The sequence below is a fragment of the Rhododendron vialii genome, chromosome 8a (genome assembly GCF_030253575.1).
Source record: "Rhododendron vialii isolate Sample 1 chromosome 8a, ASM3025357v1".
In the NCBI taxonomy this organism is placed as follows: Eukaryota; Viridiplantae; Streptophyta; class Magnoliopsida; order Ericales; family Ericaceae; genus Rhododendron; species Rhododendron vialii.
Window position 1 is genome coordinate 15969085 of NC_080564.1, and position 144179 is coordinate 16113263.

At 41.3% G+C, this 144179-nt stretch overlaps 6 protein-coding genes across 6 annotated transcripts; 2 read left to right on the plus strand and 4 right to left on the minus strand.

Annotated features, from left to right (window-relative positions):
• Positions 1-23872: 23872 nt before the first annotated feature.
• Positions 23873-24620, minus strand: LOC131298986 (uncharacterized). The gene is made up of 2 exons (XM_058324508.1): positions 24115-24620; positions 23873-23996 (listed from the first exon to the last, which is right to left on the minus strand). The coding sequence occupies exons 1-2, from the start codon at positions 24536-24538 to the stop codon at positions 23983-23985; spliced, it is 438 nt and encodes a 145-aa protein (XP_058180491.1). The 5' UTR covers positions 24539-24620; the 3' UTR covers positions 23873-23982.
• Positions 24621-46392: 21772 nt separating this feature from the next.
• On the plus strand, positions 46393-47071 carry LOC131299018 (uncharacterized). Its single transcript, XM_058324546.1, has 2 exons — positions 46393-46663; positions 46741-47071. The coding sequence occupies exons 1-2, from the start codon at positions 46397-46399 to the stop codon at positions 46900-46902; spliced, it is 429 nt and encodes a 142-aa protein (XP_058180529.1). The 5' UTR covers positions 46393-46396; the 3' UTR covers positions 46903-47071.
• An 811-nt stretch (positions 47072-47882) lies between these two features.
• LOC131298050 (uncharacterized protein At4g04775-like) lies at positions 47883-48594 on the minus strand. The gene is made up of 2 exons (XM_058323324.1): positions 48429-48594; positions 47883-48292 (listed from the first exon to the last, which is right to left on the minus strand). The coding sequence occupies exons 1-2, from the start codon at positions 48570-48572 to the stop codon at positions 47894-47896; spliced, it is 543 nt and encodes a 180-aa protein (XP_058179307.1). The 5' UTR covers positions 48573-48594; the 3' UTR covers positions 47883-47893.
• A 725-nt stretch (positions 48595-49319) lies between these two features.
• On the plus strand, positions 49320-97928 carry LOC131299206 (translocon at the outer membrane of chloroplasts 64). Its single transcript, XM_058324822.1, has 13 exons — positions 49320-49698; positions 60040-60192; positions 60519-60643; positions 79433-79558; positions 80398-80580; positions 80690-80834; positions 83991-84159; positions 85043-85177; positions 85418-85618; positions 87523-87650; positions 87732-87783; positions 96999-97068; positions 97395-97928. Exons 1-13 carry the CDS (start codon positions 49490-49492, stop codon positions 97475-97477), a joined length of 1779 nt encoding a protein of 592 aa, XP_058180805.1. The 5' UTR covers positions 49320-49489; the 3' UTR covers positions 97478-97928.
• An 8597-nt stretch (positions 97929-106525) lies between these two features.
• LOC131298103 (thaumatin-like protein) lies at positions 106526-108473 on the minus strand. The gene is made up of 2 exons (XM_058323402.1): positions 108279-108473; positions 106526-107543 (listed from the first exon to the last, which is right to left on the minus strand). The coding sequence occupies exons 1-2, from the start codon at positions 108343-108345 to the stop codon at positions 106864-106866; spliced, it is 747 nt and encodes a 248-aa protein (XP_058179385.1). The 5' UTR covers positions 108346-108473; the 3' UTR covers positions 106526-106863.
• A 29300-nt stretch (positions 108474-137773) lies between these two features.
• On the minus strand, positions 137774-143330 carry LOC131336473 (probable auxin efflux carrier component 1c). Its single transcript, XM_058372330.1, has 6 exons — positions 141692-143330; positions 141285-141543; positions 141125-141210; positions 140202-140359; positions 138302-138378; positions 137774-138220 (listed from the first exon to the last, which is right to left on the minus strand). Exons 1-6 carry the CDS (start codon positions 142911-142913, stop codon positions 138154-138156), a joined length of 1869 nt encoding a protein of 622 aa, XP_058228313.1. The 5' UTR covers positions 142914-143330; the 3' UTR covers positions 137774-138153.
• Positions 143331-144179: the final 849 nt, after the last annotated feature.

Sequence of the window (144179 nt, forward strand, 5' to 3'; positions counted from 1 at the left end):
CAGTGCTAGCTCATCAGAAACAGCACTTGCCCTAACTCAAGGGTTGCTGCTCCCTGTGGATATGCAGAAGGAATCCGCATCTACACCTGACCGGCTAGTATCCACTGGTCTCGTCAGTGGAATTAAGGTAATATCTAAAAACCTTTCTTCAAATAAGTTGCAAACTTAGTATTGTTCTTTACTAACTCTCTCTTGGTAATCCATAGTTTATTCAAAAGATGGTTGCATTGAATCAAAAATTTTAAGAGGTTGAACAAGAGCGCAACAGGTTATTGAGAGATAACACAAAGCAACTTCAATCAATGGCAAGGCTGGAGAGAGAGAGAGATAAGGCAAAGGCGGAAGCAGCAGCGACCAAGGAAAAACTCGAAACTGCCGAGGAGGGTCTTTAGTCAGGCACTGTCCGAAATTGACAATACAAAAAAGGCGGCCTACGAAGACGGATACCAGAAGGGTTTTGATGCTACCACTTCCAGTTACGTGGAGCAGATGCCTGCCATTCAAGATCAGATATGGGCTGCCTGCTGGGAGGCTTGTTTGACTAAAATGGGGGTTGCAGAAGACTCGCCCCTCTGGGAAGATAATGATTTGCCGAGCACCCGTGCCCAAGGCATTCAACAACCAACGGAGCATCCGGTAGATGACATTGAACAGCAGATCGAAGAATTTGCCGATGCTGAAGAAGACACGGTTGCCAATGTGCATCCTACTCAATCACCTGCTCGGGTTTCAACCCTTGAGCCCATTGACTTGGAACAGAACGCAGTCGAAGATGATGCTGATACTGAGATCAACACTGATACTCCAGAGGTCCAAAATGTGGATTGATTCGGTAAGTATATGAACTGTTTTGGTTGCTGGTCCTGCGTGACCATAAGCATATTTTGGTCCTGCGTGACCATAAGCATATTTTGGCCCTGTGTGGCACCAGTACAGTTAAATAGTTTGTTAACACAGGTATTCGGCCCTTCGTGGCATAACCTTAATTTGTTGCTCGGCTTCCCTGTTTGCTGCTTCTGTTCGGATGCAATGTAGTCTAAGTATTTCGTACTGTTGACCATCATTCGTTTGCAAAGGGTACTTAACGTTTTTAAGTTTCTCGTACTTGAATAAATGTGGCTAACATATACTCGTTATGTTTGCAAGCCATGCCAATAAATTTTTATAAAAGTCTTGTACTTGCAGTCGTTAAGTTTCACGTACTTACACAAAAACCTATAAGTATCACGTACTTTTAGAACTATTCGTTTAAGTTATCTTGTACTTTAAAAATCCATACAAGTGTTTCATACTCGTTAAGTATCACGTACTCACGTAAAAACGCCTAAGTATCACGTACTTAGAACATCACACAAGTGTTTCGTACTTGTGTTTAAGTTTCTCGTACTTTAAGTTTGTAAAATCTTACAAGTATTTCATACTTGAAAATGTTACAAGTATACTTGTGTTTAAAAAGTCTTTCAAGTGTTGTCATACAAACACTTTGATCATAAAGGTTTTCCTTAATTTTCACATAAGTTTCACGTACTTAAAATACTATATAAGTATCTCGTACTTTGAACGTCCATACAAGTATTTCGTACTTGTATTTTTAAAAGAAAACATACAAGTGTTTTCATACTTTGCTAAGTGTCACGTACTTAAGAAAATACATACAAGTGTTTTCATACTTGCGTTCAAATGTATACCCAAGTTTCACATACTTGAAATTCCAGACAAGTGTTTCGTATGTGTATTCGTTAAGTGTCACGTACTTAAAAATGTATAAAACTTTTAAGGTTCACATACTCAAAAGGTATACCCTGCTCCCCAATACGAATAAGGAGAACCAAACTCGTAGTTCGTATTTAAATACCACAACAGTTATTCGAAAGAAGTGATTTTATGCATAATCTGTAAAACGCAAGAGGGCGTTACTCGTACCCTTTGCAAAAATAATCAAAACTAGAACAAAGGAATTATATTCGTAATTCCCACACAATCACGTAGTGTAAATCCAAAACAGATTTTAATACTTCTAAACAAAGAACTTTCGTAAATTATGAACATTCCAAGGCCTCGGAATTGGATCACCATCCAGATCTGCCAATCTATAGGCTCCTATGCCCACAATCTCAGTTACTCTATACGGGCCTTCCCAGTTGGCCCCCAGCTTGCCTTCATTTGCCACCTTGGTGTTGCCGAGCACTTTTCGTAGCACAAGGTCCCCAACACCAAATTCTCTAGGATGAACATGTTTGTTGTAGCTTTTCATCAGCTGTTCTTGGTAAGAAGCAAGATGTACCAAGACCTTTTCTCTCTTCTCCTCGGCAAGATCAAGCTCGATTTCAAGGGCCCTGTCATTGCCTCCACTTTCAACCAAAGCTGTCCTGTTGGTCGGCAGACCCACTTCCAGAGGTATAACAGCCTCTGTTCCAAATGCCAACGAATAGGGGGTCTCTCCCGTAGACCTCCTGGGCGTTGTTCGGTGAGCCCACAAAACTAACGGTAACTCATCAGGCCATTTTCCCTTTGCTTTGTCCAATCGCTTCTTTATCCCATCTAGGATAGTTTTATTGGATGCCTCTGCTTGCCCATTACTCTGAGGGTAGGCCGGAGTCGAGTAATAATTTCGTATTCCATACTGGGCACAAAAAGCCTTGAATTTCTTCTGAAATTGGGATCCATTGTCTGTAATCAATGAATAAGGGGCCCCAAAGCGAGTGATGATGCTTTTCCACACGAACCTTTCTATCATAGGTTCAGTGATTTTGGCCAATGGTTCTGCCTCAATCCACTTCGTAAAATAATCAGTTGCTACAAGCAGGAATTTTCGATTCCCAGTTGCTTTATGCAATGGGCCCACGATATCCATTCCCCATTGGGCAAAAGGCCAGGGACTCGTCAAAGGCACCAGATCCTCGGCAGGTGTTCGAATCATTGGTGAGAATTTTTGGCACTTCTCACAAATCTTTACATAAACCTTTGCATCTTCTTGCATGTGTGGCCACCAATAGCCTTGAGTAATTGCTCGGTGGGCAATGGATCTCCCTCCAGCATGGCTCCCACATGTTCCCTCGTGGATCTCATGAAGGAACTTCTGTACCATCTCAGGATGTACGCATAGCAAATAGGGACCTGTAAAGGATTTCCTATACAACTTACCCTCTGGGGACAGCCAAAACCTAGCAGATTTGACTCTTATTTTGTGGGCCTCCTTTTTATCAGAAGGGAGTATCTCGTCTCGTAAGAACTCCATTATTGGGTCCATCCAACTTGGTCCTTGGTTCACGTCCAAGACCAAGTCTACATTCCTCTCAATGCTCGGCTCATTTAGGTATTCTACTGCCACCCTTCTTTTGAACTCTGTTGGTACTGCTGCAGCCAACCATGCTAAAGAATCTGCATGAGCATTCTGTCCAGAACTTATTTGCTCAATATATACCCTCTCGAAGGTATCAAGCAAGTCTTTTGCTGCCTGCACGTAGGCTACCATCTTTTCATTCCGAGTCTCGTACTCGCCGGACAGTTGATTCACAACAAGCTGGGAATCACAATACACCCTGACCCGTTCTGCTTTAAGGGTCTTCGCACTTCTCAATCCTGCCAAGAGTGCTTCATATTCAGCCACATTATTCGATGCACTGAATCCAAGCCGAACAGAGAGTTCAATCAGAACTCCTTGAGGAGGAAAGAGGACAACTCCAATTCCAGAACCAGAATTACACGCTGATCCATCAACGAATAACTTCCATTCTTTGGGATCCTGTTCGGCTATAGGTTGATCCTTCAAGGATGATGACTTAGCTGCCTGTTCCTTTCTCGTAGGTGGCAAGGGAGCAACAGTGGGGGAAAACTCTGCCACAAAATCAGCCAACACCTGGCCTTTAATTGCTGTGCGTGGCTGATAATTGAGATCATACTGACTTAACTCTACGGACCATGTCGAGATCCTTCCCGAGAAATCTGCCTTTCGAAGCAGTGATTTTAATGGGTACTCAGTATAAACCACAACCTTATGGCTTTGGAAGTAGTGTGGCAATTTCCTGGTTGCTGTCCTAAGTGCCAGGACAAGTTTTTCTAAAGGCAGATATCTCGTCTCTGCATCCAACAATGTCTTGCTAACATAATAAATGGGGATTTGCTCGATCCCCAAATCCCTCAACAAGACTGCACTTACTGCGTGCTCGAAAACAGCTAAGTACAGAATTAAAGACTCACCTGGCTGTGGAGTTGACAACAGTGGGGGTTCGGCCAGGTATTTCTTCAGATCCTGGAAAGCTTGCTCACATTCTGCTCCCCATTCAAACCCCTCCCTCTTTTTTAATAGCTGAAAAAAGAGTCTGCATTTGTCACTTGACCTGCTGATGAATCTGTTTAGTGCTGCTGCCATCCCAGTCAGCCTTTGGACTTCCTTGGTAGTTTTGGGACTCTGTAATCTCTGCAAAGCATCGATCTGCTCGGGATTTGCCTCTATCCCCCTCATAGTTACCAAATGGCCCAGGAACTTTCCTGAACCAACTCCAAACGCACACTTCGAGGCGTTGAGCTTCAGTTTATACTTCCTCAGGATTTCGAACACTTCTTTTAAGTCAGTAATATGCCCTCCTTTTTCTCGACTCTTTACCACCATATCATCTATGTAAACTTCCAAAGTCTTCCCAATGAGCTTCTTGAACATAATGGTTGCAAGTCTTTGGTATGTGGCCCCAGCATTTCTCAGCCCAAACGGCATGACACTGTAACAGTATAACCCTCGTGGTGTGATGAACGAAGTCTTCTCTTGATCAGGTTCAAACATAGCAATCTGATGATATCCTCGATATGCATCGAGAAAACTCATTCGCTCGTAACCAGAGGTTGCATCAACCAGTTGGTCGATCCTGGGTAAAGGAAAACTGTCCTTAGGACACGCTTTGTTCAGGTCTGTAAAGTCCACGCAGACACGCCACTTACCATTCTTCTTCTTTACCACAACAGTGTTGGATAACCACTCTGGGTAATAGACTTCACGTATTGCCTTGGCCTCCAGCAATCGATCGACCTCCTCAATCACTGCATCTATATGCTGCACGGCTGCCCTTCGTTTTCTCTGAATAATCGGCTTGTGTTGAGGGTCAATGTTCAAATGATGACAGATCACATCTGCATCCACCCCGGGCATTTCCTCTGGCACCCATGCAAAAACATCAATATACTCTTTTAGAAATCTTATCGACTCAGCCTTTTCGTTTGCTGGTAGTGATTCCCCAATTAAAAAATATCTTTCAGGATTAGTCTCGTTGATCTGAATCTTTTCCAATCCTTCAATCACTTTTTCAGCCGGGCTCCTTACAACATCCTCGATGGTTGGTTGATCTGGTACTTCTAATGTATGAACATGGAGGGCCTTTGGAGCTGTTTTGATTATAGAAATCAAACATTGTTGTGCCACCTTCTGGTTGCCTTTGAGGACTTCAATCCCATTTGAACTTGGGAATTTCACCATCTGGTGATAAGTCGAGGAGACTGCTCTCATTTTGTGCAACCACGTCCTCCCTATAATCGCGTTGTAGGAAGATGGGACATCGACCACCAAAAAGTCTGTTCTCAACACCACTGATCCAGCCCGAACAGGTAATGTTACCTTTCCAAGGGGCCAGACTGCTCCTGCACCGAACCCAATAAGAGGTGTTGTTGACTGTTCTAAGTCCGATTGGGCCAGGCCCAGCTTTTTGAATGCATCATAGTACAATACCTCTGTACAACTCCCCGAGTCCACTAGAATTCTTTCGATGTCGTATTCCCCAACTCGTAGGGTTACAACCAATGCATCATTGTGGGGTATTTGGACCTCCGCCAAATCATCATCACTGAATGCCATGCTCTCTTTGCATACATCAGTCTCTCGCCCCCTCTTGTTTCCCAACCGCATCACGTGCTGATCATGCTTAACTTGCCTCTGAAATAGCCTAACCTCACTTCTCGTGTAAGGTGTGGCCAATCCATGTATCATATGGATGACGCCTTTAGGGTTTTGTTCGTAACCCACCTCCATAGCCTTCCCTTTCTCTTTAGGGTCCTCCTGGATAAATTCCTTGAGATAGCCCCGAGAGACCAAATCGTCAAGGTGCCTTTTGTATGTCTCACAGTCTTCAGTCATATGGCCCCAATCCTTATGATAACTGCAGTGCTGATTCGTAGCACGTTTTGCATCTTTGTCTCCGCCTAGACTTGGGGGCCATTTAAAATATGGCTGATTCTTTATTCGATAAAGAATCCTATAAATTGGCTCCTTCCAAACCATAGTGATAGAAAAGAAGGACTTGGGGTCAGGAGCTTGCTTGTCCTTGTATGGCTCTTTCTTAGCCTGCCCGTACTCCCTTCTGTCTTTGTAAGTCTTGGGCTCTGGCTTATCCACTTTTTTGGCAGGTGCCTTCGGCTGTTCGGCAACCGTCCTGCCATCCTCACGGAGTATGTCATCCTCCATTCTGGCGTGTTGCTCTATCCGTTCCATCAATTTAGCCAAGGTGGCTACCGGATGTTTATTCAACGAATGGCGTAGCTCTCCCCGAACAGGCAAACCTGTTTTGAATGTAGCAATTGCATACTCTTCACTGCAACTTTCAATTTCGTTGAAAGTTTCCCAGTACTTCTTTGCATAATCTCTGATTTGCTCGTTCTCCTCCTGTTTCATGGTGGAAAGACTCTCAAATGTCTTTGGGGCCTTTCTGCTTGTCAAGAACCGAGCAGTGAATTTCTCGGCCAACTGCCCCCACCCTCGTATGGATCGTGGGGCCAACTTATGAAACCAGGACAAAGCCACCTTTCCAAGACTGGAGGGAAACATCTTACACAAGATGGAATCATCCCCTTCATGCATAAACATGGCCTGTTGATAATGCTGTATGTGAGCCACGGGATCCGTATTTGTCTCATAAAGTACGAACGCTCCGTGCTTCACTCTGCTCGGCAATCTTGCTTCTTGTAGCCTTTTTGTAAAGGGGGAGGCTGCAATATTACTCAGGGCTTTGCGCGCTGCTTCTCGTGCAGTTACTGTCCCATCCTCTTGCTCTTTTGACTTGTGGGCCGAAGCCTTGACCCAATCAGCATCAGGTCTCTCGTACCTGTCTCGATGATGCTTTCTCGTGTCCTCTTCCTCGGGGCTAGAACTTTGATCTCTGCTCCTCTTTTTTCGTGAAGAAGTCCTTCTCTCTGGTGTTCGGCTTCTACTTTTTCTTCCCCTTTTTCGTGGAGAAGCCTCATGACGCCCTATAACAGGACTTCTGCTCCTGCTTCTGCTCCTTCTTCCTCGTGAAAGAGCTTTTCTGTATTGTACCACAGCATACCTACTGCCTCTAGAGTTTCTTCGAGATAGTCCAGAATCCTCCGGATGCTCCCTAATTCTTTCCAATTCTCTGATCTCATGCTCTCGTTTTTTAATCAAACGAGCATATTCCTCGACTTCTTGCCTCTTTCTATCAAGAACGTCGTCGCTATGGTGCACACTCCTGGAGTGCGCGATCGATTCATCCCTCTGACGGGATTTACTCCTTCTCGTGGATCTCGAAGCCGTCTCTCCATCTCCTCTATTTTTGGAGTTATGATGTACGGTGAGGGGGCGGTCCTTACTCGTGTTCCTCCTGTGCCCACCCTGGGGCTTTCTCGGAGCCCCAGGTGGTGATTTGTCCCTTCCTTCATCTAACACATCTTTTGGTTCTTGCGGTGTTGCTGGAGTTACTTCCACCATGGTCGTATTTCAAAAGGGAATTCGTTCGTTTCCCACAGACGGCGCCAATTGTAGGGGGATGAAAACAATTGATGCCTCGGATTAACTGGATTGCAACGGCTTATTCGTGCCTCTTCACCGGAACCCTAGCTCGACGTCTGAACCCTAATCTGCAAAATAGACAGGGGGTGAGTGCACCTTTGCCTTTCGTGGCAAAAGGCCCTCCGATGCCTTTGTTAGTATCACGTACTAGCAATTAAACCCTAATTATCAGTAGGAAAGCAAGAATGCAAAGGATTGCGTACCTTTTTCTTCTAGGTTTACCTCATATTTATAGATTTATGGATGCTTGCTGTCCAAGCATCCTTGTTGCCATAGGATTCCTAACTCGTATAGGAAACCCAGGATATCAAGGAGTCTCGTTTCCTTTATCAGTTTATGGAAAAGAGTCCTTTTAGGATTCTTTTCCTTTAAGAGCCGAACATCCCATATTCGTTGGGTATCTTTCTCAGATCCTATATTCTTGGGATCTTTATCCCTTTATGGGACATGACTACTCTGGAATCTTCCAGAGTATTCCCTCTGCTCCTACTCTCGATTAGAGCTCCTTCTTTGTTCGGTTGTCTCATGGCCGAATAGACTATCTGGTCCAGGGACTTCACATGTAACTTGGTCCAAACGTAATCAAAATGTCTCCTATCTGCCGAACAGATAGTTTACACCAGTGACTTGTCATGTCATTGGTCTTTATTCAGCCGAACAGATTACATGAACCAAAGACTTCACATGTCATTGTTCCATATCGTTGTTCTTCATACTGCCCGGCGATAAGTCCAATCGCATTTACCACGTGTTCCCAAACATCACGTGTTCGGTAACTAAATGTATCTGCTCGGGAATACCTCCCTACACATACCAGCCAATGGTGCTCCGCGTGCCGTCAAAGAGGGACTACTGTAGACACCCCAATCTGATTTCCCGATCGTTTTACTTCGTTTTTCGGTTTCTTGTTTCCCCGATGATGAATCAGGTCGAAAACAGTCGTAAAGACCCTGAATTTTGGTCAATAAAAATTTCGTTAAAAATTTGAATTTTATTTAATTTACTTATTTTCTTTTGAGTGGCTATATGTTATCTTCGTTGTAGTTAGATTTTGGTCTCGACTAGAAACCCTACGTGATCAATTTAGTTAGTTTCCAACCGACTACTTGGAGGAACCAAGCAACCAACGTACCTAGTTACTCGATGAACCTTTTGAACCTTTCGGACCTTTTGAACCTTTGTCTTTATCCATTGGTCCATAATGGTTAGGGTAATTTTTGTCCATTGGATAATAAACTTTTTATTATAAAAGTACATGTAGTCTTTTCAAAATTTTATTTTTATAAAAAGGTACTTGTACTCTTTTGTCCATTGGTTATTAACCGCAAGGAGAATTATTATCCATTGGGTAATAACCGTTAGGGAAGTTAGTAACCCTTGGGTAATAGAGTTTTTTGACCAAATAAAAGTACCGATGTGACTAGGGAACCTTCCAATAAAGTTGATTTGACTTGTACTTTATTATTATTTTAATGGGGAGAATCCTAGCCTTTTTATTTAATTGGGGTACTTGGTACCACACCTATATTTAATATAGGGCTTTTGTCACATGCTTAAAAGTACTCCTTGAGTATTTTACTATAAAAGTTCCCTAGTTATTATTGTCCATTGGATAATAAAAGTTAGGGTATTTATTATCCATTGGGTAAAAGAGTTATTCTTTTAACTAGTCTTTTTCTTAAAAACCCATGTGATGAAGTACCCATATTTTAATTTGAAAGTACTTATTAGCCTTAGTAGCCTTTAAGGCCTAAAGATTTTCAAAGTACTCCTTTATTATTTTGTATTGGGGTTTTGTACCCAATTAGATTTCTTTTAACGGGTATTTGATTTTGTGAATCTTGTACCTTTGTACCTTTCTTATTCTTTCTTGCATTTATATATATATATATATGTGTGTGTGTGTGTGTGTGAGTGTGTAGAGTACTAGGAGAGAGAGAGAGAGAGAGAGAGAGAGAGAGAGAGAGAGAACCCGAGAGAGAGAGAGAGAGAGAGAGAGAGAGAGAGAGAGAGAGGAGGAAGGAGAGAGGAAGGTTGGTTGTACCATGCTTGATCTTTCCTTGATCTTTCTCCAATCCTTGGAGAATCTTTTCCCTAACCAAACTTAGCTCCCCATTTGTACCTCTATGCTTTGTTTAAAATCAAATCTTGTACTCTTGTCTCCTTTCCTTGCAACAAATCTTCCATAATCCCATCCTTGGTACAAATCTTAGCCATGCAAGCCTAATATCCTAGCCCATCAAGCTTTCAATCAAAGTTTGACAAGTGAAAGATTGAGTTATGGAGCAAATCCATGGAGGATTTAGAGAGAGAGAGGGCCGGCCATTAGAGAGGGAGAGGGAGCCAAAGTTTTGCCTATAAATAGCACCCCATGCTTCTCATTCAACTCACACCTTCACCTAGCGACTTCTCTCTCTAGAAAATTAGTGTTCTTTCTTTGTTCTTGCTTTTGTTCTTCTTGTTCTTGAGTTGTTCTTGAGTTCTTCAAGAAACTCAACCTAAGCCGCCACTAAACCGCCACTCGACCACCCTCTCGATCCAAAAGTAGTAGTAGTAATAGTCAAGTAGAAGTTTCGAGAGAAACCTTTCTCTTTCGAAGCTACCGGAGACCATCGTAGGAAGTTACTCCGTCCAACCACCGACGTACTTTCCGTAGCCGACTACCGCCAAGAAGTAAGGTAGAACCCCTTGACCCTAACTCTATGTATAGAACTGTATGATATAAAGTAGGTTATCTTTATTTACGTACTTATCGTTTGATTAGAAGTATTCGTATTTTTATCTTTAAGATAGTTATGAATATGCGTATATGAGTTGCTTGTATTACTTGTGATATGTGATAAAGCATAAGTGATTTCACTCCAAAGACGTCCGTACATGTGGCGTTGTGCTTTGAATAAAGCATAAGTGATACACTCCAAAGGCGTCCGTATATGTGGCGTTATGCTATAAGTGGTGATTGAGCGTGTTAAAGTAATATAGAATTGGATGATCTTATTAGGATGATTCTTGCTTACGTTTGTCCTACCGCGGAGTCTTTGCATGTAACGAGACACGAGAATCGAGAAAGTAGAAACATGACACCTAGGGTGTGGTTAATGAAGGGAAATGTTTTCCGAGGAAGGAAATATTTTGAAACTACATAATGACCGATTTTGGGTGGCATTATGTGAGTTGTGTGCGTGTGTAAAAGAAGTGTTTTAAAAAGGTTTTGAAATATTTTGGAAACCGCAATGAGGCCGGACGTGGTAGCCCATTGTGTGGTGTGTGTTGAAAAACCCAATGAGAACCCGGAGCAGCGGAATCGTTGTGGAAATACTGGGGAACCCGGAGCGGCGGAACCGAGGGTTTTTAAATGTGTGCGTTCCCATGGGAATCCGGAGCGGCGGAACCATGGTGAGGTAAAGCTTGGTTATCCGCGGTACGGAGCCAATGCAAATATTTTTGTGTGCCAATGGGAACCCGGCGCGGCGGAACCATTGTGAGGATACTTGGGAACCCGGCGCGACGGAACCAAGGTTGGGTGTGTAGCTTGGTTATCCGCGGTACGGAGCCAATGCAAATATTTTTGTGTGCCAATGGGAACCCGGCGCGGCGGAACCATTGTGAGGATACTTGGGAACCCGGCGCGGCGGAACCAAGGTTGGGTGTGTAGCTTGGTTATCCGCGGTACGGAGCCAATGCAAATATTTTTGTGTGCCAATGGGAACCCGGCGCGGCGGAACCATTGTGAGGATACTTGGGAACCCGGCGCGGCGGAACCAAAGTTGGGTGTGTAGCTTGGTTATCCGCGGTACGGAGCCAATGCAAATGATTTTGAAAGTGTGTGGCTTGGTTATCCGCGGTACGGAGCCAATGCTAATGATTTTAAAAAGGTTGGGCGTGTAGCTTGATTATCCGCGGTACGGAGCCAATGCAAACGTTTTGTGTTAAACAAATGTCTTTTGAAAGGTTGTTTTGTAAATGAAAATGTTGACACGGTCTACGATGAGTCGCGTAGGAGAAACTCTGAAATCTTGGAACACCAACGATAGTTGATTAACGAATGTGGATGTGTCATTGATTAAACTGTGTTTATACTTATCATGTGGAAATTGATGTGTTAGTTCCTATTGTTTGTAAGTATGGGTTAGCGGGTATGGGATTACTCTGCTGAGCTTTGTAGCTCACGGTGTTGCCTTTTTGGTGACCCTGACATATTATATCGGTGGCGATGCTGGTATAATGTGTCAGACTTTGTAGATGATCAGGGTAAACAGATCACCGTGGAGGCTTTTGGAGCTGAGGAGCTGGCTAGGATGGAGAAGAAGGAGGAGCTGTAGTTAGGAACCTTAGAACCCCCTTCATTTGTGTAATATATTGAACTCTGGTGAGAGTATTTGTTGTAATAAGAGCCAGACTCCATTTGATTGTATGAATAAAATGTCCTTTTAACGTACCCAAAATTCAGGGCGTTACAGATGTTATCAATAAATTGTCTTCTTAACGTACCCAAAATTCGGGGCGTTACAACTTGGTATCAGAGCTTTAGGTTCAAAACCTCGGCCATGGGTAGAATGGGTAGAACCACGAGATAAGTTTGACCGTTGCACAAACGTGAATTGAGTTTAAGTTTACCGTCCCTAATTGGGGGGAATTCTGTCAAAACAATCTTCGGATTGAAGCAAGGCGTGGAAATTGGCAGTACCGCTGAGCTGGGAATTCCCGAACAATTGGATGGTGACTTAAATCAAGAGTTGAATGTGGAACTTAGAAACTCGAAGGTTTTTCTTAGTATTAGCAAAACCCTGTCCTAAAAATTTTCCTAATTGAGGTTGACACTTTTCCTTGTAGATGAAACGTCTGGTTGATCTTTTAGCCGAAGCCTATCAACCCAGAAATACCATAGAAATCCTGACAGCACAAATGTTGGAAGACCCTGCCTTTATTGCTGCGGTACTTAAGGAAAAGAGAGATTTCCAAAGAGTGCAGCAGAATACCCCTATTCCCGTTGAAAAGGACCCCTGGTTTTCGGAAATGTTTCCGATCATGTTTGCTTACCATGAGTATTTCGGTGTTTTACCCCCGATGGAGAACTTTGAGGTTGAAGAGGAAGAAGTCGATGGTGATAAGGACGCCAAAGAGGTGACCGAGGAGGAAAACCTGTTAGGTGAAGAGAATCTCGAGGAGGACGAGACCCCAAAGGATCTATGAGGCCTAGGAGACTGCTTAGGCGTGCCTAGAATAAAACTAGTAATCGTTGTAATCCTTCAGGATGTAAGATGTTAAGGATTTAGTAGTAGTTGGACCTTTTGTTGTAACTAGAGACAGTAAGATTAGGCTAGCAGCCATCTACGTTGTACTCATTTTATTTGGTAATAAGAGACTTATGTTTTCTTTTGTATGTGATCTTTGTTTATGTGTGGACTTGCATCTTATCCCTTATGGCGTGAAAAACTACCCCTTAACCCGTTAAAGTCTAGAAATATAACCTTCCTTATTGTTATAGATGTCGAACATACCGCAAGGAGGACGCCCACCTTTTGCCCCACGTGTTTTAGCCAATTATCGCTCACTACTAGCACCTGAGTATTTTCAACCAACACCCCCACCAGAGGATGACATGGAGCTCTATGAGGTCCCAATCACTTGGGAGATGTCCCCACCAGTTGCAATTCCCGAGAACTCTCCACCTACCCTAGTTCCCGCACCGCTTGTGCAAAACTTTGAGCAAACCAACGATTATCTCATGTTTGACCCAGAGCTTGAAGCTGCAATACTAAACCTCTCTCAGTACTACCCGGAACCAGTGGAGGAGCCAAACGTCCCGACTATGGAAGAACTGCTCGCCCAAGAACGCGAGCATCTTCTTAGGGAAGAGACCGCAGCTAAAAGGAGCTACAAGATGTGGCTGAAGGAAGTCTTCGGAATCGAACTACCCTAGAATATTGCACTAGCAGTATGGAATAAGACTTGCCTAGCTGTAGGACTATGTAGGACCGCCTCAGCTTGTAGTAGGAAATCGTGTTCTAATCTACTTGTTTTATAGTAGAACTCTATGTTTATGTTTTTAATTCTATGCTTATGTTGAATACTGTTCTTATCTATGAAAAACCTGCTTTATTTTTAAAGAGTACCGTTGCATACTATTTGTTAAACTACCTTTGGCTTTTGAAAGATAGACCATTTGCAAAAAGAAAATTTGTTTTAGTAAACAAAAACCCCCTTTCGATTTTCCTTCGTAGATTGTTAATACGCGCCGCGGATTAGGATACGATAATGGAGAACCCTCTAACGCGAACCCCGACCTAACCCGAATCGTGCAAGCGTTTGTTGCTGCCTTGAACGCCAACCACCAAAACCATGACGATGGATCCATAAACCGAACCGGAGCGATGAACGAGTTCTGCAAACGCCAACCCCCAACTTTTCACGAAGACACCAACCCTATCGTAGACGAGACGTGGCTGAATGAGGTCAAGATGATCCTCAGCACCTTCGGAGTTACCCAGGACGGAGATCGTGTGGCCTTGGCCACGTACTAGTTGAAGGGAGTATAGCTGTCAGTTTAGTGTATAGAGAGTGCGAACTAGAGGTAGCTGACTTGCGACCTTCGAGTGATCGATATGGCGGATTTCGACGTAATCCTGAGGATGAACTGGCGATCTGCACGTTGAGCGATCATAGACTGCCATCAGAAGAAGGGTGACAGCCTATACCTTAGAAGGGACTCGATTCCTTTTAAGGGGGATAGACGGATAGCGAGTTCAGCGACGAAAAGATCGAGGTAGCAGAATCCATAACTTGGTATCAGATGGAAGAACCAACTATTTGGATGGCTCGCTAGTCTTCAATTGGAGGAAGCCAATAGAATGGAAGTGGGATTTCCACACATCGTGTACGAGTATGCCGATGTTTTCCCTGAAGAACTTCCTGGCTTATCGCCTTAAGGAGAAATAGACTTCTCTATAGAACTTCAGCCAGGAACGGCACCAATTTCTATGGCGCCATACCAAAAGGCCCCTGCGGAATTAAGGGAGATCAAGACCCAATTGCAAGAGCTATTGGATTAAGGGCCTATCAAGCCGAGTACGTTACCATGGGAAGCACCGACATCGTTCGAGAAGAAGAAAGAAGGCACGCTTCGACTATATAGAGAGCTAAATCAAGTCACCATCAAGAACCGGTATCTATTGCCAAGGCTCGATGACTTATCAGGAGAAGCACGAAGGACACTTTCGGATGGTACTACGAGTACTCTGAAATAGCCAACTTTATGCCAAGACAAGTTCTGGCCAGAAGTGGTTAAGTTCTTGGGGCACGTGGTATCCAAGGAGGGAATCAAGGTCAAAGCAGTACTGGATTGGAAGCAGCCGCTAGAAGTCGACGCTACCAAGGTCTTATTTTCTCGGGACTGCAAAGGTTCTTTCAATGTCTTTGCGAATACTGAAGAGTATCGTAGGGCTTGCTTATTGATGTCCAATGGAATACTCATGCCCTACGATTATGAAGAATGGACCCATTGTTTCCTACTTTTGGAGATAGGTTTAATATCAAGGAGCATAAGGGTTCAACAAGGATGTATTAGGAATGCTTGTGGGATGCTAGTCCGCATGACGATTTGGTAGAGGTTCTGCATTTGGCGTTGGTATTTACGGTAGAGACCTTACCGAAGGCGTACGACGAGGCAAGCTGTTCGACGGCAGAAGCAACTTCAACCCCATCTCGTTAAGCAAGTGATGAGGCTTAATTCAATTGATGGTGACCTACTTCAAATTTTTAAGGGGGATAGCCGATGACTCCAAGACCCGGTCTAGCAACCTAGTCTAATCTGTAGTAGCGCGCCAATTTCGGGGACGAAATTATTTTAAGGGGGATAGATTGTAACGACCCTGAATTTTGGTCAATAAAAATTTCGTTAAAAATTTGAATTTTATTTAATTTACTTATTTTCTTTTGAGTGGCTATATGTTATCTTCGTTGTAGTTAGATTTTGGTCTCGACTAGAAACCCTACGTGATATATTTAGTTAGTTTCCAACCGACTACTTGGAGGAACCAAGCAACCAACGTACCTAGTTACTCGATGAACCTTTTGAACCTTTCGGACCTTTTGAACCTTTGTCTTTATCCATTGGTCCATAATGGTTAGGGTAATTTTTGTCCATTGGATAATAAACTTTTTATTATAAAAGTACATGTAGTCTTTTCAAAATTTTATTTTTATAAAAAGGTACTTGTACTCTTTTGTCCATTGGTTATTAACCGCAAGAAGAATTATTATCCATTGGGTAATAACCGTTAGGGAAGTTAGTAACCCTTGGGTAATAGAGTTTTTTGACCAAATAAAAGTACCGATGTGACTAGGGAACCTTCCAATAAAGTTGATTTGACTTGTACTTTATTATTATTTTAATGGGGAGAATCCTAGCCTTTTTATTTAATTGGGGTACTTGGTACCACACCTATATTTAATATAGGGCTTTTGTCACATGCTTAAAAGTACTCCTTGAGTATTTTACTATAAAAGTTCCCTAGTTATTATTGTCCATTGGATAATAAAAGTTAGGGTATTTATTATCCATTGGGTAAAAGAGTTATTCTTTTAACTAGTCTTTTTCTTAAAAACCCATGTGATGAAGTACCCATATTTTAATTTGAAAGTACTTATTAGCCTTAGTAGCCTTTAAGACCTAAAAATTTTCAAAGTACTCCTTTATTATTTTGTATTGGGGTTTTGTACCCAATTAGATTTCTTTTAACGGGTATTTGATTTTGTGAATCTTGTACCTTTGTACCTTTCTTATTCTTTCTTGCATTTATATATATATATGTGTGTGTGTGTGTGTGAGTGTGTAGAGTACTAGGAGAGAGAGAGAGAGAGAGAGAGAGAGAGAGAACCCGAGAGAGAGAGAGAGAGAGGAGGAAGGAGAGAGGAAGGTTGGTTGTACCATGCTTGATCTTTCCTTGATCTTTCTCCAATCCTTGGAGAATCTTTTCCCTAACCAAACTTAACTCCCCATTTGTACCTCCATGCTTTGTTTAAAACCAAATCTTGTACTCTTGTCTCCTTTCCTTACAACAAATCTTCCATAATCCCATCCTTGGTACAAATCCTAGCCATGCAAGCCTAATATCCTAGCCCATCAAGCTTTCAATCAAAGTTTGACAAGTGAAAGATTGAGTTATGGAGCAAATCCATGGAGGATTTAGAGAGAGAGAGGGCCGGCCATTAGAGAGGGAGAGGGAGCCAAAGTTTTGCCTATAAATAGCACCCCATGCTTCTCATTCAACTCACACCTTCACCTAGCGACTTCTCTCTCTAGAAAATTAGTGTTCTTTCTTTGTTCTTGCTTTTGTTCTTCTTGTTCTTGAGTTGTTCTTGAGTTCTTCAAGAAACTCAACCTAAGCCGCCACTAAACCGCCACTCGACCACCCTCTCGATCCAAAAGTAGTAGTAGTAATAGTCAAGTAGAAGTTTCGAGAGAAACCTTTCTCTTTCGAAGCTACCGGAGACCATCGTAGGAAGTTACTCCGTCCGACCACCGACGTACTTTCCGTAGCCGACTACCGCCAAGAAGTAAGGTAGAACCCCTTGACCCTAACTCTATGTATAGAACCGTATGATATAAAGTAGATTATCTTTATTTACGTACTTATCGTTTGATTAGAAGTATTCGTATTTTTATCTTTAAGATAGTTATGAATATGCGTATATGAGTTGCTTGTATTACTTGTGATATGTGATAAAGCATAAGTGATTTCACTCCAAAGACGTCCGTACATGTGGCGTTGTGCTTTGAATAAAGCATAAGTGATACACTCCAAAGGCGTCCGTATATGTGGCGTTATGCTATAAGTGGTGATTGAGCGTGTTAAAGTAATATAGAATTGGATGATCTTGTTAGGATGATTCTTGCTTACGTTTGTCCTACCGCGGAGTCTTTGCATGTAACGAGACACGAGAATCGAGAAAGTAGAAACATGACACCTAGGGTGTGGTTAATGAAGGGAAATGTTTTCCGAGGAAGGAAATATTTTGAAACTACATAATGACCGATTTTGGGTGGCATTATGTGAGTTGTGTGCGTGTGTAAAAGAAGTGTTTTAAAAAGGTTTTGAAATATTTTGGAAACCGCAATGAGGCCGGACGTGGTAGCCCATTGTGTGGTGTGTGTTGAAAAACCCAATGAGAACCCGGAGCGGCGGAATCGTTGTGGAAATACTGGGGAACCCGGAGCGGCGGAATCGAGGGTTTTTAAATGTGTGCGTTCCCATGGGAATCCGGAGCGGCGGAACCATGGTGAGGTAAAGCTTGGTTATCCGCGGTACGGAGCCAATGCAAATATTTTTGTGTGCCAATGGGAACCCGGCGCGGCGGAACCATTGTGAGGATACTTGGGAACCCGGCGCGACGGAACCAAGGTTGGGTGTGTAGCTTGGTTATCCGCGGTACGGAGCCAATGCAAATATTTTTGTGTGCCAATGGGAACCCGGCGCGGCGGAACCATTGTGAGGATACTTGGGAACCCGGCGCGGCGGAACCAAGGTTGGGTATGTAGCTTGGTTATCCGCGGTACGGAGCCAATGCAAATATTTTTGTGTGCCAATGGGAACCCGGCGCGGCGGAACCATTGTGAGGATACTTGGGAACCCGGCGCGGCGGAACCAAAGTTGGGTGTGTAGCTTGGTTATCCGCGGTACGGAGCCAATGCAAATGATTTTGAAAGTGTGTGGCTTGGTTATCCGCGGTACGGAGCCAATGCTAATGATTTTAAAAAGGTTGGGCGTGTAGCTTGGTTATCCGCGGTACGGAGCCAATGCAAACGTTTTGTGTTAAACAAATGTCTTTTGAAAGGTTGTTTTGTAAATGAAAATGTTGACACGGTCTACGATGAGTCGCGTAGGAGAAACTCTGAAATCTTGGAACACCAACGATAGTTGATTAACGAATGTGGATGTGTCATTGATTAAACTGTGTTTATACTTATCATGTGGAAATTGATGTGTTAGTTCCTATTGTTTGTAAGTATGGGTTAGCGGGTATGGGATTACTCTGCTGAGCTTTGTAGCTCACGGTGTTGCCTTTTTGGTGACCCTGACATATTATATCGGTGGCGACGCTGGTATAATGTGTCAGACTTTGTAGATGATCAGGGTAAACAGATCACCGTGGAGGCTTTTGGAGCTAAGGAGCTGGCTAGGATGGAGAAGAAGGAGGAGCTGTAGTTAGGAACCTTAGAACCCTCTTCATTTGTGTAATATATTGAACTCTGGTGAGAGTATTTGTTATAATAAGAGCCAGACTCCATTTGATTGTATGAATAAAATGTCCTTTTAACGTACCCAAAATTCAGGGCGTTACAGATGTTATCAATAAATTGTCTTCTTAACGTACCCAAAATTCGGGGCATTACAATAGTCTTGAAAACATGGAATGGCTTGAATTTGGCGTGTGTGGAACCCATCCTCAGCCCTGAAAACCCTTGAATCCAAACCTGGACCTCAGGTTTTACAGTCGCGCGATGCACTGGAACCCTCGCGCGATGCTTTGCTTGCCAGGTGGTGGTCAAAGTCAAAGTTTTGACTATTGACCCTCGCGGGGTTTAGCTTGACACTCGCGCGATGGACTCACTGTCTCGTGCGATGGTTAACACCTGTCATTTTCACCCAGATTGCGTGGTGATCAGGGGGCTACAGGCCTATGTAACCCCGTTTCGCCGACTGAACAGCGTTCTGGGGGGCTCCCCTTGCACCACCTCTACCCCATTCTCCCATCACCTTTGCCACCCCACTTCTCCACCAAGCAATTGTGACCAGCTTTACATGGCCTTGCCTAGCCACCAACCAACTCCTCCTTCTATAAGTACCCCCCCCCCCCATGCTTCATCTTAAAAGGTTACCAATATTTTCTCAAGAAAGAAGAAGGAAGTTTAAACACAAGCACCCCATATTGCACTCACTCCCACACAATCACCATCCAAGCCTCACCACCTCATTCAAGCCATCTTCAAGACACTCAAGCAAAGGTATAATACTTTTCTGCTTACTGTTCGAACCCCTGAGGGGGGCTGACAGGGCCAAGGCTGGTAATCAATACCAGTTCTGGTCCTAAAGCCAGCAGAGTTACAAGTTACCGTGGAAAAGCTCTCCCACGCACGAGATACCCATTCCATCGCGCGACTGTTCTAGTCAGCACGATATGGTTCTCATGGGGATGGGATCCTTGTCCTCGTTCGTTTATGATCTTATGCCTTCCTATGGAAAATATTTGTGATATTTCACTATCTTGTATGCTAAAATTTGTAGTTAAACTTAGAACTTTTAGTTATTCAGCTTGAGAATGCCCCTGGTTTGCTCCTGAATATGTTCTCAGAGCCCAGACATGCAAAGCAGTTCCTGGAAGTCCAGTCAGAAACCTCGCGTGAGTATGTCACTCTATCGCGTGATGGTTGGCTTAATTCTAGAAACTGCCCTTGCATGAGCAGCTTGGCCTTGGCCTCTGTTTGGTCACCCCCACTGTTTAGGAGTTGTATTTCAAAATCATTACTGCCTGTTGTAATATTGTTTACTTTCAAGTACTTATAAACTGCTTGGTTTGCACCTGGGTGAGTACTGGTCCTACCAGAGCCTAGAAGGGGGTAAAGCTCAAACTGTTGGTGAGGCATCAACACTCGCGCGAGTGTATGAGATGGTCGCGCGATGGTGTATTTGCATGCAGGTTGATCCACGCATGCAAGTTGGCCATTATTTGTGCTGATCTCATATAAAGCCTTGTTTTGATGTTTGATCGAGAGTGTTGGGTTTTATCCCACTTTTCATTTTATTCCATTCATCCATGATATATCCATCACATCCTGCAAACATGTTACAGTATTAATCCCCGATTAACTATTCCCCTGCCCTAATTGACTAAAAATTGATTAATGAAACAGAATCACAAACGAACATTTTTCGCAAATGCCTAAGTAGAGACCGATCTCCGGATTGGGCGAGAGGGGTGCCATAAAACCATTCCCCTCTCGTAACCTGGCTCCCGAACCCAGATATGGTTATGATGGACTGATTCCTTAAACTTTTTCAAAATCAAACAGTGCGACGAGTGCTTCGAAATACGGTTCCTTGGGTGTCGGACCTTCAAAACCCGAGTGGCGACTTTGTATTTTGCGAGCGCTTGCTTCCCCGCTCGTGCTCCCTCGATCTGGGCCCTTGCATTTTGGAATCTGGAAATTCCAAAGGGCACGAATGCCCACAGGAATGACAACCAATCTCCAGCAACAAAGGCCGTAAGCCATGGGCTAATCAAGACCGGGAGGTTATTTGCCATTTCGCTTCTCGTGGGACTCTCAAACTATGGGAGGAATGCCTTTCCATTAGCAGAGTATTGGTCTCTTTATAGACAAAATACACGAAACGTTCTCCTTTCCCAGGGCAAAATATCCATACAATGTGGCATCCTTTTCTCCAAAGTGAAGGCATCTCTGCGCTGCCCCTGAAGTACTCTGAGTAGTTAAAGGGTGATGACAAGGCTTGGTCATCCTAAAATGGTCAAATAAAGGTGGCCTGGCACGGCCCAACCATCGCGCGATGATCTCATTCCATCGCGCGAATGAGCAGCATCCATTCCATCGCGCGATATACTCACTCCCTCGCGCGATGGTTCAACTTGCAAATTGACAGATTGCACCAGCTACTGTCCAATTTTGGTCGCTTCCTGTTCCAAGGGTTCTTTTGCAGCTTTTATGGTTTCGGCAAGTCACTATGAGCATATGTAACCGTATCCAAGCATCAGATTCGAGATATCGCGTTTAATGAGGTTTTTGAACCCTCGGTGGCCCGTTTCGAGTCCAAATAAGCATTTCGGGAGTTCGAAACTCGGTCCAAAGGTTCATGCTCTTTTCTCTCAGGCTGTACAGATCATGGTGACCTAATATGACTGTACGGAGGTGTCAGTTTCAGTCCGGGACATAATAGAGTCATGTTTTTCCATCTCATGTCCGTTTTGTGTCCTTTGTAACGTTTTTGGTCAAGTTTGCGTTTCGGGATGTGTTTCTCGATTCCGTCAGCTCTCGTAGGTCATTTTGCATATACATGACCTCACGGAAGCCTCATTTTTATCCAAGTTAGAGTATTTTGGGTTTTGACTTGTGAATGTCCAATATTTCATTCCCTTGTATCCTAAGGTACATTCTTGTTTTCCTTCTGAGCTCGTTCTGTTTGTACATAGACAGGTATTTGTGAGCAGTCTCAGTATATTATCAATGCAAGCATGGTATCAGTGGCAAGCGCTTATTTACTCTAATTCGTTACGAGAGTAAAATAAATCGAAAATGCAAATTTTATAGCTGAGCCAGAATCTATCTATGTCAAAGTAAAGAAGACTACTGTGCGTGCAGCACTTCGGCCACTCAAAAGCCATCATGTTAATTCGGGCACACTCACCCATCAAGGTCAAAAGGGCACACAGGCCTCAAAAACGTCTATCAAAGTATCAGGTGAGGCACTCTGGCCTTCTATCTATCTACCCGGGCGCGTAGGCCCAAAAGCAGAAAGCAAAAGTGCGGAAAGTGAAATGAGGCTTCTTAATAGCCCTTAGTCTTCTCCGAACCAATCGCCATCTCCGTCGTCATCGTCGTCGTCCCTCTCTCTGGGATCCCGTATAAAACCAGGGTCGTCCGCTGAGTCGTCAGAACCGCTGCTGTCGGGCGTCTCCTCGTCTTCTTCTCCTTCCTCTTCCTCGTCTTCCCCTTCCTCCTCAGAGTCTTCGGGCAAGATTAGCCGCTTCTTGCGGACCGGCTCATCCTACGAAGGCCTTTGGCGCATCTTCAGTTGATACCTCTCCTCAGCGCGCGCCACGGCCTCTCGGGCCGCCTCCTCACTCGCAGCAGGTGCCTGTACGCCCTGCGTCTGTGGTCTAGTAGTGGGTGGAGGAGTAGGAGTCCTAGTTGCTAGCTTCTTTTGTGGAGGTTCTCTAGCGCTTTTTCTCCTAGGAGTCGCCCGTCCCTGTGTCTGCATTGTAAATTTTTGCACATTTAGTATACATTCTATGTATTATATGTTTGCAAGCAGGTACAATCGATTTCAAAGTTGGTGGCAATTAAAATGTACTATATATCGAGCAAAGCATGCATATGTCAAGTATCGAATGCAGGAATGTATCGTTTTTCTGAAAGATATACCTGAGATCTCTGAGCCGCCGGTGGTGGGTAGCGCAAGTCCAAAGGCAAGCCACTTACCGCTCGCCTTATCACATTCTCCAGTGCAAGCATACGCCGAACAGCCTCGTTCACCCACTCGTTGGGCACCTGCAAGAATAATTTGAACATGAGCAATTAGGCAATGTTTCAAGATTTTATGGAAGCACAATAATAAAGGCTACAATGTCTTACCGGCACAGTAACGGGCGCTGGCTCAACTCTGGCGGGGGCTAGGTGTAGCTCGGCTGGATTGCCCTGAGAGTCTACCACTGCTATCTGCCACGTCAACTCTGGTGGCCCACCTCTCACGTCAACTCTGGTGGCCCACCTCTCACTGGTCTGCTCGGACCCCGTCTCACGCGATTCTCACCACTACTCTGACTCACGGTAATCGCTCTCCTTTCCTCAGCAGCTCCACGAGCCTGACTCCGGACCTCCTTGAACTCTTGCACCCTCAGCGGCCCCGCCAAGCGCTCTCTCTGGTAAACCGCATAGTCCATGCCAGGACGCAAGTGGCGTGTCAAGTCGGTGTCAAGCCGTGTGAAGATCTCTAACTCGGCCAGCGTGTACTCCCCTGTGTGTGAGGCCCGTGGTGAAGCGGTCCGGGCACCTGGAACCCTGCATGGCCAAGTGATTGGCATGTCACTCGGTCACCCAAGTACCACTGCCAACCAAAAGTCGACTCCAGCAGCACCCTGCTCGCTGTCACAACCCTGCTCCTGGCCAGGTATTCAGGCTCTGGCTCTGCCACCCTCCAAGGATTCCACTCTACCTGCACAAGCAAGCAATGCAAGCGTCGGTCAGCGACAGCATTAAAGCAATAAAAAGGGATGCATATTTCCGTTTGATAAAGTCATGTCATACCTGTGAGGGTCGGAGCTCGTCTAGGTATATCCGGAAGCCATTCAGGTCACCTCTCCCTCTCTTCTCTCCCATGTTCTTCTTACTCCAGATATGAGCACGCGGGAGGATCCCCAAGTCTAGGCTCTTCGTCACTGGACGACACATGTTCAAAACCTCATAGGCCCAGAGCTGCACAGTTATCAAAAGATCAAATCGTTAGTACAACGCAGAAATATTACTGAGCAGGTTATGTACTCAAATAGATAAGTGTACATTGGAAATGTGCTTTACTCTATTATAATCATACCTCCCAAATCCGCCAGTACCCAGCAGTGCTCATCTCTGTCCTCGACGAGTCCCCCCATAAAGCCATAAGCTACACCAAGTGCAGCTCCTCCCCAGTCAAAGCGTGAGGCTGTCCTCAGATCCCTCAATGCAGGCAAGTACGATAGGTGAACCTTGCTACGCCTGTTCGGGTACAGGGTAGCGCCAAAAAGGTACAACAAGTACGCCCGGGCCATCTGTTCCGCCTCCTGCTCAGTCGCCACCTCCTTTGTGAGGTATCTGGTAAACTGTCCATATCTTGCCATCCCCTCCTCAACCTTGGGCACCTCTCCCAAGAACCATTCCAAGGCTGCCTCGTCCTCCTGAATGCCCGAATCAAATGGGATAGGATCACCTCCAACCCTCAAGCCGGAGATCGCCGCAAAGTCAGCAGGCGTCACCGTCATCTCCTCGAGCAGTAGGTGGAAGGTGTTGGTGGTATCCCTCCACCTCTCTGCAAGTGCAACCAGGACAGCATGGTCATTTCTGGCCGGGGTAAGGGTTTGTATGAACCCCCAAAGCCTGCCTCATCCACCAACTGCCTCACCCTCTAAGGCAAACCCTGATACAACGCCAAGGAGCTGCATGCGCCCCCAAAACCTCGAATGTCTCTCTATCTCGCTCTCTCCTGCATTAGACACGGAAATAAGCAACAAGAGATATATCAGCATGCAAAGTTTTCGTCCTCAAGTTCTAGGTAATCAATGTAACGTGGAAGTAGATGGTTGGTTCAAGTTATTATGTCTCATGCATGGCATTCAATATAAAGCTATGGTTTTCCTATTTGAATCTACTTCAAGGATTACCTTACATCTTTTGGTATTCAAGTACGGACATTGCATTTAAAATTGCAATCGCAAAAGGAAAAGGGGGATTCTCAGAAATCTACCTCAGCCCAGCTGCTCGAAATATGGGTATCGGGGTCCCTCAGAACGAGCTCGGGGTCGTACTCCGCCTGCCTTGGCCGGTATGCTGCAAGACCCGATGGTACGAACAAGTGCGGAACAGGTGGCCCATACCCCTCTACTGAAAACGGAACGCGAGCCAAACCCTCTGCCTTAGACACCGCTGTCACCCTAGGCCCGTGTACCCTCGCTCCAATCCTCTCCTCGATCTCTGCGTCCCTCAGAGCCTCCTCCTCAGCTACTCTCGCCCTCTCGGCCCTCGTCGCGACCTCTGAGGCGGCTATCGCCCGCACTCGCTCTTTTCGAGCCTCCAAAACAGTAGCCCCAATCATGGGATCCTCCTTGAGGAGCCGGGCAAGTCTCTCCTCACTCAGAAACTCTGCGAGATCCTGTCTTTTGATCGGTCTGTGGCCCGACGACGTTGCTGCTGGCCGAAACAGTACCTCCTCCTCCGGAACCTCTGTGGCACCCTCCTCCTCGCTTACCACGCTCTTGCCTTTCGTCGGATCCCTCAACGGAATCTCACTCGGTCCGGTATCCCTACCATCGGCACCTCTGCCACCCGCACCCTCGGAACTACCACCAATAACCACCGAACCACTCATGGCCACGCTCGGGTCCAATGGTTTGACTCCAGAGCTCACGGCCCCGGCTTCCTTCCTCCGTCGCGAGACGATCTGGCTCCGTCGCGCGATGCTCGTCGACGCCACCCACCTCCTGCTCGTGGCCCTGAACGCCATCACCACCGCCTGCTACCACAGCACCGACACCCAGGGTAGGCTCCGACGGCTGTTGATCCGCCGTTTCGACTTCCATTGGCCCTCCCACATCCTCCGGACGATCAAGAACCTCTCCTCCACCGCCACCATTGTCGTGTTCCGCCATGGATATTCACACACGCGTGGGTTTGTTGGTTTCGTGAAGAAAATAAGAGTTGGGTTAAGATTTGGAGAGTTTGAGAGTTGAGAAGAGTTTGAAATTTTTGAAACCGCCGAATATCAGTTTCTGTAGCGTCCCTGGGAAGAAAAGGGGAAGAAAGCAAGCGTGGGCCTGGTCTGGGCAATTCACATGTCCAAGCCCTGTTAGACCTCCCTCGCGCGACGAAGTGATTCCGTCGCGCGACGATCCATTGGGCCTCCAGGCCCAATCCAGCCTCTGAACAGGCCCGGTCTTACCTCAAAGGCCCGTGGTTCATCATTATGACACCACAACAGTTTTTTAACAGTGTTCATGGTCAGAGCACTTGTCCATCCGTCCGATTATCAAGCAGCGACAATCCATCCGTCCGATTATCAATCAGTGAAGATCAATCCGTCCGATTTTCAATCAGCGACGATCCATCCGTCCCATTATCAATCAGCGACGATCCATCCGTCCCATTATCAATCACCGACAATCCATCCGTCCGATTTTCAATCAGCGACGATCCATCCGTTCGATTATCAATCAGCGACGATCCATCCGTCCGATTTTCAATCAGCGACGATCCATCCGTCCCATTATCAATCAGCGACGATCCATCCGTCCGATTATCAATCAGCGACGATCCATCCGTCCCATTATCAATCAGCGACGATCCATCCGTCCGATTTTCAATCACCGACGATCCATCCGTCCGATTATCAATCACCGACGATCCATCCGTCCGATTCTCAATCACCCACGATCCATCCGTCCCATTATCAATCAGCGACGATCCATCCGTCCGATTTTCAATCACCGACGATCCATCCGTCCCATTATCAATCAGCGACGATCAATACGTCCGATTTTCAATCAACGACGATCCATCCGTCCCATTATCAATCAGCGACGATCCATCCTTCCGATTTTCAATCACCGAGGATCCATCCGTCCGATTATCAATCAGCGACGATCCATCCGTCCGATTATCAATCAGCGACGATCCATCCGTCCCATTATCAATAAGCGACGATCCATCCGTCCGATTTTCAATCAGCGACCATCCATCCGTCCCATTATCAATCATCGACGATCCATTTGTCCGATTATCAATCAGGGACGATCCATCCCTCCGATTATCAATCAGCGACCATCCATCCGTCCGATTATCAATCAGCGACGATCCATCCGTCCTATTATCAATGAGCGACGATCCATCCGTCCCATTACCAATCAGCGACGATCCATCCGTCCCATTATCAATCAACGACGATCCATTCGTTCGATTTTCAATCAGCGACGATCCATCCGTCCGATTATCAATCAGCGACGATCCATCCGTCCGATTTTCAATCACCGATGATCCGTCCATCCCATTATGAATCACCGACGATCCCTCCGTCCGATTATCAATCAGTGACGATCCTTCCGTCCGATTTTCAATCAGCGACGATCCATCCGTCCCATTATCAATCAGTGACGATCCATCCGTCCGATTATCAATCAGCCACGACCCATCCGTCCGATTATCAATTAGCGACGATCCATCCGTCCGATTATCAATTAGCGACGATCCATCCGTCCGATTATCAATCAGCGAAGATCCATCCGTCCGATTTTCAATCAGCGACGATCCATCCGTCCCATTATCAATCAGCGACGATCCATCCGTCCGATTATCAATCAGCGACGATCCATCCGTCCGATTATCAATCAGCGACGATACATCCGTCGGATTTTCAATCACCGACGATCCATCCTTCCCATTATCAATAAACGACGATCCGTCCGTCCGATTATCAATCAGCGACGATCCCTCCGTCCGATTTTCAATCACCGACAATCCATCCGTCCCATTGTCAATCATTGACGATCCATCCGTCCGATTTTCAATCAGCAACGATCCAACCGTCCGATTATCAATCAGCGACGATCCATCCGTCCCATAATCAATCAACGACGATCCATCCGTCCCATTATCAATCCCGTCCGATTTTCAATCAACGACGATCCATCCGTCCCATTATCAATCAGCGAAGATTCATCCGTCCGATTATCAATGAGCGACGATCCATCCGTCCGATTATCATTCAGCGACGATCCATCCGTCCGATTATCAATCAGCGACGATCCATCCGTCCCATTTTCAACCAGCGACGATCCATCCGTCCAATTTTCAACCAGCGACGATCCATCCGTCCGATTTTCAATCAGCGACGATCCATCCGTCCGATTATCAATCAGCGAAGATCCAACCGTCCTATTTTCAATCAGCGACGATCTATCCGTCCGATTTTCAATCAGCGACGATCCATCCGTCCCGTTATCAATCAGCGACGGATGGTCACTGATCCATCCGTCCCATTATCAATCAGCGACGATCCATCCGTCCGCTTTTCAATCAGCGACTATCCATCCGTCCCATTATCAATCAGCGACGATCCATCCGTCCGTTTTCAATCAGCGATGATCCATCCGTCCGATTTTCAATCACCGAAGATCCATCCGTCCCATTATCAATCAGCGACGATCCATCAGTCCCATTATCAATCATCGACTATCCATCCGTCCCACTATCAATCAGCGACGATACATTCGTCGGATTTTCAATCACCGACGATCCATCCTTCCCATTATCAATCAATGACGATCCATCCGTCCGATTATCAATCAGCGATGATCCATCCGTCCGATTATCAATCAGCGACGATACATCCGTCGAATTTTCAATCACCGACGATCCATCCTTCCCATTATCAATCAACGACAATCCATCCGTCCGATTATCAATCAGTGACGATCCATCCGTCCGATTTTCAATCACCGACGATCCATCCGTCCCTTTGTCAATCATTGACGATCCATCCGTCCGATTTTCAATCAGCAACGATCCAACCGTCCGATTATCAATCTGCAACGATCCATCCGTCCCATTATTAATCAACGACGATCCATCCGTCCCATTATCAATCCCGTCCGATTTTCAATCAACGACGATCCATCCGTCCCATTATCAATCAGCGAAGATCCATCCGTCCGATTATCAATGAGCGACGATCCATCCGTCCGATTATCAATCAGCGACGATCCATCCGTTCGATTATCAATCAGCGACGATCCATCCGTCCGATTTTCAACCAGCGACGATCCATCCGTCCCATTTTCAACCAGCGACGATCCATACGTCCGATTTTCAATCAGCGACGATCCATCCGTCGGATTATCAATCAGCGAAGATCCATCCGTCCGATTTTCAATCAGCGACGATCCATCCGTCCGATTTTCAATCATCGACGATCCATCCGTCCCATTATCAATCAGCGACGATCCATCCGTCCCGTTATCAATCAGCGACGATCCATCCGTCCCGTTATCAATCAGCGACGATCCATCCGTCCGCTTATCAATCAGCGACGATCCATCCGTCCGATTATCAATCAGCGAGGATCCGTCCGTCCGATTTTCAATCACCGACGATCCATCCGTCCGATTTTCAATCACCGACGATCCATCCGTCCCATTATCAATCACCGACGATCCATCCGTCCCATTATCAATCAGCGACGATCCATCAGTCCTATTATCAATCAGCGACGATCCATCCGTCCCATTATCAATCAGCGACGATACATCCGTCGGATTTTCAATCACCGACGATCCATCCTTCCCATTATCAATCAATGACGATCCATCCGTCCGATTATCAATCAGCGACGATCCATCCGTCCGATTTTCAATCACCGACGATCCATCCGTCCCATTATCAATCATTGACGATCCATCCGTCCGATTTTCAATCAGCGACGATCCAACCGTCTGATTATCAATCAGCGACGATCCATCCGTCCCATTATCAATCAACGACGATCCATCCGTCCCATTATCAATCCCGTCCGATTTTCAATCAACGACGATCCTTCCGTCCCATTATCTATCAGCGAAGATCCATCCGTCTGATTATCAATCAGCGACGATCCATCCGTCCGATTATCAATCAGGGACGATCCATCCGTCCGATTATCAATCAGCGACGATCCATCCGTCCTATTTTCAACCAGCGACGATCCATCCGTCCAATTTTCAACCAGCGACGATCCATCCGTCCGATTTTCAATCAGCGACGATCCATCCGTCTGATTATCAATCAGCGAAGATCCATCCGTCCGATTTTTAATCAGCGACGATCCATCCGTCCGACTTTCAATCAGCGACGATCCATCCGTCCCATTATCAATCAACGTCGATCCATCCGTCTGATTATCAATCAGCAACGATCCATCTGTTCGATTTTCAATCAGCGACGATCCATCCGTCCGATTTTCAGTCACCGACGATCCATCCGTCCCATTATCAATCAGCGACGATCCATTCGTCCCATTATCAATCAGCGAAGATCCATCCGTCCGATTATCAATCAGCGACGATCCATCCGTCCGATTATCAATCAGCAACGATACATCCGTCGGATTTTCAATCACCGACGATCCATCCATCCGATTATCAATCAGCGACGATCCATCCGTCCGATTATCAATTAGGGACGATCCATCCGTCCGATTATCAATCAGCGACGATCCATCCGTCCTATTTTCAACCAGCGACGATCCATCCGTCCAATTTTCAACCAGCGACGATCCATCCGTCCGATTTTCAATCAGCGAAGATCCATCCGTTCGATTTTTAATCAGCGACGATCCATCTGTCCGATTTTTAATCAGCGACGATCCATCCGTCCGATTTTCAATCAGCGACGATCCATTCGTCCCATTATCAATCAACGTCGATCCATCCGTCCGATTATCAATCAGCGACGATCCATCCATCTGATTTTCAACCGACAACTATCCATCCGTCCGATTATCAATCAACGACGATCCATCCGTCTTATTATCAATCAGCGATGATGCATCCGTCCGATTTTCAATGAGCGACGATCCATCCGTCCATTTCGCTTGTTCCCAGGAGAGTTCGAGTCAACAATCGACCGGCTCCCTAATCTTTTGGTGCACGGTATTTGTATATATTTGCTTGCATTTATTGTTTAATCGGCTTTTGGGTGAATTGGATGGGTGTCCAGAAATCTTTGACGTTACCCGTACCAGCCAATGGTGCTCCGCGTGCCGTCAAAGAGGGACTACTGTAGACACCCCAATCTGATTTCCTGTTCGTTTTACTTCGTTTTTCGGTTGTTTGTTTCCCCAATGATGATTCAGGTCGAAAATAGTTTTGAGAGAATGGAATGGCTTGAGCTTGGTGTGTGTGTAACCCATCTTTAACCTTAAAAACCCTTAAAACCAAACCCTGACCTCGGTTTTGACCATCACGCGATCCACTGGGTCTCTCGCGCGATGCTTTACTTGCCAGGTGGTGGTCAAAGTCAAAGTTTTGACTGTTGACCATCGCGGGTTTGGTCAAACACTCGCGCGATGGAGCCCGTCCATCGCGCGATGGTCAACACCTGTCATTTTCACCAATTTCCAGCTGGATTGCGTGGTGATCAGGGGGCTACAGGCCTATGTAACCCCGTTTCGTCGACTGAACAGCGTCCTGCAGGGTTGCCCTTGCACCACCTCTCCCCCACTCTCCCATCACCTTTGGCACCTCACTTCTCCACCAAGTAATTACAACCAGCCTTGTTGGCTGGTTGCATTGCCTTGCTTAGCCACCAACCAACATTTCCTTCTATAAGTACCCCCCCCCATGGTTCATCTTCAAGGGTTACCAAAAAATTGTCAAAGGAAGAGAAGGAGACATAGGCCTAAGCACTTCTTCCATTCCAAATCATTCCTACACACTCATTTCTAAATCACACCACCTTATTCAAGCCATTTTCAAGACGCTCAAGCAAAGGTATAATACCTTTCTGTTCACTGTTTAGACCCCTGAGGGGGGCTAGCAGGGTCATGGCTGGTAATCAATACCAGTTTTGGCCCTAAAGCTAGCAAGGTTTCAAAAGTCGTGGCCAACTAAACCCTCGCGCGATGGTCTGACTCACTCGAGCGACAGTTCTGTTTGCGCGAGATTGGACCACGTGGGGAAGGGATGCTGGTCTTTAAATTTCTTGACATGTTCATAGTTACTTTCAAGTCTTTTTTAAGTATTAGCTCACTGCTTTGCATGTTAAAAATCATAGTTTAGCTTAGTTTACAATTTCACTTGGTTCAGAATGCCCTTGGGATGCTTTTGAACGTGTCTCAGAGCCCCAGGCATGCAAAGCAATTCCTGGAAGTCCAGTCAAAATCCTCGCGCAAGTGTTTCACTCTGTCGCGCAACGGTTTGCTGATTTCCAGAGACTGCCCTTGCATGGGCAGCTTGGCCTTGGCCTCTGTTTAGTCACCCCCATTGTTTAGGGGTTGTATTTCCAAAATATTGCTGCCTGTTGTAATATTATTTACTTTCAAGTACATATAAACTGTCTGGTTTGCACCTGGGTGAGCACTGGTCCTTCCAGAGCCCAGAAGGGGGTAAAATTCAAACTATTGGTGAGGCATCAAAACTCGCGCGAGTGTATGGGACTATCGCGCGATGGTTCGTTTGCATGCAGGTTTTTCCACGCATGCAAGTTGGCCACCGTTTGTGCTAATCTCATACAAAGCCCAGTTTTGGTGTTTCGATCATAAGCGTTGGGTTTTATCCCGCTTTTATTTATTTAGCATTCCATCCATCCAAGCTATATCTATCACACCTTGCAAACGTGTTACAGTATTAATCCCCGATTAACTGTCCCCCGCCCTAATTGACTAAAAATTGATTAATAAAATGGAATCGCAAATAAAACATCTTTCGCAAATGCCTTAGTAGAGACCAATCTCCAGATTGGGCGAGAGGGGTGCCATAAACCCTTCCCCTCTCGTAACCAGGCTCCCGAATCCAGATATGGTTATGACGGACTGGTTCCTTAACTTTTTCAAATCAAACAGCGCGGCAAGTGCTTCGAAATACGGTTCCTTGGGTGTCGGACCTTCAAAACCAGAGTGGCGACTCTGAATTTTGCGAGCGCTTGTTATCCAGCTTAGCGCTCCCTTGACCCGGGGCTCCTGCATTTTGGAATCCGAAAATTCCAAGGGCACGCATGCCCACAAAGGCCAACTCCTCAAGATATGTTATATGAGGAATCTGGTTTTCAAAAACAAATGTCTTATAGTTGACGAACTATCTATGAATGGAACATAGATGGGATGACGAAATACCAAATTTTTGGAGTGGTACATCAAATGATGATATATAGCACTATTTGTGTAAATAATCAGAATGAAGATAGATAGGTGGCTGGCTGGCTGGATAACAGTTGGTTTCACTGGCATCATTAAAGATTGGTGGGATAATGTCTTAACTGCAAACCAACGTTCGGAAATATTAAATGCAGTTAAAATTAATGAAAAGGGTGAACAGATACGGGATGCTGTTTACACTCTAGTTCAATCAATTATTTTACATTTTGTTGGTCACTGGGATAACCAACGAGAAAGAAGTCGAGAATTGCTTCAAAATCTAAAATGTCCAACGTTAACTCTTTTTCGTTGGTATAAAGATGTATTTTAGCAAAAGTAATGCAAAGAACTGATGCTAATAGTGAGCATTGGAAATCAAAATTTGTTGATGAATTACCTTATTTCTTTGCAGATAAAATTAGGAAAAAATTGAGAGATCAAAATAATGGTCTAACTGTTAATTATGATCAATACACTTATGGACAATTAATCTCTATTATTATTCAAGAAGGATTAACCTTGTGTAATGACATAAAATTACACAATCAATTGAAAAAACATCTAACTGGAAAGCAAGAATTAGGACAATTCTGTAGGGGTTTTACAAGCCAAAGATGTGCGATTCAGGCTGTTTAAAATACCATGTCAAAAAAGAAAAAGAAAAAAAAGAGGCTGTTAAAAATAAAAGTCAGTTCGTTTATTTTATACCCTTGATCAAATTTTTCCCCTTAACTAGTGTCTGTTAAATTTATTTAGATTATTAGTTCATCTCGATGAGAGAAATTAAAAAATATATATTATTCAAATTTAATTTTTTTGAATGAAAGCAAAAATTAGCAAAAAAGTCAAATTTTTTGGCTTTATTCAAATAAAATTGAGTTTGTATAACAAATAAAGATAAAAAAAGAAGAAGAAGAAAGCTAAGTGGCTTATTAACTCAAAACACCACTCAATTTCGATCCCTTTCCCAACTCAACTTGTGCCGCTGATTCGTGCCAAAATACGTATTAATGTAAACGTGTCAATATATTGACACTAATCCAACTTGATTAAGACCGTCACCTTTTCAGGTTAAAACCGTTTGTTATTTTTTATATATTATGTGCAATATTGCACAGTACAATTTATTCATTATATTCTATAAGAAAAATGATGCTATTTTCAACACCATCATTATCACAAAAATGATAAAAATCAACAAAAGATTAGTTGACAAAAAATAAATATGATATTGAAAAATGCCTGGAGGTACAACTAGACATAGGTCTCAAAAATTAATTATTTTTATCGAATGAGGATTCATATAATCATCCTAATTGATTAGAACTTAAAATTTAGTTTGATTAATTAGGTCGTGTTCGAGTTGATACATAAAATCGAATGATTATCCTTGTCCTTATTGAGTTATATGAATCTAACCATATTCATTAATTTCTGTGGTATGGATCATGTCATATTAGTGTTTGGGTTTTTTTGAACGGCGATTTTTTTTATTAATCTTCAAAGATTAACAGGAGTAAGGAGAGAGGCAACAAGTGCCCAATCCGAGACCCAATTTCTAAAATGACAAGATGCCGACCTAGGAAACGCTCCAAGGGACAAGCCCAACACTTAAAAGGCCTAAAAGTCCAGATAAATCAATTAATACAAATGGGACGCAGTCCAAAACACCTAAAAGGCCTGAACCTCAAATAGAATGGGACCAGGCCAACAAATGAAACCCAGAGAAAACCCTAACCCTAACCACACCTTCACATAGTAGTGTTTGTGACAAAAAGTGGTCAACCCATAATCTCCAATTTCGTGTTGGATTACTTTGTGTTGTGTTCGAACTTTTAACCCAAATTATTACATGTTATTTTTATGTGGCGGGAGAATTTTTGGGAGGTCCACTATAGCATGTTTCTAACTCTACTAGTTCACTTATAAAGTTCTTAACCCCTCTAGTCCACTAGCTTAATTAAACAATTCATATGACTAAAATACTCATCCTATATAACCACTCAAAAACAGAGAAACCCTAATTTATAGATTTGGAGCACAACTCTCTCTCTCTCCGATTACTTGCCGCCACTGCCGGTACACTCCTCATCCCCCTCGCTTGCTCGCTGACAGTGCACCCTTCCTCTTCGTCGGCGCACCCTTCCTCTTCGTCGGTGTTGCGTCGTGGCCGAGTTCCAGTCCTCCATAGCCGCCACAACTATAATGACCCTAATTTTTGGAAAATTTTTTTTTTTGTTAAATATTTAAATTTTATTTTAATTACTTGGAATTTGCTTTTAAAATTTCTTTTTAATTTTTAATAATCCGTCATAATTAGATTTGAGACTTATAAAATTATATCTTTTCGTTTCGGACAATTTAGTCCTTTCTAAAGACAAGTATGCTTATAGAAGCACTTGTATATTTTCATAGTGAGTAAAATAAAATCTTAAAATTATATTTATTGGCTAAAAATCCTATTTGGCAAGTAGAATTAGTTTCCAACCGATTAGTTAGAGAAACCTAAATACCCATTCAACCTAGTTACATTCTCCTAACCCTAGATGAACCTAATGAACCTTTCTATACCTTAGTTAAACCTTTTTAACCCTAGACTAGGAAATCATTTCACTTTTATGACTAGTCATTTCAAGGCTTTATTACTCATCATTACTTCTTCTAAGAATATATTTTCTCATCATTACCTCTTTACCCATTGAATAATAGTTTGTAGGGTAATTTTTATCTTTTGAGTGATAGAAATAAGACTTCCTATTATCTAGAAAATAGTGCTACCATAGACTTATCTAATCAAGACCAAGACCAAGTTTGTTCTTCCAAATAACAATGATTATGTATTGTCACATCAAGAAGGTCATGATTCATCATCATATCTTTTCGTCCATAAGTAATAGCCTTGAACCTATTATTGACCTATAAGTAGCCTTTCCTAGATTTTTCTAGGCACACACACACACACATATATATATATATATAGGAATTTTCAAGTGAGGGATCCCTCATTTTGTTAAAATGAGGGACTTTCATTTCCCGATCAAATTTTGAAAATCCGAACCGTTCAATGTGTGCAGAACGTAATTTTAAGAGTCCCCGCGAGAAATCAGCAAAAAAAATGATCGGGAAGGGCGTCATCCGAGCAGTTTTTTTTGAACTGTTCAATGAAAACTGCTCGGATGAAGCCCTTCCCGGTCATTTTTTTTGCTGATTTCTCACGGGGACCCTTAAAATCACATTTTGATCACTTTGAGCGGCTCGGATCATCGAAATTCAATCGGGAAGGGGAGTCCCGCATTTTAATAAAATGAGGGATCCCTCACACACATATATATATATATATATAATAGCCTACCTTAAACATGACTATGTAAATATATACACTTTCTAGGAAAAGTATTAAACATTTGACAATGTTTTTGTCATTGAAAGCCTTACCATAATCATTACCCTTTCCATAGGCTTAGCAAGACTACTTATACCTAAGTACACATGGCTATATGTAAATGAGCCTACCATAATCATATCTATATGCATATATAGCCTTTTTAGGAAAGTCTTAACCAATGGTCAATAGATTACACTTAAGAGCTTAACTTTAATCATTACCTTTCCTTAGACCTAATAGGACTACTTAGGCCTAAGCATACCTAGTTATATATATAGATATATGTATATATACTTTCTAAGAAATATATTTACCATTGGGCAATGACTAGCATTGAAAGCTCTAACCATAATCATCACTCTTTCTCCTAGACTTATAAGGCTACTTAGACCTAAACATACTTAGTTTTACACACACACACATATACATAGACACATGAGAGAGAGAGAGAGAGAGAGAGAGTGAGAGAGTGAGGTGTGTGCATGTGTTTGTACACTCCCACGAGCTACCTCTTAGCCTCAAGCCTAATTACCATATGACAACCTAATCTTAGACTACTTCAAGCACACAATCTATCCTTTAATCATCCTCGAACATAGCCCTTAATTACCCTAGATTTTGACTACAACCTAGCCTAGGATTGACTAAACATGGAAAGTCTACTCCTTTAGCATCATTAGACTTGTAAGTTTTACATCTTAGACTATAATTACCTAGGATTTTCCCTAAAAAGCCTTAAAATCCTACTTCATTATATAGCCTTATGCCTAAAGATAGAAATGACAAGTGAGGGAAGGTTATGCCTGGATAAAAGGTAAGATTAGACAACACATGAAGGAAACAAATCGATCGAGAGAGAGAGAGAGAGAGAGAGAGAGAGAGAGAGAGAGAGAGAGATTCGACCAAGGAGAGAGAGAGGGAGCCAAGTTTTTGCTATAAATAGGACCCCCCTCATGCCATTCAACTCACACCTTTCACCCTTCAACTTCTCTCTCTAAAAATCCTTGGGTTATTACTTTGTTCTTACTTGTTCTTTCTTTATTCTTGAGTTCTTCAAGAAACTCATCCAAGGCCGCCACTAAACCCCCACTTGACCACTCTCTCGATCCAAAAAGTTTAGTAGTTTAGCCAATAACTAGTTTCGAGAGAAACCTTTATCTTTTGAAACTACCGGAAGCTTACCGTAGGAAGTCACTCCGTCCGATAGTCGACTTACTTTTCCGTAGCCACCCTACCACCAAGAAGAATGGTAGATTTTTCCTTACTCATTAATCCTAAATATAGAAAATTGGTATGATTATGTAGAATACCTCTACTCATTTACACTAAGTATAAATAGAATTGTGTATATAATTTGAATGTTTGAAATGCATGAGAATTTGAAAAGTGTTTACTAAAGTTTTAAAAAGGAAGGAAAATATGTTGAATATCCCGACTTTATTTTCCGGAAAAACGTATGTTGTTTTGAACTTCCCTAAGAGGAAGAAAGAACGGATCTTCGAAATATAAACTTGATAGCAAAGTATTCGTATTTTGATCTTAGGATGGTTATGAGCATGTATATGTGATTACTTGTATTACTTATTGTTGTGTGATAAAGCATAAGTGATTTTTCACTCCAAAGGTGTCCGTCCATGTGACACTATGCTTTATATTGTGTGCTAAATGTTTGAGCATGACTACGTGATAATATGAGCATGATAAGTAATATAGAGTTGGATGATCTTGCTAGTTTAGTTTTAAGATTAAAATGAATAATTTATGTGTACGTATGTGAAAAGTCCTACCGTGGAGTCCATGCATGTAACGAGACACAGAAATTGAGAATGTAGAAACATGACACCTAGGGTGTGTTAAAGACAATGTGTGGTTTTGAAACCACAATGTGGCCGGACTTGCCCATTGTGTGGTGTGTGTGTATTTTTTGAAAACCCAATGGGAACCCGGAGCGGCGGAACTATTGTGGTATACTCGGGAACCCGGAACGGCGGAACCGAGGGATGAATTGTGGTTTGGTTATCCGCGGAGAGGAGCCAACGCAATTGTTTTAATGATTTTAGAAAACCCACATGAGAACCCGGACCGACGGAACCATTGTGGGATACTCGGGACCCGGAACGGCAGAACTGAGGGTTTTGAATTGTGGATTGGTTATCCGTGGAGGGAGCCAATGCCAAATTCCATGTTTTTGTGTGCCAATGGGAATCCGGAACAACGGAACCATTGTGAGGATACTCGAGAATCTGGAGCGGCGGAACCGAGGTTGGGTGTATAAAAAAGATTTTGGAAATATTGATTTGGAAAAAGAAAATGATGACATAGTCTACATAAACGTTGCGTAGGAGAAACTCTGATTTCACGGACACTAATGCCAGTTGAATAGCAAATGTGGATGTGTCATTGCTAAGTGCTTTATTGAATATGCATGTGCTATTTGAAACTCGTGGGTGGCATATTATCTCTATGACCTATTGTTTGTAATTTATGGGTTAGCAGTGCTTACCCTCCAACCTCACCTTCGAATATAAGGTTGAAACACCCCAAGCGTAGGGCTAGGTCGTCAATAGCATAATAACCGAAAAGTCCGGGATCGTACCCACAGAGAATCAAAAATAGCTTAATCGGATTGTAGTTTGTAAGGATTTCGGCGTTTAAGACGGCCAACTTTCGATTTTGCTTTGAAAGAGGAAATACTAAGGCAAAAGACTAGAAAAGAGTTTAATTAACTTAAAAGAGGCAAGCCTAGGGATCATCCATCCCTTGACTTAGGCCGTTATCGATTCCAGAATATAACTCAAGTAAGAGTCACGACAGTGCGCTCTCACTCAAAAGATTTTACTTTAATGACTACGGTTGTTGAAAGATGTGATTAAACGGAGGCGAACCAACTTGTTTTTGCTAATGTATCTAACACGTAGGACCAAAAATGCAAGTTAAGCCCTATTTCGAAAAACCATGCTTTTTAGCCCGAGGGTTCGAGAACAAATAACATCCTAAATCATTGGGATAGATTAGCCCAAGACTTAGCCAAAAGGCTACTCAACCATAGCTATAGAACAAAACATAATAGAAAAATGAGACATGATATTTAATTGATGGAAAAGAAAATAAACTTGATTTAAAGGAGAATCTAGTCTGTAGCTACAACATTAGTACACAAACTAAACGAAACCAAATACTTACTTGAGTTCTAAAAGGAGCTAAGAACTTGGAGAACAACTATGGAACTTAGAGCAACTTAACTAACTACTTCCCTCCTTACAAGTGTGAGAGAGAGGAGTATTTATACAAGAAACCTTCTCTATCCACGCAAAATATCCCAAAATGTACCTATTAATGGAAAGTTTCCACTAATGGAAAGTTGAAATCTGTTAAAAAGCTGTCGGAAAGCCTCCCGTATCGATACAACAGTTTTTGTATCGATACCGAGCAGTTTTAGCTGCATTCCAAAGTTCCCCGCAGTGTACTCGTATCGATACAAAAGTTCCCATATCGATACGCTGAAGCCTGGCTTGCTCTCTGTTTCGTTCCCATATCAATACAACTATTTTTGTATCGATACCATAGTGCTATTTCTGCATCTTGGCCTCAGTTTCAGCAGAGAGCTCCCAGCAGCTTCACAGCTCCTTAGCATCTTATTTTCATTCTCTAAATTTAAGTAACGACTACATTTTAAACCTTTATTTTACCTTTTCTCTACTTTAATTTATTTAATGAAAATAAGAAAGTACTCCCCATTTGGAAACAATGGCAACACCAGAATTTCAAGATTCCAATTATATCAAAATGTCAATCCCTCACTTTTAGTGTAAAATGGAAAACTGAACATTTTTCACAAGAGGAAATGGCTCAAAACATGACATTGCTCTTCAAATAAAACCTTGCAACTTTGTAGTTACTCTTAGAAAAATTCAAGGATCAATTACCGCCATTTTTAATCTCGAAAATATATACTTTTTCGAAAAGTCATTTTTCCATACTTAGACAGATTTTAAGGGGCCGACAGGGTCTTCGAATACTTGGGCCATGCATGGCATTGAAATGCGCCTTATTTGCACATTTTACCTGAAAACACTAACAATATACCTTACGTGCAATATCGCTATAAAATCTAAATAAACGCAAGTTAAAACAACATAAAACGGGACTAGTCGCACCAAATATCTACAATAATGGGTGTTCATCAAGCGGGTATGGGATTATTCAGCTGAGCCTTTGTAGCTCATGGTGTTACTGTTGTAACCTTGACATATTATACTAGGGGCGGCGCCTGCATAATGTGTCTGACCTTGTAGATGAGCAGGGTGAACTCTATACCTTGAAGGCTTTTGGAGTCGAGGAGCTGGCTAGGATGGAGGAACAGGCAGAGCAGTAGATAGGAACCCTAGTTCCCTCCCTTATTGAATAAATGTACTTTGTGAGAATTATGCTGTAATAATGAGCCAGACTCTATTTAAGTTTTCAATAAAAATATCTATTTAACGTATCCAAAATTCGGGGCGTTATAACAACTGCCGCCCTAAGTACTCATTTTCTCGTCGTCGTATACATCAGTCGCCGTAGCCTTCCCTTCCTCGTCGTCTACATTAGTCTCTGTCGCCTTCCCTCCGTTGTAGTCTACATCAGTCACTGTCACCATCACCTTTCCTCCACCGTCGTCTACATCGGTTACCATTGCCATCACCTTCCATCCGCCGTCGTCTCCATCAGTAGCCATTGTTTACAGATACGGTTAACATTCTTCACGGTTTAGTTAGGGTTTCTGTTGTTTGTGTGGCATATAGGGCTATTTGTGACCATCTATGCTTTGTAAATCCAAAAAAAAGATAACATGTAACATTTAGGGTTTCGTTTGATAGTTGTTACAGTTAGTGCTGCTTATGGTTTGAAGAAGAATAAAAAAATATATTTTTGTCTTAGCCAAAACAATGCCCTTGTCTGAGTGGACCTAGTGGGTTACAAACTTAGGAGGTGGACTTGATGGATTACAAACATATTCGAGCATCTCTAATCCTTACTCATTTTTTTCACCCAAATTTTAGTAGAAATTTGAGTCAAAAACTTGATTTGGGTAAGACATCTAAATGCTGAACCCATATTTATATCCAAATCTATTATTGAATGACACACTTGTAATTAATGAGAGTAAAAATAGGTTTTGAAAAAAATGGGTATGAGTTTGAGTCTCTCCACATTTGGGTGAAGAAACGGGTAGAATTCAAAATGGGTAGGCAAATGAGTATAATATTGGAAATGAATTTTTAAGTTTTTTACTCTAATTTGGGGTATGAGTAATAAAATAGGTAATGCTAAAATTAGGCTTATTTGCAAGGACACCCCTTCAACTATCACCGTTTGTCAACTTCACCCCCTCAACTATAAAACTCAACAGCTTCACCCCCTCAACTATTAAAACTCAACAACTTCACCCCTTGGTCAAAATTCCGTTAAAAAATTGGACGGAGACGAGTGAAAGGACCATTATACCCTTCTTATGTTAAAAATGGGTTTCGATAGTTCATTACCTCTTCGACCCACTCCTTTCTCTCACTCTCACTCCTTCTCTCTCTCACTCCTCTCCTCAGTCGAGAAGCAGCATGAGAACTCGAGAACCAGCAGCATGAGAGAACCCACATGAATCCTTTCGTTTCAGAGAACCCACGGTTTGTGAACAACATCAGTCATCTCTTGGTCATCTGCTTTGAAAACCCTGAAGTGTGGACGACGAACAACGTCCGTTTCTGCGATGTCCACCATGTAAGTCGCATTTTGAACCCTAAACCTTTGATCTAAGTGGTTAAATGTTTTATGTGTTATTTCTCAGAAATTTTGGGTTTTGAACTGAAACCTTAATTTTTTGAATTAAAATTTAGGGTTTCTGTATGTATTTGTTAATTTTCAGTACGATTTGGAACCCTAAACCTTTGATCGAAGTTGTTAAATGGTTTACGTGGTTTTTGTCAAAAATTTTGGGTTTTGAACCGAAACCCTAAATTTTGGAATTAAAAATTGGGGATTTTGTATAATTTTGCTATTTTCCTGTACGATTTTGAGACCTCCTTTCTTCGGAGTTGTTAAATGGTTTACGTCGTTTTTCTCAAAAAATTTGGGTTTTGAACCGAAACCCTAAATTTCCGAATTAAAAATTGGGGATTCTGTGTGTATTTGTTCTTTTTCAGTACGATTCTGTATATATACTGTATATTGTGAACCCTAAATTAAGGAACTAATCCTGGCATAGACATAGAGTTCCTAGACTCAAAACTCAACCAAAAGAAAATAGAAAAAAACCCACCAACAGTCCCAAAACAATCTCTGATAAAAAACCTTCGTATGAATCCTCTATGAAGCAGCAGTGGCTAAGTTTTGATGAGAAGCCTTCACCCTCCTCCAAGAGCTAAGGCATGAACGAATGTCCCTTAAGATTGACTAATTTTTGTAAACTAGAGGAGGAATCCCTGCAGAGATTTTGAAACACCCTACCATTCCTTTCCCTCCACAGCCAATACATAGTTGCAACTAGGGATAACTTGAAAATAGTGTGAACCATGGAACTGGCACCTCTGTGTTGCCTGGTCCAGCTCAACAGTCCAGAAAACTCCATAGGACCAGTAGTCAGACCAACAATATAGAAGACCTGACTTGCTGAGCATAAGGACAAGAAAAAAAGAGATGAGAAATCCCTTAAACTGGGACTTTTGCACACTTTGACTAAGCCAAGAAAATTGTGAGATTCTGTATAACTTTGTGAATCTTTTGAAACATAAGTTTGGTGCTTCCTTCTTGTATTTTTGGATATGGTTGTGCTCTTTTGGATATTGTTCTGCTCTCATTTTATACCTTGTTTTTGAGTGACACAATTGCATTATTAGCTGCTTATGTATAGTAATTTAGTTTGAATGAATCCTAAATTAGGTGGTCCTATTGATAATCTAACTTATTTGTTGCAGAGAAAACAATCTTGACTTCAGGTGTACTTTGGAAATTCATGTTGGTGGTAAACTTGTAAGGGGGGCCCAGGTTGAATACTTGGGTGGGTTTGTTGCACAAAGTAAGGTAGATCCAGACTTCTTCTCATTTTATGACTTCATGTCTGTAATTAAGGAGACAGGATATTCACAAGCAGATAACATTAGTGTGTTTTATAGACTTCCCAACACTGACATGAACAATGGTTTAGTTGCATTGACTTCTCATGATGAAATGCTTAACATGTTTGCAACACATTCTCCTGGTATGAAGTATTTCTCTATTGATATGTATGTTGACTGTCCTAATGTGGTTGATTCAGAGGATGAGGAGGTGATAGGTAACATTGTAGACCAAGGTTGCTTAACTGAGTTGGGATTTGACTTACAAGTTGAGGAAGGACATGGAGGTGTTGACTTAGGAATAGAGGGAGGACAAGAAATTGTTGACTTAGAAGTGGAAGGTGTAGTCCAAGGTGTGGATGCAAATGAAACTGATCATATGGAGTTCCAAATGGATGATGATGATGGCTCAGACATTGAGTGGTTGCCCTATGATGATAGCTCAACTTCCACTGGGTCTTTTAGTGGGGTAGAAGAGTCTTCTGATGAGGAGGAAGAGGACAATATTCCGTTGGTAGGTTTAGGTAAAAACTTGGGTCAAAACATAGGTGATGAAGAAGATGACCTTAGTTCTGACAGTGATGATAACAACTTGGTTGATGATGCGATTGATGAGGATGGGAAACCTATTTTTCCAGAGTTCAAAGAGCACTTAATGAAGAAGCCTGAATTAATAGAAGGGATGAAGTTCCCTAATGTGCAGGTGTTTAGGAAACTGTTGAGAGAATATCATATAAAGGAGGGGTATACGTTTAAATTTTTGAAGAATGAGTCTAAGAGGGTCACAGTGAAGTGTACACATGATTGTGGCTTTAGACTTCATGCCTCTCCCATGTACGAAGAGAGATCCTTCCAAATAAAAAAGATAAATCAAGAACATTCATGTACTAGGAAGTACACTAATAATAATGCAACCTCGTCTTGGCTTTCTGAAAAGTACTTGGCCAAAGTCAGTGATGCCCCAGAGACTAAGGTCAGTTCAATGAAGAAAACAGTTAGGAGAGAATGGTTGTTAAATGTTTCAGAGAACAAGATCTATAGAGCAAAGAGAAAGGCTCTTGAACTGATTCAAGGAGATCATAGAGTTCAGTATGTGAGGTTGTGGGACTACTGTGAAATGGTAAGAATACAGAATCCACATAGTACTGCTAAGTTGAAGGTGGATAGGCCCTTGCCTGATCAACGACCAGTGTTTAAAAGGATGTTCATAAGCTATGCTGCACAACTGAGGGGATTTTTAGCAGGTTGTCGACCAATAATTGGGTTAGATGCCTGTTTTTTGAAAGGGCCATTAGGTGGTCAATTGATGCATGCAACTGCCAAAGATGCCAACAATCAGATGTTTCCTTTGGCATTTGCTGTTGTGGAGGCTGAAACAAAAGAAAGTTGGACTTGGTTCTTGGAGAATCTGATGGACATGATAGGCAATCCAGAGGAAAGGGGTTGGTGCTTCATATCTGACAGGCAGAAGGTATGCCTAACTGTTTTTTTACTTAATCACTGCTTTTGTTTACTTCATTACATGTTGCTTATATTTAACTACAATTTTTTGTTTCCCTTAGGGATTGACACAAACATTTGCACAGTTGTACCCAACTGTGGAACATAGATACTGCATTAGGCACATGTACTCTAATTTTAGTAAAGTGTACAAGGGTAAGGAGTGGAAAGACCTCATGTGGAGGGCTGCATCGGTGTACACAATTCCTGAATTTGACCAAGCTATGGAGGCCATTAAATCAATTGATGAGGAAGCATATGAGTATTTGATGAGTGAACAACCCTCAACATGGGCTAGGTGCATGTATGGAACAAGGTCTAAATGCAATCGAATGGACAATAACACAAGTGAAGCATTCAATAGAGCAATCAAAGATGCAAGGGACCAACCAATACTGACCATGGCTGAAAGTATTAGAAGGTACCTAATGACAAGGTTGCAAACAAGAAATCAATTGTGCCAAGGCTGGAAGGGTAATGTATGTCCAAGAATTAGAAGAAGGGTTGAGAAAGCATGCAAGTTAATGGGGGAGTGTGAGGTGATTTACAGTGGTGGCAGAATATTCGAAGTACTTACTGTACTTAGGACCCATGTTGTGGACATAGGAGAGAGAACATGCACATGTAGGAAGTGGGATGTCAGTGGGATACCATGTTCACATGGTATGGCTGCAATAATAGAAGATAAAAGTGACCCATTGGACTATGTTGATGAGTGCTTCCATATAAGTACATTTGCCAAGATATACAACTTCATCATCAAACCAATTCCTGACCAAACAATGTGGGTTCATACAGAATTTGATCCTATAGGTCCTCCCCCTTTAAGAAAGAAGAGTGGTAGACCCAAGAAGAATAGAAGGAAAGGGCTTGATGAACCAAAGAAACCCAATGGAGGTGTTAGGAAGTATTACACAACTCTCAAGTGTAGCATATGCAAGCAGCCGGGACATAATGCCAGAACATGCCTTCAAAAGGCTAACAGCACTACAGTTGACCAAGTAAGGAAAATTCAATTTTTTTACCATATTCCTTTATTATTTTTTAAGGCATATTTGAAATGTTACTTAAATTTGATGTACAGGAATGTCAAGTGGCAATGGAAACAGCAATGGTTGGAGGACATGAAATTGAAGTGGCAGGGGAAACAAGAGCCAATAGTGGGAGAGGTAGTGGTAGAGGAAGGAGAGGAAGAGGAAGGAAGACTGGTAAAGGAGGTAGAGGAGGTAAAAGTGCTAGAGGAGAGAAGACTGGTACAGGAAGTGGTGCAATGGTGGTTGGAGGCACAGGAAGAGGTGGTGATCCTTCATCAAAGTATGGCACTATTGCCCCAAGGGGAAGAGGAAGAGGAAGAGGTGGAACCACTGCTCCACTTCCTGGAATTGTGATTAGAGAAACAAATCCTAACACTAGGGTGGATATTGGTACAAACAAAGGTGTAAACTGTGAGAAGGGTAAACAGCCCATAGTTTGTAGAGGTAAAGCACCAATAACAAGGATTGGAGGTGCTCCAAGGGTGGGTTTGCCAACACCACAGGTAATACACTAACCTCATGCCCATACTTTACAATTTAGTCCATACAATAAGCTAAGTTATGCATGGTGTTAATGTAGGGATGGAGAAGATCCACAAGGATGGGGAATGCCATATTTTGGACTCAACCACAAACTTCATCTGCAGCATCATGTGGCAGTGGTGGTGGAAGTGGTAGTACCACAATGCCAAGCACTCAACCATCAAGTTCAACCCCAAGTACCCAAAAATCAGCCACTTGAATCTGCTTTAGGAAATGGATTAGGATAAGTCTTTTGGTGTAGGATAAGTCTTTTGGAAACAATGTGTAATGTTTACACACAGTTGGAACAATGTGTAATCCATTAACTAGAATCCACATATTTCTTTTATGGGTTGGAACTACTGAATGAAATGAATGCAATGTAACCTTTTGAATTCAATGAATGAATGAATGAAATGTAACCTTTTGGTACCTCTATTGGTGTTGTTCTTCTATTAGTACTTTCAAACTGGTGTTGTTGTTCTGTTAGTCCAGCTGCCACTGTTGTCTTGGTACATAAAAAATGTGTTATGCTATTGCTATTGTTGTCCAGTTTTATGGTGGTCTGTTATTGATCTTGTTGTTGCTGTCATGGGATACCTGTTATGACTGTTATGGCTACCTGTTCTGTTGTTTTTCTGCTGTTATAGCAGCCCTGTTCTGCTGCTGTTCCGCTGGTAATGATGGACTGGACTGCTCTATTATGGACTGGCTGTCTGTTCTACTTCTGTTCTGCTCTGTTATACCAGGAATGGACTGCTGTTCTGCTGATTGTAGGTACTGATTGCAGCTCCATTTTGCTCTGATTATGTTTTATTGCAATGCTTCTAGTACTTGTGTTAGTTTTGTATGTGTAATAAGTAATGAAAAGGGAGATGCAGCCTCTGAGAGTGAGCTGCCCCATTCTGCTCTGGTTATGTTTTCTTTGTTGCCCTTAATCTGAAAGCTTTCTTTTCCCAAATGTAGTGGAACTTGGTAGTTGAAGTTTGTGTTTTGTGCTAGGTGGTTATTTCAGTGGAATGGGTTTGAGGTTTAATTGCTGCTGCTTCTTCTTCTGTTCATTCATTTCCTTCTTCTGTTTTCTTTGTTGCCCTTGCTTGGGCTATGTCTCTGGTATTCAAGTCTGGACTCTACATAGTTTTCATATATGAACATCTGCATTTAAAAGCCATGAAATACCATAGTGGAACATGCATGCTTTTCATTCATAGTTAAGGCAAATACAAATATTGGTTGTTAGGGGTATTATGATTCACACTTGACATAAGCACACAAATCACACACACAATGACTACCACTACTATGATGTTCCTAAAATAACTTGGTCCTATCTCTTTAGTCTTCATTGCTCCAATCTGTCCATTTAGGGCTTCGATAGTTGTTGTAAGGTTGACATTCATTTCAGTCAAGTCTGCCAATTTGACAACCAGTGCATCATTTTCTTCTTCCACCATTTGTCTTCCTCTTTCCAACCTCTCAATTATCATTTTGAACTCTTCAACTTCTTTCTCTAGTTCTTCCTTTTTCGCTTGCATGATCTTGGCATATTCCAATCCTCTAGGGCACGTTTCAGGATCTATCCAGACAAAGAAATTGCATCCATTTTCTTTCTGAAATTAAAACATAAACATATTGCATTATCTTATAGTTCAACATAAACATAATTTACTAAAAGTTGAACATAAACATAAACATAACGTACTAACAGTTACATTATTTGGCGTACTCCAAAATTCAACAAATTACCTTGTACTTCCTACACCCAAGGAACCTTCTTCCTGGATTTTTCACAGTTAGTGACGTTTGCATCACAACCCTCCAACCACATCTGCATCTTTCATCTCCATCGTACTGAGATAGGTTGGTGGTGTAGCTACTAGAGCTGCTCATGGCCAATCTGGGTTTGAGTGGGTTTTCAAATCAGTGGGTTTTCTGGGTTTGTGGTTTGAGAGTTTGGTTTGAAATTTGGAGTTAGATGGGAGTTAGATGGGGAGGGCAGAAGAGTGGGGGGAGAGATATATATGACTGAGATGAGAAATTTCAAAAGATATATAAGTGTACATTTCGGATTTCTCACTGGACACACCAAACACAGCATATGCTCCAAAGAAACATGAGTAATTTCAAAATCTGACTTTTAGAGAGAGAGAGAGAGACGATGGGTGAGAGAAAGAGATGAGATCAGTAGAGATTAGAGAGAGAGAGAGAGAGAGAGAGAGAGAGCAGTAGAGACATACCTGCTTTGGTGGGTGAGAGAGATGTGAGAGATAGAGAGGTGAAAGACCAGAGGACGGGATGAGAGAGAGTATGATTTGGGTTTTTTGGTGTATGTGTAAAACAGAGAGAGAGAGAGAGGTTATAAATACCCAAAACTATTTTCCCGCCAAAAGGGCAGGGCATTTTTGGCCACCATTCTGTTTTTCCATCCATTTTAACCTTTAAACTTAACATTTCTTAGCAAAACTGGACGGAAGGGGTGAAGTTGTTGAGTTTTAATAGTTGAGGGGGTGAAGCTGTTGAGTTTTATAGTTGAGGGGGTGAAGTTGACAAACGGTGATAGTTGAAGGGGTGTCCTTGCAAATAAGCCCTAAAATTATTAGTATAAAAATTAATATGAGGACAAAATATCCCTAACCCGATATCTAGAACAATTTTAGGCCTCCTTGCTCCTGCCGAGGTTTTCTTCGTCCTTCTCTCTTATCGTTATCCCCTCCCTCTCCTCCTTGCCTATATAGAACCCTTCGTTTACAGGGTTTAGGCCAGTCTCTGTTTTGAACAGTAAACTACTCCGGAAACAAAGAAAATTAATGGCGTCTGCGCCCGCTAATCTGTGGGTGTTGCTTGGATTGGGTTTGGCTGGAATTCTGATAATGACGAAGAAGCTGAAGAAGAACAAAGTGGTCAAACAAGACTTTGGGGCTTTCGTGTTGAGGTTTCAACTTCTCCCCCCGCCTCAGCCTTCCCCTCCCAAGGCCCCTCATCCTTTGACTGGACTCACTTTCGCCGTCTCAGATGTGTAACTTACTTGCCCAATTTCCATTTTTGTACGCGATAAGTAATTTCATATTTTTACCTCGTAAATCCACTCCACTGAGCATTCTATGGCATCTCTATTGTGTGTTTGTTCTGATTCAAAGTTTGAGTCCCAATTCGGTCATTTGAGCTCTGTAGCTATCGTTAGGTACTCTGATGACCAAACATTTAGGGTTTGTTCGTGACTTTTTTTTTTATTAATATGAATTATTGAATGGGTTTACTAAAGGAGAGGAAAATCACAGGCAGATTAAAGGTTTACATATGACATCTTCACTTCATTATTTTACTATCTTATCTTATCGCGTGCTTTTGCTTTCCCTCCATAGTGCCTCAATAAATCCCTTACTCAAACACAGTCTTAGGTAACATTATTGCTGTGCTTACGAAGAAGATGCAAGATCAGTAGTTTGGGCACACGAACTTGCCATTTAAAGCACTTCAGAACTTGGATGTTGAGTTCATGGAGACTTTCTTGGCGTTTACTTTTGAGGGGTGAGGTTCGTTGTGATTGATCCATACTACTCCTATGTGGGTGCAGGTTTTTCTTCGGGACCTGACACATCAATATCCAAACTTCAGGAAGCCCAGTACTGGTGATATTGGATTCCAAATTAGATATAGTTACGGGTATAAGTAGTATAATAGGAAATTTAACATTTTCATAGGTATGAAAGAAAAAATTATTCACCAAACATATCATATCATACACTGATTTCCCTGTAAGTGGAAAATCTTGGCAAAAGTAAACTATTCATTTCTTTTCCAGTAGTTTTTGCATATTGGCAATGGTTTTAGTCCTTATTCTTTTTTCCCCCTTGAAAAGAAAAGTTCAGAGGTATCTGTTTGCGAAAAGCGAAGAGTGCACGTAACACAACTCCTGTTAGGTCATTTGGCTTTCAAAAGTACCTTCCAAAGTGGGCTTTCCGGCTGGGCATTAGCCTTTGAGAGGATCTTGGGAAGTTCAATTCATCTTTCTTCATAATTGTTGGTGTGGTCAATCTTTTGATAATGCACAAGAGTGTTAATTATCTTCTGTGTTTTTCTTAATGGTGGCTGTTGCGCTTTCCTTTTTTATAGTGATTTTGGTTCCATTACCTGAAGCACATATACGTGATACGGGATACGGATACGACATGATATAGATACGGCTATATGACCAAACCTAAAAAAATAGGGTACGGATAAGTCATGGATACGTCCGTGGAGTATAAATTTTTATGGTTGTTAGTCTTCTACTAGGCATAAAAACAAAGCCAAAAGCAATAAAATAGTAGTTGAATTGCTACTACCAAGCGTTAATCACATGTCTATGCCAAATGTGTATGTGTATATATTTATGTAAATGCATCAATTGTATAATTACGAAATTTTGGTTTGTAAATAATATTATAATACATATACTAAAAAGAGTTAAAGTAATGTATGTTGTATATATATAACAATGGTTATATACAAAGTAAACTTAGACGAAATACAAATTCGTAGTGCACATGTATTTATCATATATATACACATAAAATGTACAAACAGACTATATATACATCTGTATAGTATATAACTGCATACTATATGAAATACACAAATATGTAGTGCGAGTGTGACTGTGTGTCTCTGAGAGAGAGTCAACTGCACTAGGTCTTTTGGGTTATGTAGTTAGGTGTGTATCTGTGAATGTTTCATTGATTTTTCAGGCTCAATCTGCTCTAGGCTGTATCCCAAAAGTATCCCTCACCTCACGTATATGAAGCTAAATTTTTTTGATTTAAATACATGATACTTATTTTCCGTATCCACTATATATCGGGGCGTATTCAGCACGTATCCATATCCAATATGTATTCGATATCCATCCTCGACTAGTTTTTGTGTATATGTGCTTCATAGCCCTACGTTGAGTTGTTTGAGCGGGAACGAAGATTCTAAGATTTGGAACTGGTTTGGATGCATCTCCATGTTCTCAGTTCTTAATAGGGACGGAGCATGACTATGAAAAGACGAACTGCCTGTGTGAAAATTACAAGATTTAATGCTGTGTCATGGAGGATTATGATATGGGGTTTTTTACTTCTTTGTTGATTTCTTTACTGAATGATGAAATTTAATTGTTCACATTCTTCGTGATTCATCGATTTATTAAAATCTATTCTTTTAATAATGTTTTCGGGTAAAGTTACTAAAGCCTGATAATGGAGGTAAGAAAGTGTATAGGGTGTTAACTAACCCTAACACAAGTAAGCTTTATTTATATTACGTGGTGACTAGTTACATAACATAAGTAACCAATGTGGGACTTAGTCCAACTATTTTAACACTCCCGCTCAAGCTGGAGAATAAATATCACAAAATCCCAGCTTGTTACATAACAACTTTAAACGTGGTTTAAATAAAGGTTTGGTGAAGATATCTGCCAATTGAGCGCCTGTAGACACGAAAGGGGTAGCCAACACGCCACTATCTATCTTCTCCCGAACAATATGACAATCTACCTCGATATGTTTGGTTCTTTCATGAAATACCGGATTCGAAGCGATATGTATTGCTGCTTGATTATCACAATGCATAGGAATACGTAACTGTACGCCAAACCCCAACTCTTCGAGCAAAGCTCTCAACCATACAACCCAGTGATTTAAAAAGCGCGCGAAGCGCGCGCTATAGCGCGAGGCGCAGCGCAGCGCAAGGATTGCGCTTCGGACCTATGGGCTATAGCGCAGAACACAAAGGCGCAAGAAAGGCGCTGAAGCGCGCGCTATAGCGCAAGGCGCCAAGGCGCTGAGGCGCGCGCAGAACGCAAAGGCGCAAGAAAGGCGCTGAAGCGCGCGCTATAGCGCAAGGCGCCAAGGCGCTGAGGCGCGCGCTTTTTGCTGTGAGGTAAAAATCAGTCTTACGTTCGAGATGCATTGAATAATTTCTTCCTTTAAATCGATGGGAGCCCTATTCAATCAACAAACCAGATCGAGCAACAGCCTCTTCGACGATTCAGAGTCTCGGACGATCGGACCCAGCTTCTTCTTCTCTGGTCTCCCTCTCTCTCTCTGATTGTTGACTCCAAGTAACAACTTCTTCTTCCTCCTCTCACCATCTCACGTTTGCTTCCTCCTCCTCCTCTCACCTTCTTCTTCCTCATTTTCTTTCTATTTTCACCGATTGTCTAGGACCCCCCCTTTTCTTTTTTCTTTTTTTTCCAGTCACAACCTCCCTTTTCTTTTTTCTTTTCATTTTTTCCAGTAGTAGGACCCCCCTTTGCTTTTTTTTTTTTCTTTTTTTTTCACCTTTTTTTTTTTTTTGTGTTTCCAGCTCTGTTTAAAATATTTGTTCAGTTTGTTGTATTTATTTGTACTTGTTATTTGTAGATGACATCTGAAAATTCTAGTAATGCCTATGCATGCCTCTAGATTTTATTGTCTTTAATCCTTTTGTTATGTCTCTAAGGCTAAACATTATTATGTTAGTTTTTCATGGATGATATATTATGTTTAGTGTTTGGTACTTTCGTTTAACCATTGACATGTTATGTTTTATGACATTTGAAAGTTTTACAAGTGTTTATTTGTGTTGAAAACTTGTTCTAATAAAATTTGCCTTGCGTAGAATTTTTTTTTTTTTTTTTGCGCTTCGCGTCAATAAAGCGCGCGCCGCGCCTTGCGCTTTGCGCTAAAGCCCCAAGGGATCGTTGCGCCTCGGTGCGCCTTTCGCCATTTAAAACACTGATACAACCTCGCATGTAGTATGAGCCATGGCACGATACTCTGCTTCAGCACTGGACCGAGCAACCACATTTTGTTTCTTGCTTTTCCAGGTAACCAAATTTCCACCGACAAAAGTACAATACCCAGTTGTGGACCGTCTATCAGATGGTGATCCCGCCCAATTAGCATCAGTAAAGGCCTCAACATGCAAATGAACATTTGAACGATAAAAGAGGCCACGTCCAGGATGAGCCTTGAGATATTTCACAATACGAAGACAAGCTTCCCAATGTGGAAGACGAGGAGCTGACATGAACCGACTTACCATACTAACAGCAAATGAGATATCAGGCCGTGTATCGGTGAGATAATTCAGCTTGCCTACCAAGCGACGTTGGACGATAACGGTTTGGATGAGGGAATATCTCCCCTTGATCAACACACAATTTGACGTTTGGATCCATAGGGTTCTCTACAGGCTTTGCCCCAATAAATCAGTTTCCTCTAGAATATCTAGTGCATACTTCCTTTGGGACAAACTGATCCCTTCTTTGGATCTTGCTACCTCAATACCCAAGAAATATCGAAGCTTACCCAAATCTTTGGTGTGAAACTGACGCTGTAAAAATTGTTTTAACTCATCAATACCTTTCTGATCATCTCCAGTAATAATGATATCATCCACGTACACAATCAACACTACTTTCCCCTGTTCTGACTGAATAGAGAAGACAGAATGATCAAAATGGGAGCGATGCATACCAAACTGCAACACAGCATCACTAAACCTGTCAAACCAAGCTCGAAGTGACTGCTTAAGACCGTAGAGGGTTTTGCGAAGGCGACACACCTGAGAACGTTCCCCCTGAGCAACAAACCCAGGAGGTTGCTCCATATAGACCTCCTTGAGCAGGTCACCGTGTAGAAATGCATTCTTGACATCCAACTGAAACAAGGGCCAACCAAGATTGGCGGTCAAAGAGATAAGAATGTGGACGGAGTTAATCTTGGCCACCGGAGAAAGTCTTAGCATAATCAACCCCATACGTCTGGGTATAGCCTTTGGCCACAAGACGGGCCTTGTACCGTTCTACGGTGCCATCTGGATGATATTTGACGGAAAAGACCCACCGACAGCCAACAGTAGACTTTCCTAGCAGAAGAGAAACCAACTCTCAAGTGCCATTGTCATGAAGAGCAGACATCTCAGCCTCCATAGCTGTCCGCCACTCAGAAACAGATCCTCCTGATCAATGTTAGGAACAAAAATGGACAAAACAAAAGTAGTAAAAGCACGAAGGGACGGAGATAGATGATTATAGGAAACAAACTGAGCAATAGAATGAATAGTGCAAGACCGAATACCTTTGCGAAGAGCTATAGGAAGACTAGGTGACGGGGGAGGTGGTGGTGGTGAAGCAGGATCTTGGGACGGAGGAGGAATGGCGGCAGGCACTGGTGGGGCTGTTAATCGTTTCCGTTGACAAACATATACCTGCAAGGGTGGCACAGGAACAGGAGGAACATCTATAGGAATAACATACTCAAACTTAGAAAGGACATATTCAGACTCAGGAGTCCTCGAAAAGAAAGACAATGACTCATTAAAGGTGACATCAGCACACACAAAGTGACGACGAAGAGAGGGTAACACTTATACCCTTTCTGAGTGTGCGAATAACCAAGAAAGACACACCGGATCGAGCGAGGGTCAAGTTTGTCTCGGTCAGGATCTAGTGCATGAACATAACACGTGCACCCGAATACCCGAAGGGGTAATGAGTGAAGAGGATGACCAGGAAATAAAACCTTGTGAGGTATCTGACCACCAAGAACAGTGGAGGGCATACGGTTAATCAAGTAACAAGCTGTAAGAATAGAATCACTCCAGTAATACTTAGGGACCTGCATCTGGATTAACATGGCACGCATAACTTCAGATAAGTGTCGGTTCTTGCTTTCGGCAATCCCATGTTGTTGTGGAGTCCAAGCGCAAGAAGACTGGTGAATTATCCCATGATCATCAAAAAAGCAAGAGAGCATTATGAAAATATTCACGTGCATTATCGGAGCGAAATATACGAATGCAAGTATTGAATTGAGTCTTTATTTCTGTATAAAATGACTTAAAGAGAGAAGACAACTCTGATTTTGTTTTCATAAGATAAAGATATGTAACACGAGAGAAATCATCGACAAAAATAACATAATATTGAAAGCCAGCTAAAGTGGGAACATGTATAGGACCCCAAATATCCGAATGTACTAATTGGAAAGGACGCGACACACGACGCTCAACCCTCGGATAAAAAGATACCCGACGGTGTTTACTAAACTCACAGACTTCACATTGTAAGTCCTTAACATTACTATATGATGGCATCAGACGCTTCAGATTCTGAAGAGAGGGATGGCCCAGACGACAATGTTGTTGATAGGGAGAAACGGATGACTAAAGAGCAACAGACGCAGGATAGATGTCATCGGTAAAGTAATATAGGCCGCCACGTTCAGTACCCCCACCAATCTTCCTCCCCGTCTTGTGATCCTGAAACACACAACCATGAGAAGAAAAAGTGATGGAGCAGTTTAAAGATTTCGTAAGTTTACTAACAGACATAAGATTAAATGGAAAACTGGGATTATGGAAGACAGAGTCCAAAGTAAGAGATGGAGTAACAGAAACGGAACCTAAACCAGTAATTTCAGAGGTAGAACCATCAGCTAAGATAACACGAGATGATGTACCAACAGACCGACGATTAGAAAAAATAGTAGATGTACCAGTCATATGATTAGAAGCACCAGAATCGATAACCCAAAGAGTAGGAGAATGAGAAGAGGCAACACAAGCAACGGACGAACCGGTCTGAGCGAGCGTAGCAGTAGAGGATGAAGTCTGGTTTGACACAAAGCGTTGATACTCTTCTGCAGAAATAGTCACCACAGGGACGGCAGGGTGAGGAAGTGGCTCAACATCCTCAAAAATAGCAGCCTAATGAGCCTGAGGGAACCCATGGAGATCATAACAAGTCTCCACGGTATGATTGGTCCCCCCGCAATAAGTACACGATCGGGAATCACGCCCACGACCATGGCCACCTCCCCCTGACATGCGACCACCAAAACCACCAATACCAGAACCACGAGCACCCACACCAGAATCACGACTACCAAAACCACGGCCAAAACCACGTCTACTAAACCCAGAGTCACGACCACGACCGCTAAACCCAGAGTCACGGCCGTGACCCCGACCACGGCTAAATGATGTACTAGAAACACCAGAAACAGAGGAAGCCAATGCTGAACGATCAGGAGGTGGTGCAGACATAGAGATAGATGACTGGCGAAGGCGACTAAATACCTCACTGAGAGAAGGTAGATGGCGAGACCCCAATAAATGATTACGAACAAGATCATATGTGGATGATGCACAAGATATAAACTGAGCAACCTGCATACGCTCACGTTGGTGCCGCATGACCTGAACATCAGAGGAAATCGGCTCACATATATTAAGCTCCTCACAGATACCACGGAACTTAGCGTAATAAGACTCCAAAGATAAGTCACCTTGTGAGATAGAAAAGGAGGACTGATGAAGATCATATGTGCGACGGAGATTGTTAACACCCGAATACATCTCTTGAGCCTGTGTCCATACTTTTTTGGCTGTAGATAAGAAAACCAGCGTGCTAGCAATATGTTCTTCCATACTATTCCATAAATCAGACCGAATGTTAGCATCCTCAGATACCCATGCCTCATACGTGGTAGCAGTTGCCGCGGGGGGATTGTCTGTCAAATAATGATAAAGTTTCTGACCAACATAATAAACCTCGACTGCTCTAGCCCAAACAGCATAATTCTTACCATTCAAAGGGGTGGAGGTAATAGACAACCTCTCACGAAACCGAGAAGAACCAGACAAACTGCCAACAATAGTAGAGCTAGAAGTAGAACTAGATCCAGACTTTGACTCAGCCATTTCACCAAATAAACTTCCACCAATAAGAACCAATAAAAGCAACTAGGGAGAGCAACAACTACCAACTAGAGACAAAATATAACAGTCAACAGTACCACCATCAATAGTTGAACTAAACAAATTGAACTAAACTCACTACGGAACAGTCACCATACCAACTACACTCCACACGTTATATGAGCCTGATGAAAGCAACATGAGAGACAGTTACCAGCGTGAGAGAGGGATCTGAACAGCACAAACATCACCGGAGATCAGAATAAATCTGAACAGCACAAAATCAGAGACCTAGAGGACAGATCTGAATAGCCACAGTCCAGAAAATCGCGAATTGAGTCTGAAACTACAAGAAACAGGGTCTGTCGGCGCCAGAAAATGCTCGCCGGAGGTCAGGAATGCTCGTCGGAGGTCGGCAAAGTCAGGAGTGGGTTATTCGAAGGTGGGCTGTCACTGGGCATGTGATTCGAAGGGTTCTAGAGTGCAAGAAAGCACTGGGTATGTGATTTTGGTTGTCGGAAAGGGCAAAAAAGGACTGGGCATGTGATTTCGGTAGTCGGAGAGGGGTGGATTGCTGTCGGCAAGAGGTATATCGTGGTTTGTGGTGGTCGAAAATGGTAACTAGGGTTTCGGCTGATGGTGGCTAGGGTTTCGGCTGTGAGGGTTTCGAACAGATGGAAAGATATGGAGGATGGGTTTCGAACGGAAGAAGGTTTGGTGGGTTTCGGCTGATGTACAGTGGATTTCGTGGGTTTTGGTTGTTGATTGTACAGTGGATTTCGTGGGTTGGTGGGTAGTGTCTCCAGCGGCTATGGTGGTGGTTTAAAGTAACGCTCTGATACCATGATAATGGAGGTAAGAAAGTGTATAGGGTGTTAACTAACCCTAACACAAGTAAGCTTTATTTATATTATGTGGTGACTAGTTACATAACATAAGTAACTAATGTGGGACTTAGTCCAACTATTCTAACAAAGCCCATCCCTTTTTGACATTTCTCGGCACGGTATGGGTTCAATATGCCTTGAATGTGCAGTCAGCCTTGCTATGCCAACATTGCATGATTGTCAACAATCTTTTTCTGTTAATGTATGGAATTCACTAATTGGCTTAATGTGTATGTAGCAATTTCAAGATTAATGAAATTTTTTTTGCCGTTCAAAAAAATATTTTGACCACCCATACGGTGGTTCCTTTCAGCCATGTCAAGAAATGCAACCAAAATCAACTGGAAGCACACAGAACAAGCAACCTGAACAAAGAACAACTCTGAACAGTCCAAGACAACGAAGAAATTCAAATCGCGACCACCAAAAAACCAAAAACAAAGGCAGTCGAATTGAAGAAAACTGCAAGAGGGCTTCAAAATCTCACCAAACCATTAAAACACAAGGAGATTAGTGTGGTAACAGGATTTTCTACAACTGAGTTCAAATCCAGACAACAAATCAAAGAATCCACATTTGTTGAATAGATTACAGCAACAAAGCCTTTCCAAAATCACACCAGAAAAGCAAAACAAGATCAAATCAGACCTCCAACAGAGATTTTGACTCCCCTTAAATCGAGTTCTAGGTGTCGCAAATGGTTGAGTATGTTCCAGATGCAAGATTGATATTCAAGTTCGGAATTACCGAAAAGAATAACCAAAATATGAAACTCACATCAAAGGGCTTCGAACAAATTAGGAAAATCACCGCAATTCTCAGAAAACTAAGACAATGTGCACCATGTACTCGCCTATCGGCATCTGTATCCGCGTCTGTACAGGGTACTGATGTCCGCTAGCATGCCGTAATCACCTTTGGCCAATTTCGAGTTGTGTAGATGTTTTTTAGGGTTGACTTTGATACCAAGTTAAGGGGTTGAATATGAATCTAGGGTTTTGGGAAAGACGATGTGGAGAGGGAATAAGGAGAAAGAGGTAGAAGCGTTAATTAGCTTCTACACATCACGTGTATTTAGACTAAGATACCAAGAGAATTGGTAGAATACCCTTATAGGTAACATAAAGAGAGAAAATCAGCAAACAAAAATAACACTTTAACACTTAACATAGCTGGACCAGTACTTGACTTAAACCTGCCTCCCGTTGGGCTCATATTAGTGGAATGTTCTTGTTTTTCTTGCAGATGGTTTCGCTAGGCATTTTTTGATATTGAAACAAAAAATGTGGATGTGTCAGCTGTCAATCACTGGACCCTGTCTCCTTCTAGGCTCATATTATTGGAATGTTCTTGGTTGTCCTGCATGTGGTTTTGCTTCACATTTGTTGACATTGGAAGCAAACTGTGGATTTATTATCTGTCTAATGCAGATAAATCTATTATAGAGCTATAATTACATAATTTTCATTGTAATTGAACCAATGGGGCCTCATTCCTGCACCTCAATTCCCTCCTCTATTTCAATCAGGCATTGGATTTTTTATGTTTGGTGCTTGTAATGCTCCCTTGTGCAAGTTGATTATACAACTTTGTGATCCCAAAACGCTTAATGTTTGCTTAGCTGATATGGTGGTGATTCTGGTGTGATGGTTTTCCAATTAAAATATGGACTATCATTATGCTTGTTTCTCTATTTAGCACTAATTCTAAAACTTATCGGACTTAAAAAATAAGTTAGTTTCTAACTTTGATTCCAGATTTGATATCGATGGATTTGTGACTGGGTTTGGCAACCTAGACTGGGAACGGACACATGAGGCTGCTTCTCAAACATCTTCTGTGGTTTCAGCTCTAGTTGAAGGAGGTGCGACATGTGTGGGAAAAACAGTTGTGGCTGAAATGGCTTATAGGTTTGTACTTGGTTCTTCAAGCTTTTAATTTGAATATAGGTGGCAAATGGTCATGAGGGAGTGCTTATTTTGCGCATCACCTTTGCTTGTATTCAATCAATGGAATCGACCTCTTACAGAACCCAATAGTTCATGGAAGGGGGAGCTTTCTACTCTTTAGTAGAAAATGGTTAGACTTATCCTTTAAAAATAAGAAGGGATTCATTTTCCAACAAGTGGTATAGTATGCAGTTTGTTCTAATAAATGAAACTTCTGTTTTCCAGTTTAATTCAGTTTCTATTTGGATATTCTTATCTCAATCAAGTTTGGATGTTTCACTTTCCAGTATTAGTGGGGAAAATAAGAATTATGGTACACCGACCAATCCTACTGCTCCTGCACTAATACCAGGAGGATCCTCTAGTGGAAGTGCTGTGGCTGTGGCTGCTGATCTCGTTCACTTCTCCTTGGGTAAGCTTCTTACCAACTTCAAGACACATGCTTTTTCCTTTACTCGTGAAGTTAATTCATATTTACTTAGCCTCATGAAAATTGTTAGTAAGTTTCTTCTTCTTTTTGTTCTTTCATTTTTTTTTTGTTTTGTCAACATAGCAAGGAAAAGATGCACTTACCTTGTCATTTTTAACCCGTGTCTGACACTGAAACTCTTAGGACATGAGCCTGCAATGTGTTGGATACATTTCTAACGTGACATTATATTTTAGTTTCTTCGTACAGGATTTGCTTCTGGGTTCTTTTTTTTTTTTTGCTTGGTCATAAGTACGAATCTAAGATGCTTCTGGTTAAGACAAACAAGACTTAACAAAATAATAATGGAGCCGAAAACTAAAATAAAAAGCATGTTTGAATGCTTGTTAATTGCTCTTAACGATTTTTAATGTGCAAAACCCTTGGAACTTTTTTCTTTCTTTCTGTAAATGGAATACTGGGCGATTGTAAAAGCAGGATACTAGGTCTTTTCATCCCCATTTATTTTGTGAAATGTAGGTGTAGAAACAAATTCTTGGTCACCATTTTCTAATGACTAGTATTACTGAATTCAAGCATCATCAAATTTTTATAGCATAACCGCGATCATGTTAGAAAATAGCAATTATAAAAAAAATTCAATCGTTATTCACAAATCATAACCATCGATGACTGAGTACGTCATCTCTGCTGTCATAGTAGTCTCCTGCAATTGCTTCATTTGCTGATTCTTCATTTGCCTTTTCCGCCTTGAGCTTCTGACAATTCCTAATTATTCCTCCTGTCACCCTTTGACTGTGAACATCCCCATGGCTTGGTTCCGTTGCTTTCTCTCAGCCGTCCTACCCCGAAAATGACCATCATCTGATGCAACAATGACCCCGTTCTCGCTATCCTTTTTCTTCATTGACTCATGTGAAATAAGGTAGCCACTACCACATCATACATTAGTTGCGCAAAAAGAGTGCGGGGTTGAGAAGAAGATCCTATGGTTGCGAGTGCCGAGAGGAGTGTGTATAAAATATACTGTTTACTTTCTAAAAGGTGATGTATATAGAATGTACTAAAAAAATTGAAAATGAAGAGTTGTCCCTTACTGTATTCAGAAGGAAATGTGGCCCATCCCCAATACAAAACCGTCGCTTCTTCTGTTTAATAAAGACCAGCTACAAATTTAAACCCTACATTCCTCCTCCTTCCGATCTGCTGCTGCTTCTCCGATCTCTCCTGCTACGATCTGCTGCTGCTGCTCCTATCTTCTTCTTCTCCTGCTGCGATCTGCACATCTTCTTCTTCTTCTCCATCACAGAGCTAACCACATGCTCTGAGCTTGATTAGGATCCCACTCCTCTATAGTTGGATTCGCGCTCCAAATCTCACTCTGGAATGCAAATCCATGCTCCTGTGTTGGGTCCAAGAGCATATCCAACGATTTGTGCGACCAAGCATCAATTATAATGGCATCCAATTCTCTTAACAATCTGTTGAACTCGTCCAGATGGTCCATGAAGTTCGCTTGCTTGGTTATCTCAAGTGCATACAATTACTTCTTCAAAAACAACCAATTTGTCCATGTTTTGGACTTTTCCAATTTATTTCAAAGCTCTGTGAATATATAACTGAATCGTACACTTTGCTGGTTTCCTCATCTTGCTCCATGTTTTATCAGGTAGCCCTTCCGATTGTTTTGGACTTCCTTTTGAGAGCCTTCACCATGACTTCCTTGCCAAAATATTTTCACCCTCTGCTGCCATAGAATGAAATCATTGTGAGCTGTTGAAAAGTTCAATTCGCAAACCCTGCGCTTTTCCCCTCCATTCATCTCGTTATGTTTGTTAATTTGTGCTCCAATCCGAGCTCTCATACTAGTTGTTGGGGTTTTGAGCCACCATAATGGAAGCACACCACAAAATTAAGCAAGTACAAGGAAAAAAATAATGCAGAATTTAGTGGTTGAATCCATGGGCAACAGAGAATTCCATTATATTGATTGAGTTAAAATGAGATAGAAAATGCCAAATCCTAAACCCTCGCTCAATAGTAATTTTTATTTTTATTCTATCTCCATCACTCTCAATAATTCTCAGTTGCTCGGTTATTTTTCTCTCATCTATTCTGCATATATTCAGCTCCCCCAATATATACACATGCACACACACACACACTCGGGATCCCGCACGGCCTTACCGTGCAGGACTCCCCTTTCCCGATCGAATTGCGACGATCCGAGTTGTTCAAAGTGTGCAGAACATGATTTTAAGGGTACCCGCGAGAAAGCAGCAAAAAAAATGATCGGGAAGGGCTTGATCCGTTTGATAAAGTACAAACAAAAACTGCTCGAATCAAGCCCTTTCCGGTCTTTTTTTTTTGCTGATTTCTCGCGGGTACCCTTAAATTCATGTTCTGAACATATTGAGCGGCTCGGATCATCGCAAATTGGTCGGGAAAGGGACGTCCTTAACTTAATATGGTAAGGGCGCCCTTACTTGAAGTTTTGTGTGTGTGTATAATATACAAACCTAAACGATGAAATAAAGAAAGAGAATACTACAAAGAAATCTACAATGGCCAGAACCCTAGTTCGGAGGTAGTGCTTCTCGAGGAGTAAGATTTCTTTTGACCTTGTATTTTCAATATGTACACGACTTTTCCTATTTGAGAATCCCATGGAAATTCCTACAAAGAATTACTTTTGCTTAGGAAATTTCAAAAGGGTTTATCCCTTGTGGGTGAAGCATAAATGTAAAAAGATCAATATCGACTGAAACTACAAGAGTCTGATGAATAGCTTGATATACATTGTTGGGCCCCTTTTGTAACCGCAAAAGCTTTGGGACAATTGGTAGCTTAATAGAGTCGAGTCGCTGCTTTCCTTTGGGCTTATGGCATGAGCATGTTAAATGGTTGATTCGGTGAGGGAAGCATGGAATTGGAGAGGGGAGGGGAGAGTGTTTATGGTGGGCCCATGCGAGAAAGGTGTCTTGCTATATCATGGGGACACATATTGTGAAAGCCTATTTCCTGCTTGTTGAATTGTGGAACAAAACTGGAATCTGTGTAATAATATGAGGACAAAAGTGGAAAGCCAAAATACGGGAGGAAATGAAATTTTCAACTCCCGCTTTTACTAAAGGTAATGACAGAATTGTATGTTGTGCTAAGAATGTACGATTAGTTTGTGTCTTCATACATAGTTGTATGATAAATACTTTTCCAATTAGCATAGATGCATGACAAATACTCGTTTATTCAGACGTCCCCTTGATTTTTGTGTCCTGATCTTGATCTTTTGGTAACTGTGGGGGTGAGCTTTCTCCGATCGGACCCTTAGTGTTTAGATGGCTAAGGTTATCTTGAGCATGGATAGAACCCGCACGAGAAGCACCCGCGTTAGTGCCCAAGCCTGGTTCGTGGTGGTCCGGGCTAGGCACTCTGACGGTCTAGTAAGTAAAAGGGAAAAGGAGCTTTGGAAATGTATTTAGGGTTTAAGGGGAGTAGAGTTCTCTACCTTCTTTCTGAGGGGGATTCTTCCTTTTATAGGCAAAGGGAGTGTGGAGATCAACCCACACGTACCCGTCACGCACTCAGTAATGGGTCCGCCAATCTCGGCTCTGGATAGGCTTTCCTACTTTGGATGGGCTTCCACTCCCATGTTCCGCTCCTATAATAGGGGGAATAGGACGTGGGGTTGGCCACCCTTGCCCAACTCTTCCTGACTTCCTCTTCAAGTCCTGGCATAGATGGCTCGGCGAATATCGGTTTCGCCAAACGAATGATACGGCTTTACTCAAGCTTCTATAGAATTGCCTACTGGTTCGGCGGGGTCCCGCCGAGATCTTTGATTCTTTTGCGAGTGATTGGATCAGGTTCGGATTATTAGGATCGGCTGTAGTTCGCCGAACGTTTTATTGCCGACCCACAAACGACGAGTCCATAGGTCTGGCCCATAGGTGTGACATGGCCATCGCCCTGGTCCCTTGACCGAGCCGTGCCTGCCACAATAGCCCCTCAATTTCTTCCAACCTTAGGTAAAAGGTGGGAGGGGTTGGCCAGTGGTTCACTTTAACTTTTTCCTGGGGGAGCATCCCGATGTAAAAGCGCGCCGAGCAGCCTTTGCTGGGCCATCGAGAGGAAACAAGGAGACGTCTTGAACCTGGAATAATGATGATTTGCTGTAGAGGGGGCTAATGGGACTGTTGGGGCTCAGAAATCGAACGGTTGGGGCTGAACTTAGGACGACGTGGGGGGACACGTGGCACAAAAGGGAACCCCACGAGTACGGATCCATGCAGGCTTTCCACGTGGCGCAACGTGAGTGGACGGCGTGGTGTCGCTTCGGTTCCAGTGCGAGATTCCTTGGGTTCCTCCCCCTCTCACTTCGTCCATTATATAAGAGGAAGGGAGTCGAGGCAGATTCACTTTCTGCTCTCGCTCTCTCTCTCGTTTTACAGCTGCCTTTGCCATCCGAGTCCGTCGTCGTTCCGCCACTCACCATCGATCAACACCAGGGCTTTAAGGTAACTCCGATGCCTTTTCTGATTGTTCTTTTACTTTTTTCAAAGCCCGCCACGCCTTATGGCCTCTATTCTGCACAAAATACTTCAATCTTGAATAGTAACAAGGTCCCACGTCCGTCTTTGGCCGTGGCCTTCCACCTGGACCCCCAACGATGGCGGTCCTCCTCCACAACCTAGTGGCGATCCTTCTACCCTTGGGAAACCCTTTTCGACGAGACCTCTCGCCTCATGCCGAGGAAGATCTCGCTGGATCTCCCATGGCAGGGGCCAGTTGCAAAAGAGCAGTCGTGCTGAAGTAGGAATTCTCACTTCATCTTTTTCTTGTTTAGGTCTTCAGCATGGTGGACTCGAGCATCAACTCTCCGAACGTAGATCCTGAGGCCTATCCAACCCTATTGGAGACAATCAGAGCCTCGGCAGGGGATATCAGAGCTTCGACGAACGGTCCAACAACCTCCCCTGACCTTCCGGGTTGCCTATCATCCATGGCATCCACGTTCCCCTCCAAGTGGATGACAGTGTCTGCAGGGATGTCAACCTCGGCCGGGGGGATTCTCCCAATGAAACCGCCGATCTGGATCCTGTATGAGAGGGTCGCGCCGAACGAGCGGCAGCTGGAGCCTAAGCAAACACCTCTACGTCGTCCGGTGGGCCACCGAACACGTCCGATGCAGGGGGGCAAATGCCCCGCCGAAAGATGTCGACATCATTCCCTAATTGCCAATCGGACTTGGACCCATGCCGTACAACAAATTCTACGGCGACGGTCCAGGGGATTTCACCGAAGAGTTCCGGGTGAAGTACTTGATCCTGGATGACGTTCTAGTAAAGAGGGTGACCACCGATAGAGTCCCCTTTGGCGAAGATTTCATCGTCCTTGCGCTCTTTGCCATCATCGAGGGGGGGGGGGGGGGGGGTAAGGTTCCCAATGAGCCCCTTCCTTGTTTACTTCCTGGCGGAGTACAACCTCGCACCAATCCAGGTTGCAGTGAACACCTGGCATATTCTCTGCTCGGCGATAAGGTTGGCCGAGTCGAACAATCTGCCGTTCACCTTGGGAGACTTGATGCTAATGTACATGGTATCAAGGAACCCCAAGTACGACAAATATTACCTCACCACTCGTCAACACTTCGATCAGTTGGTGGACCGCCTCTACGACACCGAGAAGTGGGGGAACGTCCTGGTTAAAGTGTCTGGCAACTTCGAGTGGGGTCAATTAATCCTCTCATTGACTATCCTTTCCCAACCAGGACGGGTTCGGCAATAGAAAGGCCTTATAGAATTCCTCGAGTGCGAGGGTTCCCCGGCGGTGGGGATAAACCAGGTGCTTAGTCTCCATAGCTACTTCCATTTCGTATTGACTTTGTGTTTTCTTGTGTATCACTCTCATTCACTTGCAGACTGCTTAGCACTGAACAAGGGACTCCTCATCATCGGTAGGTGGCCTTATTTGATTGCTTTGCTTCGGTGTGCCAACCGAGACGCTCCGACCCTCCTCAATTACGAACCAACATACGCCGGGTTTGCTCACCGAAAGGACAAGGAAAAAATAGTGAGAAAGACAATTGATCTGGCTACTGTTGTCGGACAAGCGCTAAAAATGCAGTATTTGGCCCAAGATCTTTCCACCTCTGAACTACTGGAGTGAAAGGAGCAACCGGATCAAATCCCCACCGATCAACTGGAGCAACAGAATCAGGCCCCCCCCGTTATCACTACCGAGAAACCACACTCCGACCGCTGAAGACAGAAGCACTTAGCCCTCGAGGGGGAGGATCAAAGGGCCGAGAAAAGGGCCAAAGTTGCTGAGGATGTGGAGGTCCTCAAAACTGGCCACGCCGAAGATGATCCTGCCAACCCAAGTGAATCTTCGGCGCTTTTCGTGCCGGACTTTGAATGCTCAAATGGGTACGTGATCACCGTCGGTGACAGTTTGGAGGAAAGCCCTCTTTTGGCAATGACCCTCCTGAAGGGTTTGGCCCTTCCTAAGGATATGGAGAACCTGCCGACCGGGAAGGCCAAAAACATGGCCGAACTATGCCTCTTCCTCACCAAGTTATGCACTTAAACATTAAAATCCAAACAACTCTCCTTTCCAGATGTTAATCATTTTTCATTGCAGGCCAGGCAGTGTGCCAGCCGAGCTTTTGGCGATATGGATGCTCTTCTTGAGACCAAGAGGTCTCTTAGGGGGGACCTGCAGGCAAAGAGGAAAGAGGCACAGCAAGCCGCCGACCGCTCTGGGGGTGAAGGTTGCTGAAGCCAAGACCGGAGTAGAAGAGAGGGATTGGCTGCTGCTCCAGATAAGGGATGTCGAGGCTGAGCGTGACCAGCTAAAGGAAGAGAAGAAGTGGATGGAGGATGATCTGCCAAGGAAGTTGGAGGAGGCTGGCCTCAACTACGCCGAGGTTCCCGAGGTTGATCACCGAAGAGAACCTCCAGTGGTGCCACCCGTGGAACTGCCGGAGCACCTGCTTCCAGCTAAGCAGCCCAATCCTACTGCTGATACGCAGCCAAATCCCATCAACTTCTCCGAAGCATAGATTTCTTTACTTTTCTCTTTTGTTCTTGGGGCCGGCAATGAATAGTTTGTTAGAGCCTAGCCCTAGTTTTGTAATGATTTTAACGTAATGAAAAATCTCTTTTCAGTACATATTTGCACTTCATGCATGTTAGCTCATGTATTGCACTTCATGCACATGGTTTAACCGTTTCAGCCCCAGCTTGCCATACCTACCCCCTTGCTGCGGCAGCAACTTACAGCTGGTTAAGGGGTTGACGGAGCAAAGTTTAGACTAAGCTGGGCATGCCCCCTTCAGGATACGGCATATACCTTGCCGAGCAGGAAAAGAAAAAGCATGCCTCGGTGCCCGTCACGTAAACGAGGACTTGAAAACACAATAATCCCACCGAGGGTAACAAGCCAAATGTAAAAGACAAATTGCCGAACATGACTTTTATTGAAATGAAAGTGGACACTTAAGTTGCCAAAGAAAAGAAAAGATTAAGCATAAAACTTCCTAAGCAACTGTGCATTCCAGTGGTTCGGTATTGCTGTGCCATCCATCTCCGAGAGCTCATAGGAGCCATAACTGACCTTCTTAACAATTCGGAATGGACCTTCCCACTTGGGCATAAACTTCTTCAATTCCTTCTTTTGGACCACCTGCCGAAGAACTAGATCGTCCACGTTGAACGGCCTAGCTCGTACCGTCTTGTTATAGTTCCGAGCTAACTGCTGTTGATGGGCCGCATATTTGACATGGGCATTATCTCGGAGTTCGTCAGTACGATCGGCTTCGGCGGCTAACATGGCATCATTTGTTGGGACATCAAAGGTGGCAGTGCGAGCCGTGGGACGTGTAACAGCCACCGGGAGCACAGCCTTTACGCCGAACACCATAGAGTTAGGGGTACAGCCGCGCCGTGGAGTGGTTCGGTAGCCCCACAACACATCGGGCAACTCATCAGCCCACTTGCCGCGCTTATTGGTGAGCCGGCGCTTTAAGCCGGCGGAAATAGCCTTGTTAGCGGCTTCGGCCTGTCCGTTTCCCCGAGGATAGGAAACGGAGGCAGTCTTCATTTGAATTCCGCGTCTCTTGTACAGGGCCTGGATAGCTTCGGCCACAAATTGGGTGCCATTATTAGACACAATGGCATGTGGCACACCGAACCTGGTGAAGATTTGCTTCCAAAGAAAGCCTCCACGTCGGCAGCCGTGATTGTGATTAACACCTTGGCCTCCACCCACTTGGTATAGTAATCTGTGGCTGTGATAATATGCGTGAAACCGCCAGGGGCCTTCGGTAACTTGACAATGATGTCGTCCCCCCACTGGGCGAAGGGCTAATGGCAGGAAACTGGCTGTAAAGGGAGGGTCGGCTGATGGATTAATGGAGAGTGTTTTTGGCACGACGCGCATTGCTTGGCGAACTCAGTAGCTGTATGCTCCATCTTCTTCCACCAATACCCCTGAGAAAGGGCACGGTCGACCAAGGAACGACCCCCAGTGTGGCATCAAGCACTCTCACCGTGCAGCTCTTGAAGGATACCTGGAACCTCCTATTTGTGGATCACACGAAGGTCGGGTCCGATGTAAGATCGGCAGTATAGTACGCCAGAAGGGCCGAGGAAGTAGGAGGCAGATTGGCAGCGAATCTTGTGGGCCTTCTTATGGTTGGCAGGAAGTGTGGCATTCTTCAGGTAGGAGATAAGGGGATCCATCCAGCTTGGTGTCAGGTGGATGTCCATCACCTCTTGTAGTTCAGGCTCGAAACTAGGTTTAGGGATCTCGCCGAGGACGATTGTCTGTCTGCCACTATGCTCGGCACATACGGCTTTGAGGCCAGCCAAAGCGTCCGCATGAGAGTTGAGATCCCGGCCAACGTGATCAAAGAGTACATTCTGAAATGAGCCGGTCAAAGCAATAACTTGGCTCATGTACTTGTTCATGCGTGCATCCTTGGCCTCGTAATCATCGTTGAGTTGGTTTATAACGAGCTGAGAGTCGCTGTAAACCTGAACGAACTTGGCGTCCATGTGCCGGGCAACCTTAAGCACGGCTATAAAGGCTTCATACTCTGCCTCGTTATTGGTGGCTGGAAAACCAATACTGAGTGAATGCTCGTGCATAGTTCCATTCGGCGAGACCAAAACTACCCCGGAGCCGGCTCCTCGATTGTTAGTTGCACCGTCAACATGAAGACTCCAGGCATGCCCGGTGAAGATCTTTGCTCGGTGAGGAGGGATGGGGCGCTTAGTGATGAACTCAGAATGCGTTGGGTGGCTTGACCAGGGGTTGAGAGCTGGCATCGCTGGTTCGTCGACCGAGACCGCACCTCCCTCATGTAGGGATATAGCAGGAGAGAATTTGGCAACAAAATCCGCTAACACTTGTCCTTTGATCGCCGTTCTGGCCGGATAGAATATTGAAATTAGCCAATTCCAGGGACCATTTGCAGAGCCGGTTGGAAAGGTTCGCCTTCCGAAGGACGGTCTTCAATGGGTATTTGGTGACAACCACAATTGTGAAGCTCTGGAAATACGGCAAGAGCTTCCTCTTTGCCGTGACCAACGCGAGGCTAATTTCTCTATTGGAAGGTAGCAGGTCTCGGCGGGCAGAAGAGTCTTGCTAATATAGTAGATCGGTTGCTGATCTGTGCCAGTGGCATTTTTGGTGACCTCTTGTCGAACCAAAACCGCACTCGTGGCATGTTCGGATATGGGAAGATAGAGGTAGAGCTCATCCTTCTCCTTCGGCACGATGAGTAAAGGGGCTTGGGACAGGCACAACTTCAACTCGGCAAGAGCGTGATCGCACTCTGTCGTCCACGTAAAGCTTCTCCGGCTATTTCCTTTTATCGACTGAAAGAACGGGCGGCAGACATCCGAGGACTTGCTGATGAAACGATTAAGGGCGGTAGCCATGCCGGCAAGGCGTTGGACCTATTTCACCGTGGCTGGGGCCCTGATTTCCTGGATGGCTTTTATCTGACTTGGGTCAGCTTCAATTCCTTGGCGGGTGACCAAATGCCCAAGGAACTTGCCAGATCCAACGCCGAATGCACACTTCTCGGCATTAAGCTTCAAGCCGAAGCTTTTTAATACGCCGAATATTTCGCCGAGGTGGAGAAGATGATTGGTTGCGTCCATGCTCTTTGCAACCATATCATCGATGTATGCTTCCATTATCCTGCCGAGCAACCCTTTGAACAGCAAGGCTATCATACGTTGGAATGTCGCCCCGACGTTCTTCGAGCCGAATGGCATCACCAGGTAGCAATAGGTACCGTTGGGAGTAATGAAGGCTGTTTTTTCCTGATCTTTGTCCATAGCGATTTGGTGGTATCCCCTGTACGCGTCCATGAAGCTCAGCCTTGCGTACCCGGCGGTGGCGTCCACTAACTGGTTGATCCAAGGGGGGAAACAGTCCTTGGGACATGCGTCATTTAGGTCGGTGAAATCGATGCACGCGCCACTTGCCGTTTTTCTTCCAGACTACCACCGGATTTGCTAATTAGGTTGGATATTGAACCTCTCGAATTGCTCCAGCATCGAGGAGACGTTCAACTTCCTTATTCACTGCTTCAGCGTGCCGCACCGAAGATCGACGCGGCTTCTGCACTATGGGCCTCCTACCCGGGTCAACATTCAATGAATGTTTGATCACATCTGGGCTCACGCCTGGCATCTCAAATGGAGTCCAAACGAAGACCTCCATGTTGTCCTTGAGGAACTCGACTAACTGTGCTTGCTCGACATCATCGAGTGCCGAACCAACTAGAAAGAAACGAGTCCCATCCTCGTTGATCGGCACCTGAACCAAGTCCTCCACTGCCCTATCACTAACCAGTCTTCCCACTTCATCCGGTCCTTGTAATATCTCCATATCTTTGTCGGGAATGGTCCCCTCCGGCAACTCAGGGACTTCGATGCACTGAACCTCTTTTGTTTTGCCGTTCCCGCGGATGAAATTAACAAAACACCTCTTGGAGGCCAACTGATTGCCTCTAATGGTCTTCTGTCTCCCAGACTTGCCTATAAACCGAACGCACAGCCTTCATGCCGTGCAGCCAATTGTGGCCGAGGATGGCGTTGTATGGGCTCGGCGAATTGACAACAATAAACTCCACGTCCAGCTGCACCGACCCAGCATAGACAGGGAGTTTGACCTTGCCAAGTGGGTAAACCGGAATCCCTGTAAAACCAACCAGGGGAGCATCCACCGGGGTCAATTGCTCCTTGGTGAGGCCAAGAGCCTTGAACGCCGAATAATACAGAATCTCCGCCGAGCTCCCTTGGTCGATTAATACTCGGCGAACCATCTTTTGTTGGAAGGGGATGGAAAGGACTAGAGCGTCATTATGGGGAAAAGAGAGCCCTATCATATCTTGTTCGGTAAATGTGATCTCCCATGTATGACGAGTATCCATTTTTCGCTGCAAAGGGGGTTGGATCATCATAACCTCGGAAAAAGGCTGGTACAGTTCCTTGTGGAGTCTATTGGCCCGACTTTGATCCATCGGACCATGTACACATTGTACCACCCCGTCCAGGATCCGGGCCTTCTGAACTCCTGCATCAGGCGATTTGGTCCTGTTGATCCATCGATCCATCTTCCCTTGTTGAACGAGCTCCTTGAGATAGAGCTTGAATAGCTGGCACGCCGTCGTGTAGTGGCCTTGCTCGTTGCGGAATGAACAATATACACGTTGGTTCATCTCACGCCCATCGGCAGTTCCTAACTTTTCCGCTGCCCCCGTTGGCCATTGAAACCTAGGGAGCCGTCTGCATTCTTGGAGCATTCGGAAGATTGGTTCCTTGAAATAGGTGGTGACGGCAAGGTGATCCCTTTCATTGCTCGGCGGTCAATCCCACGTCTTACCACCGCCTCTATTTCCGCCACCCTCGGTGCCTTCCTGGCAATGATGTTGACTTGTTTCTTCACCTCCTTCGGCGTCGATCTGATTGGATCGGCGACGTCGGGAATACCGGATCCCCTGATATATTCCTCCAGTTCGATATAACAGGCAACGGTTTGCATTAGATCCGACATGTCGTTCGGCGGCCGGAGCATTAACTCTTTGGAGAGATTGGAGGTCTGATCAAGACCACGCTTAAATGAGGTGGCGGCAGTCTTCTGGTCACAACTCTCAACCATATTGTAGACCTTATAGAAGCGATCGGAGCAATCCTTTAACGTCTCGCCGACCTTTCACCTTAGGTCCGTCAAGGCCTCAACAGTCTTCGGTCGCCGATTGCTCGCAACAAATTGGGACGTGAAGGATCGTTCCAGTTCACCGAAGCTGTTGATTGGTCTGGATTTGAGCTGTGTATACCACAATATAGCAGCATCTGAAAGACTTAGAGAGAAAGTTCGGCACATTATTGCTTCACTAAGTCCGTAGAGTGTAGCCATTGTCTGGAACTGTTGCACATGGGTCGGAGCGTCCGACTTGGGGTTATATACATTGAACTTTGGGACTTTGAAGTTGGAGGGAAGGGCTTCTTCCATTATGGTCTTGGAGAAAGGAGATTCGTTTTTCTCGGCTACTGCCATTGCCATATCCCTATTGTTCGGTATGGCGATTGCCGAAAGGGCGACGTGCATTTCGTGAACGGCATCCTTGGATCGTTTATCAGAAAATGGTGCTCGGAATCCTCGGCCGCCGACACTCGGCTCCGGAGAGTGCCTCTTCGACACTAACACTTTGATGTAGGACAAAAATTTAGAAAATTTCAATTTTATGGAAACTTTATTCTAGGAATTATTCGTTTTAGGAATTCCCCTTTTAATGCCCACTTGTTTAGGCATATTCCTATTAGTCTTTTAATTTTGTTAGTCTTTGTTTCCAAGTATTGTTTTGCTTGGTCTCCGTTTTAAGTAATTACCTTATTGTTAGGACTCCTACTAGTATAAATAGGAGTGTAAGTTATTCAATTATTAAAACTTTTTAGCTTTTTATCAATAATATTGAAGAGATTTTCTCTTTCTTTCTTGTGCGCAAGAATTACTCGTTGCGACGAGTTGTTTATCTCGTTTGGATTAGTACGCTAACTAGTCTCTCGTGAATTCCTCTGCGTCAAGTGGTATCAAAGCAAGGCTTTGCCTGGTTCGATGGCACCAAACACAGAAGAAGACACACCCATTGACGTTGGTCGTGGGCTTACTGACCTAAGGAGGATGGTGGAGGATCACCAAGCACAGTTGACCGAGATCCGTCAGGATACCCACACTCAGTTTGCTGAGATCCGTGAGATGCTGTAGGGGTTGACTCTACAAAATCGCCAAAGGCCAGAAAGGGTTGAGAAGGATCGCGCATTGGGATTTGCCCATCGCCAACCTCCTAACCAGAATAGGAACCGCTTTGAGGGATTTGCCCGCAACCAACATATTCACCATAACGTCTCCAGAGGATATTCTTATCATCATTACGATAGTAGGAATAAATTTGAAGGCGAGCTATTCGAGAACCATGATGCTTATCAGTCGATAAAACGACAACCAAATTTCAGGTATTACGATAATTTGCCAAAATTTAGTGGTCTTGAATTTTTTGAAGATCGTTTGGATTGGATTCTAAACATCGAAGATTCCTTCGAGTATGCAAAAATTCCAACAGAACAAATGTGGAGGTATTTGTTAGTGAAGCTTACGGGACCAGCGCTGCGATGGTGGCTAGATATGCAATTTCTAAGAGATCGATTGGGCAAGCGTCGAATTTATGCATGGTACAGAATTAAAAAATGTATGATGGAGAGATTTTTACCAAGGAATTATGAGCAATTGTTGGAGAAAAATATAGGCCAAAACAGTAACATGCAGAACAAATTATTGTAGAAGCCGTGGGAGAGGTCAAAATTGAAGTTGAAGGTCAAGACGAAATTAACATCGATGCTTGTGTGCAAAAGGATACTGAAATTGTTTCCGATGCGGTTGCGGAGGAACAAAAGAATATTGCATTGGAGGTTTGTGCGTTTGGGCTTGATGAATCACCCACAATGGAGTTGACTACAACACTACAAGAAAATATGGTTATTGCTGAAATCCGATTTTCTGACAAAGGAGTGCCAACCAACTCTATAATAAATCAAAGTCTAGAGAACCAGCAACTTCAGCATAAGGTTCTAGTTGTCGATTTTCTTGGAGTGCAACAATTTGATTGGGTTCCCAACATTCATCTAGTGAATTTTGTCAACAAGTTAAGGCATGTTGAGAAACAATCTTTGCAAATATATTTTTTCTTGAAGTTTTATTTCAAGTTAAGAAAGGAGTTGAAGTATTCTAAGTATCTATTTCTTTGGCATGGAAGATGGCAGATTCCCAACGAGAACTCGAGGTCGAGTTCTTTTGAAGAAAATGAGACTGATGTAGGACAGAAATTTATTCTAGGAATTATTCGTTTTAGGAATTCCCCTTTTAATGCCCACTTGTTTAGGCATATTCCTGTTAGTCTTTTAATTTTGTTAGTCTTTGTTTCCAAGTATTGTTTTGCTTGGTCTCCGTTTTAAGTAATTACCTTATTGTTAGGACTCCTACTAGTATAAATAGGAGTGTAAGTTATTCAATTATTAAAACTTTTTAGCTTTTTGTCAATAATATTGAAGAGATTTTCTCTTTCTTTCTTGTGCGCAAGAATTGCTCGTTGCGACGAGTTGTTTATCTCGTTTGGATTAGTACGCTAACTAGTCTCTCGTGAATTCCGCTGCGTCACACTTTCTCGTTTTCCCTTCTTGGGGGGGTATCACTTGATGTTGGGCCGCCCGACAGGTGGTTCTCCCCAGTTCGGGTATTCACAACTGTCAGGGCTCCACCGCCGCTGCTGACCTTGCACATTTCCTCCGGGAGCAGCCCCTGGCTGTCCTCCTTTTGTGCTTGAAGCGGTCCAGCTAATCTCCTTGGCGATTGCCGTTGAGAATCATGGGCAGAATGGCCCAGCGAAAGTTGTCGGGGATGCCATGCTGAATGACCCGGTGAACGATGTTGGGAGCGGCTTGCGGAGTGTCCTGGCGAACGTTGCCGAGAGCGGATAGCCCCTCCCTTCCCACGGTCTTCATATCGCCGACCCTCAGACGTGGTAGTATACCGGTCGTCCTGGTGGTCTTGGGATCCCGCAAAATGGACGTGGGGATCCCCTACGACATTCCTCCTTCCACTGGTCCTCCAGGCCACCTCGGTCTGTGTCCGCCTCCCCCGAGATCTAGAACGAGCGCTCGATGTCGTGGCACTCGTTTCTGGAGGTAACATTTGGCGAGTGTGGCCGTTCCCGGACGTATCGTGAGAATTTGTTCGGCGTCTAGGCTCCAGATGAATACGCCCATTAGCATCAAGGCGGCACAATGGGCCGAGCCTTGTGAAGGCGAAGGCCCTGGCTGTGTCTGCCGTTTGGGTCGGTTGGGTCGCATTCCTCCTTCGGCGCCGTTCCCGAGACCTGGAGATGGGAGGGGCCTCTTGGTGCGCTTGGAGTTCTTGCACCTGTGTCCTTAGCCGCAACAACTCCTTTGCCATACTCACCGGGAGTTCTGGGGGGAGGAGGCGGAACCATAAGGCTTGCCGCCGAGCGATTCACCCCATCGATATGGAACGAGGCCGTCCCTATCGCATGGCTACTCGTCCCAGCGACGGTCGAACCCACCATTATGGAGCCATCGGGCCCCCTTGCGGGGGTGCCCAAAAGCCCTAAATCCGCTAGTACTTGCTGGGTTGTTGGGGAGGCTTGGTGAGCCATTGGGTTCGGGTTGAAGTGTGCGAGACCAAGAAGTTGTCCGTCCGCGCCAGTCATTGTTAGACGAAGATAAGAGGAGAAAGTTTGACCACCGGTTCTGAGTTAAGAGATTCTCCAGCAGATTCTCCAATTGTGGGGGTGAGCTTTCTTCGATCGGACCCTTGGTGTTTAGATGGCTAAGGTTATCTTGAGCATGGATAGGACCTGCACGAGAAGCACCTGCGTTAGTGCCCATGCCCGGTTCGTGGTGGTCCGGGCTAGGCACTCCGACAGTCTAGTAAGTAAAAGGGAAAAAGAGCTTTGGAAATGTATTTAGGGTTTAAGGGGAGCAGAGTTCTCTACCTTCTTTCTCAGGGGGATTCTTCCTTTTATACGCAAAGGGAGCATGGAGATCAACCCACGCGTACCCGTCACACACTCAGTAATGGGTCCGCCAATCTCGGCTCTGATAGGCTTTCCTACTTTGGATAGGCTTCCACTCCCACGTTCCGCTCCTATAATAGGGGGAATAGGACGTGGGGTTGGCCACCCTTGCCCAACTCTTCCTGACTTACTCTTCAAGTCAGGGGGCATAGATGGCTCGGCGAATATTGGTTTCGCCGAACGAATGATACGGCTTTACTCAAGCTTCTATAGAATTGCCTACCAGTTCGGCGGGGTCCCGCTGAGATCTTTGATTCTTCCGCGGGTGATCGGATCGTGTTCGGATTATTGGGATCGGCTGTAGTTCGCCGAACGTTTTACTGCCGACCCACAAACGACGAGTCCATAGGTCCGGCCCATAGGTGTGACGTGGCCACCGCCCTGGTCCCTTGCCCAAGCCGTGCCCGCCACAGTAACTGCCATGTTGGCACGTCAATGTCGTGATGTACTTTTGTCCATATTCAGGCATCATACGTTTGAGTTATAAGGTGGTCATGATCGTGGATATCCTGCGATAACCTTGAAGTTTTCATTTGAGTTATAAGAGCATGTACATCAAGCATAGGTAAAATGCCTACTAAAAAAGCTACAATTTCTACTTTACCTATCCATTTTTTCTTTCACACCACAATAGCCTCTCCATAATTTTCTCTGTATCCATTAAATTATAGAAAAAAATAAAATTGCTGTATATATTTACATATATATATATATATATATATATATATATGTGTGTGTGTGTGTGTGTGTGTGTGTGTGTATATATATATAAATACGTTCATATGTACTGTATATAACATGTATATTGCACACCTCCATGGTTGCCGGTTGAGATCGAGGTCGAGGTTGCCGTCAAGATCGAGGTCGAGGTTGCCGTCAAGATCGAGGTCAAGGTTGCCGTTGAGATCGCCGTCAAGATCGAGGTCGAGATCGCCTTCAAGGTCGAGTCGCTGTCGAGATCGAGATCTCCGTCGTCGCCGGACCCTAGCCTTTCTTCGTTGCAGACCTCCGCCGTCGCCGCTGACCCAAATCTTCGTTGCAGATCGAGAACTCCGTCGTTTGTGCAGAGGTGTTCTTCGTTGGAGAGAGAGAGAGAGAGAGAGAGAGAGAGAGAGAGGAGGAGGAGGAATAAAAAATTGGGTACCGATGAACAGTATCTCGGTAGATTTGGAGAGGTTTCTCCACAGATGTAAACTACAGAGGTGTTTAACTAGGCTGGTGTAAACCCATTTTTGTGCCTTTCCTAGCCAAAGTTGCTAAAAGTGCAAGAATAGCTAGGCTGGTGTACATGCCCTAAGGTGGTCATGATTGTGGATATCGTGCGATGACCTTGAAGTTTTGTTTTGCCTTTAAATTTCCCTTCCCCCGGTTACTAAAATTCATGATTTTGAGCCATTTCAATTCTTCACAGTTTGTGCGAACAATACCCTCTTTGGCACGGGTTAAGAGAAAATGTGGAAAAAGTTGGGATTTCAATACACATTCCACAACTGTCAATACACGGTATTCACATTTTACATGTTTCAATGCATTTTTGTCCCCGCGGTTAGCAATATTCTTTTTTGGAAGGCCAAAGATAACTTGCGTGAGAACTTCTCTCCAGTTAAGTAGGAAACGAAGCTTTAGTTAGAGTCTATCGGTTTGGGTTCAATCCTCATTTTTAAATACAAGGGCTTTCATTGATATTGAGCATCTTGGCTGAATGATTGTTGCTTAGATATAATTTAGCTGGAAGAATGATTTTAGTTGCTGGCAACAACCTGATGGATTGAAAGGTTTTGGACCTCAGAATACAAGGTTTTCTTTCATTGGGAAGGATCGGTGTATGCTGGTAAGACCCAATGGAGAAGATTAATTCCCTTGGTTACTCCAATCATTATTTTTGTGTTGAAGGCATATGTCCTAGGAACACCAGTTGAAAGTTAGTGGAAAATGAGTTGGCAGAAATTCATTTTTTTGTTGCGTGTGGCTGAAAAGCAGGTTAACACTTAATGATACTGATAGGCATCAGGTATTACCGTATGAGAAGTCACAGTGAGTATTTTTAAAGGGTAGCAATGAATGAACGCTGATCAAGAAAAACTTGGTTATGCATGCATCACATGTTGGCACATGACCTCGTTACTGGTTGACCACTGGTAGGATGGGAGTCTGACACTTGTGGGATTAGGCCCTGGAGAAATTGTCTACTGTCTGATATGGGAGCAAAAAAATAATTGAAAAGAGAAACAGGAAAAAGGAAAAAGAGAAGGAAAGCATAAGCTTTTGTGGGACAAGACCACATATGGTATTGCGGCTAATAGAAGGGAAGACCACTGCAAAAGTTGTTATAGCATGCTGTCTGTTTATCACGGTGTGGGTGTGGGTGGGGAAGGATTCTGAATCTTATTTACTATGAAACCAAAAAGATGAACAGTCCCTTTGTGAAACTTGACCTAGTCCATATTTTGTTTGGACAATACTCTGGTCATTTTTCTATAAGTGAAGATCTTTTGTATAAACCATCTTGGGTGAGCTGTTGAATGTATTTGGCATCTGCTTCATTTCATGGCTTCTTGTATTAGTTTTTGGAAGATGACTTCATTATTCTTAGTCTATTACAGGTACTGATACTGATGGCGGTGTCCGAGTACCTGCTGGATATTGTGGTGTGATAGGATTTCGACCCTCATACGGGGCTGTGTCTCATGTGGGGATTGTTCCTGTTTCATCCAGTTGTGATACCGTTGGTATGTGTTCAAAGTTTTAAATGCCTCTTCAAACAAAGGCATATACCATATTGTGTGACTCACTTGCTCTGTTTTCTGATTTAGTTTCATTAATAGCACTTGACACCTCAAGTGAATGGTATTGCTTATACTGTAACATGTTCAATGGTACATGGAAAAATAAGAAATGCACTGTGACGTAGGAATAGGACGAGTATGGACTGGGACTCTTAAGTAGTGTGCTTAAAATAAGTACTCTGGCAGCAGCAGTGAGAGGGTTTGTAGGGATAGATTTAGCGTGATTTTGAGGTTACGAATTATATATGAGTTCAAGGGCTTGTATTAGGGTTGTAAAAGGGTGACATTTAGTGCATGAAAATACCCACGGTTTTGGGACTTTTTGGTTCCTGAAAGCTGTGAACGTGAAAAGAAGGAGATGACAAGAAGATGTGGAGAGGAAAACAGGAGCACAACCAAGGAAAACACTCATGATGAACAGAGGAACAAGTTTATCCCGGTTAGCATCAAGGGCGTGAACATAGCAAGTGCACCCAAACACCTTAGGAGGTAATGAATGGAGTGGACCCAGCAACGTAGAGGAAGTCAAAATATGTCAAACTTTTTAATTGCTTCAATTGCAGATTGATGTCTGGTTCTCAAATTCTGTTAGCTGTAACTTTTGGGTAATCGATGCGACTTTCCAATGTATAAACCTTTGAGTGTATTTGTTCGCTTTTTTGTGTGTGTATTTGTGCTCTCTTCATTCTGTTGTTCGCACCTTGTTCCATTGCTTCTCTTCAGTAATTTTTGTTTACATCATTATTTTCTTTTTGATCGGCTTGTTTACATCATTATTGCAGGATGGTTTGCAAAGGATCCCATTATACTACGTCGTGTTGGGCATTTGCTGCTGCAAGTCCCCTTTGCTGTTCAACATAATCCAAGGAGTATTATTATAGCTGATGACTGTTTTCAATTAGTAAAGAATTCCGTGGATCGGGTTGCTCCGGTGGTAATTAAATCCACTGAAAAGCTATTTGGAAGTATGTTCTTTTGATCTATTCCGATTTGTTGGAAGCTTATATTTGATTTTTACGGTAATGTTTACTTTTCTGTTAAGTATGTACATAAATTTTGATACCATTTTTTCAGGGCAAGTTCTGAAACATGAGAATCTTGGAAACTATTTGGATCTTAAAGTTCCAAGCTTGAAATCATTTCATAGCAAGAAGTCAAATGGTGAAGTAAAATCTTCTTCAATAAGATTGCTAGCAAATGTCATGGAATTAGTTAAAAGGTTAGATTGATAATTAGATATTTTGGTATTGCTTAGGAACTTCTAGATCCTTATATTCATTAACTGGTTAATCTTTGATCAGCATTAACCTCCTCTTAATTTTGAGGCTCTGCCACTCTGCTGCTCGAGTAGCATCTTAGCTCAACTTTCTTCAGAGTTTATTGGTGCATTTTTCTTTAATTTCTGGGTTCTTTTGGCTAATTTAGATTTACTCTTTTCATTTTTGAAGTTTCTTTTTCCCTACGGGGTTTCCGTGGTGTTGGGATTTGATTTCATGCCAACACTATTGTTGCTTTTTGGAGAAGGGTGACCTCAAACATGATACAAAAGGCTTTGTTAAATCACAGAACTTCATTTCTCAAGCATAACAGGACAACTCATATTGGGCAATGCCATTGAATCTGTAAGTAAATCTCTGTTCAATGGGTCATGTTCGGTTTATGCGGGTATGACTTGAAACGACCTGCTTAATATTGGTTTCATTGGATGGTCTCATATTCGTCTTCATGTAAAAAAAAGAAAAATGCCCCAACCTAAGCCGCTGAGTTCGTGTACGATTCAAGCTATATTACAGCGTCATGTAATAAATCCCACCCTTGACTTGCCTTTTTTTTTTTGGGTAAATCAGCTTCAAATATAAAAAAGGTTAAGTGAATGTACAAGTTTACAAGGGGCATATCCCAGGAAACAAAAGTACAGAAAAGAAAAGTGCGTAGTCCCCAGCACAACCCGCCGGGGTGGGATAGTAACAAATCCTTGCACAACCTGCATGGATAGGTATAGTATGCAAACTGCAGTAACATAGTAGAAAGGATGTCTAATGCCATGCACAACCCGCTAGGCTAGGAGACATAATAACAAATATGGGTTAGTGCGTGCTTGTGTCCCATTGAACGAGCCTTCCCAAAGGAAAGAAGGGCAACGGGGACATGAGCACAGGCAGTACAAAAAGTCAAGGTATGTAGAGCTGTCAAAAGGAAGTATGAGGAGATAAACATATACTGCCACCACATGAAGCATAGTCTTAGGTGAGCAGAGATGGAAGGAATCCCTAGCTCCATGAATAGTCGGAAAGGAGGCAAGACAGCCCCAGGGAGAACTCTGGATCAAGGAAAGTCTAGGCTAACAGGTTTAACCAGCACTCAAGACAGACCCGCCATCGGCCCTGCCACCCCAACTAAAAATGCTGAAACAACAGCCAGCCCCCGGAACTAGTAGCTCACAGTGTACAACCGAACACATCATCGTTTTAGTCAAAGACCCTCCTGATCCTCCACTATGGAAACAACAACAGAGAAACCCTGCCCAAAGGAAGATGAGCCTCTAGTCTGTGCTCAAAGTAGCACATAACTTGAGATAACCTGATCAATATGCGAGCTGTAACGATTCCTAAATGCTACAACCCATGTCTAGATAATTCTTCCCTGTACAGCTCTCAGTTCTTGAGCATGTTGTCTGAATTTACGGGATTAACCTCGTCTCTTAAACATTTCAAAAGATACTCTATCCGTCTCATTTTGTTTACTTATGTTTCCATTTTGAGCCGTCCCAAAGTATTTGCTTCATTTCTAAAAATAACCACCAAAACAGGGAAAAACGTCCAGTTTTACCCCTTAAGTTTTGAATTGAAGTAAATACTCAAGTTTAATTTTGGGGTAATTGTGGAACTTTGGCTCCTTAAAAAGTTGGATTCCCCATATCAAGCAAACAAAATGGGATGGAGGGAGTACTAAATTTTGGTCACAGCCTAAATAATCTTTAAAAACTTGGTTGTATAATGGTCAAATTAATCTGGAGTAAGTTTAGATTGAAGCAGACCAAATTCCAATCTTAGCTAGTTATTCTATTTTTTTTGGTTCATACTCTTCTTATGGTCTGCATCATGTGGCCTTGGACTCATTTATTGGTGCAGACTCTAGAGCTGTAAATAAAGTTTGGATTAGCTGAAGTCCAGTTGTGTACTTGGCTGAATTAGTAGTATTGCGGTAGACTTAGCCCTGACGTTGCATGAAATAGTATTGTTTAGCAGTTTCATTATTGAGGGGCTGGAGCTGGAGTGATGGTTAAGATTTCATGATCAAAGTTGTTACGATATCTCTAGGCAGGATCTGACAGTGGGAGCAGTTACAGTACACTATAAGTGCTACAGGATATTGGTGGTTCTTTTGTGGTGTTGGTGAGTGGTTGCCGCATGTGAGTGCTTGGGGTAACGAGGATTTATGATGGCAGTGGTGAGGGTCACTTTCAATCTTATTAACCAGCTCTTAATGTGCTGCAAGGAAGTAACGGGAATTCAAGTAGTTAGATAGAGTAGAGATAGGAGAAGAGAAGACGAATACAGAAGGAAGAGGAGAGAACCAACATGTGGCAACCTAGAGAAGTAGCTAAGGCCCTCTCCTTATCACTATAACTTACATTATATGATTATGAACACTAAGTACGTCTATACTTTTGGGTATAACAACACTTAACATGACATTCTGAAGTACTTAAATATATTCTTTCTTCCATTTAAAATGACTTTTCTTCTACCCACCATCAATTATCTCCGACATCTTTGATTCAAATGCTCGGAAGAAGAAGTATTTAGTGTTTTATTTTGTTGCGGTCACCCTACACCACTTTCAGAGCAGTATGGGAATGTGAGGCAAGTGCTCTTGCCCATTGTTTGTTTCTGAATCTTTTTGCCACTCCTTTTAGTATCATATCATGCTTGACTAAGTTTATTTGAATATAAATGGTTTCTTTACCTGAGGTGGTTCCTCTTATTTGCTTATTTTAGACCAAAAATTCTGTTGACATCATACTAAAAAAGAAAGGTCATCTTCAGTGTTCAAGACTCCGGCTTATAGCAAGGTCAGCCTCCTTGCCAATAAAAAAAAAGAATAAGGTCAGCCTCCAATTTTGTGGAGAGGCTGATTCCGTTGACAACCAAGTCAACTAACCAAATGTTTCTTCTTATAACTGAGCCCAATTGGAAAATTTTCTTGGAGGGCTATACTGAATCCCTACTATTTTATTTGCTTTTTCTGTTTCATCTCATGCAGAAGTTAGTTTATGCTATCACATGCAGTGGAAGATGAATGCATCGCTTATTAACTTTTGATTTTATAAATTTTAGACTTTTCTTAAGTGTGTTTAACGCTCTGAACACAGGCATGAGTTTAAATGCAATCATGGAGAGTGGATCAGCTCAGTGAAACCTACTCTAGATCCTATTATTGCTGCACAAATACGTGAAAGGTTGCAGATCTCAGATATGGAGATTGAGAACTTCCGCACAATAAGGAATGAAATTCGTGTAGCCTTGAACTCCCTTCTAAAGGTATTGGTTTCCTTTCATCATGTAATCAGTAACACCATACTTACCTGTCCTTCCCGAAACAAAAGCTGGAACCTATTCTTTCTCCGATGCTTTTATCCCTTCTTGTCCATGTATCTTCCCCGATAGGGATTTCCTATGTAGGGTTCTACTTGCATTCATCCTTCCCAAAGGCATCATTTCAAGCAGAGAATGGCCTGAGTTTGCTCTGTTGTTCGTTTAGCGTATCTCAATTCTCAACGATATCCATAGAATCATCATGCAGTCTTAATATTTACTTGCCTTCTTGTTATTAGGTTGCTTGTTTATTCTAGTTTAATTTTTTGCGATGCTCTAATAACTAAACCCTTTAGTTCACTCTTACTACAACATTTGTTTTGTTTTGTTTTTTTTGGCAAAAAACATGCTCATTATTTTCCTCTGGGATGCCATGTCTCTTGAAATGAACACCATGTTTGTAAAACACTCATCTTCTGCTTGCTTTCATGATTTGAGATTTCTGTATCTTGAGAAGGTTTCAGTTAACAGGGAACAGACTATCAATATGTTGACGATTCGTTCAAAACTAACATTGACCTTGGGGACATCCTACACACACCTCTCATATTGGCTGGGTTTTCCCTCTGTTGGTCTTCCACGACATGCCTACATGGACACAGACTCTGCTTTATTATGGCGAATTGCATGGAAATATATGGCTATTGACATCATTCTGTGGACCTGGGGTTGTGTCTAGCATTTATTGTCAAAATCTTGGTGTGACGGTCATTATTATCCGTAGATCATTGACATTATCTTGTGTCTCCATGTCGTTTTGTTCTTTCAATTTTTTTTAGTCCAGGTCTGCTATTTGTCTTATACTTATTCTTCTGTATGATTTGGGCAGGATGATGGAATACTGGTGATCCCGACGATTCCTGACCCTCCTTTGAAACTTGGGAGCAAGGAGATTTTGTCGGAGGACTACTTGAGTCGTGTATTTAGTCTGTTGAGTTTAGCTAGCATGTCAGGCTGCTGTCAGGTGCAATCCTCTCTTTCTCTTTCCTCTTTCCGTATATCTTTCTTATATCCAGGAAAGAACGAATCTTATCAGTGTTTATTCTTTTCTTATTCATAGTTAAAATTACCATGGTGACGGTTGTTTTGTAAAATTGTTGGAATATTTAAGTCCGCAGATTAGCTTCTTTAGATAATTATGGCCTCATGGTATTCAATATTCGATATTTTTATCTTCCTTGTTCTTTTGTTGTTTTATTTATAGGTCACTGTACCGCTTGGCTTCCACGGTCAAAACCCGGTTTCCGTGTCCCTTGTAGCTAGGCATGGAGGTGATCGGTTTTTGCTAGATACTGTACATACCATGTATGCTTCTCTGCAGGAGCAGGCTGATATAATTGAGAAATCCAAATTATCTGCTAAAGTTGTCAGTCAGGAAACATCTGCTGAGATTGCTAAGGAAAAGGTGGACTATCTGATTTTCAAATTTCTTTTGGAAGGCGATAAGCCTACAAGTTTGTTCCATTTAGGTGCTTATTTGGATTTCTATTTATTGTATATAACTTGGTTTGATTATTAAATGCTCTATGTGTATTTGGTAATGCATCTTTATCTACCATGTGACGGTAAAAAATAGCTTCAGCAAATGTCCAAAAGTTTAAATCGTGCAAGAAGTCATCTTTGGATTTTTAAGCTGATCGGGTGAAGGTGGTTTTGATTTTAAGGTCGATGGAAACTTTTACCCTCAGATGAAACCTTTACCCTTGGACTCAGACTCTTAATGCATTAAGCAAAATACACAACACTAGGTGCTAGCTCCCTCCCACTGTTACTGTCTAGTTTACATAGTAAGGGTTGGGAAAGCACGAAGCGAATGGTGAGTAAGTTCAAATTGGACACGGGCTGAGGTGGTAAGAATGTAACCAATTACATTAAAGTTACACAAGGACATGATTTCAATTAATCTACTTGAGGAAATGGATGCATATAGTTAACTCCGCGTGGTTAGTTGAGACAAAGGCTTGTCGGGTTGAGTTGAGTTTCGTTGCAGGTACAGGGTTTACACCTCCCCTCTCGGTGGCACTCTAAAGTTGAACGCAGAGAGAGCAAATAACGAAAATTTGAATCTTGGCCGGTGTGGGACATCCGCTAGCTTAGGTTTTGTCACAATCTCCCTACCTTTATTTGCAGTGCCCTCGTCCAGTCTATGTTACATGGACACGGGTACGTCAATCGGATATAGGTGTATATCTAAGGGTCAGACACTTCAATCCTGAAAATAGAGGATTTGTGGATATGGATCCAAATATGGATACTGGTACGGGGATACGCCAAATATGTGAGTGTGTATAAAACGGGGCAGTTCCGGGGACCCTTAATATTTTAAGGGATGTATATTAGTTATAGAAATATATGTTATTATCATTTAAAATATCACCACTTATTTATGTTTCATTTATTCAGGCACAAATATTAGAAACTGAAGAGGGTAAGCATATGTTTTTATGGCCAATTAGTAAAGGAGATGTCTTTATAACACATTAGTTGAGAAATGCTATACAATAAAGACGTTGGCCCAAGCCCACCATGGCCCAAAGCAAAAAATAGAGTAAAACCCTAAAACTATCCCGGCAGTCAGATGAAACAGATCTGCGACTGTTCTCAGCAGCAGCTGCTGTGATGCTTCATCTTCATCGTCTCCGACTCACGGTGAGTACCCCTCTCTCTCTCTCTCTCCCACCTTCCTCCTCCTACTTTGTCTTGGCGTGTCCGGAATTTGGACGAATCCGGTGCAGATCCCTCACCCACACCCATGTCGTGTCGACACAGGTACTTCACCCAAAAACGCGGATCCATGTAACATAGCTAGTAATATTCACTCACCAAGCGATGTGAACCCACTTAAGCATGTCAAGTTCCTCAAGCTTCTCTCACGTGTAACCACCCAAGCATGACAAACAACTGAAGCTCGTCCCTTGTCGGGCCCACCCAAACAGGTTTCGTTGCGGGACCCACACCATTCAAGTTGGTGTAGGCTCTGATACTACCTGTAATGACCCGCACACTGGCTTGTCCCAAGTAATCTGATCAGAGGAGCCCAAGCACATGGCCCAGACCTATAGTTCCAAGTTATTTAGTAGATCATGCGCGTTTACATAAATGTTGAACGGACGTTTGAATCCTGGCCGATGTGGGACATCCACCGGATTAGGAGTTGTCAGAGAGGGATTAGTTATTTATTGATAGTTTAGCCTAGGAATTTTAGTGCCAAAATGAGGTATTATATGTGCATTTGATGCTTTGTTTCTACTCTTCCAGTTTCTTCTTTGGGCCTCATTACCTGTCTTTTTATTGGTTCTTTTTATATAGGGTAACCAAGCGTTCAAAGATAAACAGTGGCAGAAAGCAATTGGCTTTTATACAGAAGCTATCAGACTCAGCGGCACCAATGCAACCTATTATAGCAATAGGGCTGCAGCTTATTTGGAATTGGGAAGGTACTGCTACTCTGTGGAAGTTTACTGGCTCGCGTAATGCATTATTTATGTTTGATGATATTTTTTGTTCGGTTTTTTCAGCTTTCTTCAAGCTGAAGCAGATTCTTCTACAGCTATCAATCTTGATAGAAAGGTGACTTCTTTTTCAATGATCAACTTCCTATACAACGACTTGCTGCTTTCTAGTGCTTGTATTAGGTCCCACAAATTTCCTCTATTTATCTAACTATCTTCCTATTAATATTATCTTAATGTGGATACCTATGATACGTGGACTTGGGTGTCGCCGTGTCGGTATTGGGTGCGGGTGTATATCTAAGAGTTGGACATGTCAAACCTGGGAGTGGCGGATATGCAGATATGAAAGCAAATTTGGATATGGGGACGACGATGCACTAAATATTGTTTAGCAATATGTTATTTCAGGTAAACGTGAACTAAGAAGCTTTTTTCTGCTAGATGGTAGGATGTTGCTGGGGTTAGAGGGCTAGTGGTTACAGCTGAGCATCTCCTCCATGAGGACTGGAAATCAAGTTCTCTCTCTTGAACAGAGAGTGGCGAACCACTTACAATATGTGTGGCGTATCGAATATGTAATTTGTCGGAAAAAAACATACCAAAGTCCAGTCTCTTTAATAAGTTGTCAGCCCATTCGCCTTATTGGACTTCCCTTGAGTCTTGCCCAAAAAACAATAATCAATACTTAATGCATGGCAGCTATGAAAAGAAACAATAACAGTGACAGTGTTCTGCACACTGGTGATAAGTGCATAGAAACACCTTGTCTAGCTTTTAAATGCAGTGTCTGGTACGTATCCCACACCTACGTCGTGACACGGGTGCTTTGCTCAAGATGGCAGATCCATCTAACAATGATAAATAGAAAGTGACATTGTTTTGCTAGGCTTACAGATATCTTTCATTCCTAGATGTGGAATTAAAGAATTATGAGAAATTGTGGAATTAAAAGTCTACAATGATAGTCTCATGTCAGAGTTGTTTATGCTTGTTTTTCTCAATAACCTTTCTGGCATGTTACTTCCAAATTCATGTACGGTGAAATTTAATCCGGTTGAATTCCAAAATTGTATATGAGTTGTATAAAGAAAACAAGTGTATAAACAACACTGAGCACTAAAATTACGTAAGCATGGCATCACATGTGGACTCAAATCATTCTGAGGGAGTCATGTACTCTGTGTAGGACATACCACTATAGCAGTTATTTTTTCATCCTGGATGTGGACTGTGATTCTAAAGTTGGAATTCCATAGTTGCCCTAGCAGTTACTTGTAGGGTAAAATTGAATGGAGGGAAAAAATGGTAAAGGTAGGGTAAAGTGGGCAATGAAAAATGTGAGCTAGCTTCAAAGGAGAGTCCACACCAATTATTGCTCTCCTTTTATATATTAGAATAGATGACACCACTTTAAGGGTCTAGATCCATCAACCTGACTAAACGAGTGGGGAAAATGAATATGCTCCATCGGCGCCACCTCCTCTTGCCTTTGATCTTTTCTCTATACATGCAAATTGCAGCTCAGCGAAATTTTCTTATGCATCTCTTTCTCCATGTGAGTGAAATCCAAATCCTGATGCTCAAACGTGGTTTGATTTGTCAACACCAAGCTGTATGGGTGTTATTATAGATAGAGCATAGAAAAAGGAGAAAAGGGTATGAGAGAGAAAAGAGAGGGCAAGGTGAGATGAGTTTCCAAATTAAACGACATTAGGTTGTATAGCATTAATCCACTGTATTGTTTTTGTAGAGTTTCCATTGTGTTCTCGACTTATGGGGAAGTAAAGGATCAGCAAATAAGGATGTAGTGAGTACCACCTTTGGCGTTTTTAGGTCTTTTATGCTATTTCTTTAAGGGTGGTAAGAATTTCACTTTCCCCTAAAGTTCAAGGGGTGTAGGTGTTTAAAACTAAAGTTCAGGGTGTGTGTGTGAAACTAGCTCAAAGTATAGTGGTCAAAGTTAAATTTGCCCTTAAAACTATTTTGTTTCTACACTCTGGTAAGCCGTTATGCTAAAAGTTACACATTCCAAACCCATAATTCTATTCTTCTCTAACCATCCTCCACCAATTATTCATCCTTCCCTAGTGGGCAGACTTTATCTCAATCCAAATTCTCGGATCCTAGAAGCTATAGATCAATTAAAGTTCTCTTTGCGGCTGCCGTGTGTGCAAGAATAGCCTTATTGAGGGATATCTCATCCGTGCATTGCATCAAAAGAAGTCGTTCTCACCATTTTCTACCTAGCTTTTTAGTAATATTTCATGTTATTTTGAGTTTTAAATCTCATGCATTACATATAAATGATCCCCTTTATTTTACCCTCTCTCAATGAGGTATTTAGTCGTCTTCGTCATTCTTCTATATCTGTGTTTGCGCCATCCCCCAGCATTAGCTTCCGCTGTTTATGGTGGCTTTGGTTCTTCATTCAGCCGTGATTGCGGCCATGATTCTGCGTTCAGTGGTCGTGGTTATGATTCCGGTTTCAATGGTCGTGGTTTTAGCCGTGGTTTTGATAGTTGTGACTCTGGTTCTGGTGGTCGTTCATTTAGTCGTGGGGGTCGCATATCAAGGGGAGGTGGCTGTGGTCATGGCCGTGGTTCCAGATTGTATACTCATTGTGGAGGAACAAATCATATGGAGGAGTCTTGTTATGATCTTCATGGTTTTCCTCGGGCTCATCAGATTGCTACTTCTAAGGATGTTGAGCCGCTTACTCATACTACCAACACTATGGTGACTATTTCTGAAGAGGAGTATCAGTGCCTTGTGTCAAATCAGCCTTCATCCTTTACTGCTACGCTCGTTGAGACAACTCCCTCTGTTGCTTGTATTGCCTCTTCTCGTTCTTCCAACCTTTGGGTTATTGACTTTGGTGCTTTAGATGACTGGTATTTCTACTCTCTTTTCTATTCCTCAGTCGGTTGGTAAACCATCTCGTGTTACCTTAGTCGATAGTTCAACCACTGATATTACTGGTTTGGGTCCTGTTCCTATCACTTCCTCTTTTTCTTTGGACTCTGTATTACATGTTCCTCGTTTTCCATTTAATCTTATGTCGGTTAGTAAACTTACAAAGTTCTTAATCTGCTCCGTCACATTTTTTCCTCATGGTTATGTGTTTCCGGATCTAAAGTCAGGGAGGGAGATTGGTGGGGGTACTGAACGTGGAGGCCTATTTTACTTTACCGATGACATTCATTTTTAGTCAATTGCTCTTTAGTCATCAGTGTCACCATATCAACATCATTGTGGGTCATCCCTCATTTATCCGAGGTTATGTGTGCCATGTTAATTCAAGTACAGGTCCCTAAGTCTAACTAGAGTGATGCTGTTTATATAGTTTGTTACTTGATCAACCGTATGCCATCCAATGCGCTTGGGGGTCAGATACCTCACACGTTTTTATTTCTTGGTTATCCTCTCCACCCCCCTTACACCCTCGGGTGTTTGGGTGCACATGCTATGTCCAGGCACCGGATCTTGATCAGGACAAACTTGACCCCCGATCAATCCGGTGTGTATTTCTCGGATATTCGTAAACTCAGAAAGGGTATGTGTTCCCTCTCTTCATCGTCACTTTGTGTGTGCCGATGTCACGTTTAATGAGTCATTACCCTTCTTCTTCTTCTCGGGTACGCTCACTCCAGTTGACTCCCCCGAGGCTGCGTCTATATTTCCTATAGCTATTCCTTCTGTGCCTCCTGTGAAACCCTTGCAGGTGTATGTTCGTCAGCTAAAACTAGTAACAGCCCTACCAGTGCCTACCCCCACGCCTCCTTTGTCTCACAATCCAGTTGGCTATTCTTCCTCACCTTCCATTGATCTTCCTATAGCCCTCTGTAAACGTACTCGTACTTGCACTACTCATCCCATTTCTCATTATGTCTCCTATGATCACTTATCTCCTTCTTTTTGTGCTTTCATTTCGTCAGTTTCCTCTATACATGACCCTAACACTCTTCATGAGGCTCTTTCTTTGTCTGAGTGACGGACAACAATGGAGGCGGAGATGCTGCTCTCCATGAAAATGGCATTTGGGAGTTGGTTCCTCTTCCGCCAGGAAAGTCTACTGTTGGTTGCGGTGGGGATTTACAGTTAAGTATAATCCGGATGGCTCTGTCGAACGGTACAAGGCATGCCTTGTGGCCAAAGGCTATGCACAAACGTATGGGGTTGATTAAGCGGAGACTTTTTCCCCGATGGCCAAAATCGCCTCTGTTCGGGTTCTTATCTCTATGGCCAGCCAACCTTGGTTGGCCCTTGTTCCAATTGGATGTCAAGAATACCTTCCTACACGGTGATGTGCTCGAGGAAGTATATATGGAGCAACCTCCTGGATTTGTTGCTCAAGGGGAGCGTTCTCAGGTGTGTTGACTTTGCTAAGCCCTCTATGGTCTTAAGCAGTCACCTCGAGCTTGGTTTGGCAGGTTTAGTGATGTTGTGTTCCAATTTGGTATGCGTCACTCTCATTCTAATCATTATGTTTTCTCTATTCAGTCGGCTTAGGGGAAAATAGTGTTGATTGTGTGTGTGGACGATATTGTTATTACTGGAGATGATCAAAAGGTATTCATGAGCTAAAAAATTCTTACGTCGTCAGTTTTACTTCAAAAATTTAGGTAAACTACGATATTTCTTGAGAATTGAGGTAGCAAGATCCAAGGAAGGTATTAGTCTGTCCCAAAGAAAGTGTGCACTGGATATTTTGGAGGAGACTAGTTTATTGGGAGCAAAACCTATGACGACTCCTTTGGATCCAAACATCAAACTGTGTTGATCGGGGGAGATTTTTCCTCATCCGTATCGTCACTCAGTGGGCAAGTTGAATTATCTTACCAAAACATGTCCTGATATCTTATTTATTTGCTGATAGTATGTTAAGTCAGCTCCTCGTCTTCCACAATGGGAAGCTTGTCTTCGTATTGTGAAGTATCTTAAGGCCTAGACGTGGTCTATTTTGTCGTTCAAATGGTCATTTGCGTGTTGAGGCCAGGATCAGTGTTTGATAGACGATTGACAACTGGGTATTGTACTTTTGTCGGAGGCAATCTAGTTACCTGGAAGAACAAGAAACAAACCTTTGTTGCACGGTCTACCGCAGAAGCAGAGTATAGCGCCGTGGCTCATACTACATGTGAGGTTGTATGGTTGCGAGCTTTGCTCGAGGAGTTGGGGTTTGGCATGCAGTTACCTATCCCTATGTATTGTGATAATCATGTAGCAAAACATATCGCTTCGAATCCGGTGTTTCACGAGAGAACCAAACATATTGAAGTAGATTGTCACATTGTTCAAGAGAAGATAGATGGTGGTGTGTTGGCTACTCTTTTCATGTCTACAGGAGCTTAGATTTCTTTACCAGACCATTATTTAAACCACGTTTAGAGCTTTTACGTAACAAGTTGGGTTTCTGTTTCCAGTTCATTGACTAGGGTTTGGGTTTTTTTAGGCTTTATTGTTGGGTTAATACCCTTATATTTGGGCTTTTGGCCTTTTCTGGAGTTGGGTTTCGTCCCATTTGCTCTGTATTGTTTTATCTGCGCTTTGTGGCCTTTAGGTGTTGGGCTTTGGCCATTGGGGTTTTCTTCTTGGTTGGCATTTTGCCAATCAAGGGTTTGGGTCTCGGATAGGCTCTTGTCGCCTTTTTTCTTGCCCTTTTAGTCTTTGTAATCTATTCAAAGATTAATAAAACCTTTTTGCCATTCAAAAAAAAAAAAAAGGTTGGGTTTCTATGATATTTATTCTCCAGCTTGAGGGGGAGTGTTAGAATAGTTTTCTTTGTCCGACATCGGATAGTTGAGTTATGTAATAAGTCACTGGATAATATAAATAGAGTTCTTGTGGGTTAGGGTTAATTAACACCTTAAACACTTCTCTTTCTTTCTCTAATAACAGTAGCCATGAAAATGCATTTGTTTGTTGCTGGGTTGGCCTTAAACGAGGTAGTGACTACAAAGAACCATGTTTTGCCCTAAGATTTCTCATGGGTAGCCCACACTCAGTTGTACATCACTAAATTCCAGTTGCCATGATCATAGTCTTTCTCGAGGACGAGCTTGCAACCAATACGTGGTTCCATGCACTTCAATGCAGAGTCCACTTATTCATTAGCAATCAGGACAACATCCAAACTCCTGTTCTGCATACAGAAGTTTTCTGTGACTCCAAAATCACCTTGGCCATCACTTCTCGAAGCCTCGTAGCCAATAAGTCCAAACAATTTTGTACATGCTACCCACCAATCTAGTACATTGGAAGTCCTTACGATCAACTGCACCTATTATTTTAGTTCCAAAGCCATGAAAGAAAGCATTAAGACTCGTCTAAAACTCTCAAGAATCAGAAAACACTACGACACTGAAGAGTAGGTATACCCTTACACCACTCCAACTGTCCAACTTTCCTTTTGACTTTCCTAATCAAAAGGAATGGTAAATCCATTCGGCCTCAGGGCCTTTTCACGGTTGAAATAGCCAAGACCAGTATTCAATTTTTGTTGAACCATGTCCATATTTTTAAAGTGACTTTTACATTTAGATCTCAAACAATATCAAAGTGAGTTCGTAGTCATTCTGCAAGTAGTTGAATCAATTTTCTCTCCAAAATGACAATATTATGTTACTTTTGCATGGATTTTTTTTGTTTTGTTTTGTAGAGGTTCTGAAATGAATGCATTCCAAGTTTTGTAGAGGTTCTGAAATGAATGCGCCAAATTATCATACGTTCATACACTAATGTGATATTTTCTCTTGTTTGCAATATCTTGTATTCTTTTTAGAAAAGATATTGTTTCACATCATTCAGGAAAGTTCATGCGTAACAATATTATTATTTTAGACTTTTAGTACTCTATCCGTATTTGCGGGACATAGTACTCAAAAGAATAGTTGGTTGTTATTAGCTGAACACTAAATTATTTTCACGTTTGTCAGAAGAAATTATTGTTACCCGTTGGTTTAACCAACCACCAAGTACACTAGACTCCTCAGCAATAAAAGAAGAGAAATCCCTCATGGCACGACTGATTACCTCACAGCCTAACCTCTCAGGAGGGACCTAACAATATTCAAATCTGCGCCCACAAACCCAGGGCAGAATTTACAGCAGACACAACCTCAACAGGACCATAGACTCTCAGAAAGTTGAAGAAAAATAATCCATCCTCAGACATTCAATAATGAACACCGAAAGAAAGTGGACACAAAGAAAGTGGACACCGAACTATTTCCTTACAATGAAAAGGGTTTCTGTTTCATAATAGCACATACAATACTTGATTAATCTAGTCTCCTCCCTCTCCATAGATTTCACCGCTTAAGAAAGAATGAGGGCATGCTAGATTCACTTCCAACTACCTCAAGGCCCCTTTAATAATTCTCCTTTTGTTCTAGTCATTGAATTAATATGAAACTCGTGGAGAAGCAACAAGAATAAAAGCAAATCCCTCCCTCCTCTCTCTCTCTTCTAACTCCCAATCTCCCCAATAAACAACATGAGGTGCAACAACTTGCTCTCTTTAGCGGAGGCCCAAAATACACCTAATGAACGTCTGAAAGTAAAAGATCATAGTTGTTCATTTAATTGCATCACTTTTTAAATTAAGTCATCTAGCTGGCAAGGGGAAATTCTTCTCCCACAACCGAAACTTTTGAATCTTCGATGAGGCATGACGTCCTCAGCCACGAGAGCCAAGCTACAAGTCCAAATGTTTAGAGTATTCATCTGGACTGCTGGGTCAAAGGCACCCAAAAGAAGATTGGCCAGACCAAAATCTGGGGTAATCCAGTGAGACACTCCACTTTGAGGACGACAGAGGTAAGAGTGGTTGCTGTAGTGGCCTACCCAAACCTATAGACTAGAATGGTGCCGATTGCGTTCAGATGGATTGCATATAGCTTAGGGATTTGATGGTCGTTACAATATGGCCATCTTCAAACCTTAGGCTATATGCCGCCTATATCAACAATTTCGTCACTGTTCTGATCTTCAGGTTTAGATAAGGCTCCATTTTGCATCTTTCAGTTTTCAGTTTTGCTTGCCTGGTCCTCCTTATTGTGGAACAGCTCGTTCTATTGTCCATCGACCTCGGTCTAGCCGGTCAGATAATACTCTACTCATTGGGACACGGAGTGTGAGGCTTGTTGATGCGGTCACAGTGACTCTTCAGAGTCTCATTGAAGATTCACTTCAGCTTACAGTTGCATGTTTATTTTGTATGGTACACATCAACCGTTTCTAATCTCCTATTTAGAGTTGTTATAACTCTGGGTTTTGAATGCATATTGGTTATGTATGCATATCGACTGTTTCTCCGAATGGGGAAAAATTGATAAAAAAGAAGGCATTAGTCATTGGTGTTGATTATTACACCTTTGAAAAACTGCCAAAATGATCGAAGATATTTTCCTCAGGAATCATGTAACTATATCTAGTTTTCTAGCCATGCTGTGCGTGAGCTTTGTTTGAAACATATCCATATTCATAGTGTGAAGTTCAAAATTTTGACATCAAATAATATTAATTTAGTTACTATAGATTTTGTTGGTTGGTGAATTAATTTTTTCTAAAAGGAGTACTATTTTATTTTGTGAAGAATATGGGCTTATGAGGTTGTGGGAGAATTGCACCCACCTAATGTATGTCGATTTATTAAGTGGATGTTGTGTATTGTTTTCATATTTTGTACTCCCTCTGTCCCTTTTTAAATGTCCCGCTTCGTAAGTCCAATTTATTAAGAAACATTATCATTACACATTTCACATCAATTTTTACCTCTACTTTCCCTATATACCCTCTATGGAAACATCATCATTACACTTTTACTCACTAACTTTTCAAACAAAATGGAAAATGTACCAACTTTTATCTACTAACTTTACAAAATGGATACTTATTAAGGGACAACCCAAAATAGAATACTTGACTTTAAAAAGGGGACGGAGGGAGTATTTTTTTTTTCAAAGAAGATATAGTTTCACATCCAACAAGAAAGTTTGTGTTTTGAATTACTAATTATAATTGACCTTGACTAAATATCTCCACAGCACCAAAAAAGAATAAATATCTCCGTATCATTATGTTTCAAACCAAACCAAGCTGAGCCTTTAAGTCCCAATCAATTGGAATCGGCTATGTGCTCTAACTAGGTTTTTTATGTACTGGTTGTCAGCTATCGAACAAGGTTTTTTTAATTGACCTTGTGTGTGTGGAGGTATTTATTTTTAAATAACATCTCCATATTTCCATGCTTCTTTATTATGCCTATTTTTCTGTGACCAACTTTCAAGAGTAAGATAATATTGTTTCTGGCTTTATTTTTTTCTTTAGAATGTGAAGGCTTATTTAAGAAGAGGCACAGCTCGGGAGATGCTTGGCTATTACCACGAGGCGATCGAAGGTAAGCCATGTTTTTTGGCTTTGTCATCTGTATATCATGTCTCTGCACAATAATCTGAACACTCATATTTTTTGGCTTGGTCTCTATACTTGTATTGCAGTGTGTAAGAAATTTATGTGGCCTTCATTATGCATTTACTGGAAAACCAGACTTACACACACCTCATTATTTAGTTGATTCAAAACTAACATTTTGGAGGGGCACTCGAAAGATCACCAGTTAATTCGCACTCGAATTATTATGGGCAGTGTATAACTACAGTCAATCTTGCAGAATTTTTTGGTCTCACAGCGTAAAGTTGGACTAATGGTCCATTTGTCATGCAGATTTCAGATACGCACTTGTTCTTGAGCCAACAAACAAAAGAGCAGCCCTCTCTGCTGAAAGGTTAAAGAATTTGTTTCAGTAGTGACTGAAGTGTTCAACCAAGTTGGGTGGGGGCCCCATATAGTTGTTAAGTGAAGACTGACATCCATCATGAGTCTCATGTTACGTGAAATCCTCTTCTTTGTTTCCGAAATCCGCGAGGAACTCTTGGCTGACTGGTCGGGACACCATTCGAGAGTAACTCTAGTTCATTATTTTGTTGCCGTAGTAAGCAAGTATAGTCGAAAATTTTGTGTCTCAGTGTATTTTTGCAATTGGTTTGTTATTCTAGCATCAAGCTGAGGTTTTCTTGTGGTTAGACTAGCATTTCTTTTTTCCTGCAACAATAATTCTGTTATTTGTGCATATTTCTCATTTAAATGCTCCAGTGTGGTTTTCATTTTAATCCATCTTCGGATCAGATATGTAGGTGGATTTTTCAACAGACAGGAAATGGCTGGGAAATAAAGAAATATAAATTTAGCTTCTTCACAGTAATGTTTCTCCTATTTTTTCCTTCCTTCGTATTTTAATTTAGGTTCATAAACTTCTTTACAAACCTACAATCCAAATACTAGCTCAAGGCAATATCGTATCAGGACCTGAGTAATTACAAGGGTATCAGCGCAAGTATTATTATCCAGGAATCAAATTAAATGAATGCTGGATAATATTTGGGCTACTTGTTGGGAGCGTTGCCCAACTTATGGGAGGACAACGAGCTCGCTTCGCAAAGTAGCAGCACAAGCCTTTCGTTCAGGTCGAAGGTCAAGATGCAGGTGTCAATGTCCCGGTCAATCCCCCAAGTGTTGCCGCTAAGACCACTGATCCTTCCTGGCCGTAAAGAAGCCAGCGATAGGACGCAGCATGCTGACCAGATCGTTGACACCGAGATTACCGACCTCAATTGAGCCTGACAATGTCACTGGTGATGTTGATAAATTTGCTTTTTAGCTTTTCACCCTCCGCCTTTCGTGGCAGTAAGTACTTTTAACTTTATTTTGACATTTGGCCCTGTGTAGCACTCTTAAACAAGTATATTTGGTACCTGGCCCCTCGTGGCCGTTTTGATACTCTTAATTTATCTTTATTATGTTGTCAATGCCTTCACGAGTTTCTTACTCCTACATTTTACTCATACTTGCAAAAGGTCTCTTCAATGCTTATTCATTGCTAGGCCCTAAGAGCAAGTTTATCAGTGAATATGTATAATGCTTTGTGAATAATTCATAATTCTACTTTAGCTATCAACTTTTTCTTTCACAGCTACACTAATACTATCTATTTTACCTAACACTAATTAAAAAATATATATTTTCACTTATTTTCTATTATCTTTATTATTTAAAAAGAGGAGAAAGGAGGGAGAAGAGAGAGAAAGAAACAATAAAAAAAGAAAGGAGTATGAATAGTGCATGGGTAAAAATAGAATACAACTGTTCATAAATTCATTTCAGCTACTCTTTTACCTTTGCTGGTGCATGGTGTTTTTTGAGTTTTTCTTATCTAAAGTAGCCAAAAAGCCATTTCCCCTCTGCTGATGTACTTGCTCTAAGTCTGCTTGTACTTAATCTGATAAGTGCATTCATACTTAGCAATATATATATATATATATCGAGGCGGTTCAAGAGACACCCAAAAGAATATCCCAAATCTCAATCTTACAGTTTTCGATCAAATTTTTATGATCTGAACCGTTCAATGTATGCAAAATGTGATTTTCAGGGTGTCCGCGAGAAATTAGCAAAAAAAATGACAAGGAAATGTTTGATTTGAGCAGTTTTTATTTAAACCGTTCAATAAAAACTATTCGAAACTGTTTGGATCTAGCCCTTCCCGCTTATTTTTTTTTGCTGATTTTTCGCAAGTACCTTTAAAATCACGTTATGATCACATTAAACGGCTTGGATCATAAAAATTTGATCGAAAACTATGAGATGTTTTTTTAGGATGTCAATGTATATATATCAGTCCGGCTCTTATTAGGGATCTCATATTTTGTTACCGTCTGCACATTTCATTTTCTGATCGAATTTCGATGATCTGAGCCGTTCAATATCTTTAGAATGCGATCTTAAGAGTACTTGCAAGAAATTGGCAAAAAACAAAAAGACCGGGATAGGCTTGATCAGAACAGTTTTTCATAAAAATGCATTTATAGCGTTTTTACACAATGCATCTGATCAAGCCCTTCATGGTCATTTTTTTGGTCGAGTTCTCACAGTTACCCCTTAAAATCACGTTTTGAACATATTGAGCGGCTCGGATCGTCGCAATTCAATCGGGAAATGGGAGGTGCGGATGGTAAGCAAAATCAGGGATCCTCGATAGGAGAACTGGTGTGTGTGTGTGTGTGTCAGTCCGTCTCCCGTAAGAACCACCTCATTTTAATAAAATGTGGACCTCCATTTTCCGATTGAATTTCGATGATCCGAGCCGCTCAATGTGTTTAGAACGTGATTTTAAGGGTACCCATGAGAAATCAGCAAAAAAATGACCGGGAAGGGCTTCATCCGAGCAGTTTTTGTTTATTTTTTATCGAATGGTTCAAACAAAAACTGCTCGGATGAAGCCCTTCCCGGTCTTTTTTTTTTTGCCGATTTCTCTCAAGTATCTTTAAAATCACGTTCTGAACATATTGAGCGGCTCGGATCATCGAAATTCGATCGAAAAATGGGAGAAATGAGGAGGACTACCTCATTTGAGACTGACTGTATATAATATACGGGGCGGTTCCGGGGACCTTTAAAAACCTCTAAAAAAAGCCCCCCAAGTTCTAGATCGAATTTTGATGATCCGAGCCGCTCAATGTAATCAGAACGTGATTTTAAGGCTATCCATCAGAAATCAGGAAAAAAAATGACCGGAAAGGGCTTCATCCGAATAGTTTATTATTGAACTTTATTGAACAGTTCAATAAAAAATTGCTCAAATCAAGCCCTTCCCGGTTATTTTTTTGCCAATTTATCGCGGTTACTTTTAAAATCACGTTCTGAACACATTAAGCGGTTCGGATCATCAAAATTTGATCGGGAACTATGAGATTAAGATTTGAGGGGGTTTTTTTAGAGATTTTTTTAAGGGTCCCCGGAACCGCCCCGATATAATATATATATATATACACACATATACACACACATTATTGAGAGAGAGAGAGAGAGAGAGAGAGAGAGAGAGAGAGAGAGATTTCTCAGCATTAATCATTGCTTTGGCTGAAAGAGAGAGAGAGAGAGATTTCTCAGCATTAATCATTGCTTTGGCTGAAATTTTTCCGTCTTCAGCAATTGTTTAGCATTACTCATTGCTTTTATTTTTTATTTTTGACAGGATCACGGAATTACTCATTGCTATAGTCTACGTTTTTCGTATTTAGTATTATTCACTGCTTTTATGTGCCAAAGTGTATTCATACTTAGCAATTGTTCTGCATTATTCATTGCCTTTGCCTCTAAGTTTACTTTTACTTAGCCAATTGTCTCACACATATATACTACTCTCCAGTATGGAGGCAAAAATACTTTTGGGTCAATACTTAGATTTATTCATGCTTGATCCGAACAGAAGCAGTCAGTATAAAAAAAGACAGTTTTCTCAAACCAAAAGGAATTTTATTCCTAACTCCCACAAAACAGAGCAACTCTTGGCTTAAAAAAAAAAAAAAAAAATCTACTTTTGCCTAGATTTGAATCAAAGCAAATAACATATACCGGAGTATATACATTTTCCTACTCAAATGGAAAGACTTGTTAAGTAATACCGTTACTTAAGCAAAAAAGTTCCTCAAGTTTTGAATGTTCCATGGCCTTGGCACTAGGTTCCCTTGCAAATATGCCAGACGATATGCTCCAACCCCTGTTATCTCGGTGACTCTGTACGGTCCTTTCAAGTTGGGGCCTAACTTCTCATGTGTCTTGACCTGTGTGTTGCTGAGTACCTTCCTTAGAACAAGGTTGCCAATGCCAAACTCCCTAGGGTGCACCTTCTTGTTGCAACTCCTCGTGAGTTGTTCCTGATAGGTAGCAAACCTTACCAGAGCCCTTTCTCTTTTTTCCTTGACAAGGTCCAACTTGTTAGGTAAGGCTTCATTGTTGCCCCCACTTTTTACCAAGGCTGTTTAGTTGGTCGGCAACACAATTGGAATGGGATGATGGTCTCAGTTCCGTATGCTGATAAATACAACGTTTCACCAGTTGACCTTCTTGGCGTTGTTTAGTGAGCCCGTTTAGTGAGCCCACAATACGATCGCCAACTTGTCTGGCTAGTGACCCTTCTTTCTTTAAAGCCTTTTTATGATCCCATCAAGAACGGACTTATTTAACGACTCTGCCTGCCCATTGCACTGAGGGTAAGTTGAAGTGGAATAATAACTCATAATCTCGTTCTAAGAGTAAAAAGCCTTAAACTTCTTTTTAAATTCTACCCCATTATTAGATAGGATGGAGAAGAACACCAAATCTCATAATGATATTCCTCCACACAAACTTTAACCTCAATCCACTTGATGAAGTAATTTGTGCCAACAAAGGGAACTTTCCCTTTCTATTCCTAGATGCCTTTGGTAATGGCCCTACCATGTTCAATCCCCATTGAGCAAATGGCTAAGGGCTGGTCAGTGGTACCAGATCTTCTGTTGGTGTTTGGATAATGAGAGAAAATCTTTGACGCTTCTCACACAATTTTACGAACACCTTTTCATCTTCTTGCATATACGGCTACCAACACCCCTGGAAGGTTTCTCGATGGGCAATGGATTTGCCTCCAGCATGGCTCCTGCAAGTCCCTTCGTTGATCTTGTGTAAGAATTTCTGCACCATTTCTGGGTTCACATAACCAGAACCTAGAAGCCTTTGTCTTTATCTGTTAAGCCTCCTTCTTGTCAGTGGTGTCACACCCTCAATTTTCAACACAGATAAATAACATTTCCATAAACCAAACTCTCACAATAATACCCATATTACCCCAAAAGAGAGTCCTGACTAAACCTCATACTCAATACATGTTCCCAAACATAACGTCTTTGGCTCACCGGCCCCAAATCATCTTAGGTACTCAAAACTAATAAAATTGAAGTTTACAATAATTCGAGTCAAATAGAAACCCGGACGAAATAGAAATTACATCATCAAAGGAGTTTTACAAGGATGAAAGTTTATCCTTCAATTAGCTTTCAAAATATGATCACTTCATGTGCACCAAGCACTCCATGTCATGCACCATGGTTGGTACCTGAAAATGATAGGGTGAGTCACATTAGCTAGTAGAGAAATCTACACCAAATTTGCATACTCATGAGATGATATGATGTATGAATTGCATTGACAAGCCAACCTAGCTCGAGTATGGAAATATACAAGGTTATGAAGTCATGGAACCTCAACGATAGTCATACACCACATTAGTTCACAATTTATACTCCTCAATAATTGTTTGCAAGACAAACCACAATATCCTTCTCATATCGAAACTACGTATTGTCACATGTGTCAATGCAATGTGTCAAGAGCGAATTGCTCTAACCAGGCATTTTGGGTCCCATTACCCGTGCCTAGCTCCTCGCCGAAAGACCGGCCTAGAAAGTATCCTGAGCGAATGCTCCTGCCAAGCGTTATGTCCCGCAACCCCTGCCCTAGCACCACACCCCAAAGTTGGGCCTAATCCATGTGTTTGCATCGTTCATGTGTCAACAAGTTCCAATTCAAGTATTCCACATCCATAACATGACACAAATAACAAGTTCAAGTCAAACGTATCATCACCCAACCCTTGGGCAATGTTTTATGCCCATAGATCTTATTTCTGTGTTTTGACAGCTACCGCCCCTCACTCTTTTAATCATATCTTCCTGGGTACTACGAACTCTGATGTGATTTTGGTGGTATTGGAAAGCTAACTTCACGTCCTCGAAATCAGTATATAATATGCAAGATTTCATTACCGGAAGAAGAAGGTACAACCGTTCGAAGTTAGAAGTAACCACCAGGTTTTGGCAGACTGACACACCTCCACTCCTATGGTCATAACTTTCTGTGTGGCTAGTCCCCGAAAATGCCCCGTGAGTAGGTTCGGTTCGTTTGTCGTTGGGGCAACCAATTCACCTTGTGCCCCTTTCCTTCGGTCGAGCATTCTTTGGGTGTCGATCAATCTATCACAGGCCACTCTGTCATTGTCTGATTTTTGGTTGTCTGATCACACTTGAAATTATGTATCTACTTATCGTATTTTTGCCCCTGCTCGGTAGTTCCGTAGCAGGTTTTACTTAGAATTTTTACGTATTTTGGTGGCAATGGAAAGATGACTTCAAAACCTCGAAATTGATATATAATTTGCATGAATTGAACATTGGACGAGGAAGTTAAGGCCATTTGAAATTGAGCAAAAATCCACAAAACGAATAGATTAGCAGAAAATGAGATAGCAAGCCAAACAATGTTCAATAGCATATTTTCAAACACCAAATCTGCTCATAAACACATAAATGTAGTGAGAATTCCCTGCCTCAAACTTGAGAGCAAAACCCAAGCGATTTAAAGCAAGCCCTAGCTCCAAATGTTGAAATCAACCAAAAAATGTTCTTTCCAAGCAAAGACATGCAATACCCAAGCTCTTGATCGAGAATAGGTGGTGGATTCGAGGTGGATCCGAGTATTTTAGAGGTGTATGAGTGAATGAGAGTGGGAGAGCTCGTGAGAGAGAGGGAGACGTGAGTTAGGTGGGGAAGAAAATGGTAAAGTGATTTTTTTCTTCTTGACATACAAGTGTGTGTATATAAAAGTCTAATTACTCCTTACACAGTTACACCTCTCACACATTAAGGCATCATCTAGAGTCCCATAAGTTCAAGTCTTTACACTTTAACCCAAAAAAAAGAAAAAGAAAAACACCCTTCCATATTATATTACACATTTAACCACAACCCAAGCAGTTACAGAATATTAAAAAAAAAATTTAAATTAAACACCGGTCTCTACAACTGGAAAATTTACCATCTTGTAGGTACTCCATGATTGGGTCCATCCAACTTGGTCCCAACTCCACATTAAGGACCATCTCCACAACTTTTCCAATACTTGGCTCTTTTAACCATTCAACCGCAACTGTTCGTTTGAATTCTGTTGGGAATGCAGAGGCCACATAGGCCAATGAATCAGCATGGGCATTCTATCTAGAACTGATTTGTTGCACATAAACCTTCTTGTAGGGGGATGAAAACAATTGGTGTTTCGAGCAGCACCAGATTGCAACGGCTACTCGTGCCTCTTTACCGGAACCCTAGTTCGTTGCCTGAACTCTTAATTTGCAAAACAAACAGGAGGTGAGCACACCTTTGCCTCTCGTGGCAAAGGCCCTCCGATGCCTAAGTTAGTATCACGTACCAATAATCGAACCCTAATTATCAGTAGGAAAATAATATGAATGACACGTATTGCGTACCTCTTTCCTCTAGGTTTACCTCGTATTTATAGAATCATAGATGCTTGCTGCCCAAGCATCCTTGTTGCCCTACGATTCCTATCTCGTATAGGAAATCCCGGGCATCTTGGATTCTCGTTCCCTTATCAGTTATTTACTGAAGAGTCCTTTTAGGACTCCTCTCCATAATCGGACGAACATCCCACTTTCGTTGGGTATATTTTCCAGATCCTAGATCCTCGGGGCTTCATCCCTCAGGGGATATCATATCTCTAGAATATTCCCTATACTCCAACTCTTGGCTGGAGCTCTTCCCCTGTTCGGCTCTCTCATAGCCGAACAAACTACCTAGACCAGTTACTTCACATGTAACTGGTCCTCTATTGTCTATTTTATAATGGTATGTCTTTTTGCCGAACAGTCAGCTTTAACCAATGACTTCTCATGCCATTTGTCCATGTTGCCGATCACCGCTCAGGGTGGTTTTATTGCATTGCTTTTAACTCGTGATCCCTCGTATCACGTGCTTGGTTATTACTTCATCTGTTCGGGATTACCTCCCTACACTTCTCAAATCCATTTAGCAAATCTTTGGCTGCCTCAGCATAAGCTGTCATCTTTTCATTACGAGCTGCATACTCTCCTGAAAACTGGTTCACCACCAAAACCAGTTGTGAGTCACAATGGATCTCAATTTCTTTATCTTTAAAATGTGATTGCTTCGTAACTCTCTAAGTAGTGCTTTGTATTTTGCCACATTGTTCGAATCGCTGAAACCAAGTCAAATAGCTTGCTCCAGAACCAAGCCCTCTGGAGAGAAGATCACAACTCCTGCACTTGAGCCCCTTGTTGCACGCCGAGCCATCCACATATAATTTCCATTCCTCAAGATCCTGTCCCACTGGCTCCATCTTTTCTTTGGGGACCTAGGGTGCTGACTCTTTCTTTGAGGTGTGGTGGTGCCTGAAGAAAATTCTGCCATTGCTTCGTAACTCTTTCCTTGATTGTTGTCCTTGGTCGATGGTCTATATCGCATTGACTCAACTCAACCAACCACATTGATATCCTCCTCGAAAAGTCTGCTTTTCAAAGCAAGGCCTTAAAGGGAAACTTAGAGGGTGTTTTCGGTAGTGAAAAATTTGTAAATTTTTATTTGTGATTGAGAAGTTATTAGGTGTTTCCGGTAGTGTATAAATTGTTAATGGATTTGTGAGTAGAATTACTGTAGCATTTTTTTTTTGCTAGTGAAAACGAAATGGTAAAATGCTGAAACTTTTTTTATAAGTGGAAAAAAGACGATAAAAATGCGTTAAATTTTTAGTATTTTTTGTTAGTGAAAATACCCACTTAGTGTAAACAATGATCCGGTGGCTCATTACTTCTGAAAGTTATCAGTGCCAATACCAATTTTTCTGACAGGAGGTATCTCGTCTCCGCTTCCAATAGTGCCTTACTCACATCATAGACCGATACCTGCTCGGCGTCCTTTACTCGTAGGAGCACTGCATTACCGTATGTGCGAAGGTGAACTCCTACCCCAGTAGTGGAAAATAGCCGGATCAAATTAATAAAGACACACTATTTTCTTTTTCTGTTATGTGAATTTATTAACTTGGATTTCTATTCTATTTAATAAAATACAAAAACTTATGGATCGGAAGATATAAAAAGCATCCAAAACTTTGGAGAAAAAACAACAGATATTAATCCAAACTCACTTCAAATTCACACAACATTACATGGCAGATATACTAGAAGGAGAAGAAAAACACATGTTTATAGAAGAAGTTGAGCAAACAACATTCCCCCTCCTCCTCCGCCTCGATCTGATAATCTTGAAATTTAATAAAGCAACTATAAACTAGAACATGATTATTATCCCGAATAAAACAAAGTACAGTAGGTAGGAGTAACTAGCAGTACTAATAATAATACGTAAATATAATTAATAATACTCCGGTAACAACAAATTGGCTTTAGTAGGAGCCATCACTACTGAATTGCTACTACTATGCTCCTCTAGTGGTGTGCGCAAAAGGTTACCAAATAGTTGCCACCAGTGCAAGTGGCAATGCTAGTGGGATCGTCATAAGCGTAAGAGTAAGCCCTAGGGCACGCCGCCTTGAATATCCTCGAGTATGCCGTCGGCTTACACGACTGCGGACTCCCGAACCTGCCCGTACAACAATATCTGGGGGAGTTGAAAGCAAAGCACGCGCTTTTACACGCAACCACGCGCCGCTTGTCGTGGGACCTCACCTGAAGCCCCACCGGGCACATCATGTTGAGATCGCTGACGCACCCCGCAGGGCTGCACTTGCCGGAGCCCTTGAACGGCGTAATGGCGATTGCGAGGTTGTAGCCGTCCACGAGGCTCACATCGTAAAAGTCCTGCTCGTGGCCGAGCGTGATCTCGGCCAGGGTTGCCGGTGGGGCGCCGCCGAGGCCGTTGCAGAAGAGGGAGCCGCCGCAGTCGCCGGTTGCGCAGCGTCCGCGGCCTGAGGCGTCGAAGGAGCAGCCGTGGCGGCCCCAGATCCGGCCTGACCAGTCGGCGGGGAGTTTGAGGGAGTAGGATTTGCTGGGCAGGAGCTTGAAGCCACCGCGGGCCACGATCGGCTGGCCGGCGCCGGGTTGGATTCCGGGCCAGACTGGGTGGGTACACTTATTGTAAAGCGTGATTGTTGTAGCAGATACCTCCACTGTCACCACCCCGTTTGAACAAATCAACAACCAAAGAAATTTGAGACGCTCAAAAATCTATACTCCAAAGTAAACCCTGTGTTACGGGAGAGGATCGTACCAATAATTTTTCTACATTTTCCAATTTTGTTGTGGGAGAGGAGGATCTTACCAAAATAATTGTAACCAATTTCAACTTTTTGGTCACATTCCGTGTTAAACAATATCTGATTCATGTGACTTTTAGCAATCTTCTCGATGTTATCACAAGAGTACGTAATTCCAAAATGAGCCTATAATAAAAGGGCAAAACAGGACAGGTCCATATAGTGTAGTACTATTTTTTATTTTTTTTAATTATAATTAGAGAGAGAATGCTCTCCTTCTCGTTTTGTGGTTGTGGGTATCTAAATCCCTGGGTGAGAGAAGGAAAATGTATGATGGTGATGCATATTTTACTTTTCAGATGCATTTTCCCATTAGATCAAAAAAAGAAAAGAAAAAGAAAGCATTTTCCCACATAAAAAGAATGCATGGTTGTGATGGAGAGTTTGTGTAAACAATAGGTATCTTAACGGCTAAAATCATGCAATTTATGCTAAAAGGTAGTAAATATGTATCGATAGAGACATTGTTCCCAAAAAAAGGGGGCGAAATGACAAAATTGTTTTTGGCGGAGATTTGGTTAAAACCACAAGAACCTCTAGCACAACTTTCAAAACCCAGAGATTAAGTTGATTACGAAAAGAGAGTACCTGAAATGTGGGTTACGAAGAGAGAGACTGAAACGAAGATGAAGAGAGACCTCAGCATTGCTTCCATGACAGAAGATTGGGAGAGATGCAGATGATGAGGAAGTGGACCAGTTTACTATTTAGCGAAAGAAGAAGAGTCCTCTTCTTCCTTTAGGCCCGGTTGGATGTGGGTAAAATTTTGGGGTATTATTTATGGATGAAGATACAAGAGCATCTCCAGCTTTGATCCATTTTAAAACTCAAATTTTAAAATGGTGCAAAAATTACAAAAATTTCTTTTCAATCTTTGACCCAAACCTTTTCACATTTTGGGTTTTACCCATTTTTTTGCTCAAATCTGAGACAACTTTTGCCTTGACCCATTTCTCTAACGGCTAGTTAGAGAAAGAGAGAAAGAGGGAGATGTGTAAAATTTGAATTTGATAGTTGGAGATAAGTCTACCCAAAAATGAATTTTTACCCAAAATTTGACTCAAATTTAAGAAAAAATATAAGTGAATGATGAAAATGCTCTAAGATGAGAGGGTTTGGATGGAAAAATTGCCAGATCCGGATCCGTTTGATTAGACCATTGTGGAGCTTAGGATTGTTAACTTTATCCATGAACTAAATAGATAATCACAACTTTTGATTGATTATCTAATTTTAGTCCGCCGGATGCTCTAATGAATTTATATCTGTAGCAATCTGGTAAGGACAAGAAAAAAATATCTCTATTCTGCTACAAATTTATTTTGAAAAATGATTTTCACACTCTATCTTTTTAATTTTGAGATTTTTTTTTTTGTGTCTTTTAGTAAAGCTTTTGTGTTTATTTTTGTGTTCTTTTAGACTTAATTTAAATTTGAAAATTGTCCTTATTTGAAATTTTTTCACGTCCGTTAGTTTTGTGCCAAATTTTTGTAATTATTGATTCGTCTCGACGAGAGTAATCAAAAAAGTAAATTTTTTTTTATTTTTATCCAAGTATTTTGAAAAATAGCCATTTTTTAGCGCCAAAATGTCATTTTTTTTTGCTAAAAAATGGTTTTTTCTCAAAATATTTGGGTAAAAGTGTCCAAAGTTACTTTTCCAATTCCTTTTGTCTGATGAATCAATAATCCATAAAGTTTGGTGTAAAATCAACAAATGTGAAAAAAATTCAAATAAAGACAAAATTTTCAGATTTAAATTAAGTTTAAATTAAGGCCAAAAGAACGCAGTAAAAGGCAAGAAAATGAGTGTCATAATAATAATAATAAAAAGACTTCCTTATTTTGAAGATGAAAAAAAAAGGACAATGAAAATCATTTTCCTTTATTTTATACACTGCTCTTTTTTCCTGAAAAAGTTTGCACCGGGGATTTTACGAGAAAAAGAGTGCAGAAAGGGATCCGAGGAGAGAGCGTGTTTGCGGAAGTAATTTTGCTCATCCTCGCCTTTAATGGAAAGGATTTTCCTCTTTTTTCCTTCAAAATTTTACCCGCATTTGAATATTTCTGCTAAAATGTGAATATTTCTCAAAATATTTGAATAAAAATAACATATTCTTCCTTTTTCGATTCTTTTTATCGAGATGAAATAAATAAATCACCAAAGCTTGCCGAAAAATTAATAAATGTAAAAAAAAATTGATTAAAAACAAAACTTTCAAAAAGTTTTTTTACCTTAGTGAAACTCCACTTTATATATGCAAGAAGTGGTTTTTCAATGCTCTTGAATTATTGTCACGAGGTGCTTTCAGCTTCTCTTCTACCAAACATCTTTGAAATAATACACTTTTTTTTTTTCACTTTGTCTGCCCTTTCACATCTTTCGAACACGCTGTTCAATGGTTCTACAGCATTTTAATGACAAAGTGCTCAGCTCTCGAGGCTGTCAGAATTGTGTGGAGGAGGATTGTCCTGTCCTCACCCCGGACTCTTTTTCATTAGTGATTGACAAAAGAAAATTCTAACAGAAAATTGCTATCACCCCCCCTTGACACCCCACTCCCGGCCACACACCAAAATGACCTCCTTACCCTTACCCCAGCCCTTTCTTTTTCCTTTTTGTTTTCATTTATTTTTATCCGGCTCCCAGGGACGCGGGGGCTCTGCTGCCCATCATGGGCAGCAGCCCCAACCCACACTCACACACGGCACCATTTTATCAAAGGAAAAAAAAAACAAATTTTTTCGCTTGCAATCTTATGGATTATATCTCTTTAGAATAATATGATTAGAATAATAAGATTTTCGTACTTGTTCAAACGAATTAAAAAGTGGCACATTTAATTTTTTATAGATCGTTTATATATTAAAAAATATGATTAAAAAATTAAGTGCTCTAATTTTCAATCCGTTTGAATTGACGTGAAGATCTTATTATTCTGATCATATTATTCTAAAGAGACATAATTAAATTTTAACTCTAGGGCTCTCATAATCATGTTTCTGCTCCATAGGATTGCAAGCGGAAGAGTTTGTTTTTTTTTCCTTTGATAAAACGGTGCCGTGTGTGAGTGTGGGTTGAGGCTGCTGCCCATGGTGGGCAGCAGAGCCCCCGCGCCCCCCAGCCTTCCATTTTTGTTTTCTTTTTTTCTTACCCGGCCGTTTTCCTTTCCCCCCCCCCCCCCCGCTTCCCTTTTTGTTTTTTTTTAATCAAACCACAGCCTTTCTTTAAAACCCGGATTATCGGCCCCTCTTCCTCTCTTAAAACACCTTCACCTTTTAAATTTTATTTTTATTTAATTAATTTTATCTTATTTATTTAATTTCTATAAATACACCGGGTCAAAAATCGTATTTTTTTGATCATTTTATTTTAAATGGTCATAATGAATTTTTTGCTCTAAGACTTTTCAACAAACACCCTAAAACTCATTATTTAGTTTCAAGACTCTCTTAGGGTATTCATTGAAAGGCCTCGGAGGCAAAAATTTATTACGACCATTTAGGATGAAATGATCAGAAAAATAACATCTTTGCACCAGTTCAAACAGATTGAAAATTGAAATATTTATTTTTGTAATTATATTTTTATTAGACTTGAACCTAGAATTAGATTTCAACTATAGAGCAAATATGGGGGGGGGGGGGGGGGGGGTGCATATGGGGTGCGGAGAGGGGTCCTCATTTTCCTATAAATAGAACCCTTTGTGAAACCATTCAATTCACACCTTGAATCTCTTCAACTTTTCTCTCTAGAAACTTTGTGTTTGCTCTTTGTTCTTACTTTGTTTTTGGTATTATTGAGTTTCTTCTTGAGTTCTTCAAGAAACTCAACCCAAGGCCGCCACCAAACCACCACCCGATCAGCCTCTCGATCCAAAAAATTTAGTAGTTTAATCAATATTTATTTTCGAGAGAAAAAAAAGTATTTTCTTTTCTCTTTCGAAGCTACCATAAGCTTACCGTAAGAAGTCACTTCGTTCGATAGCCACATTCATCTTCCGTAAGCTACCGTAACCTTCTGTTATATTTTTTTTTGTGTTTAAAAATGCATATTAAGTTAAAATACTAAAGATAGCTAGAAAACTTATTCTACTAAAATTACTGGTCTAAAGCATAAGTGGTTTCCACTCCAAAGGTGTCCGTTCATGTGACATTATGCTTTATGATCGTTTTTACAATTGTGGAGTAACCCGAGGCTAACACCCTCGAAAGTTTGTCAACAAGTCTGGCTTCGTACCGACTAAGGAAGGAATGGTGATTCTAATTGGACTCGTCCGACCATCTGACCTGGGACTTTCCTGATTATTTCTATGTCAAACATAATCCACAAAATTTAGAATAATGATTTTCGGTGAAAATTTAGCATGGTTACTTAGGTTTTCCTCACAGATTGTGTATCTGTCAAATTTTTTAGGAACGCCGCAGCGGAAAATTCGGGAAGGAACAATGAATGACTACAACTTTTCAATTTCAGATAGTTGGTCATTTGAGAATGATATTCGTAGTGAGGAGAGTGTCTCCCACAATAGTCGCGATTATACACTAGAATTTACCATCGACCAGGTTAGTTTTCACTGTTATTGTTTTGCATATTCGTTATTTATGTTAAGACTGGTTAATGTTGTATTTATACATATTCGTTTTAATATTTTGAAGGAAAAAGACCCGTCAAACACTACGGAAATCAAGAGCGTTTATAACACCATTTTTGCAAACAAAGCAGCCAAACTGGACGGTCTAACTCCTATTCAGTATGTCATACGTCAATTACTTAAGAAACATTACCTCCATCAATTTCTTACAAATTCGGATACTAACGAAATCACAGATATTATTTGGGTTCATCCTATGAGTCTAGAGCTATCTGTCAACTTTCCGTCTGTACTAATCATTGATGCCATGTACAAGACCAATGAGTATCGAAAACCACTATTGGAGGTTGTGGGTATCACATCCACATGGCGAACTTACTTGCTTATGTTCGGTTATCTTAGTAATGAGAGAGAAGAGACATTGACGTGGGCATTGAATAACTTAAAAAACTGGATGCTTCAAAAGGGGGCGTCGATGCCATTGGTGTTTGTTTCAGATCGGGATTTAGCGCTTATGAACGCCATTGAAGCATGTTTCCCTACATCACGTCACATCTTGTGTATTTGGCACATAAATCAGTGCATCATGAAGAACTGCAGCCGTGTGCTTGGTCCGGAATGGAAGCGCTTCATCAAATCATGGCACTCGCTTATCAATTCATCTACACCTTCGTCTTTCGAACAGAAGTGGCAAGCCATGTGCGACGATTTTTGCCAGTTCCCGTATGTCATAACTTACCTGTGGCAAACATGGTTAAGGTCGTACAAAGAGCGGTTTGTTTCAGCATGGACAGATACATGTATGCACATCGGAAGCAATTCAAGTTAAAGGTAAAATCGCTTTTTGACTTTACTATTAAAATTTTGTGCATTTCTCTACTACACTAGGAAATATTTTTTGATACTTTCCTATTTAAACACAGTGCATTATTCTATTACAGGGCAGAGTCTGCACATGCGAGGCTAAAGGCATATTTGGGGGATACCATGTCATCGCTACAAACATCTTTTGATAAAATAGAAAAGATGTTGAAAAATCAGTTCGGAAAAATTAAGAAGTCGTTCGAGAAATCATTGAACATTCCACGCCACAAACAATTACGTGACGACATTTTTGATCAGGTTAGGTGTCGAATTTCATTAGAGGCAATGGAGTTCATAAATGATCAGCTAGAAACCGCTTTAGAAGTATCCCCCCACATTGTTGGCTATTGCAACTGTACGATCAAAATCACACACGGATTGCCATGCATGCACGATCTTGCATATTATCTTTCCATTTCCACTCCAATTCCGCTATGGAGTATCCATGCTCATTGGACTAGGTTGTCTATGCACGCAATCGAGTTTAATGAGGAGAGAGCACGATCTGACAGGACATCTCAGGTCGTTGAGATATTAGATGGGATGGATCCACCTATTAGATGGGATGAATCCACCTATGCGAGAGCATATCATAGACAGGATTATCGATATGGCAGATCCATCTCGTAGCACAGTTCGACCTACAGGTAGAGATAAGCAAAGTACACGTCGCATACCTTCTTTCTCAGAAGCATCCACTTCAGGATCAAGGACTGCAACATCGCGAGTGAGAGGGAGAGGGAGACGTGGGAGGGGTTCGGGGGTTCGCAACACTCAATTTATAGTTCCATCCATCACTGATCGCTACATTCAACAATTACCTTAGGCTTATCAGCGTTATATTTCCCACACTGTTGACGTGCTTGGTGATGGTCATTGTGGATTCAGGGCGATAGCTGCACTAATCGGGTATAGTGAAAATGATTGGAGTCGAGTACGAGAGGAGCTTATTGAAAAAATTCAACAAAATTATTATCTATACAGTGTGATTTATCCAGCACATGATTGGGCAAATCGTCTACTAATTTTACTGAATTGGTTCGAGCCTACAGCACCAGAGAATCATTGGATGGAGGCTATGACTTTGGGAGTTGTCATCGCAACAAGGTACAACCTAGTACTGCATACATTTGATGAGGATGTTTACGGTTGTTTTACTCATTTGCCATTGAGGTCCCCTCCAGTTTCAGTCGAATACTGCAGGAAAATTGCTATTGCCCGTGTTAACAACAATCACTTCGTGCAAATTTTCTTAGAACCTTATTACCCTGTACCACCCATCCCAACATGGTGGGAGGAGAATTCATCGGATGAAGCTAAAGGATGGACTGCCAGTTATGAAACACGTTTGCTATTGTGGTACGAAATAATGGGTATAAGCACGCCGGGAGCAGCATTTCACTACTACAATAATAGATATGCGTCACACTAAGGAGATTCACAAAGATCACGGTTTTCAGTGAAAGCGTGATAAAAAGTGGTGTTTAAATTTTTTTATCTCAATTTAAGTCTAAAGTTGAGATAAAAAGTGGGTTTTAGCACGAAATAAAAGACCTCGCTCTTGCGGCGAGATAAAAGAAAAACAACCTCATCTTTGCGGCGTGATAAAAGATTTTAGGGCAGAAAAAAATGAGATAAAAGATCTCGCTCTTGTGGCGAGATAAAAGAGAAAAGACCTCACCCTTGTGGCGTGATAAAAAAGAGAAAAGATCTCACTCTTATAGCGTGATAAAAGATTTTAGGGCGGAAAAGAATGAGATAAAAGATCTCGCTCTTGTGGTGAGATAAAAGAGAAATGACCTCACCCTTTTAGCGTGATAAAAAAACTTTAGCGCGAAAAAAGTGAGATAAATGATCTCACTCTTGCAATGAGATAAAAAGCCTACCTATTTAGGCACGCAATCTGAATTTTTATGTAGGCGGGCTGGAACTTATTTAGGCAGACTTTGAAAAGTTATGTGAGAAAAACGATGTCGTTTAAGAACTTTGAAAAGTTTTTTTTTCTTTTTTATAAAAGGTAAAAAGATAATCCGTAATTACACTCATCCCAAAAAATCTTTACGTTTCATCTTCATCTTCATGCTCAAAGAGAGAGAAGACAAATCTCACAACTGGGTTCCACCAGTGTCCTGTTGTTTCTTCGACAACGGGCGGACTGTTCTACTAGTGCCCGATTTTCACCTGGGCGAGCCGTGATCTTTATGGTTTATTGTAGTAGTGAAACATAGTTATTTCGGATGTCTTCCAAGTATACGTTTGACACATTAGGTAATTTTTTTTTTTCGCCCCAAGAAAATCTTTTGTTGACCAATAACTAATTTTGATTGGCAAAAGATCTGTTGTCGTATTTTTAAATTTTTTTAAACAATGTTTATATATATATTTTTTATACTCCCTCCGTCCCAAATTTTTTGTCCGGTCTGCAAAACGGAGTGTTAAAAATAATGTAATTTTTTCAAGAAAAAATTCGAACTTTTTTCACAAATTAAAAATACTCATTGATATCTAGTAAGTTGTTGAAAAACTTTTGATTTTTTCTTGCAAAAATTTTATTATTTTTAACACTCCGTTTTGCAGACTGGACAAAGAATTTGGGACGGAGGAAGTATATTTTAATATCATGTTAATTGCATTTTAAAAAATTCAGCAAATTTTAAGGGGAAAAAAAAAATCTCACACTTTAGGAAGTATAAATATTTTTGTTTTCCTAATGTAATAGAAGTTCTTGGCTAGTTTAGTGGTAAGAGTTTGAGAAATCAACTAAGGGTGCATGAGTTCAAAACTTGGCAATGACAAGAAAAGATGGTCTACTAGATATAAAGAAAAGATCACGCGCAATGATTTTCCATCTCAGTTTATGGTGGTGTGATCATTTTGAACTTTCAATCACGGTTATAAACCGTGATCTAAAGTGACATACAATCACACCCAGAAAAGAGTAATGATCACGCCCAAGAGAAAACAATCACGGCTTATAACCGTGATAAAAGAGAAACGATCACGCTTTTTGGCCGTGATTGTTTCTTTCTTTCAATCACAGTTTATAACCGTAATAAAAGAGAGTGACTTACAATCACACCCAAATCCATCACGGTAGCAGGAGCGTGATGAAAAATTTACAATCACGGCCAATTGATGTAATCTTTATGATTTATTGTAGTAGTGTTTGGAGGAGATATTGATTAAAATATGTGTTTTTATGTATTTTCATGTTTTGACAATATGTACTCAATTATAATAAAATGAAATTTTATTTCAATTTATTATTGTTCATTACAAGTTATTTTTATTATTCATTGTTAAGACTAATTAACTAATTAAAATAATATAAATTTATTAAGTATAAAGTCAATTTTAATTGAAAATAGAATTTGAGTTAACCAAAAAAATAAATAAAGAAGGGAGGTAAATGGGAAAGGAAACAAATAAAGAAAATAGAAAAGATTATTAAAATAATAAAAAAAGATTCAAAGTGGAAGTAATCAAAAGGAAATAAAGAGAAAAAAAACGAAAAAAAAATTCTAACAGAAAAAAACAAAAGCAAATAAAGAAGAAAAAAAAAGAAAAAGAAAAAAGTAAATGGAAGGAGGGAGGAGCAGGAGAAGAGGGGGAGGGAGGGGAGGGGGTAATATGGGAAATGGGGTGTGGGGCAGGGGGGGGGGAGCAGCCCTCATTCTAACACCACACTCATTTATACATCCATTCACACATTTATATTCATAACTGTCGGGGTTCAGATTTGGATCAGTCGGCTCGAGCTCCGCTCCTTGCTCCTTCCTTACAGCTCCGTGCGTCCTCTGCTCAACCTACAACAAGTCACTAGGGTTGGTGGCCGTGACGGGAAGAGCGTCGACGGCCTCGGGAAGGAGATAGGCATCGGAAAGAATATAGACCTCGGGAAGAACATGAACAGTGCAATAAACAGTGTTATTTCATGCTTCAGACGAACTAGTCGGCGTTTTTCACCAATTGTCGGGATCTTGATCGTGAGAGGATTCCGGTTCCTTCCTCCGTTTGCTCCACGCCTCCGCTGTTGGACCTACAACAAGTCACTAGGGCTGTGGAAGCTCAGTGACCCTCCGACGATCAAGTTAGATGTAAGGAAAGAGGTTTAGGTTCAGGGTTAGGGTAGAACGACCTACCTCTTTAGGTTAGAGTCCCTTTGTACTTATAGATCTTGGTTTGCTTGGCCCCCAACCTAGCGCGTGGAGGTCACGCTCGGGTAACCGCCTCGGGTGACATCATAGATGACGCACCGGATAAGGCGGTTACGGAGCACATGGCCAGGTCAGCCCTTGGCGAGGATTCTTCTCGATGATGTGCCTCATTAGGCGCAGGAGGCTTGCTCGGGAGCCCTCGGTACTATGTTTCGGGGGTCGGTATGGAGCCCTCGGATGCCCTCGGTGGTATGTCTCCGGGGTCGGTACGGAGCCCTCGGGTGCCCTCAGTAATATGTCTCCGGGGTCGGTACGAAGCCCTCGGTAATATGCTTCCGGGGTCGGTATGGAGCCCTCGGTGGTATGTCTCCGTGGTCGATACGGAGCCCTCAGTAATATACTTCTGGGGTCGGTACGGAGCTCGGTGGTATGTCTTCGGAGTCAGTACGGAGCCCCATTTATTCGGGCCACTACAATAACAAAAGTAAAGCCCGCATACACTTGTTGTAGAGTCCGCACACATCACACACCCATATTCATAACAAGGGTGGAGCCCGCACACACTTGTTGTGGAGCTCGTACACATTAATTTGTATGAGCTCTACCCTTGTTGTAAGTGTGTGTGTGTGAATGGGTGTGGTGATAGAATGATTAAGGCCCCGTTCCAGAACAACTTTTAAAAAAATAAGTAATTATTTCATATTTTCAAACTCAAAAATAATATAAATGAAAAATAATATTTTAATTTTTTTTTGCACCGTATTAAAGATCTCAATGAGATCTATCAAATAAGATTCATATTGATAGGAAAATTATTTGCGTAAGCACATAATTTTTTAGCTTGAAATTACCTTCTTAAAAATAAGTACTTATTTACCTTTCCGGAACAAAACCTAAAATTTTTTTGGGTGAATATCACTATTGATTAATTTATACACCATAATTTTTTGGTTTTTTTTTATTTTGCATTTGTTACTTTTACGCTAAATTTTTACAGTATATGATATGGTTTCGTCTTGATGAGAGGCATTGGAAAAGTAAAAATTTTGGCTTCAGAAGTACTCCGTATTTTGGAAAATATCCAAAGAAAAACTCAAAAAGTCGTAATTCCCAAATTATTATTTTTTTCTTGGATATTTCTCAAAATATTTGTATAAAAGTCATAATTTTTTACTTCTTCGATTCCTCTTGTTGAGACGAACTCATATCACATAAAAATTTAGCGTAAAACTAACAAATACAAAAAAAAATTGAACAAGGACAAAACCAAAATATTTTGCTGCATAAGTTAATCACTAGCGTGAGGTAGGGATGAGAAAAAAATAGTCAAAATCGCGAATCCAGTCCAAACTGAAAGGTTTGGTTTGATTTTTTAGTAGTATGGTTTGGTCATTGTTTAAAAAAATTAGAAATTGCGTAATATGGTTTGGTTTGTGAATTCACATTCATGGCTATGGTTTTCAAACCGATCTGAGGAAAAGTTTCAAATAACAACCTCTTAAAATAGGGACCCCCTTTCCCGATCGAATTCAACGATCTGAGTCAATCAATGTGTTCAGAACGTGATTTTAAAGGTATCCGCGAAAAATCGGCAAAAAAAAAAGAAGACCGAGAAGGGCTGTTTTAAGCAGTTTTTTATTGAATTGTCTAATAAAAAGTTATCCGGATGAAGCTATTCCCAGTCGTTTTTTTTGTTGATATTGTGTGAAATATTCCTAAAATCACGTTTTGATTACATTGAGTAGCTCGTATCATCGAAATTTGATCGAGAAAGGAAAAAAAAAAGGGGAAGTCCGCATTTTTACTAAAATGTGGATATCCTCATTTGAAACGGAGTGTGTGTGTATAGGGCAGTTCTGAGGACACCTATATAAACATATAAAAAAACATCTTATAGTTTTCAATCAAATTTTCATGATCTGAGCAGCTCAAAGTGATCAAAACGTGATTTTAAGTATACTCGCAAGAAATCAGCAAAAAAAAAAAAATGATTGGGAAGGGATTGATCTGAGCGGTTTTTAGCTTAGATTTGATGAATGATTCAATTTAAAACTGCTCAAAATAAGCACTTGTTGGTCATATTTTTTGTAAATTTCAAGCGGATATCCTTAAAATCACATTCTGCACACATTGAATGGTTTGGATCATAAAAATTTGATCGAAAACTATGAGATTGAGATTTATGATATTTTTTGGTGTCCCTTGAACCGTCCCAGATATATATATATATATATATATATATATATATATATATATATATATATATATATATATATACTAGTGCATGCCCGTGCCTGAAGACACAGTGCAATGCTTTTTAAATACAATCTAAGTGAAGTATCAAACATCAATTGTTTTGGATAAAAAATTCACTTTTTCGAATTTTTTTGGATACAACGGTTGTTTTTAACTCCATTTCATATGGGGTGAATTCCGTATATATGTATGTTCCACCCCATATGAGGGGACGTTACAAATAACCATTAAACTAAAAATAGTACAGAGAATGTGGAAGGTTGGTCCTTTTTTTGGGGGGGGGGGGGGGGGGGGGGGAAAGGAAATCACAGAGGACTATAATGTAAATAAATCCGAGAGAGAGAGAGAGAGAGAGAGAGAGAGAGAGAGAGAGAGAGAGAGAGAGAGAGAGAGAGAGAGAGAGAGAGAGAGAGAGAGAGAGAGAGAGAGAGAGAGAGAGAGAGAGCCATAGAATTTATGGGGCAAATTAATAGTTAGGATTTATGTAGGACATAATGTTTGGCCTTTTATTTGGTTAAAACTATCTTAAGATGTTTAGTACTAGTTGATATTCTTAATTGGCTCATTTTAGTGAATTACCAGTATTTTATTTTCCTAATTTAAGACTTAAGGCAATTGTGGTATTCTACTCTTATTTAGTTGGTTAACCTTGGTGTGTTTTGGTAATTTGAATGGAATTGATTTTAGTATAAGTTTCCTTTTAATTTATCTTCATAATTTTAAGTATTTTAAATATTTTTTGAAAGATAGCTTAGTTCAAAACAAACTGTGATTTAAAACCGAAATTGAACCGTATTTTAATGGTTTGGATTGGTATGGTTCTATGCTTTTTGTGGTGGTTTGGTTACTCAAATTCATAATCCGTAGGTATTGTTTTGCTTCTTAATTTACTATAAAACCGAAACAATCCAGACCATGCTCACCACTAGCATGAGGGGTTCAAGACCTTAAGTGGCGTGCGTGAGGACCACTGAATAATCCCTCCAAGAAAAAGTTAGAAAATTTTCACATGGTAGAGGGAACCTCTGTGCAGCATAAGGTCCCCTGTTATCTGCACTCACTGCCCCATTTGTTTCTTTCTAGTAGAAAAACTCATACGATCTGCATAATTACAGTGCAGTGCAACGGTGCTGCAATAACCGCATGGATCACCGCATGCTATGTGGGAGTTACTTCGGGCCCCAATAGAAAATACATTTATCGATATTTGTTAGAGCTGATTTTTTACATGACTAATAAATTAATACTCCATCCATCCTAATTTGTTTGTCCAATTTCAACAAACATGCCTTTCAAAAAATTATCTATATCTCATAATTTATAATGTTTTACATAATTCTGAAAATATCATATTTTAGACTTAATTGAGATCTATCAAACAAAATTCGTATTACGTATAAAAAACATTACAAATTAAAACATATAGATAATTTTGTAAGAGGTCCCAAATAATAAAAGGGACAAACAAATTGGAATGGAGAAAGTATTTTTAAAATTGTAAATATTTTTTTTTTATATTTTTGCACAACCCAGAGTAGGCTCGACATAGAACCCTGCTACACACACAGACAATCTGTGCAGATTTCATTGTGGGGCACACCACGGGTCCCACACGAATGATTCAAACTGTTCATTATGTTTTCCGTTTGTTCCAATAATTTGTTCACAAATTTTTGAGTACCAAGTTCATCGAGAATTTGTTCATGGATTTTTTTGGTACCAAGTTTGACTGTAATTGTTATGAGAATTTGTTCACGTAGAGCATACCAATTGCTCAAAAGGTTAGTTTTAATCTCCAAATTATATTTAGGCTCATGGTGTTTGAGTGGATTCATTCTTGAATCTGTACTGTACAAGTTGTTGGTTAATGCTTTTCAAACCCAACTTTTGTTTGTTTGTTAGGTAAGGAAAATCTGACTTGTGAATATAGATTTGAGCAAATCATGGTGTTTTTCGTTTCAAACATGGTGTATTTTTTATATTGTTGTGTTTTCAAGAATAATTTTTGATATTGTTGTGGTAAAAGTTTTACTTGGTGTATTTTGTTAAATGAGATTTTTGCATTTCAAACATGGTGTATTGTTTATATTGTTGTGTTTTCATGAATAAAACATGATGTATTCATATTTTTTTATGGTGTATTTATGAAAAATATGTCCGATTAATTTATTTATGTTTTTCATGGTCGATTAAAAATATGGTGTATTCATGTTTTTTGATTAATTTATTCATGTTTTTATATTTTTTTAAGAGAAATGATAATGCCAAAACCGTTTTTGTTGGTACCAAAATTCTAGTACACAAAAGGCTTGTACCATTTGCAATGTACAAGACTTTTATGCACTGAAGTTTTGGCACCAACAAAAATGGTTTTGGCATTATCACTACCCTTTTTTTTTATTAATTTATTCATATGTTTTCATAAATAAAATATGGTGTATTCATATTTTTTTAAATCATAAATTTTCGTGAAATTAGTTGAACCATATTCACGTAATTTTGTAATATAATACGACCAATTTACAAAAATTCATGAAAATTAAGAATTTAAAAATTCACGAAATTAAGGAGAGAGAATGGTTTAGAATATATCCATTAAGGATTTTAAAAATTGAAATTTGAAAAATTTCTCATTTCTATCCATTAATCAACTCATGATTTTAGGTAACTATAATTACTAGAATCCCACTAATTTAGGAAGGAAATATATACCAACATATGAATATCTTATTAAAAGGGCAATATATGTAATTCACCATCTAAAAGGATGAAAACTTACAAAGAGTTGAACCCTAGGACCATTCTTTAAGTTCCCCTAAAAATTGTAACACTCGATTTTTCAAATAAATTTTGCAGGCATTTAATAATAAAATTTCATTGAAATAACTCCAGAGCGACTCTAGTCTTGATACATATCCCAAGTATACTTGATCTCTGCTCCAGTATTTCTCTTATGTCCAACTGCTCCTCCATTGAATCCTACACACTCTAGCAAATTGATTGTCGAAGCAACCGATTTATCAGAATATAGACGTATCCGTGAATGATAAATCACCTAGTAGAATAATTCAACCCAACTATTCATCTTACTTTACAGTTAGCAAGTAAACAATATAATATCGATGCGGAAGAATTAAATAGAAATTTCACACATAACCGATTTATTACTATTTATTAGCTTGACGTGTGATCTAAGATCTCAACCGCGAGATCCTTCCTCCCCAACCGCTAGTCATGCATTATCCCATGAGATCACTTCCTTTTGCTGTCGCAGATACACCTAAGTTATAAACCGAGCTTGCATCCCAATAACTACAAACAAAGGAAAAGCTTATCATGTCATGACATAACTAGGGTTCGCCTATCTTAATCATCACTTCACAATCATCACTGGACTTCCCGTCAGTTTGGAGATTGGGCCTCCGTTAGCATCCATCTCAAAACTCGCCTGCGGGCAATCTCTAACATCATAAAACTTTTCAATTTATCCATTACCTAGTACCATCTAGGTGAATTCTATTCGCATACCACCCAATATCTCTAAGGTCCAATTTAGCATATAAATCAAGATTTTGAACAATATACAAATAATCAAAGTAATAATTGAAATAAATAATAAGCGTAGTAATCACGTAACATTTTATGGATGGGCTGTTGCCCTTAATCTTGTATGGCCAAGAAGTCAAATATTATTAACGGAAATATTTATTAATAAAGAAAATTAATTTTAATTGTTCAATTACTAGTAAGTCTAGGCTTGTATTAGTTTTCTCTATGAAATTAGATTAACATATTAGTGATAATATAACAATGGGGTCGAAACTGTACACTTAAGTAACCTAAGGGCCTAATTGTTTTAAGTCAATAACTCAATTGAACCAAATTTCTATACTAAACAACCTCAGGGATGTAACTGCAATATAGGGCCATCTTTTTCTTTTTCTTTTTAAAAAAAAAAACGTTCACAGTACAGTGAACTTCCAAAATACCACGGGTTTGCTACGCCGGAATCATTTTCGTTTGCTCCGAAACGTTAATTGTTCACACATAAACACTCTTTATATTTAAGATAAGAGAAAGTAGGAGGGGATTATAATACCTCGAATCCGGTCGGGAAAAAAAAATGGTGGATGGTTTGTTGGGTATTCGGCTTTCGGAGAGGACGACGAGAACGGGGGACATCGGGCTGATGTCGAACAATTGGGAAACAATCCTGGGATGCTGGAGAACGTGGTGTCAAATGTGTGAGCCGAATTGGGGATGGCGCGAGGTGTAAGCATGAAACCCACTTCTTTTTCCCTCTATTGATTTCCAGGTTGTGTTTTTGTTCTAAAATTCGAAGAGGGAGAGAGGTATTAATAGAGGTGGGATGGAGTGGGGTGCAAGGAGGAAGAGGATAAGGGGGATGGTTTGGCTTGGTGTGGGGAACAAGTAAGGGAGACTTGGTGGAGAGAGAGAGAGAGAGAGAGAGAGAGAGAGTGGAAAATATTATGATACATGTGGCACACCACACACACATATATGGAATTTTGATAATTCGATTTAAACTAATATAGAGTACAATTTATAATTAATTAACTAACTTTATAAAGAAATAATTTTTGTATAAAATTATAATTTAACTTATTAAAATTTTTGGATCATTATAACATATGGGTTGAAAAAAATTATTGTTAGATACCAGTTAGTTTAATTATTTAATAAAATTTAAAATATAAATTTGTATTTGAAAAAAATTAGGGCAAAAATTAGGATCGTTACAAAAATAAACAACCACAAGCCCATATTTCAAAGAAGTAGAGGCCAACCATTTGGTTGGGCGAAGATGAGTGACTAACATCTTCCCTCTTCATACCCCTAGCTCCCAATTCTATGTTTTTGTCTACTTGGTTTTTCTAAAACCAAAGTGATTACTCTCAAATATCTCATACAACAAAAAAACATCAATGGCGATACCATTTGGTGACAAGACACTTTTGTTCTCACCAAAAGTGTCTCTACGGCAACAAAATAAGCAATGGCGACTTTAGAGCATGTGACTGAAACATACTCGTCAGCGACAAGGCTTTTTGGTAGTCGCCAAAAGTATACCTACGGCAACAAAATAAGCCACAATGTTGCTGAAAGTTTAATTAGCAATGGCGACTTTAAAGCATATCACTGAAACATATTCTTCGGCGACAAGAATTTTTGTAGTCGCCAAAAGTATACCTACAGTGACAAAATAAGCTACAATGTTGCCGAAAGTTTAATTAGCATTGACAACTTTAAAGCATGTTACTGAAACATACTCTTCGGCGACAAGGCTTTTTAATAGTCGCCAAAAGTATACGACAAAACAAGGCCATGCATGTAACGCCCCCAAATTTTGGGTATGTTAATGAGGCATTTATTACATAATAAAAAGAGTCTGGCTCATTATTACATCATAAATACATCATAAGTAAATGGTACATTTATTGAACAAGGAAGGAAACTAGGGTTCCTAATACTACTCTGCTTGCTCTTCCATCCTAGCAAGCTCCTCTGCTCTAAAAGCTTCCACGGTGAACTGTTCGTCTTGAACATCTATAAGGTCTGACACATTATACCAGCGTCGCCACCGATATAATATGTCAGGGTCACCAAAGGTAACACCATGAGCTACAAAAGCTCAGCAGAACAATCCCATACCCGCTAACCCATAACATACAAACAACAGGTTATACAATCATCGATTTCCACATGATACATGTATACACAGCTAACGACGACACATCCATATTCGTTAATCAACTATCGTTGGTGTCCAAGATTTTCTGAGTTTCTCCTACGCGACTCATCGTAGACCGTGTCAACATTTTCACATACCAATCCATCTTTCAAAATCATTTGTTTAACACACCCAACCTCGGTTCCGCCGTTCCGGGTTCCCGAATATCCTCACAATGGTTCCGCCGCACCGGGTTCCCATTGGCACACAAAATCTTGCATTGGCTCCTCTTCGCGGATAATCAAGCTATACCTCACCATGGTTTCGCCGGTCCGGGTTCCCATGGGAACGCACACAACCTCACAATGGTTCCGTTGATTTGGAATCCCATTGGAGCACACACAACCTCACAATGGTTCCGCTTTTTCCGGATTCCCATTGGAACACACACAACTTCACAATGGTTCCGTTTTTCCGGATCTCCATTGGAACACACACAACCTCACAATGGTTCCGCTTTTCCGGATTCCCATTGGAACACACACAACCTCACAATGGTTCCGCTTTTCCGGATTCCCATTGGAACACACACAACCAACTCACATTATGCCACCAAAACCAGTCATAATGTAGTTTTAAAAATATTTCCTTCCTTGGAAAACATTTTCTTTCATTAATCACACCCTAGGTGCCATGTTTCTACTTTCTCGGTTCTTGTGTCTCGTTTACATGCAAAGACTCCGTTGTAGGACAAAAGTAAGCATGAAACATTCTAACAAGATCATCCAACTCTATAATATACCACAAGTAACACAATTGATTCATGTATGCAAGCTCATACTCTTTGAAATATCAAAATACGAATACTTCGATTCAAATAGTAACGTTTTAACTTTCGAAAACCGTTCTTTCTCAAAGATCAACAACATACGTTTTACTTGGAATAAGTAAGTAAGTAAGTAAGTAAGGATTTCCTTACCATTCTTCTAGGCGGTAGTAACGGCTTACGGACGGTAATCGGCGGTTGGACGGAGTAACTTCCTACGGGAGCTTCCGGTAGCTTCGAAAGAGAAAGGTTTCTCTCGAAACTTGACCTTGGCTATTACTACTACTACTTTTGGATCGAGAGGGTGGTCGAGTGGCGGTCTAGTGGCGGTCTAGTGGCGGCTTTGGATGAGTATCTTGAAGAACACAAGAAGAACTCAAGAACAAGAAGAACAAAGCAAGAACAAAGGATTTCTAGAGAGAGAAGTTGAAGAATAGAAGGTGTGAGTTGAAATGGCATGGGAATGGCTCTATTTATAGCCAAAACTTTGGCTCTCTCTCCTCTCTCAAGGCCGGCCCCCTTTCTCTCTCCATAGCTCAATTTTTGACACTTGTCAGGCAATCTTGGAAGATCAAAGCCTAACCCTAGGCTTGCATGGCTAGGATTTGTACCAAGGATTGGATTATGGAAAATTTGATAGAGGGAAAGATATATTGTACTCCCTCTGTCCCAAATTCTTTGTCCGGTCCGCAAAACGGAGTGTTCAAAATAATACAATTTTTGCAAGAAAAATCAAAAGTTTTTCAACAACTTACTAGATATCAATGACTACTTTTAATTTGTGAAAAAAGTTTGAATTTTTTCTTGAAAAAATTGCATTATTTTTAATACTCCGTTTTGCGGACTGGACAAATAATTTGGGACGGAGGGAGTACAAAATTTGGTCTTTAAACAATAAAAGAAGGACAATGAGAGGATAGATTTTTGGCTTGGAAGAAGATATCACCAAGGATTTGAAAAGATGTAAGAAGATTATGGTGATCAATGCATGTACGATGTAAGAAGATTATGGTGATTAATGCATGTACAACCCATTCTTTCTCTCTCCCTCTCTCTCTCTCTCTCGGCATTTCTTTCTCTCTCCCTCTCGGCAATCTCTCTCTCTCTCTCTCTCTCTCTCTCTCTCTCTCTCTCTCTCTCTCTCTCTCTCTCTCACAAGTACACTTATATATATATGCATATATAATATAAAGGTACAAAGTACAAGATTTTCAAATTCAAATACCCTATTAAAGAATTACAATTAGACACATGTTTTGATTAAACAAATATATGTTGTACTAAACAAATCTAGGGTTTTGATACATGTACAAATGCCCAATATTTAAATATAGAAGTGGTACCAAGTACCCCAATTAAATAATAGGCTAGGATTCTCCCTATTAAAATAATAATAAGGTACAAGTACTATTTTATTCAATAAAGTACTTTGGAAAATCTAGGGTTTAGATATACCCCAATATTTTAATGCATAAAAGTACATGGGAATCCAAATCTTGATCATTTAAACAAAATCTTGTACCTTGTTGAAAGATTAAAGCTATTACCCAATGGGTAATAGTTTTCCTAGTGGTTAATAACCAAAGGATAATAGAAGGGTGGGAGAATACCCAATAAACAATGCATATATGTACTTGCACATGTGTTTAAAACATATATAATACTATATTTTTGTACTTATCAAAATATTTTAATGAGAGGCCTATTGTCCAATGGACAAAGATTACCCTAACATCTATTGACCAATGGGTAAAGATAAAAGGTTCAAAAGGTTCATCTAGTAATTAGGTGAGTTTGGTTGCCCGGTTCCTCCAAATAGTCGGTTGGAATCTAATTCGATTGGCCCCGAATGACTAGAATCTAATTACGACGGATTACTGAAAGTAAAAAAATAAGTAATTCAAATAAAATTCAAATATTTAACGAAATTTTTTACCTTTCAAAAATCAGGGCTGTTACAATCTATCCCCCTTAAAACAATTTCGTCCCCGAAATTGGCGCGCGACTACAGATTAGACTAGGTCGCTAAACCGATCTCGTAATCATCGACTATCCTCCTTAAAATTAGAAGTAGGTCACCATCAATCGAATTAAGACTCTTCACTTGCTTAACGAGATGGGGTTGAAGTTGCTTTTATTGTCGAACAGCTTGCATCGTTGTATGCCTTTGGTAAGGTCTCCACCGTAAATACCAAAGCCAAATGCAAAATCTCTACCAAATCATCATGCAGACTCATATCATACAGATGTTTCCTTAGCACGATCCTTTCCTACTTCACGATATTAAATCCATTTCCAAACAATGGATCAACTTGAACAAAATCATTTCCAACATCGTAAAGCATAAGTTCTCCATCAAACATCAGCAGGTAAGCCCTACGATACTTTTCAGTATTCGCAAAGGCACTGAAGGAACCTTTGCAGTCACGGAAAGATAAACCTTCCTAACCTCTCACAGTCGAAGCGTGCCTTCTTTCTTCTTCTCGAACAATGCCGGTGCTTCCCATGGTGACGTACTCGGCCTAGTAAATCCTTTGTACATCAGCTCATTCGATTGGGTCTTGAGCTCCTTGAGTTCAGCAGGGCCATTTGATATGGTGCCATAGAGATTGGTGCCATCCCCGGTTGGATTTTATGGAGAATTTTATCTCTCCTAGGGATGGTAAGCCAGGAAGCTCTTCAGGAAAAACATTGGCGTATTCACAACGATGTGTGGTAATCCCACTTTCATTCTATCAGCTTCTTCCAATTGGATACTAGCGAGCCATCCAAATAGTTGGTTCTGCTACCTAGATCTCATCGTCACCGCACTCGCCGTCTGTCTATCCCCCTTAAAAGGAAACGAGTCCTTCATAGGGTATTGGCTGTTACTAACTTTTGATGGCAGTCTATAACCGCTCGACGTGCAGATCGCCAGTCCATCCCCAGGATTACGTTGATATCCGCCATGTCGATCACTCTAAGATCGCGAGTTAGGCGCGAGTTAGCTACCTCTAACTTGCACCCTCTACACACTAGACTAACAGCTATACTCCCCCCCAACGACGATGTTATCTTTAAACATGCACTTAAGGGTCCTGTTTCTAGCGCTAGTGCGGTTACGCAGGCAGTAAATATAAGGGAATGTGATGCTCTAGAGTCAAACAAGGCTCGTACGCAGGTATTATAGTGACGTACCTTGGATCGTAGAGGGATCCTACTCCTGTTCCTCAGTCTGCAGTGCAAAGATACTCCCTCCAGCACTCTGCTGAGTTCCCATGGGCTGATTTCCTTTATTCTACCCATTCTGCTGTTGCGATGAACCTCCAGGGTTTTGCTTCACAAAACTGGCCTGTTCAGGTTGTTAGGCTTCTTGATTCCAAAGGTTCCCATCCCTCCTCTTTTGAGGCTGCGGGCAGTTGCGCCTAATGTGACCCATAGCTTGACAGTTGTATCACCTAACTGTCGCTATGTTCTGGCCGCCTCTCTTTGGATCGCCATGTCCTGGTGCGATAGTCTTCCAAGGTTGGTTGCTTTGAGACGGGTTAGAGGATTCGGTGGAGTAGGGTCCACGATTGTCGCTGAGGGTTTGGGTGCGGATTGGAGGGTTTGGGTGCGGATTGGTCCACCGGTGCTGCCGGTCGCCTTTCTCCAGCGGGTTTTAAAGTCTGCCTCCTCGCCCTCTAGCCGTAGCGCACACTTTACCACACCAACATAGGTGGTAAAAGCCTGAGCTACCACGGCCCTTTGAGCGGTTGTCAGCCCCCACTCGAACCTTCTTGCCTTCTTGTCTTCAGTTGCTATTGCGGTTGGGGCGTACCGGGATAATTACTCGAATTTGCCCACGTACTGGGTAACGGTCATCGTTCCTTGCTTTAAGTTTAGGAACTCCTGTTCCTTGGTTAGGCGAAGAGGCGTGGGAAAATACTTGTCGAGAAATAGGGTCTCGAACTCAGTAAAGGTCATGGTGGCTACGGCGTGGGTTGCCTCCATAAGATCCCACCAATATCGGGCTTCTCCCTTCAGCTGGTAGGTAGCTAAGGCCACACGATCTCCATTCTGGGTAATTCTGAGGGTTCTGAGGATCATCTTGACCTCATTTAGCCACGTCTCAGCTACGACGGGGTTGGTGTCTCCGTGAAAGGTCGGAGGTCGGCGTTTGCAGAATTCGTTCATCGCTCGGGTTCGGGTCATGGGTCCATCATCATGGTTTTGGTTTTGGCGGTTGGCGTTCAAGGCAGCTATGAACGCTTGCATGATTTGGGCTAGGTCGGGGTTCGCGTTAGGGTTCTCTGTTATCGTGTCCTAGTCCACCGCGTCGGCTCACCATCTACAAGTAATAATCGGAAGGGGAAGGTTTAGTCTACCGAATTGATTTCCCTTTTGTAAAAGGCGCTTCCTTCTAAGGATCAAAAGTAGTTTAACAAATAGTATACAACGGTACTCTTTTAAAAATAAAGCAGGTTTTTCAAAGATAAGAACATCATACAACATAAGCATAGAATTCTACTACAAGGCAAGTAGAGACACAAGATTTTTCCTAACACAAGTTGAAAACGATCCTATATCCTACATCCCGAAAGATTACAACGGTTACTAAATTTATTCCAGGTGCGCCTAAGTAGTATCCTTGGCCTTCACGGACCTTCTAGGGCCTCGTCCTCCTTGAGATTTCATCCGCAAGGTTTTCTTCCTCAGTCACCTCATTGGCGTCCTTATTACCATCGACTTCTTCCTCCTTAACTCTAACCTCAAAGTTCTCCATCGGGGGTAAAACACCAAAATACTCATGGAAGGCAGACAGGATAGGAAACATCTCAGGGAACCAAGGGTCCTTTTCGACGGGAATAGGGGTATTCTGCTGCACTCTTTGGAAATCTCTCTTTTCTGCAAGTACAGCGGCCATAAAGTCGGGATCTTCCAGTTTCTGGGCTGTCAGGGTTTCTATGGTATTCCTGGGTTGGTAGGCTTCGGCTAGAAGATCGACTAGATATTTCATCTACACGAAAAAGTTTAACCTCAATTAGCAACATCTTTAGACAAGGTAATACCTAAGAAGTCTTAAAATTCTAAGTTCCACTTTCGATCCTTGATTTAAGTCATCATCCAATTGTTCGGGAATTCCCAGCTCGGTGGTACTGCCAATTTCCACACCTTGATTCAATCCGAAGATTGTTTTTGTCAGAATTCCACCCAATTTGGGACGGTAAACTTAAACTCAATTCACGTTTGTGCAACGGTCAAACTATCTCATGGTTTTACCCATTCTACCCATGGCCGAGGTTTTGAACCTAAAGCTCTGATACCAAACTGTAACGCTCCCAAATTTTGTGTCACGCCCTGGATTTCCAACATATTAATGATTGTATTTTCGATAATAGTCCATCACGGTAGTACTTCATAATACCCCAAATTATCTCCCATAATCCGTCCAAAAGAACCATAAAGAACCATTAAGTTAAAGTTTACAATTTACGGCACTCCGGCCCCAAATACTTAGACAATAGTCCCAAAAGAGTAAGTCAAAAGAATATGATAGGAATTACGATTACATCTTCAAAAGGATTTTACAAAAGATGCCATGGTAATTCCTCGGTGTTAGCTTTCAAAAGAATGGAGTCATATGCACGTCAAGCACTCCAAATCAATGCCCTTGTGGTGTATCTGAAAATAATAATAAGTTGAGCTACACTAGCCCAGTAGAGAAAACTTTGCTCAAACTATATGCATATGAAATGGACAATGCACCGAGATGAACATTGATACAAGAAAGTTTTCCACGTGGACAAGAGCAAGAGAATAATACTTGATAATCAACCCCATTCATATTCACGTCTCTTAATGATCTCTAAATTCTCTGTTTTCATAGTAGCAAGTGTTTTCGATTCCCTTTCCGGGCATTTGGGACCCCGTGCGTCCCGAATTTATTCCGGCATCGCACCATTTGGTGGATCCGTGGCTTTCTTGTGCACGTCCGGGCATTTAGGACCCCGTGCGTCCCATTTCCGGCATCCCACCTCATAATGGATCCGTGGCTTTCTTCATTTCGTTCTATCATTCTAAGTCGTGATTTTTCATTTTACGGGCCTCAATATGGTAAAGCATGACGTATGTCAAGTCTGTAATATTCATAAAACAAGTCACACTACTCACGCAATAACCCGAATGCATAGACAAACGCACAAGTATGATATTCATTTAATTCTACACTTTCTTTAGCTACAACGAGAGCCAAAAGAATGAGTATGATCTACGAATCATTGGAATACGAGCGATCAATCTTAGAGATGATTTGAAGGTGTTTAAAAGATATTAGAAGTGATCGGGGGTCCAAACCATGGAAGGAGAAACTTTTCAGAAATTTCCAGTTTGGTACATGTAGCAGTTAAGGATGCTACATGTACCCAGCGAACAGAATGAAAAATCTGGGTTTTGGTACATGTAGCAATTAAGGGCGCTACATGTACCCAGCGAACAAAAGATGCAATTTGAGTTTGGTACATGTAGCAGTTAAGGGTGCTACATGTAGCCAGCGAACAAAAGGTATAATTTGAGTTTGGTACATGTAGCGGTTAAGAGTGCTACATGTAGCCAATGAACGAAAAAATCAAAGAAATCTGGGTTTGCTACATGTACCGGGGTAAACACTGGTACATGTAGCACCTGGGTTTTTTAGCACAATTTTGACAGCTTTCAAGGGCAAACACAAGGCCTCCAAATAACGATCCAAGGCAAGTTTTGGACATTGAATCTACTCATAAACATATAAAGAGAGTAAGAATTCCCTACCTCGACTTGGAGAATGAAACTCAACGAGATTGATCGAGCCCTAGCTTTGAAATTTGAAATCCTCCAAGATTATTCCTCTCCAAGCTTGCTCCAACGAGATACGAGTTCAATAACAAGAATGGATGAAGGGTTGAAGGTTATTTGTCATGGGTTTTGAGTGAGGAGAGAAGTTTTGGGTGTTGGACGAGGAGAGAGAGAGAGAGAGTGCCGAGAGGGAGAGAGAGATCGGGAGTTAGAGAGAGAGGGTAAGGGGTATAATACTCCTCTACATACACACCCACACATATATATACTATCAACACTTCTAATTGCACATGCACCCTCCTACAAACAATCCCATCACATTCACCCCAATTCATTTAAACTTAATAAAATCCAAATTTTCCTTAATTATAAAATCGAATAAACCTTTTTATTAATTTTTGAAAATACGGGTCCTTACATTTTGGGTACGTTAATGAGGCATTTATTACATAATAAAGAGAGTCTGGCTCATTATTACATCATAAATACATCATAAGTAAAGGGTACATTTATTCACCAAGGAAGGAAACTAGGGTTCCTAATACTACTCTGCTTGCTCTTCCATCCTAGCAAGCTCCTCTGCTCCAAAAGCTTCCACGGTGAACTGTTCGTCTTGAACATCTATAAGGTCTGACACATTATACTAGCGTCGCCACCGATATAATATGTCAGGGTCACCAAAGGTAACACCATGAGCTACAAAAGCTCAGCAGAACAATCCCATACCCGTTAACCCATAACTTACAAACAATAGGTTATACAATCATCAATTTCCACATGATACATGTATACACAGCTAACAACGACACATCCATATTCGTTAATCAACTTTCGTTGGTGTCCAAGATTTTTTGAGTTTCTCCTACGCGACTCATCGTAGACCGTGTCAACATTTTCACATACCAATCCATCTTTCAAAATCATTTGTTTAACACACCCAACCTCGGTTCCGCCGTTCCGGGTTCTCGAGTATCCTCACAATGGTTCCGCCGCACCGGGTTCCCATTGGCACACAAAATCTTGCGTTGGCTCCTCTCCGCAGATAACCAAGCCATACCTCACCATGGTTCCGTCGGTCCGGGTTCCCATGGGAACACACACAACCTCACAATGGTTCCGTTGATTCGGAATCCCATTGGAACACACACAACCTCACAATGATTCCCCTTTTCCCGGATTCTCATTGGAACAAACACAACCTCACACAACCTCACAATGGTTCTGCTTTTTTGGATCTCCATTGGAACACACACAACCTCACAATGGTTCCGCTTTTCCGGATTCCCATTGGAACACACACAACCAACTCACATTATGCCACCAAAACCAGTCATAATGTAGTTTCAAAAATATTTCCTTCCTCGAAAAACATTTTCTTTCATTAATCACACCCTAGGTGTCATGTTTCTACTTTCTCGGTTCTTGTGTCTCGTTTTCATGCAAAGACTCCGTCGTAGGACAAAAGTAAGCATGAAACATTCTAACAAGATCATCCAACTCTATAATATACCACAAGTAACACAATCGATTTATGTATGCAAGCTCATACTCCTTGAAATTTCAAAATACGAATACTTCGATTCAAATAGTAACGTTTTAACTTTCGAAAACCGTTCTTTCTCAAAGATCAACAACATACGTTTTACTTGGAATAAGTAAGTAAGTAAGGATTTCCTTACTGTTCTTCTAGGCGGTAGTAACGGCTTACGGACGGTAATCGGCGGTCGAACGGAGTAACTTCCTACGGGAGCTTCCGGTAGCTTCGAAAGAGAAAGGTTTCTCTCGAAACTTGACCTTGGCTATTAATACTACAACATTTGGATCGAGAGGGTGGTCGAGTGGCGGTCTAGTGGCGGCTTTGGATGAGTTTCTTGAAGAACACAAGAAGAACTCAAGAACAAGAAGAACAAAGCAAGAACAAAGGATTTCTAGAGAGAGAAGTTGAAGAATGGAAGGTGTGAGTTGAAATGGCATGGGAATGGCTCTATTTATAGCCAAAACTTTGGCTCTCTCTCTCCTCTCTCAAGGCCGGCCCCCCTCTTCTCTCTCCATAGCTCAATTTTTGACATTTGTCATGCAATCTTGGAAGATCAAAGCCTAACCCTAGGCTTGCATGGCTAGGATTTGGACCAAGGATTGGATTATGGAAGATTTTTGGAAGATTTGATGGAGGGAAAGATATATTGTACAAGATTTGGTCTTTAAACAATAAAAGAAGGACAATGAGAAGATAGATTTTTGGCTAGGAAGAAGATATCACCAAGGATTTGAAAAGATGTAAGAAGATTATGGTGATCAATGCATGTATAACCCAATCTTTCTTTCTTTCTCCCTCTCTCTCTCTCTCTCTCGGCATTTCTCTTTCTCTCCCTCTCGGCAATCTCTCTCTCTCTCTCTCTCTCTCTCTCTCAAGTACACTTATATATATATATGTATGCATATATAATATAAAGGTACAAAGTACAAGATTTTCAAATCCAAATACCGTATTAAAGAATTACAATTAGGCACATGTTTTGATTAAACAAATATATGTTGTACTAAACAAATCTAGGGTTTTGATACATGTACAAATGCCTAATATTTAAATATAGAAGTGGCACCAAGTACTCCAATTAAATAATAGGCTAGGATTCTCCCCATTAAAATAATAATAAGGTACAAATACTATTTTATTCAATAAAGTACTTTGGAAAATCTAGGGTTTAGATATACCCCAATATTTTAATGCATAAAAGTACTTAAGAATCCAAATCTTGATTATTTAAACAAAACCTTGTACCTTGTTGGAAGATTAAAGCTATTACCCAATGGGAAATAGTTTTCCTAGTGGTTAATAACCAAAGGATAATCGAAGGGTGAGAGAATACCCAATAAACAATGCATATATGTACTTGCACATGTGTTTAAAACATATATAATACTATATTTTTGTACTTATCAAAATATTTTAATGAGAGGCCTATTGTCCAATGGACAAAGATTACCCTAACATCTATTGACCAATGGGTAAAGGCAAAAGGTTCAAAAGGTTCATCTAGTAACTAGGTGAGTTTGGTTGCTCGGTTCCTCCAAGTAGTTGGTTGGAATCTAATTCGATTGGCCCCGAATGACTAGAATTTAATTACGACGGATTACTGAAAGTAAAAAAATAAGTAATTCAAATAAAATTCAAATATTTAACGAAATTTTTACCTTTTAAAAATCAGGGCTGTTACAATGCATGTCCAATTATTTCAAACTTTGTTTAAATATTTTGTTTGAAATCGTAATAGAAATTTGTGAGTGGGTCCATAAACTAATAAAATGTAAAAAGCTTTATAAGGGCATTAAATGAGGTTTTGATGTATCTTAGAATAAGTGATGTTCTCTCAATGATTAATGTATAGTAGCTATATGATCTAAACTTTTACATTATAGAATTTTTAAGCACTTGTATGCATGATTTGAATAATTGTAATTGCATGATTGAAATATTCAGTGAAATTTAATTAGTTTTTGAGGTTGAATAAATTAATACTTCGTACAATTTTTAATCCTTAGTCAACTTTCTTTTAAGTTCTACCATTTTTTTTTTGGGTTACATGTAATCTAAAAGAGATAACTACTAATAATAAATAACAAAAATCTATAAAAGAAATCATAAAAAAGGAGTTATATAGTAGTCAAAAGAACTCAAAAATACTTATACCGGATTTCGAGCTTAACTTTGATTGAGGTAATTCAAATTGAGTTTGAACAATAATACAAAGAGCTAGCTACAATTTTCATGTTTATCAAAATAACTAATTTTAATGTTTAAAGGCTCAAAATGATGTTCGATTCAACTTTAATTGCTAATTTTAATGTTAAAGATGTGTGTGTATATATTTCAAAAATAAAGGCAAAAGGAAGACACAGGTACAATATAAGTATTTAATTTTCTAACGTCTTAATTACTAAGTATAGTTGTAGCTTGGAGGTTAAGTTTGAGTGTGTTCACAGATGAGGCGCCAGTTCGAATTTTGGTAGAAACAAATGCAAGGTCAGTTTAAGAGATATTTTTTCCGTTTCTGACATATTTCATATTGTCGCTGTTGAGGTCTTTTGGCGACAAGCCCAATCCTGACATTTTTGGGGCCGTAGGCAGTGTTTGAAAATGGAGCCTCTTATTTTTTAATATAAAATACTTGTTCAATAAGGGAACGAATATAGTTTCGTGGTTTTAGTGGCTATTGTTTGTATCACCTCTTTAATACCTTGGGTAGCAAGTTCGGACCTCAAAAGCATCAATTCAAAGCTATTTTTGAACGAGTTCCAAAACTGTAGGCGTTAAAAATTGAAATAGCCAGGACTCAAACTCACGATCACATGAAACCACATAGCCATTACCACTATGCTACACTAACATAGTTCAAAAATTATACACATGTATAATTTTTTATACATTCTGCTATTTGGGGGCCCAATTATTGGGTTCAAAACTGGAGGCCCTAGGCAGTCGCCTGGTGGGAGGCCTAGGGCTGACCTTGTTTGGTGACAAGTGTTGTTGCTGTTGAGGTCGTTTTGGCCACACCTCGCTATGTTGCCCTAGGTATGTTTTAGTGACTTGTGCATAAATTTAGTTGCCGTTGACTTTTAGTGTCATTGATTTGGTGACTACCTTGGCACATGTAGCCGAAGAGTATATGCGATGAAATTTTAGTTGTTGGTGACTTTTTTGGGTGTGGCCGTTGGTGTTTTTTCTTATAGTGATTAAATTAATCATAACAGTGCTGCACTTTTGAAATAAGACACAAATGGGCACTTCTGAAATAAGACACCGCGACGGGTGTCACGCAAAAGTGGGTGTCCACACAAATATATACTCCATAGTACTAGCTAAAGTTAGTGATCAACATTACTGGAGGCTGACAATAGTAGTTTTCAAAAATATATACTTGCTTAAGTTCATGATAACAGTACTAGAGAGTACAATCGTTAAGAGAGCATTCCATACATCAACTACTCTCCTTAATTTGTTCCTACAATATTCTTCATTGTCAACTTGTATTATCATTGAATTCTTAGGCAAGAAATGCGAACGAAACAATAATTACCTAGATTTTGTTTTTCCTTCTTTTCTTACTAATAATAAATTGACTGCAAGCATGATTATACAGTTTTACGACCAAAAGACAAGTGAAAAGGATCCAAGTACACTTAATACTTTTTCTCTTCTTCCTTGGTTCTTCATTATCCAACTTTCTTTGGCAGCTCCAAATGAGTCTTGGTTCAAACCACGACTCCGGTAACCTTCCTCTTCATAGGCCCAGCAAAATATAGTACACAAGTGTTATCGGTAATGCAATTAACATGCCAAATATAACCCTACAATTCCAGTCGGAGAAGAACGTTAGAGGAAAAAGTAACAAAAAAACGTTTTTTTTGGGAAGCATAGAATGTACTCACCCTGTGCTGAGAATGTCAGGGTGTACGCTATATTCCTTGGCAAAGACAAAGGGGACAATTCCTTGCGGTAGGGCAGCCTGGTTTTTGTTAAGTTATCCAAAAACAAACGAAAAGTGGGGAGGACAAAGTAGAGGTTATGTTAGTACCGCACAAGTGCACGTCTATTAATTGCACATGATCAATAGCTCAAATCAAACTAAACTTCTATTTCCTTGTGCAATTTCTTGGTGAAATAGAACGCTTGCCAATTTGAACATTGAGTTTGGAAGGCTAAAATGAATAGTTAATTGTGAAGAGAGAAGAGGACCAATAGGAAAAATATGATGAACATTTCAAATATTGGCTTTAAAAAGGGATGTAAATACTTTTTTGAAGATTTACGCGACTATGGGGCATGTAAAAAATCGACATCTTAAGAAAATGAATCTCCTACCAACCAATATGTCAAACTTATATTATGATGCATTTATTTTTAATCGTTGAGTTACCTTCTGTTTGATCAAGTCTTTCCTAATATTAACAATTGATGTCCCAAAATGGTCCATAATCAAAAATTCATTTTTAGTAAAAAAAGATAGTACAAGTTGGGAATAAATGTAAGTGAGTGAGTCTATTAGTAGTGGTGGGAGGAGACAGAAAGAGAGAGAAGCGAAAGAGAGTGTGTGATTCCTATTAAATTTGATTATCCAAAGAAAAATGTTACTAGTTTTGGTACAAAGCCAAAATTTGATTATGGGAAAAAAGATTGCTAAGTTCGGTTATTGGAAAAGAAATTGCTATTTTGAACCAACATTACTAATTTTAGAAATTTTTTAGTTTTGATTACGCCATTAGAGACACTCTAACATACTGTATCAAATTGACATAAGATATGAGATGCCAAATATATACCACCGGAGAATTTAAAATTTTGGGTGGAATTAATTTAAATGCTATTTTTTCACTTGGCTTGCCAAATACCACCTGACATAAGGTATAATGTTTGTAAGCTCCACACTTACACATGCACATACAAATACTCACATAAATGGGTTGACAAAATGAGTCAGTGATTCAGTACAAGCAGTAGTAGGGAAAGAAAGAGAAAGATACGCATTCCATCTCGGACTTTTAGTTTATTACTCCCTCCGTTCCTTATTTTGTGTCCAGTATTTCATTTTGAGCTGTCCCTTAATAAGTGTTCATTTTGTAAAGTTAGTGGGTAAAAGTTAGTGTATTGTCTATTTTGTCCCTAAAAGTAGATTCCATTTTAAAAAGTAAGTGAGTAAAAGTGTAATGATGATGGGTAAGTAAAGAAAGTGGAGGAAAAAGTTGATGTGAAAGGTATAATGATGATGTCTTTTTAATAAGTTGGAGTTACGAAACAGGACACTTAAAAAGGGACGGAGAAAGTATTTTTTTTAGCTGAGTTGAGGTTACATAAAAAAAATTAGCGTACTCTATGAAATAATTTTCTAAAAGTAATACTAACTTATTTTAAAAATGAATATTATCAAAAAACCAAAGAAGTAATTTTCCAATATTTCCTTTTCACCATTTACACTCCTTTGTTTATTTTTATTCAAGTGAAATTATCCTTTAATCCTTTCATTATACTCTCTTCATCTCGGTTTATTTGTCCCATTTTTGACTTTTTGAAAGCGTTTGACCACTTAAAGAATTGGTTATAATTTTCAATTCGCAATGTTTTTAATATGCAATATGAATCTTGTTTGATAGATCTCAATTAATTTTATTATACGAAATCTTTAAAATCATAAAAAATATTTTAAATTATAAAATATAAGTATATTTTTGAAAAACACGTATTTCGATAATTAAACAAACAAATTGGGACGGAGGGAGTAGTTCACTTTTCACACTTGAGAATCAAGCAGAGGAGTGAGTGTTGAGGAGTGACCTGTACAATGGCAACGTGTAAGAGGGCGCCGCGAAGGCCAACAGCAATGGAAGCGGCAGCCATGACAGCTGGGCCTGCAAGGAATCTCACGGCCATAGCAAAAGCTGCTATGGAATTCCCACATGCTATGATCCTCGGTTGCAATGCCATGAACAGACCTGTATGTTTCCATAACCCATTCAATTTCAATCAACCAATCAATTAATAGTACAACATGACATTTCCTCATCATCACTATCATTACTACCGCCACTTCCCTTCCCTGTCACTATTACTAGTGGAGTATCTAAAATTATACTCTAAATAAAATAAAATAAAAGTAAGAGAGAGAAGGGGAAAAAGTAAAAAGAAGCGGCAGGCAGACACATTTTATCATGACCGCACTGTTTTCTAATTCGCTTTTGCCACACTAGTACTCGTAGCTTTTACTATTTGTAATTTTAAACATATCCGGACCCATCTAAAAAAGAATGACAGTTTTTAAATTTATGTTATTTTTTATTATTTATATCTTTCGACTTATAATATTTTTCATGAGTTTAAAATTTTTTGTATAATAAAACTAATCGAGAATTATCAAACAAGATTCATATTACATATTTTTTATAATTTATATTGAAACATATATAAAAAATTAACACAAATATTAAAAATTATCATTCAATTTGGAACCAAAAAAATATTATCCTACGTTATCTCTATTATAAAACAGAAGGGTGTGGGGACAAACTGTTGAAACGGCTTAGATTCATTTGATTCAAAAGCTGTAATGCATCTTTCCACTTTCCGGTTAAGTGCCTATAATTTTACCTAAATTATACAACTGCCATTCCCTTTCAACCAGGATGTATAGTGCCGTAGGTACGAGCTAATACTAGTAATGATAAGATTGAGAGAGAGAACACACTAAAGAAAGAACTGACCCAGACTGAACATGGCCATGCCAAGTCCTGCATCTGACAGTATTGAAATCGACTTTTCAATTATGGCGGGCATCTTCACATTCCACCTGAAGAGAGAGAGTTAAAATCATAAGGACAGCAACAATAGAGAACATAAAATAAGTGAGAGAAAGAGAGTGACCTGAATGAGACTAGAGACCAAGTGAGGCCAATTAAGCTGGAGTAAGTGTTTGGGTTTCTGATGAGTTTCCTCCAAACCATGATCAATATGAGCCTTGTCATGACACTCGTTGGAGGCATGGCTTTTGGTCCTTTGTTTTTAACATCTCCTCCTCTTTCCCCATCGTAGCTGTTGTTTATTTCTCTAGCTACACCTCTGTTTCCAAAGCTGAAATCATCTCTCTCCAAGTAATCCTCCTGGGTTTCCCTATTACCCTCCACTGATTATCCCACAACATAAAAACAAAACCAAAAATACCAATTAACTAACATCGAAGATTTGATACAAGAACAAATTAATACTATTCAAAGGAAAAAATTTAATTAAAAAAAAAAAAAAACACGAAATACTAGTAACAATGAAACTACCTCCTTTAGTTGGGGAGACTGCTACTCTCCCTTCTTTAGAACTCTGGTCCAGGGTTCCACCATAATCATGGGCGCCAAACACATCCGAAACAGGGGAAGCACTTGAACTCCAGACAAACATGTGAAGATCCCGACCACCGTCCTCAGCCTTGTGCGGCGGAGCTTGGCCATTAGGCTTCTTAACCACTGCTGCTACATTAGCATTCGTAGTAGTATTAGTACTCCCCGGTGCTTTCGAACCCGTGGGTGAAAACATCCCCGGGTTGGGCGCAGGATAGTTAGCGTTACCGTGGGAGTGGAACCTAGACTTGTTAGCTCCTCCTCCGCCGCCTTCTTCCTCATAGTTGGACGGCCTCGGCGTCGGCCCCCTCGAGAGCCCACCGTACACATCCGAAGCACCGAAGTTGGAGTTCCGAGTGCCGCCACCGACCATGGAGTAAAAATCGGTGTGATTAAAGCTAGAGCCTCTCGGAGTCGGGTTTCTCGACGACTGGAGAGAGTAAATCTCGGCGTTGGTCAGATTCGACGGCCGCGGAGTAGTAGATGAATAGGCGTTGGACCTTCTCGAGAAAATGTCTGAACGAGAAGCGTTGGATCTCCTTACAGTAACGTGGAGTTTTCCGTCCTCCTTGATCTGGGTTTCCGTTTCCAAAACTTGCCTAGTTCCGTCCAATGACATCACGTCCGAATCCACATGAATCGAAACAATGGATCCAGCGGTGTCCGGAAATTGCTCAGAAATCAATATCTTGGCACCTCTGTACTCGAACAGAAAGAGCATCAAAGTGTACCAGATGATGCATTGGAGAACCACTATTTGAACCATTAAGCTACCGGAGAATTCTCCATACATCCCTTTGAGCAGAGGAATTCCCATTACCAAAGTATTTGGGAGAGTGGAAAGGGAAAAGAGTGTTATGCTCCATTCCAAACAACCCCTCTTGCTTACTCTACTCCACACGGCTAATACAGACAGAACTACGAGTTTCTGGAGAGTATCGGCCCCCATGAAACGCCAGTTCATGGTATAAGGATCATTGATTGAGATGAAGTGGAAAGAGAGAAGGGGGACTGCGAATAGAGCGACAAATCGGTTGATCCCAGAGCACTGGTCTGGGGAAAAGATTTTCCACCATTTCACTGACCCATAAGCTAAGATCATAGCAACGTAGAGTGGGACCACTGCGGTCATGACATGGTAGAAGTCTGATAGAGTTATCATCTTTGGCTCTCTGTTTTGGGCTAGTATTTCAAATCAATTAAGCAAATATCAGAGGAAATTGTTCCCAGAGATTGACTGAGACAGAGGTGAAGGGGATAAAGAGCAAGGAGAGAAGGTGGTGATGCTGGGATAAGCTTAGGGAAATGGAAGGAGCATGTGTTTTGGTTTATGGGGCTGTGGGTAGCAAGCAGAAGAGTTCTTGTTTTTTTTTTCCTCTCTTTCAGTTTAATGGAGTAGTATACAATAGTATATGATAGAGCTTTGAAAGTTGGGACAAGCAAGCTTGCACTATTTGCAATCACCAAAGCACAGGGTCGTTTATTTCTTACCAGTTATTATTACTTTTAATTTTGTTTTTTTCCTATTTGTTTTGAGCTCTTCTTTGGATTTGATGGAAAAGATTGGGGGATGGGCTGAATTGATTTTAATTTGGTAAGTTTGTATATGGCTCTGCCTCCAATGGTCTTATATATTAGTTCGTTTGTGGGATATAAAGTTTTGATAAAAGCATTTTGGTTGGAAGGGGGCAAGGGTCCAAATCAGTAGGTTTTCAACTAGTTTGTTCCAGTTTTGATTGTTTGTGGGCCCTTTTTGCGGTCTACAATAATGATCGAAAATCGTTCATTTTTTAAAGCTCGTCGAAAACAAAGATCTTGACAAAAATCACGTTGATCGGATGTAGTTTGATATGATATCCATATGCATTAAGTTTGGAAAAAAAAGATTGTGCAACAATGGATTGCAACTTTTTTGACACAATTATTTGAACAAATCATATCAAACGATATCTGAACAATGTAATTTTGGCGTAGTTAATGTTCTTGACGAATTCGAAAAAGTGAACAGTTTCGATTATTGTTAACAGTTCAAAATTGGATAAAACTGGTTGGAACCCTAACTGGGCAGGACCCTTGCCCGGTTGGAAGGTGGTGCTGTGTCTGTAAGTACTTGTTTGATGAGCTTTTCAAGTTGCGGCCAAAGTGCCTTGCCTCTCTTTTTCTCATTCTTTCCTCTTGGATTTGCTTTTCACATCATGGGCTGTTTGATACTTTGATGTATGATGTATCCAAAACTTATTGGACCGTGCCCACCACTACTGAAAAATTACTCCCGTAATATTCATTTTTAGTTTTTCTTGGGCAAATTATTGTTACCCTCCTTGTACTTTAATAAGTGATTTTCAGAGGCACTACTGAACTATAAAATTTAACACCTACACCAATTGGACTAATAAAGTGGGACTACTAACTTTTTCCACAATGCTAA

Excerpts from the sequence above, each read along its gene's own strand:
- LOC131299018 (XM_058324546.1), top strand. The coding sequence starts at position 46,397 with ATGGTGGTTGGAGGCACAGGAAGAGGTGGTGATCCTTCATCAAAGTAT. Across the intron at positions 46,664-46,740 it reads TGGGTTTGCCAACACCACAG|GGATGGAGAAGATCCACAAG; the intron begins GTAATACACTAA and ends GTGTTAATGTAG.
- LOC131298986 (XM_058324508.1), bottom strand. The coding sequence starts at position 24,538 with ATGACGGTGACGCCTGCTGACTTTGCGGCGATCTCCGGCTTGAGGGTT.
- LOC131336473 (XM_058372330.1), bottom strand. The coding sequence starts at position 142,913 with ATGATAACTCTATCAGACTTCTACCATGTCATGACCGCAGTGGTCCCA. Across the intron at positions 141,211-141,284 it reads TGGTCTCTAGTCTCATTCAG|GTGGAATGTGAAGATGCCCG; the intron begins GTCACTCTCTTT and ends CTCTCTCTTCAG. Across the intron at positions 138,221-138,301 it reads CCTGACATTCTCAGCACAGG|GGTTATATTTGGCATGTTAA; the intron begins GTGAGTACATTC and ends CTGGAATTGTAG.
- LOC131298103 (XM_058323402.1), bottom strand. The coding sequence starts at position 108,345 with ATGGAAGCAATGCTGAGGTCTCTCTTCATCTTCGTTTCAGTCTCTCTC. Across the intron at positions 107,544-108,278 it reads CTTCGTAACCCACATTTCAG|TGGAGGTATCTGCTACAACA; the intron begins GTACTCTCTTTT and ends GGGTGGTGACAG.
- LOC131299206 (XM_058324822.1), top strand. The coding sequence starts at position 49,490 with ATGGCGTCTGCGCCCGCTAATCTGTGGGTGTTGCTTGGATTGGGTTTG. Across the intron at positions 60,193-60,518 it reads GTGGCTGAAATGGCTTATAG|TATTAGTGGGGAAAATAAGA; the intron begins GTTTGTACTTGG and ends TTCACTTTCCAG. Across the intron at positions 80,835-83,990 it reads GTCATGGAATTAGTTAAAAG|GCATGAGTTTAAATGCAATC; the intron begins GTTAGATTGATA and ends CTCTGAACACAG.
- LOC131298050 (XM_058323324.1), bottom strand. The coding sequence starts at position 48,572 with ATGAGCAGCTCTAGTAGCTACACCACCAACCTATCTCAGTACGATGGA. Across the intron at positions 48,293-48,428 it reads TTGGGTGTAGGAAGTACAAG|AAAGAAAATGGATGCAATTT; the intron begins GTAATTTGTTGA and ends TTTTAATTTCAG.